Source organism: Prionailurus bengalensis, chromosome C1 (assembly GCF_016509475.1).
Source record: "Prionailurus bengalensis isolate Pbe53 chromosome C1, Fcat_Pben_1.1_paternal_pri, whole genome shotgun sequence".
Taxonomy (NCBI): Eukaryota; Metazoa; Chordata; class Mammalia; order Carnivora; family Felidae; genus Prionailurus; species Prionailurus bengalensis.
Window position 1 is genome coordinate 140,686,325 of NC_057345.1, and position 129,370 is coordinate 140,815,694.

Below are 129,370 nucleotides of genomic sequence, written 5' to 3' on the forward strand. Positions count from 1 at the left end.
GGCCAGGATTACAATAGCTTTGTTCTCTCCTTTGTGTAGTGAGAAGCTCCTCTCAAAGTACTGTGTTCTTGGGCTCCAGGTGCAGTTTGTGTCTTTCGGGGATACAGGGGTTATCAGAGGATGTCGGTCTGGATGCTCGAGAAAGCAGGATGGAGAAGGATCAAGGTGTCAGTAATTTATTTGGAAGACGCAAGCTCCAGGTGTGGGCACCAGGGAAGAGCAGTGGGACAGGGATGGAGGTGCTGCTGGGGTGTGCTGGCTGGTACCTTTCCACAAGCCATGAAGAACTGTATCTGTCTCCCAGTAGCTTGTTCACCTGGCCCAGCACTTCTCTAGGAGGGTTCCACAGAGGGGCTATCCCTCCAAATGTTCCTAGGAGGGAGAAAGGAGAATGGGTTTATCTGCTGGCCTCACTTTGTGTCCTTTTCATGTTGGTGACTTTTCATGTGAAGCGGCAACTCTGCTTTGTCTGAAGCTGGCATTCTCCACCCTTCACGACCTGGTCAGGAAGCTGGGTACTGCACTCCACAGTGTGGCAGTCTAGTCCAAAAGTGTGTGTGTGGGGGTGACCAGTGAAAGTGGAGATGACAGTCACACAAAGGGAAATTGGGGGTAGACTTGATGGAATCAGAGAAGGTACACGAGGCTTAGTTTCTAGTAACAGAAAAGGCGGACCTCTGAAGAAGCAGCAGGTGGAATGGGGGCAGAACCTTCTGGGCAGAGGAAACCTATTACCACAAGTAAAAGTAAGAGAGTGGAGAGAGGCAAGGAGCTAGTCCTGCTGAGGTTGTGTGTTCCTCCTCCTGTGCGTCCATGTGATATTTACTAAGCTTCTAGTCTGTGCCAAGGGGGTATAGGGGTGAACAAGAACAGACATGGTCTCTCCTCTCACAGAGCTTAAAATCCAGTGCCAGAGATGGATATTAATCACTTCATCATACTAGCAAATGTAAAATTGCAACTGTGTTAAGCACTCCCAGGAGAATGAAAAGTAGACTTCTTTGAGAGCCTTTACTAGATAGAGTTGAGCATAGTGAGAGAGGTTGGAGAAGGCTTTCCAGGCAAAATGGCTCACAAACTGAAATAGGAAGGACTGGTAAGAGCTAAGGGCAAGAGAAAGAGATGGGAGAGCTTTCTAGATTGGGGGACACCATGTCCAAAGGCTTTGTGGTAGGGTGGAACATGGAAAAGGTGAAGGTCAGGGAGGAGGCCAATGTGACCAGAGCAGATAGAGCACCAAGGAGAGCGGTTGGGGTGGAGATTGGGTGTATGTGGCCGGGCCATGCCAGGCTGTGTGAAAGGAGTTTCTCTTTTCTCTGAGGAGCAATGGGAAATTGCTGGAGGGATTTAAGTAAAATGTTACAATCACATTAGGGGTAAGAAAACCCCCAGATTTTGTAGACCCTCTGAGCTTGAGACTGTCCTATGAGAACTGTGGCTTTTGGAGCCATTCCTGAAACACTCAAATATTAATGACCCCAAGGATGTGAAGGAAAAACAACTCCAGGAAAACCCCTGAAGTAACAAACGAGCCATTAGAGACTTTTGGACTGGTAGCTGTGGGAGACCCTCACACTAACTTGCTGGCCCTAGGAACATTTTTCAAAGTGATACAGAGCTTCTTTTTTTTTTTTTTTTTTAAAGACTATTATCTCTTAGACTTCCTAGCAACATTGTCTAGTAGGGAGAGAAACTGGGGGTGCCCACATGGAAAGTTCTAGAACCGAATGTGGAATACAGACCTCTTTCTGAGGCCCCATCTCACCAGTGGTAATGCTGGGTGATGGGCAGGTGAAAGGCTTCTCCCACTCAGTCTTGGACCAGGACTCTGCACGGGAAGGTGCACAATCCCAGGTTCTTAATGGTTCCTTCCTCCCAACCATTGACTCAAATTCTGTTTGAGAATTACTGTGCCTGAGCCCCCAATGCCTATTCTGCTTCTAGGAGCTTTGGGGATCGTTTTGTGGCCCATAACTCTGTACATTCAAAACAAAGCAAAGCAGAAACCCATGGTGAAGGAATTTGAGAAAGAATTTTTTTCAGTATAACTACCAAGTTACCTTTGGCTTGTGATAAACAGAGTAATTCAACTCATTAGCCCAGGAGAAGGTATCTCTGAAGGGCAGCCTTTCTATCTCTTGAAAAGCTTTGAACAGAATTTAAATTAATTCTTATTTGGCAGAATTTATGTATGTATTGTGATTACCTCCAGTCAGAACAAATTGTCTGACGACAGGAAGCCTTAGGATTGGGTAAAGCAGGTTTGGCTGATTGCAAATGTATGCACATGAGCCTGTGTGTGTGTGTGTGTGTGTGTGTGTGTGTGTGTGTGTGTGTGTGTGTTCTTCTCTAATCAAGTCAGTGATGTTAGTAGTCACGTGTTTGAGCTGTGAGTACTTGCAATTCTTCCTTTTTCCTTTAGGATATTTCTAGATGGCTGCAAGAGCAGACCTCTCCTGACCCATTAATCTATGTAGTTTCAGTGTGCAAGCAGTGATAGGGTAATATCTGTATGCAAGGTTCCAATTCCTCACATTCCCTGGAGTGCTCTGCATTTTCTCTTTTGAACTGGGTAGCTGCATGTGAGAAGTTGATTTAACACATCAAATCTTGGATATTCCTTCTAAAAAGCTTTTAGGTACACTCTAAACTGTTAGATTTTCCCTAGAAGATGTTGAGAAAGGAAGAGGGCCTATTTCAAGGCTCTTACCTTTTTTTTGAATCATAGACCCCTTTGTGAATCTGGTAATACCTCTGAGTGCTCTCCTCGAAAGAATGTCTAGGCTCATACTTCCTTGGCCTGTCTCTTTCTTGCTCTTAGCTCCAGGCTCCACGTGAGTCTAGAACTGCCAGGCCTTTTAATTTTGTAAGACAAGTTAGAAATACAGATTTGTGTGTGTGTGTTTTTAAAAAATTCATTTCTTTAACGGAAAAAAAAAGTGGCCAAATTAATCTCTCTCCAGGCCACTGTAGTTTCTAGATAGTTCTAGAGTCTTCATCTTCCATAAGGTCTCAGTTCCATGTGATGTGTTTGTTTAGTTTCACTTCACTTTTTCACGTGGGAGGCTTTCCTCAAATGTGTGGTGATCCTTGACTGAAAATTCAGTGTGAATGGGTGAGGAGTATATACAGATGCTTCTCTTTTTCAAAGAAGAATGATCCAGTCAACAAGGGAGGAGGGGTGGGGTGGGACATGAAGGGAGACCGGGAGGGAGAATGCATGTCTTCCTATAGTTGGATGCTACTGTTATAGGAGCAGCTTTTTTAGTATGTAGATTATTGCTAAACTCCCAGTTTTCAGTTTTATACTTCATCCCACTGTTCAGTGTGCCCAACACTTCTGAATCCAGAGAATCTTCTTGTTAAATTTTTCCAAAATACAAAGCCCTAGTCTTCTGTAGGAGATGAGGAGATGCTCCAAAGGTCTAAATTGCTCTGCTTTTAAATAATTGCTGTTTTCAACCTGGGATTGGCCCCTGCCTTCTTGCTACTGGGTGTCCTCAGGCATTGAATCTCTGAAGAATTCTACAGAAATAAGATCTTTTCAGTTTCTTTGCTGCTGGTTCCTTTCTCATATTCTATATACTCAGATCTCCTGTTTTAAACCCTAAAATAATTATCCCTCCACTATTTTTTTTTTTTTTTTGACTGCAAGTTTCAACACTGAAGAGTAGCTTAATGTTGCTGCTTCTGGTATTTTTCAGGCCATGTCACACTGTGACCTCTCCCGCCATGATCGCTACTACTCCGTGGAAGGTCCTGATTGTCCAATTTTGCAATCTCTCTTGGTCCTCCTCTTTATCACACTCAGGTCATGGTGGATTCTTGACCCTTGAGCCTTCCTGTGGCTTCCTGATTCCGGTGGCCCTTCTACTCCTGGCCACTTCTCTGTCTCATCAGCTTGCTCTTCATGTGCTCTGCCCTAAATACATGCATCCCTGAAGGACATGCCCAAGGGTCTCTTCTCTCTCTTCTGAAACAAACGTATCCAGCTCCAAGTGCACAGCTGTTACTTGTAAGTAGGGAATCCTGGATCTGTGTTAAGATCCCCAACCTTCTCCCTTGATTTAATCTAGCTCCTATCAATGCTTGTTAGAGATACTTATGTGAAGAATCTGCAGAAATCTCAGATGCACATGTCTAAAACCAAATCCATCTTTTCTCCCACGGGCAGCTCTTTGGTTTCTGTGTTTTCCATTTTTGTTAAGCGTGTCACTGTCCTCCAACTCATTCAAGTTAAAATCCTTAGGGCCATTTTTTACTTACAACTTCTCACCCCAGATTCTAATTCATTGCAAGTTTCTATTGCTTTTACCTCCACAGGGTATCACAATCTGTCCCCTCTCTTTTTTTTTTTAATTCAATTTAGTCAACAACAGTGTTGTCTTGGCTTCAGGAGTAGAATGCTATAATTCATTTCTTATATATGACACCCAGTGCTCATCCCACAAAGTGCTCTCCTTAATACCCATCACCCATTTAACCTATCCCCCTACTCACCTCCCCTCCAGCAACCCTCAGTTCTCTGTATCTAAGAGTCTCCTATGGTTTGCCTCCCTCTGTTTTTATCTTATTTTCCTTCCCTTACACTACGTTTATCTGTTGTGTTTTTCAAATTCCATTTATGAGTGAAATCATATGACATTTGTCCTTCTCTGCCTGATTTGTTTTGCTAAGCATAATACCCTCTAGTTCCATCCACGTTGTTGCAAATGGCAAGATTTCTTTTTTTCATTGCTGAATAATATTCATTTGTGTATATATACCACATTTTTCTCCATCAGTCAATGGACGTTTGGGCTCTTTTCATAATTTGGCTATTGTTGATAGTGCTGCTATAAATATAGCACATGTGCCTTTTCAAATCAGCACTCCTGTATCCTTTGGATAAATACCTAGTAGTACAATTGCTGGATTGTAGGGTAGTTCTATGTCTCCTGTCTTTTGTTAACATTTGCATTGACCTTGCTTAGGACTGCGTCACCCCTGCTTGAATTATCATTCTTGCGGTTCTTCCTACCTCTGCTTGATCTTCTCTTTGGTTCATCTTCTACTCCCGTGACTCCCCAGTCCAGGTCTGGTGACATCAAAATGAACAGGAAGTTTTTAAAAACTTCATATTTCTAGACACCTCTGCTCAGGGACTGTGATTCATTAGATCTAGGTGGGATGCAGGGATCTGAATTTTTAAAGATTCTTCCAGTGAGTAAGGCAAATTTAGAGCAATATTTGCTAAATGTATTGTGATTTTAACACAAAAAGCAGTATTATATAGTTTTTATGGACATACACATGTATCTACGTGTTTCTTTCTTTGTATCAACATGGACCAGAAGGATATGCACTAAAGGGAAGTGTTTATTTCTGGGGAAGGGAGCGAAAAGGAGCTCAAGAATATTTGTCTTATTTATCTTAAAAATTCTAAAGCCAAAATGGCGAAGCATCAACGTGATTTTATTGCGAATGGAGAATTGTCATATTACGTGTACTTTCCTTCTATATTAAGCAATTTTGGAATTCTACAGATGATTCTGATACCTATCCAGTTCAGGTCCTGTAGTACTGTATAAGTGCTCATCTAAAGATGTGGATGTGACCACATCACACCTGTTTGAAAGCCTTCCATGATGCCCATCTCCTACAGAGTCCATTTCAAATTCCTTGGCATAGTATTCGAGATGCTGGCCTACCTTTCTAGCCTTGTCTTCCGTTACCCACCATTCAGTCAGTCAGTGGGCCAGAAAGCTCTGTTCTTCATGGAAGCTGGAAAATGCTGTTTGCTTTCCCTGGGCTCTTGTACAGATGCTGCTGCTTCTGTACTTTATTCTCTTTCCTGACGAACCACTTTTTACTCATTGTTTATTCTTCAAGATCTCTCTTAGGTTCTACTTCTTCTAGGAAACTCTTTTCCTTTTTAAAATTCCCTTTCTGTATTTCCCACAGAATTTCATCTATATCGCTTCTATGATGTGTATAATATTGTATTAGCCTTTGTTACCCATCTTTGTGTGTCCCTGTCCTCAAATGTAACCTGCTTGAAGGCAGAGACTATATTATTTCCTTGATGTATCTTTTCTTAAGTGTATTTATTTTGAGAGAGAGCCATGAGTAATGGAGGGGAAGAGAGAGGGGGAGAGAGACAGAGAGAGAGGATCCCAAGATGATGGCTCTGCACTGTCAGTGTGGAGCCAGACGCAGGGCTTGATCCCACAAACCATGAGATCATGACCCGAGCCAAAATCAAGTTAGATGCTTAACCGGCTGAGCCACCCAGGTGCCCCTCAATATAACTTTTATTGATCAGCTATTTCTGAGCACATGTGACATGCAAGGAACTGTTCTAGATTATGGGGGAGATGGACATGAGTAAAGCAGAGTTCTACCCAGACTCTGTTGCAAGTTTTGTGACAAGTGTTCAAGTCTCTACAGGGAGGGGAGAGAACATGCCTCTCTGTCTGGCAGACTTTTAAATTTTAAAAGTCCAATGTGGTTGATGAAACTCACTAAAGACTCATAGATGAGTTGTCTTTTGAGTTGAGCTATTCTGTGTAAGACATGGACAGGGGGACATAAGTCAAGATAGAAGCTTGTTGAATTAATGAATAAATTCTAGGCGGAGGGACTTGAAAGTCTCGGAGGAACTTTGAGTTCTACTTAAGATCACTCAATGATTTACTTCCACTGCCTCTGGACCAAGTGGAGGGGAGCAGTGGAAAATAAGGCTGAGGGTAGGTTTGGGCTCCTTCTACTGTACCTGGATGCTAAACTGTACAGAGATTGGGCTTCATTTGGTTAGATGCCACTGAAAGTTTGGGGACAGGGTTGCAGCATGCTTGGGCTCTGTTGAAAGCAGCAGCGTAGGGCATGGTAGTTAAGGAAGCTGGCAGAGCAGGTAGGAGACAGGAGAGTCAAGCTGGGGGCAGGCTGGTTAGGCATCAGGCCTGGAAAACGGGGGACAGGCATAAGTACTTTTGTAGAATAGAGCTGATTGAACTGTACTTAATCACTGCGAATTATGGAGCTGATTGGAACTGGGGAGCAAGTAGGTGAACGCCCTTGACCATGACTCAAAGAGTTCAGCCTGGGTCCTGAGTAGGAAATGAGTCCATTAATATGAAGAAGAGCATTGGGAAGAAGATGGGGTCTTCTGGTACAGAGGTATGTTCTGACTTCGAATTTTAGTGGGTTTAATAGTATTCTCCAAACTAGATATATCTAGTTAGGAAACCCCCAGTACCTGTGAATGTGACCTTATTTGGAAATAGGGTCTCTGTGGGGCACATGGGTGGTCCAGTAGTTTAAAGGTCTAACTCTTGATTTCAGTTTGGGTCATGATCTCTCAGTCATGAGATAGAGCCCTGAGTAGAGCTCCGTGTCAGGCTCTTTGCTGGGGATGGAGACTGCTTAAGATTCTCTCCCTCTCTCCATTCCTCCTCTGCTCATGCACTAGCATGTGTTCTTTCTCAAAAAAAAAAAAAAGTCTTTGCAGATGTAAACAAGTTAAGGATTTTAGGATGAGCTCATGCTGGATTTAGGGTAAGCCCTAGGTCCAGTGGCAGGTGTCCTGAGAAGAGAGAGGGAGATGTGACCAGAACCCCAGGAAAGGGGCATGGGCAGATAGAGGTACAGAGTGTAGGTACAGTTATACAGACACACACAACGGAGTGTCAGCAGCCACCAGAGAGTAGGAGGGACATGGGCTCTCTCTGAGCTTCCAGAGGGCTTTGGCCCTGCTGACACCTTGATTTTGGACTTCTGGCCTTCAGAACTGTGAGAAAATAAACATTTGTTGTTTCAAGTCACTGAATTTGTGGTATTTTGTTACAGTAGTCCTAGGGAATATACAGATATGCTCAGATTTTAAAACAGGACAAGAATTTACCAACCTTGAAGCTCATCTGCAATTTTGCTGTCTTCTATGATCGATCCACTGGATCCTCTGTGGACATTCTTGTGATGATCCTGTTGGTGTTCTCAGTTCGGTGAGGGGGTGGGGGTCAGAGAGAGGATGGAGTTGTGTTTTTTATTAAATGAAGCAGGTAGAGTGGATTTTCTCCTTTCCAGGGAAAACTTTTTCAAAAGCAAGCAGCAAAAAAAAAAGTTAATGAACCCTTACCAAGTTTGCATTTTGTGTCCAACACTATTCTCGGCCCCAAAAAGGAGATAAGAATAAGATTCTCTATAGACTCTTGAGGTGCTCATGACTCAGTACTTGAAACAGAGCCATTAGCAAAGTGAATGTGTAATAAGTTGTTAGAGGTATAAGAAAGATTGACCTGGATAAGGAACCTTATTTTATTTTATTTTATTTTATTTTATTTTATTTTATTTTATTTTATTTTATTTTATTGTTATTAATTGGATACTTAAATATTCATCATTGAGTTTCAGATTCTGTGACAGAGTCACTCAACAGTATGTGTCCCTTGATTCCATTAAGGTCAAATTACCCCTTGGTTGAAGGCACCATGCATGCTGATTTAACAGCAGAGCCCTGGAATTTGTAGGCTGAGAAATCATCCTTCCTTTTCTTACTTCCTTGCTAGGAAAATGCTGTGCAGCCCGCAGAATCAGCAGGGGGTGGGAGCACAATCACCCTCCGGTAATGGGAACTGAATAAATTCAAGTGCTGTCTTATCTAAATGGTTTGACAAGTTCCCATTCGCCTGGCTAATTGCATCAGTCTGTTCTCCTTTTTCTTCCATGGGGCTGGGACTTGGCAGGCTTGAGTGTTAGCCTGAGTGTTAGTGGTCCCCTGCCACTGGAATGCACCCTGGACAGGAGCCCCCACCCCATGACCACAGTCCAGAGGGGACCCAGGAGCCTTGTTTGCTGACCCCAGGAGTGCTTGGGGGTATTACTTCTAATAGATTTCACATTTGTTTCAGGACACTCCAGGCAAAGCCGTGTCGAGCTTGTGTTGGCTTGGGGAGGTGGCCAGAGCGAGACTGAGAGCTGGAGGAAACTAACGGAGCTGGAACATGAGCACAGGCTAGGTGCCCCCTTGTGCCTCCTCTGTCACTGGTGACTTCCTGCCAACAGTCCAGTCTCTGGTTCAGTCTGTGGTTCCTCCCCTGAGTGCAATGCAGTCTCCTTCAAACCATAGCACCTGGAGCCAGACCCAATGCCTACCTATGCTATAGGCTAAACATTATCTATGGAGAACAAAAATTAGGCTATGGTGTTCATGGCTCCCAGCACTAACAAAGGACTTCGGCTCTCCTGTATGAACTTCTCCAGTGAAGTAGAAAGTAATTACTTGTAATCATCTTGAGGCAACTAGGAGTCCTCTTGCCCCTGATAATCTCTTGCTCTGGACTTGTTTCTGTAATGTGCAAGGCTCTCTGGTGCCCAACCTCTCCTTTCCTTTTAAAAAGAGAGGGAACTAATGTGGCTTAAAGCATCTGAGCCAGCCTTAGGTATTAAGGCAAGAGAAATTTAGACATGGTTTCTGGGAAAAGTATCTTTAAAATTGTTTGCAGGCTGACTTCTGGTTAGTAGAGAGCATTTGGGAAAGGCAGAGAGAGTTCCTATAGTTTTGGAAGTCAGAGGTCTTGGGACAGGCATTGGTCCCCTGTTTTATAGTTGGGGTCCTCAGGGTATTTGTGAGGTGTTCTTACTTGTCACTTTGGATTTAGAGATTGCCCTGGTTGGGGATAAGGAAATGAATGACAGCGAGGCCCTTAAGAGGAGTAGGAGACAAGAGTGTCCTTGCCACCTGTACAGTCTCCTCTCTGGAAATCAGAGGAGAAAGAAAAGGGGAAGGAGTATTAGTTGTCTTGGGCTGCAATAATAAGTACCACAGACTAGGTGGCATAATCAACAGAAATCTCTTATCTCACAGTTCTGGAGCCTGGAAGTCTGAGATGAACGTGTAGGCAGGTTTGGTTTCTTCTGAGGTCTCTCTCCTTCACTTTCCATGGTCCTCTTCTCCCTGTGTCGTCACATGATCTCCCCTCTGTACAGGTCTGTGTCTAAATTACTTCTTATAAGGACAGCGGTCGTATTGGTTTAGGGCCCACCCTAAGCACCTCATTTTAATTTAATCACCTATTTAAAGACCTTGTCTCTAAGTATAGTCACATTCTGAGGTACCAGGGGGTTAGGACTTCAACATATGAATTTTGGAGGAAAGAGGATACAATTCAGCCCATAACAGAAAGTAATTGGCATTCTACCAAGTTCAAGTTTAATTTTGTATCCTCTGATGAACCCTGATTGCCTTATTGGGTTCTCATCTTTGAAAATGGATCCAGGCCACGGGACAATATTTTTGAGAGTATGTGTGTGTTTACACACAAGAAAGGTTTGAATGAACTTAACAAAAGTTGGAGTATCCGAATGATTACCACAGATGACATTTTCATACTCAAGTTGTGCCCCCATCCACATCCCAAATGCATATTATTGATGCCCTTGGAAGAGGGGTAGAGTAATTACTTGTGACAGAGAACTGAGTGCCTTCTCATGCTGGGGTTTCCTGATTAGACTAGTTGGAGATCCTTCACTTCAGCATCCTACTTTCAGCCTGTTTGGGGCCGGCTTCTACAACCCATGGAAATATCTCTTGTTTCAGAGGCAATGGACTCTTTACCTATATACTAAAAGGCACAGTCTTAACAGTGTTCATTTTGTGTTTATCTACAAAAAACTCTTGCTTTTGAAGTCTGTCTTAAAAAACATACAGGAAGGGGGCATCTAGGTGGCTCATTCGGCTGAGTGTCTGACTTCGGCTCCGGTCACGATCTCTCATTTCTTGAGTTTGAGCCCCATATCGGGCTTGCTGCTGTCAGCTCAGACCCCACTTCAGATCCTCTCCCTCTCTCCCTCCCTGACTTGTGTACTCTCAAAGTAAGTATTTAATTTTTTTTAATGTTTATTCATTTTTGAGAGAGACAGTGTGCTTAGTCGGACGCTTAACCCACTGAGCCACCCAGGTGCCCCTCACGATAAATAAAACATTAAAAACACACAGGAGGAACTCCAGGCTAAATTGTCTATATTTTTGTAAAACCACTTTTGTTGGTCGGATGACATAGTCCCCGTCAACCGAACACAAAAGTAGTAATGAACTTCAGCTCAGCCAATTGTTAACAATCTGGGATGACAGCAGATCCTCCCAGCTGAGAAGTTTATGCCGAACAAAGTGGCCTCGATCCTCTGTGGTTCTTGATTTTTGCCTGCGATTCCCTCATCAGTGTACAGAATTGGTTGTTTCTCGTCAACTTCCCGTGGACATCTTTTGATGACTCATCCTGGGCCACTTTTGTGAATTCAGGTGTGTGGTGGCGTCCCCCCTTGGCACCACCTGCTCTTTTATACCCTCAAAAGGTGAAAACCGGAGTGAGGTGCAGGTTCTCGCTTTCTCTTTCAACTGTTACACTGTCTTGCTGGGGAGGTGCTGTGGAAACACCCATGTTTCCACACAGAAGGCTTGTTCCCTGATGGATGTGCCTAGAAATGCAAAGCTGATGCATGGCAAGCCAGCTACGGGAAGATGTGCTTTTCTAGTTGATTCTGTCAGGGTATTTTATCTGCAGGGATGGAAGTTTCTGGCTGTTGACATCAGCTGTTCGGCTAGAAGCTCATTATCACTGGGTCGGGGGTCAAGAATGACACTGTGTAAGCTGTGGGCACCATGATAAGAAGCACTGTGGAGCACACTGGCCGCATAGTGGAGGTACTCTGGTCTCACTTCAGCTTTGAACATGAAGAACATTCATTAAGATTGTGCGGGAGATTCCCCTAACCCTCAGGGAGGAAAAACTACTTAGACTTTTGTTTCCTTGCTGCTGCTACCGGTTCTGAAATGAGGATTCATGTGATTAATTGGCTCCTTGTGGAGTAGCACTTCTGGCTCTTACATACTGTTCTTAGAATAAAGTTAATGTTTAAAAAAATCAAACTTCTCACATTGTAAATATTCAATACTTGTTGAATTAATTATATTTAAAAAATCATTCCAGGGTAAACAAAACATGGTAAATACTAGCAATGGAATATTATTCAGCCATAAAAAATGGAATTCTGATACATGGTCTAACATGGATGGACCTTGAAAACATGCTACATGAAATACTCGAATGGGCAAATATTACATTGCTTCACTCATGTGAGGTACCAAATAGACAAACTTAACAGAGACAGGAAGTAGGATAGGTGTTACCTGGGGCTGTAGGAGGGGGCGGGGGGGTCTCATTGTTAATGGATACAGAGATTCTGTTTGGGATAATGAAAAAGTTCTGGAAATGGATGGTGGTGATGGTTGGATGACATTGTAGATATAGTTAGTGCAACACACAGTTTTACACTTAAAAATAGTTAAAATAGGGGAGCCTGGGTGGCTCAGTTAAGCGTCTGACTCCTGATTTTGGTTCAGGTCATGATTTCATGGTTGGTGGGTTCTAGCCCCACGTGGGCTCTGTGTGGACAGTGCAGAGCCTGCTTGGGTTTTTCTCTCTCCCTCTCTCTTTGACCCTCATGTGCATGTGTGCGTTCTCTCTCTCTCTCTCTCTCTCTCTCTCTCTCTCTCTCTCTCTCTCTCTCTCAAAAACTTAAAAAATAGTTAAAATAGTAATTTTTTTGTTATGTATATTTTACCACAATAAAAAAGTCTTGAAAATTGATTCCAGTGCAGGAAGGATCTATAAGACTTCTACAGACTCAAACATAGTTAAACCTTCCCTTTTTTAGACATGCATTGCCTGAGCTTTATTAACCTGTCTGAAGGCAGTTTTTTGGTGGCTCTGCCCCTGATCATCAGTAGAGAAAACCTTTACTCCAGGCAGTTGCCAGGGAACACAGCCTAAGGTAGTGTAGGCCACTTCCCACCCAGCTTTGCAGTGGAGAAATATTTCTGGGAAATATCTCAAAGGATATGGGGTTCATTAACTCTTCCAGAAATTCTCATTTTTATCCCTGGATCAAGCCAGATGATCAGATTGCTGTGTGCTTGGGCTTCTTTTTGGCCTTGCTAAATCACGTTAGTGAATTGTGCTTTGGCATCGTGTCTCACTGAGGGATGCAGTAAGAGGCATTATAGGAGACTCTCTATATATGTAGAGGCCCTTCTAATTACTTTGCCTCCTGACCCTTCAGTGTGGATGCTAAAGGATACTTGAAGAATTTACCCAAGGAGGGGAAGGTTAACACCTCGGGAGAGATTTTCTTTCTTCTTTCTTCCTCCTCCTCCTCCTGCTTTTCCTCCTGCTCCTCCTGTTCCTCCTCCTCCTCCTCCTCCTCCCTGTCCTTCCTCCTCCTCCTCCTCCCTCCTCCTCCTCCTTTTTCGTTTGTTTATTTTGAGAGGGTGGGAGGGTGCAACATCCCAAGAGAGGGAGCTAGAGAATCCCAAGTAGGTTCGTGCTGTTAGTGCAGAGCCCAACATGGGGCTTGAACTCACAAACCGTGAGATCATGACTTGAACTGAAACCGAGAGTCAGATGCTTAACCAACTGAGCCACCCAGGCACCCACCTTGGGAGAAATTTCTTAACAACAAAAAAAACACTAACGGTCTTGAAATGCTTACATTGTGTTTTATCTTCAAGTCCACGTGATTATCTTGTGTCTTTTTTCTTCATTGTGTTGGCCGATAGGATGCTCAGAACCTAATTTATCAATCACATCAAGAAATAGTTTAATACCTTACAAAATACATTTCTGTGGACTAATTTTCCTCATGCTCTAGTCTCTTTTCTGTGTTGTCCTCATGTTGTATACATATTTTATAAATTAATGCATTTTTTTTCTTGACATTAGGTAGTATATTAGAGTTCTGCAGAGAAACCTGACCAATAAGGTGTGTGTGGGTGTGTGTCTAGCGATTGATCAATAGACTGATTTTTAAGGAATTGACTCCCATGATTATGGAGGCTGGCAAGTCCAAAATTTGCAGGGCAGGCTGGAGACACAAGGAAGAGTTCATGTCCTAATCTCAAGTCCAAAGGTGCATAGAGGCAGCATTCTCTCTTCTTAAAGGAACTTCAGTCTTTTCTCTTAAGGCTTCAGCTGGTTGGATGAGGCTCACCCATGCCACCAGGGATAATCTGCTTTACCCAGTCTACTGATGTGAATGTTAATCACATCTAAAAAATACCTTTACAACAATGTCTACACTTGTGTTTGACCAAACAACTGGGCACCATAGCCCAGTCAAGTTGATTAAACACATGAAATTGGCATCACAGATGAGGGCTATAAATATATAATAGGATTTCCTTAGAATTGGGCACAATTGTTGTCTTTTACATTTGCAGATTTGAGTGCTTGTAGAAGAAGATTGCACTTCCCTCCCACCCCCTTATTTGGGTTCAAGTCTCGTGTTGTCATTATTTCATCAGCTGGTAGGGCCGTCTTCCAAAGCAGGGTTAGTTAAATGGCATAGAGTCTTCTTTGTGTGTGGACGTGTTGAGTGTGTGAATGCTCTGACCTGCCAACATACCCTGATATATGTAAGTGTTATACAAAGTTCTGCCAGCTCCTTGGTAAACAGCCATTTTTGTGGAGGGACGTGATGAAGTGTATGATTTCACCAGTTATTACCATTCCCAATTAGGCCCCAGGTGTGTGTTAATAAAAAAGTTAGCTCACTCTCTGTAACTTTAACAGTCTCACCTGACTTGATTCCAGGGATTTCATTCATTTGTATTGTTCAATTGATTATGTTGCTGCTGTTGTAGTCTGAAAGGTCTTCAAACATCCAGAGACCTGCTTTTTGTTAGAAAACATTCCAGATGTGGAGGAATGTAACTCTTCGCCAGCAGTGGTTCTTACCTTATCTTTTTATCTTTGGTAGGCTGGTTACTTTGTTTGGGCACAGACCTCATCACCATTGGAGAGAGGAGCCTGACAGCCGTGTTCTCTCTGAGGTAAGAATGGAAGCGATTACAGACAGTCGTTGGCTTTTCATTTGGGAGCTCAGGGTTAGATGATCAGGGATCCACACAGACTCTACCTTTTCCCTGTCTCCGGGTGATTTGCCATGTTTTCTAGTCCATCCTAACCATGCGTTGCTCACTTGGTCCTGGGATTTGGAAGGCAGATTTTGGTTTAAGTCCTGTTTCTGGTGAACCCAAGGAGGGAGTCCCCATGCCCAGGGAATGATTAGTGGATGAAAGACTTTTCTGTTTCCCATATACTAATTTGGTCAATTACAAGAGCATCTTCTAGAGGAACTATCCCACTGATGGGGGCAGGAATATGTGGGGGATAGGGAGTGATGCTCAGAAATGTCTGTATCAAGTGAAATACGTTGCTAACTCTCCTTAGCTAACTGTGTGCATTAATTATTGAGCATTTGTAATTATAGAACATTTAAATGTTAAAGATTAGAAAATATTTCCTGATCCAAAAGAGGATGAAGGTGTTACCCCAACAAAGAAGAGGCAAGAGCATGTTTGTCTACTTGGGCATGTTTAAAGTTGTACGTTTTACTGAGGACTGCTTTTTATTTCATTCGTTTTTGACCTTGTGGGTTTAGGTATGGTGCTTAATACACATGTTGACCAGGTTCATTTGTCAGGCCTCTCTTTTCTCAGTGAAAAAAACCAAAAAACAAAACTGAATCTGAGGTCTGGTTTTCTGATGTCAGGCAGCCAAGGCCACAGGAATGTCTCTTTGAGGATTCAGGGACCTGAACCTGATCTACTGAGGAATCTTCTTCCTGGTATGGGCTATTAGCTCCTAGCCCAGAAACCTTTTGCCTTGCAAACAGACCTCCCACCTTGCATCTGATGCGTGGGGGAGGCAGCCTCCAAGAGAAGTTGTCTCCCATCAGAGCTGATGGGGCCAGAAATCTTCCTGTTTCTTGTCTAAAGAGCAGATAGAATTATTAGCACCCATGTTTGTTAATGATAATTACATGTTTCAAGTACAAAGCAGAATTCTGTAGAATATCTACTAAGATGGTTTGCTCCTTGCCTTTGTAAAAGGGATGACATTGTACTATCCTAATTAGGCCCCAAAAAACATGTAGGAATCTGTATGTTATCACTGTTTCCCCCAGGGCGTGCTGGGTGGTGTGCAAACTGTTACTTCAACTTAAGAGTCTACTACTAATAAACCGAAAGAGTATGGAGATGAGAGAAGGGACAGGCCAACAGTGAGATATATGGAGAGCTTTGGGCTGTCTTCCAAAGCAAGGAAACTTAATGCCTTTTTAGTTACAGCGTTAAACAGTATTAGGAACATCATAATACTGATAAGCATAATAATAATGATAACAATGGCAATAAAAAATAATAACTCTATTAGCACCTCTATCACCATCATCATGACAGCTAACACTGGCTGGCTCCTACTTTCTGCCAGGCGCTAGACTAAGCATTTTGTTTTCTCTCTCCATATGCACAGCTTTCCTAAGAAGAAGGTCCTACTAGTGCCCACCTTTTGCGGTTGAGGAAGTGGAGGATTAAATGAAGTAGGTGAGCTGCCCAAAAGTTAGCCAAGCCGGAAGTGGCAGACCAGGAATATAACTGACCGAACAGCACAGAGCAGAGTCCAAGCACGCTGAGGCTTTGACCCACCTGCAGACATTCGGGGCTGGCACTCCACCTGACTTTCACGCTTGCCCCTGCTCACATGCCCTTTGCCTCCTGACCACCACCTGTCACTGACAGTGTGTCTCTTCCCAGTGAGTTGGCCAAGACATTAAAAAATATATAAGTAGCCCAAAAATGTGGGGGGGGGGGCACATGGGTGGCTCAGTCGATGGAGCATCCAACTTTGGCTCAGGTCATGATCTCACCGTTCGTGAGTTCAGATGCCACATCGGGCTCTCTGCTATCAGTGCAAAGCCTGCTTCGGATCCTCCCTCCCTCCCTCTCTCTCTCTCTATCTCCCACTCCCCTGCTCACTTTCTTTCTTTCCCAATCTCTCAGAAAAATGAATAAGCATCTTAAAAAATTAAAAAAAAAAAGAATGTTAAAGAATGTTTGGTCTATAGGGAACAGCAGAAAGATAAGGAATTCTCCCAGTTTTAAAAGATGCCAGCGTTACAGTCATGAACATGTTAGTGTGTTTTACTGCTGTTTTTACCTTTGTGTATCGTTTGTTCACATAGTTCCTATGGATTTAAGTTTTGAAATTGAACAAGTATTCTGCCTTTGTCTCATTAGCCTATTTTAAGGGCTGCTGAGCATTTGAGTGTACGTGGTTAGAGGGCTCTTTAGTTAATTCCACAAGAAGTTGTATCTTTGGGTTCTTCCCATGTGACAAGTGCAGAGTTTCTGCTCATTTTGTTGGATAGCTAGTGTGTCTACTGCAAGATGGGTTAGAATTGTGGGGTATCTCTGTGGTCTCACACTGTAAATACCTTGTGTCTTGAGATGGGTCTCTATGGGGTTGGTGGAAGTCCTATTGGACTGAGACCAGGAGACCCAGATTTGGCTCTGCATTGAAACCAGTTGTGAATTCTTGGGTAAATTACTTCATTTTAGTATCTTCATCTGCAGACCAGTTACATCCACTCAGCTCTGTGATTCCATGAAATCAGTTTTCTTAACTCCCTTGATTTATAACATGATCAGTTCCAATCGGTGCAGCAATTTGGGCATGGCTCAGCTGGATTACTCTGAATTGCTTCAAGCAGGAAATTTTGTTTTTCGAGATAACCAGACCTGTAAGCTCTTGGAATGTGGAATGTCTTAGCTACTTTTATATAATCCTTGCTATCTTCACTCGTGTGCTTTCCTCCTTCCTCAACTTTCTCATTTCTAGACACCCACAGAACTGTATGGTACAAAGTATGTGCTCAACAAATATGGCATGAATAAACAAATACGTGGACAGATAAATGCTACTGGTCTTCACCTGAGAAACTTTAGCACTACGGGTAATCCAACTTACCAGATTAATAAGATTGCTTTCATTTAGATGTGGTGGTTTTGCTTATAACAGACAGGAACTTAAGCTTCCAAAGTCTCTCCTAATGTATTTCAGAGTGATTCTCCTACAAAGTTGATTATCAGTTCTTACCACATGTTACAGATGACAGAATACTGACTTATGGAACTTGGTATTTTTTCCCCCTTTTGTATTGTGGGGTGAGATAGGTTTTTTGGTTTAATCACAGCAAAATCGAAGCTTGGAACGTGATCATTCTCTTGCTGTGACCAGCAGAAAAAAATGAAGATGTTCTGGGCTCCCTGTATTCTTGGAGCCACATATCAGGACCATGGGGCTTATATGGTTGATTCTGACTGGCTCCCCCTTATTCTCACTTGGTGATGCTGACCTTGAATTGGTTTGCTTTTGCCTTGAAGGCATCTACCCACTTCATCATATAATATCTAAGACACATGGTATAAAGCTACCTCCAGGGAAGCCATATCTTGCCATTTCGGGCCCTGGATTGTATCGTGGACTAAAGGGAACAAAATCCTTTTTTCCATGCCATCCACCTTACCCTCTGCAAGGACCTAATTTGGCCCCTTCCTTGGCACAGAAGGCTTGCCTCTGTGTCTCCAGATTTGATCATGCACTGGTCTTAGCTTTTCCCAAGTTAATGTGCTGACTGTGGTGGCCTTACTGGCCCTAGGTGAGTGGGATGAGATCTTGGAAGCACCACGTGGAGGTTGGTTAACCTGCTGACAGACAAGTGGCCTGGTTTCATGTGAACGTTTGTGTTTGAAATGCTATTGATAATAAAGCCTCATTTGTTTAGGGCTCTGTGTCCGTTATCTGTTGCATGTAAGAAATCACCAGAAACTTAATGGCCTAAAACAACAACCATTTTATTTGCTCATGATACCGTGGGTCACCAGTTTGGGCTAGGTTCTGACTCATGTTGTCCAGCATCCCTCACGCCACCATACCTAGCTGGTACCTCTGAGGGAGTTGAAAATAGACTTCACTTCTTTTTTTAAAAAAAATTTTTTTTTCAACGTTTATTTATTTTTGGGACAGAGAGAGACAGAGCATGAACGGGGGAGAGGCAGAGAGAGGGAGACACAGAATCGGAAACAGGCTCCAGGCTCTGAGCCATCAGCCCAGAGCCTGACGCGGGGCTCGAACTCCCGGACCGCGAGATCGTGACCTGGCTGAAGTCGGACGCTTAAACGACTGCGCCACCCAGGCGCCCCTAGACTTCACTTCTTAATGGAATAGCTGCAAAGAATTCATGGCCAGGTAAAAGTTCTCATAGGTTCTTAACTTTGATCTGAAAGCAATCTGAATTTTTTTTATTTTGCCTTAAACTATCCTGGAGTAGGGATGGTATTGTCAGCCCACCTGAGAGAAGTCTGGGAAACAGTATGCTGTGTAACATACTCAAGAATATAATAATGATGATAATAATAGAGATAGTAATAGTAACATCAAATATTAATTTGTTCTTACTATATGTCAAAAGGACTGTTTTAAGTCCTTTACATATCATAACGCATTTGGTCATTATACAGTCTAATGGGTAGGTACTATTTTTATGCCCATTTTATAGGTGAGAAAACCAAGGTACAGAGAGCTTAAGTAACTTCCCCCAATGTCAGAAAGCTACTCAGTGGCAGAAGTGGGGTTCCACCCAGGCACACTGGCTCCAGAGTCTGCATTAACCCGAAGTGCTTCTCAGGTTAATGGAAATGAAATCTTCTTGACTCTTGGCAGAGTTCTCCCTTGGACATGTAGTGTTTCTAGAGGCAGGGACATTGGCTATTTGGAGAGAGACATAACCTTTCTGTATATACATGTGGCCAAAAATGGATCCCTAGTTGGAGATAGTAATGACACTTGTCCTATGGAATGGAGACTAACTCTCCTGAAAGAGGGTGTGTGTGTGGGTGTGGGTGGAGATGTCTAGTGATGGTGGTCATGGTCATGCTGTCACTCTGCTCATCTTCTGGGGGAGATGTTTGAAGGACGAGAATATTTAATAATGTCCTCGCTAGCCTTCCAGATAGTCTCTTGTTCTTGGCTTCAGGTAATCGGCCTAAGCTCAAAAGAAAAGAATGTATTCAGCTTCTTGTTTAAGGATGACCCCAGGGAAAGGGTGGGTTGACAGCCGCTTCTATACAGCATTTGTGGTACTACATTGAGTCCAGTCTCTAGGTGGCGTCAGGTGGTTTATGTAAGGAAAATGACAAATTTTACTGACATTTTTAAGATTACCCTTGTCACCATGGGTGAAGTGGCCCATAGCCCCTTCCTTAGTTTGACAGGTTCAGAACACATTTAGGGGCCAGGACTTTGCAGTTGGCAGTAGAATGGGGGAGACACTCCCAGGCTAAGACTTGAGGGCACTTATTCCTGCCACCTAGCATCTTCTCCCCATCAGATCTCATTGTTGCCTCTTGGTTCCACAACTAGCCACCTCCTTCTGATGTCCTTGCCTTCCTACTTTGACTCAGGTTAGCATCACTGACTGCTCCCCTTGCTAGGAGGTGTTTGCCACAACTTCTGCATATGTGAGAACCTGCATGGTCACCCTAATACAGATTCCATCTAGAATCGGAGCGGAACAGTAGGCAGTCTAGACATGCACAGCCCCACCAGGGAGGGTGGAACGTGGGGTAGGGACGATGGAGAGGACCTTGCTGGTTGCCCTCCCCTCCCACCACCCCTCACCTTCCCACACCAGGAACTTCCCTGAAAGCCACATCCCTTGACTGTCAAGATATCCTAGTGATGCTGTCTCCCTACTGGTGAAAACCATTATATTTATAGTCTTTTCCTTCAGCTAATCTTTTTTTTTCTAATTTTTAAAATGTTTATTTATATTAGAGAGAGTGAATGAAGCAGGGGAGGGGCAGAGAGAGGTGGAGACAGAATCTGAAGCAAGCTCCAGACTCTGAGCTGTCTGTATAGAGCCTAACGTGGGGCTCGAACTCACGAGCCATGAGATCATGACCTGAGCCGAGGTCAGACGCTTAACTGACTGAGCCACCCAGGTGCCTCTCCTTCAGCCAATCTTGAACAGAGTTCATAATCGTGTCCTGCGTCAAATACGTTTTCCTTTTGGGGTACTTCCTTTTTTTCTGATTTGAACCAGCTGGGACAGTTTAATCTGTCCCATAGGAATGAAAACCTGACAGGCAGGTCTCTACAGCAGACATGCTGCAGACAGTGCCTTACTGTCCGTGGTTACAACTGAATGGTTCAGCCTGTCTTTATGATAGAATTAGGGAACAGAACACAGGCAGGAAGCTTCTTTTGTTTCCAAGGCCTTTGGGGCTGTTCTTTCCTGGCTATAAACTTAATTGCTTCCTGGGATGGATCTGTCCAGCAGGCCAGTACCTCGTTAGCTCCCACCTGTGTGGCCAACCGGGACTACCAAAGCCTGCACCTTCGTTTTCCTGTAGGCTTGGTTGGTTGATGAACATTAGCTTTCCTTTGGCTGTGGCTAACATTGCCTGTTTTGGGGCACTGTTGATGCACAGGAGTGGGATGTGAGTATGGAGGATGGAGGGGGTGGGTGAAAGGCAGGTGGGCCTTCTGCGTCAGCGGTGGACAGGATGATGTAGTGCGCTTAGAAAACTGGTTTGCCACAGGGTCCTTGAGTGCACACAAAAGTCCTCCTGTTTCCCGAAGGGGAGGTTGAGTCACCTTATCCCCACAGAGGACATTTCAGACATGGTATTAGCCTGAATCCACTACAGTTTTGACTCCACCCTAGGATTGCTGGGTTTCATTGTTCGCCTTTCTCATTGGTTTTATGACCAATGTTGTAGGAAGACAATACCTGAAAGTTTGTATAAGCCTTTCCCCCTTTTTCCCCTCAGCAGTGAAGAGGATTGCTTAACAATAAACACAGAAAGGGAGTTAAAAAAGAGAGAGAGACGAGACAGAGCTTTGCTCTAGGCTGGCTCTTGGCAAGGGAGTCTGAGTTGGAGAAGGCATTTTCAGTGGTTAGAATGCACGTTTACCTATCTGCACATGCCTCCCTCAGCTTCTAACCCATAGCACCAGGCACTTCAGTAACTTTCTTGTCATCCTCAGTGGCTCCTCCTTGGAAGGTTGTTAGTAGTCCAGCTAAAGCAGAGCATTTCAAATTTAACCTTAAGCAGCTCTTGCAACTGCATCTTCAGGAAATCTTTCCAGAAGAGAGATGAAAACTTCCTCTGTGTCTAAACGTGGCAAGCCCATGCATGATTCTCCTGTTTTCACCATGATCGCTTTCCATATTTTTACTGTGAACATCAAGTCCTGTCTACTTCTTAGCCATGTTTCCCACCCTTTCTCCTATGTGGCAGATCTGCATTAACCACTCACTGTGGCACCACCAGCTGGGTGATGAATAAATGTCTTTGCACAGGAATATTACCCACAACGTGTACTCAATCCCAGGAGCCTAGCTTCTCTTGTGCTATTAAGTTTCAGGTTTACTTTGGATGTGTGGTCAAACCTTTTTACTTAAGTTTACTTTAGTCTCAGCAATATATCCAATCAGATTTTTACCAAAATCGCACATCGTATGTAAACCTATTCAGTGCTCAGGGCACCTGGGTGACTCAGTCAGTTGAGTATCCAACTTTGGCTCAGATCATGATCTTGTGCTTTGTGAGTTCAAGCCCCACGTCAGGCTCCATGTTGACAGCTCAGAGCCTAGAGCCTGAGATTTAGGCTTTTCAGATTTTGTGTCTCCCTCTCTCTCTGGCCCTCCCTGACTCATGCTCACTCACATGCGTGCTCTCTCTCTCTTTCTCTCAAAAATAAATAAAACTCACAAAAAAAAGCCCTATACTGCTCTTATCCAAAGGAACTCTAATATGAGTTGCCTGCCATCTATTAAATCAGTTTATTTTTTGCCTGCCTTCAGTAGCATTTCATTTGTAACTAAACAGTATTTAAAATTTTTTAATTGAAACATATTTGACATATAACATTGTGTAATTTAAAGGTATAAAATGTTGACTTGATACATTTATATATTGTAATATGGTCACCATTGTAGTGATAGTTAGCATCTCTATCGTGTCACATAATTACCATTTCTTTTTAGTGGTTGGAATAATTAAGATTTAGTATTTCAGTAAGTTTGAATATAACACACCATTGTTTATATTCACTATGTTGTGCATTAGCTCCCCAGGACTCATTTGTCTGCTAGTTGCAAGTAAACAGTATTTTAACGTCTCTCTCAAAAGGGTAAATTAGAGTAATGCAACATGGAAAATAGTGGGGAGATGCGGATTAATTAGGAAATGAGAATCCCTAATGCACTCATGGATTTACTCCTGAGATGGGTTATACTCAGAAAGATTTTCAAGTCTTTAAAATGAACTGCCATGTTAGAGGCTTTCGTACATCGGTTTGTGTTTACTCTGTTAGAAGAAGGCCTTGTATTAGTTTTATATAAAGGATTCCTAAAATAACCAAGCAGTGACCAAGAGCAGAGAGCCAGATGCTGTTCCTATAGGATTTTGCTCCACTAAGATTCCAGATGTCCTCTCTGCCACCTCTCCCCTATCTCCTTCATAGTTCTGTGGATAGCTTTCCTTGAACCATGAGCTGAAATGCAGACTTTAAATACAGAGTTCTGATATGTTAGGGAGGAAAGTGACATTGATTTATTTGTTCTGTTTTTGGCCAGCCTGAGGAACCTGTCTTGTCAGGTAATGAACAACTGCTTTTATCCTAACTGGTGACTTCAAGAGAACGATTACTCATCCCATCATTACCATTCCCCTGAGTCATCTAGGCTGGCTCATATTGGTTCCAAATGAGTAAGAGTCTTCAGGCAGTGGACTTGAGGGCCAAGATACCTGTTTGGTAATATTAGTTATATAAACGTACCTCGGACATGGAGTCATGTCTCATTCTGGAACGATACTTCATAGGTGCAGGTTTCAGCCGTGTGTCTGTTTGGTACCTTGTATCATCTGGTATACTCAAAATTGGCCATTATAATGGTCAGTATAAAATGATTATATGACTTACCAGACCTCTAGCCTGCCTGCTGTGGATCTAAAGGGCAAAGATATAGCTATTAAAATGAATGGTGATTTGGAGCATCTCTGCCTGCTTAGTGGTCCTGTAGGTTGATCATGGAGTGTTCAGTGGTCATCTCCATAAAGCTACTTTAAGGCCTTGTCCTTGTGATGGTGGGGAGAGCACCTTAACACTTAAGAAGACCTGTGCCATCATAGATGGGTACATCTGCAAGGCAGCTGGAGTCATTTCCATTTTATACAGATACTACCCGTCCCCTTTCATGGTGCCATTTGTGGTACTGTTCTTGGGTCTAGTTGTATATGATTTGGAGGACAAACATGAGACTTTCCCAGATCAAATTTGGTTATATGGATAACTGTGGAGATCAGTATTGACTGGCATATGTGTTCCAGGTCTTTCCAAAGTTCAGTTTATTTCAGAGTTCTTTCTTTCTTTTTTAATGCTTTATTTACTTTTGAGAGAGTGTGAGGGAGGGGGAGACAGAGGATCTGCACTAACAGCAGCAAGCCTGATGAAGGGCTCGAACTCATGAACTGTGAGATCATGACCTGAGCTGAAGTTGGACACTCAACTGACAGAGCCACCCAGGTGCCCCAATTTCTGAGTTCATAATATTTATATTCATTACAGATAGAAACTTAGCTTTGAGTCTTAACATTTAAGGCTCAGTTGAGCCATCCCATGTTTATAGGACAGCTTGACATCTAGAAAAGAAGAACATAAAGCAAAATGCTGAATGCAAGTTTGTGGGTTAGTTTAAAATCCTACCTCTTTTACATATTCATAACTAATCCTTTCCAGGTTTAAATAAAATCAGCAGTTGCTTTAATAACAGCTATTCTGTCACCTTTCTCTGTCTTTCAGGCACTTGTAATACATCACTAAACGATATCAGAATTAACCCAAAGTACTTTAGACTGAGCTGCTTGGGGCAAGAACCTTGCCTTCTTCATCTTGAATTCCTAGGACCAAGAAGGACCAAGAAAAATAACACCCCCTGCCCCCCATCACCCACCCAGCCCTGTCCCAACTCTGTTTTATAAGCAGGTATAAAGTAATCATGAAAATAAAGGAAATTGTGATCCTGACATCCTGGCATTTGACAACATGTCCTGTAGTGTAAGTGTTCGGTGGGAGCCAGGGTAAAGGCGGGAGCAGCTGCTCTGGGATCTTTGGACGGGGCCAGCATGGAAAGGCAATAATGCATACCCCACGGTAGATGGATTTTTATCATTGCCCCTGATTCCTGTGTTGAAACAGGAAGGCTCAACCCAGACAAATGCTAAGGAAACAAACCCAACTCTTTTATTACACTCTCCAACATTTATAGCCAAGTCCTATTCGATGCCCTTCTCCTTGAGGCATTCTGACAGTCATCTTAATGATTTATTTTCTTTTTCACAACCAAAAAACAAATAAAATATTTTATCACCTTTTGGGTAGACTTGATGTCTTTCTCTTCATTTCATCACTTTCTGGGTCTATAAAATTCCTCGTACCTTTCAGTTTTTATAACTCAAGGAAAAGAATCCTGTTTTTCTCATTTCTTATGTGAAGGCTCACCCCACTCCCGGACCTATGTGATTTTTTGGGGGGGGTGGGGAAGTAGGATCTATATCCTCAAGCCTGTTGTTGTGTGTGGAGGGGGTGGAAGAGACGGGGGATGGGAAAAGGGGGACTCGAGAAAGGTCATGTGAATTGCAGGGAAAGGTTTTCAATTAAGAAAAAAATATTTTTTTCAAAGCTGTTCTCCACTATTTAAGGTATAAAAACTGTGGAGCCATTGGTGGTGAAGTGTAGTGGGTTGTACTGGTTTAAGAAGAAAATTCTCTACAGCTGATATTAGCTCTGTGGTTTCTTTCCTGTATCTACAGTAAAAACCAATGATCTGTGTGAGAGCCCACAGCACTGTGATTACCCCTCTCCATTCTGAATTGCAGGTCTGCACCCCAGCTCCCTGCTTTATAGCTGGCAGGCTCAGTTTTTCTACTCTTTCCCCTTTTTCTCATTTCTGCCTCATTTTCCATATGGCTCCTTGCATTAAGGTGTCAGCAGCAGGATATTCAGACCAGTCATTGTGAGTCACAAAAGCTACTCCACCACATGTGGGTTCATAAGGGGCAAAGCTGTTCTCCGGGAAGCGGGGTTTCAAGTCTGAGTTGATGCAGCACGTGAGGGTGTGCAACTGAGTTTAGCGAGTTTAGTGTGCAACTGAGTGGTCTGAGATCTCTGTCTCCTGCCCCTCAGGTCCCTCCCCCATCAGCTCCAGTGAAGACCAGAGAATTGAAAGGGAACGCAGGGTCCTTACCTTCAAGGATCCTTCAAGGAGTTGATGATTAGTTTTAGGAAGAATGGGAAAGCATTCAAAGAAAGGAATAAAGACTCTATTGTTAAGTGGCTGGTGCCTAGATTCCGGACCCTCGTGTGCCTAGGCCCCTCTGTCTGCCACTGTAACTTCCTGCCTGCCAGACGTGTGACTTGTACTTGGTCATGTTAACTATTGATTTTTTGCCCTTACCTTAATTAGTTGACTCACAGACTTCCAAACTATGTCTGATTTTTGACTTTGGAGGGGCATTTAGTCTAATCAGGTAAGTAGAGATGATTGACGGGACTTTTCTGATAGTCACCTACATCCTAGCATGACAGCCAACCCGTGGATTCTACAGAAGGCAGTAATATTATAACCCTAAAGGGTATCACCAGTCATAGGATGCATATCTGACAAACTTTAAAATTAGGGTAGCACCTGTCTTTGAAACCAACAGTAACTCTACTAAAAAGAGACCTTCCCCTATACACACACCGCCTATCCCCATGCCTTGAGACACCCAACGCTCTTTGCTTTGAAATGTTTCCTTGATTTTCGTCCTCAGTTGAATTGTTTGGGGAGATTTGAAGTGGATCAGTGGAGCTGTGTTTGCATTTTTCTGGAGCGTGAAAAATAGTGTTTCAGTTATTACATGTGGAGAGATGAGGCAGCAGATGTACAGCCTGGTTTTTAGATTGCAGGTGGAATCAGCAGCATCGGTAGTTAGAGAAACGGCCCCCAAACATGTGAGCTATGTAGATGCATTCCGTGCTGTGTAGACAGAATAAATCTGGGACACCACAATGTGGTTTTCCTCCCATGCCTTTCTGACCACTCCCCATTTGGTGGGAAAGAGCTTTTGTTTTTCTACTCTTGGGCCTCTCTTTCCATCAGATATGTAGCCAGCTGGCTGAGATCACAACTTACAAGGCTGGCTGGGATCCTGTTGTTGGTGTCCTGGCAGGAAAGTGATGTTTGTTGTAATCGGGCACCTTTGTTGTTCTTTCATCTGGCCATTTCCTCCTGTCTCTTACTCTTCTTCACTTCATTTTTTGGGGAGTCAGTAGCATTGCTTTTTATATAGGAAATGGATGTAAATGACCAATGGCAGTGAAATCGCTCATGCCTTGCTTTTTGGCTTAGAGGGTGGACATTTTGGGAGTCAGTAGCAAGAAGCTTTGCCGTGGGGTCCACAAGGGGTTGGGATAGATGGCTAATGCTCTGAACCAATCTCTCGCCTGTTGGGCACTTTATTGAGCTTTCCCTGTCATGAGAGACTTCAGTAGGTGGTACACAGAGCCTGTTTACAGGACCGATTGTGGTTCAGCTAAATCTGCTGCCCCAGCAGCAAGAAAGCTCAAAGAGTGTCAACTTCTTACACTACCTGGCTCTGTCTCCTTCCTCCAAGAATTTCTCTGCTGCCGCAATCAAAAGTGGAAAAACAAAAATTGGAAGGGAACTAACATTTATTGAGTACTTAACTATAGTTAATTCACTTAATTTTCACTGTCCCTTATTTCCTTCTCACTACTGTCCTGAAATTTAAAGTGCACTGTCATGATTTACAGATGAGGAAGTGGAGACTCTGTGGACTTAAGCAGCTTCTTGAGGTTAATCGTTTCCTACCAGTGGTGATGAGAACCTAAGCTCAGGATCGGAACGAGGGTTCCCCGACTCCAGTTAAATGCAGAACATACCACACCTTGAGAATGACTTGTGTTCCACTGGGGGCTAGAGACTTAAATACTCCAGCTGAGAAGCAATTAGGCTTCCAGCATAGCCTTTTATGCAGAATGCAGCATATAGGCAGCCGTTCCTTGTTCTTCCCTTTGTTGCCATGTAGTAATGTCAGAGCTTTATTGAAATTGTAAAATAGTAGAAGGCATCTTGTCACCGCTGGGATCTAGGGATCAGCGCAAAATTAATTCACAGTTTCTGATCATCTCGCCTTCTCCTGCCCTTCCCAGATGAGACTACACCGTGCTCCCTATGTGTCATTTCCTTTAGCCCATGACAAATAACATAATTGATGAAGTTATGCAGAAGCTATACCCTGTTCACAGAGCAGTCTGTCAGACTTAGACTCTGCATCCCCAGCAATTTGACAAACACTGGCAGCTAACTCACCTTGCTTTTGAAATTTTGTTTTCCTTTAAACTTGAGAAATGCCTTTAATACTTTCCTCCCGATACTGATACATGGGAGACCTGATCTTCTAAGCCGAACGACTGTTTTATGAGGTCCTGGAAGCCTGTTGGTGGTGTACGTTCTTCTTTCTCAACAAAAGGTGTGTCCTTACACTTCCTCCAGCCAGTAGGTCTGGTCAATAAATCCATCAAAGGCCAGGCCAGTCTGGACAAAGCAGGCTTCACACCTTCCCCAGTGGGATGAAAGGCAGCGCTTTAGAGCTCAGTGGGATGGAAATTACTTTTCTTCTCCAGCTCTAGAATAAAAGTGTACATATATCCGTTTTCATTCTTGTCTGGCTCTCCAGTGGGCAGGAGGTTACTTACTGTTTCTTCATTAGCCAGTTGGTAAATACCCAAGGTTGGAGGTCAGGAAAGAGCGTTCTGGCTGTGCCCACTGAAGTCAGACTCCTCCACTAGTGGCAGGCAAAAGAGAGAAGTACGTGCTGGGGGGTCTGCTTCCCTTTCCCACAGTTACGCTTAAGTGCCATCGTTCAGGAATAATTGAATGGGAGGTTTGTGCCTCCAGTTACCAGGCCGGGGATCAGAGAGCCTTACTTTATCCTGACACAATTACAGCTCTGCGACAGGGATTAGAAAGCTCTGCAATTATGCAGATGAGTTACAAAGGCCCCAGGAGAGATTTCACCAAGTCCACCATCTGAATGACTGTCGGTGAGCTGATGGTGCCGATGACCACATTGTGTTGTGAGGTCTACAGCTTTTGTGTAGAATTGCTCATGAAGCATAGAGAGCTATGTCCCATATTTTAAGGAGATTTTCTATTTCTGACAAGGATGATTAAAAAAAAACAGGCTTTATTGCTCAGATCAGCACATAGGCTACAGACATGATTCTCTTTCCTGGATTTCCAACCGGGTGTGTTTCTGTTTGCCACGTCGGTGAGTCCTGGAAAGGTGAGTTGGATTTGTTTTTTTTGTTGTTGTTTTTTTTTTTAAGTGGGCGTTCTGAATATGGAAGAGTTAGTCAGTTCACAGAGAGCTGTTAATTCATAACTCTCACAGTCTCTTTCACCACTAATGTCATTGGAAGCGAAGTCATAGTCCCCTTGGGATCCACCCTGAAATGGCCCTGCGAGGGAAAAGGCTCATCTGGCAATGGCCGGTTTGTATGCCATCTGTGTGCGCTTGGGTTTTCCTCAGTTTACAGTCCGTAGCATGGTTCCTTTAGGGGTTCTTTTAGTTAGCTGAGGTAATTCACAAAGCTGGCAAGAAATAGTTGAACCTAAATTAAAACGGAGACAGCTGTATCTTCAGGAGACCTTTTCTACCAAATTCTATCACCTTTATTTATTTTTCCTGACAAGGAGAACAGGAGAGGACACACCAGAATTGTAGTCCGTCCCTTTGTACCTGGCAAGAAGGTGGATTCTGGTCTGCCTAACTTTTCTCTGGGAAGATTTAATCAGCATTTGCTGTCAAAGAAGACAAATGTTCTAGCTTTGGTGAAGACACTTTGTCTGTCTTGATAAACACTGTTAAGGTGACGTTATGCCCTGTGTGAGAAAGTGAGGGGAATACTTTTTTATGATTAGAATACAAAAAGACAGATTTACTAGGGGCTCTGCCGGGCCTTCTCCCTCTAAACTTCCTGATTCAGCGGGCAGCGCGGTCTCCGGTACGGCGTTATGTGCTGTTGTACAAGTGAAACCAGCGGGTTTAATGATTCTCTGCTTCTGGGTCATAATTCTTTGGAAACAGTGAAAATTCCAAACCTGCAGCACTTCTTTATCTTCTCTTTCTCAAGGTGGCTTTTTTTTTTGGGTGGTGCTGGTGGGTTGGTTGGTTTTTGTTGTAGTATGGGGGTGGGGGGGGTCGACCTTAGATGGTCTTCAAAAGGGGACTAAAGTGAGGGAAAAGGAGAAGTAAGCAAATACTGAAAAATGAATGAGTTGAAGAAGAGTGTTAAGCAGACCCTTTTCTGACTAGAAGCACCTTATGTTTCATTTGTTGGTGGGAGGCTTCCCACTGAAACCAGCTTCTGCTGCTTGGGCCCAGCCTGGCCATGTGTTTCCCCATGGCGGCCCTTGGCTGCCTGGGCTGGCCCGCTTGGGGCATTGGGGACCGGCTCTGCTGCAGGCATATGAACGGGCCTGGAGGGAAGCCTGGGTGCCAAAGGCTGTGAAATGATTTTGTTTTCTGAGTTCTCAGTGGCCCCAATTCTTCTCCCTCACCCCCAACTTTACTGAGGTAAAATCGGCAAATGTAGTTGTCTATAAAATTGACAAAATTGTGTGAAGCTATACAACGTGAGGATCTGATACATACATGTATGCATTGTGAAACGATTACCACAATTCAGTCTGTTAACACCTCCATCTTGACCTCACAGGGTTGCACCTCCCCCCCCCCTTTTTTTTTTTGGCAAAAACGCTTAAAATTTACTCTTAGCAAATTTTAAATATGCAATACAGCATTATCAACTATGGTCATCATGCTCCACGTCACAGTGCCACGACTTATTTCTCTTAGAACTGGAAGTTAGTGCCCCATTTCCTCTATGCCCCAGCCCCTGGCAACCACCATTCTACTCTATTATTTTGACTTTTTTCAATTCTACCTATAAGTGATGGCATACAGGATTTGTCTCTCTGTTTCTGGCTTATTTTGCTTAGTATAATACACCTCCACTTTCATTCATGTTGTCACAAATATCAGGGGTTCCTTTTTTATGGGTGAATAATATTCCATATGTATATGCCAAGGAAATGAATACCATACTTTCTTTAATTCATTCATCCATTGATGGGCACTTTGGGTGTTTCCAGATCTTGGCTGTGGTGAAGAATGCTGCAGTAAACATGGGAGTACAGATATCTCTTTGAGATAATGATTTCATTTCTTTTGAATATATTCCTAGAAGTAGGATTGCTGGATCATATGGGAGTTCCATTTAATTTTTTGAGGAACCTTCATACTGTTTTCCATAGTGGCTGGGCCAATTTATATTCCCACCAACAGTGGACAAGGTTCTCCTTTCTCCACATCCTCACCAATACTTGTGTCTTGTCTTTTTTGATGACAGCCATTCTGACAGGTGTGAGGTGATATGTCATTACAGTTTGACTTGTATTTCCCTAATGATCCAATTTTTTAATTGTATTATTTGGTGTTTCGCTATTGAGTTGTACGAGTTCTGTATTTTGGGTATTAATCCCTTAGCAGACATTGCTTTCTAAGTGTTTTTTCCCATGCTGCAGGTTGGGAGGTTGCCTTTTCATTTTGTTGACTGAAGTTTCTTTGCTATACAAAAATGCTCCTCAGGTGGTCTTCCTTGCCCTGTGACCTTGAACAAAGCCCTTCAAGGGCCTATCTCTGCTTCTTCCTCTGTTTGGGATGAGATTAGACTAGATCCGTGGCTTTTCAGACGTTTTAATCTATGGAACCTTTCACGCATATGAAATGTTGCAATCTAGCCTAATAAAAGCAGTTTTACAAAATCTGACCTATTCTCATTTAAGTGTAGGTGAGGGACCCAGAGTTCCCCCTACCCCACTCAAATCCCCTTAATCTGTCAGAACTCCAGCAGTCCTGTGGGGCCACCTCCATTCCAATTTGATAACAGGCTGACAAAATGCAGAAAGTCGAATTAATGCAAAGCCTAAAAAAGCGGGTGATTTTACCTTTGTCAAACCTGAAGACAGTGTATTTTACAACTTTTAAGTCAACCAACCTAAAATGGCTTAATCCATCATAAACTTGAAAGCACCAATCATTCTTCTCTTTTATATACCCTGTTGCTTGTAACCAGAGTATTTTTAGCTTTGCTGTTGTTCAGTGATGTGCAAATGAACGTGGGTGATGAATTCTGTGAAGTATACCCATGTCAACGTTTCACGATGCTAGCCCTTCCCCCACCCCCTCCTGGATTCCAGAAACCCAGACTCTTTGCCGCACCCCCCCCCACTCTAACCCTGTACTATACAAAAAGTATATCAACTTTCTCAACCTCTGCATTGATCATGTCAGTCTCCCCCCCAAAATAACCGCATTGTTTGAAAGACCAAAACTCACCTCCTGATACCAACTTTCTGAAAGATCCATGATTATTTAATTTCCTCTCAAACCCTATTCCCCACTTCGTTTTAATATACATTCTATTTTGGTAAGTCATTATTTCCCCCAGTCTCTGCCTCCAAACCTGTGGTCATGCTCTTTGCCCATCTCTGTCTGTCTTGTTTTCCCCATAAAGACCCTTCATCCTTTCTGTTGCCTATAGCTCATCCTTCTGGTCCTTCCATGCTCCGTCTTCTCCCTCCCATGGTACTCAGCAAGGTGGCAGCATGGTGTGGCAGCAAAACCACACAACAGGGAGACCACACTAGAACTACAATCCTGGAATTCTCCCACTTATTCGCAAGATGTCCTTGGCCAACCCCCTTGACCTCTTTGGGTCTCAGTTACCTCATCTGTAAAATGGGGTTAATATCTCCTTTGCCTACCTCACCATGCAGTTGTAACAATCAAAAAAAAAATTATAGGTGAATGCACTTTATCTAATTAGGGACTCTTCATTTTTCATTTTTGTTCTTAAATAATAGGGTATTATTATTCCTTACTGTCTCCTCCTATAGCACTTGACCCTGTACTCACTGCAGTCATTTCATGTGTGATATCTAGTCTGGCCAGTTCTTTAGGTCAAAGATTTTTCTTAAATTTAAAATTTAATTCCAGTGCAACTTTACAGTGGTTATCACAGTGCTGATCACATATTAGGTAGTTTGTGTGGATTTGTTAAATGGAAAATATTGGAGGTCAAAATTCCAAGAGCCAATCATTTTTGGGTGCTGGCAGAAGAGGTCACTTAATTATCAGAGCATACTTGAAATTCTGGCATCCTCCCAAAACAAGACTGAAATTCTAAGGATTTAAAATGGGTGTGGAAGATCTTAGAAGCAGGGTAAATAAGTTATCTGGGTGAGATACTCTTTTGAAGATTAACTGAAGGTAGAACTCTGTTCTGGGACCAGTCATAATGAGGCTGGCAGTCAGTCCTTGGTCAGCATAGCCTTTTAAAAACTTGGCATGCTTGGGACGCCTGGGTGGCTCAGTCAGTTGAGCGTCCGACTTCGGCTCAGGTCATGATCTCACGGTTTGTGGGTTTGAGCCCCGCGTCGGACTCTGTTCTGACAGTTCGGAGCCTGGAGCCTGCTTCGGATTCTGTGTCTCCCCCTCTCTCTGCCCCTCCCCTGCTCATGCTCTGTCTGTCTCTGTCTCAAAAATAAAACGTTAAAAAAAAAAAAAAAAAAAAACTCTGCATGCTCACAACGAATAAGGAGAAAGTTCCAGTGAGTGAGGATGCCACCTGGGCTGTCAGAACTGCACCAGGATTCACTGAGGAGGCTGTGTCTCTGAAATAGAAGAGTGAGTGCTGTTAGTGTCTTAGTAAGTGGAGGGCGAATACTTCTTCATGGAAGTGAAAATTACTTCACTTTGAATCATCAGGGAAGATACCATTTTTTTTTAAATAATTGGAATAACTTCAGGAAGATAAGGTGAACATGCTGGTATAAACTCTCAGGGGGCAGGAGAATGCGGGATACCTTTCACTACACTGGAGATTTAATTTGAAGTGGGTAAGCTGGTGATCAGTAAAACTTGATTTCCCTGCCTCCAAACTTGACTTAGTGTGTACCTGATGCTTCTGGAAGAAATGAACTTGTTGGCTGGTGAAATTTCTTTTTGTTTCTTTTTTGAATGTTTATTCATTTTTGAGAGAGAGCAAGAGACAGAGCGTGAGTGCAGGAGGGGCAGAGAGAGAGGGGGAGACACAGAATCAGAAGCAGGCTCCAGGCTCTGAGCTGTCAGCACACAGCCCGGCGTGGGGCTCGAACCCATGAACCATGAGATCATGACCTGAGCTGAAGTTGGGTTCTTAACTGACTGAAAAACCCAGGTGCCCCTGGCAGGTGAAATTTCTGAGCCAAGAATTGGGGGCATGGGAGCTATTAAGTGTTGGAAATCCTCAAAGTACCAGGCTATCCAATCCCTAGTTTAGGATATGGAAACAGAGCATCAACATAATAGTCTGCAAACCTAAGTGCACCCTTTCATTTATTCTGGGGATATCTGTGGAAAGTCTCACCCAGGCTGCTTTTTTTTTTTTTAAGAGGAAACATTTTTCCTGAGGCATTTCCTCTACTTGGCCAAACTAAATGTGTTAGATCTGTTCTTTTCAGATTTGCTTATTTCTGGCATCCTCCCTGCGTGGTTTCAGCATAAATAATATGCCTCCCTACCTACTACAAGCTATAGGAATCACTAGCATTTTAGAAAAGTGATGGTGGTAGAGTTAGTAACACTCTATAATCCATTGTTTCCATAGCAACTGGTGCATGTTTGCTGTTTGTACACGGACTGCCTTCACAACTCTCTTCAAACCACTTTAGAGCATGGACCATGTCTTAAATTTTTATTTCTGGTTCCTCATATGGTGCACAGTAGGTGTTCAAGAATGCTTATTAAATGCATAAAAAAATGAAATAAAAATGACTAAAATGAATTTTAAATGTGTATATATTTTTGTCTGCAGATATGTGTATATATATGTATGAATTTTCCATTTTAAAAGTTTATTTGATGACTACTTTCTCAGCTAAGAAAAACCTCCAAAATAAATGTGGATTGATTAAGTCAAAACATAACACTTCTAATCCAATACTCAACATAATTACCCACATGAAAGGAAGCCAGATAAGTGAGGAATACATTATGTGACCATGCTGCAGCTGCAGAACATTGCCACATTTTCTTAGATTTGTCCTGCAGGGCCCAGTGAACCCAGGCCTAAAGGAATTCTTATGACAGCTCTCCCAACTGTCCTTCATGAGCTACCATTGCCAAAAGCTATAGAAAGTTAAGCAAAAAAGCCTAAGCAGGGGTAGCAATATTTAAATATACAACCACCTAGTAGCCCTCATTTAGCTATTAGATTCCTGCGGTTCTGGAATTTTCCTTGAAGGATTTCATAGCCAAATCAAGCTCATTGGAATATTGATTATTCTTGCCACTGCTTTCTCCTCACGGAAGCTCCTGTCAGTTTGATACTTCTGTATATCAACCTCTATCTCTTATATAGACTTGAACCTTTAACTGTTTGGGGTTAATGGTCAGAAATCAGATGTTGCTGTAAAGTATGTCCTGAGTACTGGCCATGTCTTTTCTACATTCTAAGTGTAGTATGTAACGTGCATATCCCCTGTGCAAGTTTTTTTTCCCCCTTGTTAAATCCATTGTCTCATAAAATGCTCCTTAAAATGTGCCTTTCACATCTCCTTTCTTCATTTCACAATAGTCAGCAAACATTTGGAGCCCTGCTCTGTGCCAAGCCCATTGCTGGAGATGAAAGACTAGACTAGGCCTGCCTTCAGGGAGCTTGAATTTGGTAAGAGAGGGAGATAGGACTCCCTCCCTTTGTGCCCACGTTCTTCTCCCCATTGAAGAATCTGACCACCTGGTCCAAATGGCTGCATGGGCTTGTGTGGCATTCAGGGATTAGCCAAGTGTTTTTCGGTAGACCAATTAAACGAAATCACTGAGAAGAATAATTAGGGTCCAAAGCCCCAAACTTAATCTCATATTAACCTGGAAAAATAGCAGCAGTGATTGCCATCTGCTGACATGCCACCCACAGACAGACAGTGAATGTTCTAGGCCGGCCAGGCCTCCCATGAGCAGGACCAGGAAAGTACCCCTGATTAGAGCAATTAGAGCAGCTCCCTGGGCCGGTTCTTAATTTGCTTAATCACACTCACTTCACTGGACTATGCCTTGGGCTTAGGGAGTTTTAGGGGAAGAAAAAAATGCAAGGTTTGGGGAAAGAGAAAGGAAACAATTTGAGAGAGAGAATTCAAATTCTCCTCTCTAGTCAGTTTAGGGTTGGCAGAAAAGGAGAATGACATCAATGACAAGGTGTAAATACGAGGAAGCTGATTTGGAAAATGGGTCCTTTGAGTCTTGTTTGGGTGAGAATCATTGAGATCACAAAAGGAAGCAGCTGGTAAGTTCTGGAAGCCTTTTTGTGTTAGCCCAGAATCTGAATAATGCACTAAGTGGAGTGTAGTGCATATATTTAAATATTTATGTATAATTGGCTGTTATTTCTTAGCCTGCTCTGCCATGGTCCCATGACTTGATACCCTTGCTTTTAAATGATCGTTTTCTAGATGCTAGAAAGGCATTGTACAGAAAAAGAGAAGAATCCTAGCATACCAAACAGGGAAAATGCAGAAGGAGACCAATTTCAAACCAGAAATCCATCATAGCAAGCTGTCTTTGAGAAGTTTTGAAAGTACTCTAGGGTGGGGACCGAAATGGAGGCGTTTGGAATTGGAGCCCAATTTAAATTCTATCCATGACTTACTTTGTAGTCTTGAGCAAGTTACTTATCCTCTCTTTAAACTTTAAATTCATTGTCAAGTGGGGAGGACAACAGTGCCCACCTTACAGGGATGTTGTAAGAACTAAATGAACTAATGGTGTTAGGTACCTGACACCCATAGCCTTCAACAGATGTCAGCTTGGAAAAGGAAGTCATCCTGCGGGGGGACACATGGAGAAAACCAGCCAGTCGCTGGAAAATCGGCTCTCTGAGAAGAAGGAACTTTATTTTAAGCACTGATGCAATGGCTGTGAACCAAGGTGCTCCATAAATATTGATTGAATAACTAAATAAATGTAGTAAGTCCATTTAGAGTGTTTAAGTTAGGTTATTGATGAAATTAATGTGCATTTTAAATGACTATAAGGAAATAATGGGTGAAAATTTCAAGTGTGGCAAAGGTGTATTTTTGAAACTTTTAGCCAGGAAAATGTTCCTTCTCCCTTTGCCCATCAGGGACACAGAGTTTGATTCCACTTTTTTCCCTAAGACCAAATGATTTGGGGAGCGTTTTTGTAACATTCTAGATGGTCTCTTCCTAGGTGCGGATTCCCTGTTCTTTTGCTGTCCTGTTTGGATTGTGTAGGAGTGAGAGAAGCACACGTTTAAACTACTGATGATAAATACTCTTCTTCCATTTGCTTCCAGAGTGTGACAATTTAGTATCCCCTTGTGATGGAGGGCAGAGGCTCAGAGGTGCAATACCTCTCTCTCATATGTAAGTAGGCCCCACTTGGGGGGTCTCTTCTGAACCAACCATCCATGGGCTACTTGGTTCTGCCCTTATCTGTGGGCAGTGTCTTCCTCTGGTCCCTGGGGTTTCAAGCTTTTGCACAAAGGGAGGGGAAAGGGATTGGCGTTCTCCACCTAACCCTAGCCTGAAGTCATTTCTTACACCAGACATGATGAACGAATACTGCCTTTGGAGGAAGGTATACAAATTTGCCAAAGAAAGGAATGCAGTTCTGGGACCTCCTAGCTACAGGATTATGTAAATCATTCAACACTAGTAAAGCTTAAGTTATGAAAGTAATTTCCATTTGTAGTGCAGCTAATTAGTCTAAGGAAATGGTGGCAGGGGATGTGTTCTATAACTTCTCAGGAGGTAGCCCTGGCTCTAAAGAGAGAGTTTCAAACTCACCTCTAAGATGTTACATGTGGATAGCTAATATTTGAGTTCGTAAGTTCATACTATCTTCCAGACATTATTCTAAGTGTTTGAGACATATTAAGTCACTCACTTGAGGTCATTATTGTTTATCTCCTTTTTACAGTGAGGAAACTGAGGCACAAGGAGGTTAAGTGATTTGTCCAATGCTTGCACTAACTTTTAATGCTTAATTACGTGTAAGGGAACGGAAATCCTGAGAAATAGACCAGGTATAGAAAAATATTTAGCTTGTCACTCAGCCAAAGAGCAGGAATCTGCCCCTTGCTTTAGGTGCACAAGGAACCATTGCTTCCTTTCCTATGGAAGCGAGTCATAGCCCCCTCTTACCATGAAGACTTGATGCTAGGGACTAAGAGAAAGGGTTCCCAGGCTGCTGCCTCTTTTCTACTTGAAAGCCTGAAATCTGGAATCTCAGAGTCTCTAACGGAGTCATGGGGATGAGCTATTTCTAATATTTCAAGGAACCTAACAGAAATTGTTCACTTACGGGCAGCCAAACAACCTGGGCTAATAAGTATATAAAAACATTTTGTTTTGCGTTTGTCAAAATTATATATCATGTTAATAATTTAGTTATCTTGTGTGGGTCAGATATTTTCATGGCAATTGTATGTTTTTAATCTTAAAGATGGGTAACTATCCTCTACATATGGTTTAGCTAAATCATTCTAAACATGGAATCTAGGGTCTGGAGTAGGGGCAAAATAGAAATGGACTTTGGAGATGGAAACATTAGCCCCTATTGGCCTATTGTTCAGAAGATGTGTTGCTTATACTCAACAACCACAACATACTCAAATGGATAGCATGTTTCTCTTCTGCAGGAAGGCAGTGCTTTCTACATGTTTATCTATCTTACCTACTTTTTTCTGTTCTTACAGATCACTGTGACCGTGTTCTTACTAAGGTCTCGGGGAGACTTTACTGATGAAATCTGTAAAATGTAATCAGGTTGGTGAATTCTCTGATGTCCACATCCCTACCATCACATGATACACTTCAAAGCCAAATTAAAAATGCTATTTTGTGTCATCTCATCTTTGGCTTTTCCAAGCCCCTGGTCCAGTAGAACTATTGAGCTTTAACTAGATGGTAGGTACTCAATCATAAACTATAGAGCCAAAAGAATTCTTTGTTTGAATTTAAATTTTGAGTCTTTTATGATTTATGTGGGTAAAAAATCAAACCAAAAAATGGGGTATACTCTGAGAAGTCTTCTTCCTACTTTTGTCCCCTCTTACTATTTTTTTAATGTTTATTTATTTTAGACAGCTCGCGTGGGGGAGGGACAGAGAGGGAGACAGAGGATCTGAAGCAGGCTCTGCACTTGCAGAGCCCGATGTGGGGCTCAAACCCATGAACTGTGAGCTCATGACCCAAGCCGAAGGTGGGCACTTAACTGACTCAACCACCCAGGCACCCCTTATACTATTTTTTACCCTGTTCCTTCACCTACAGTTCATCGCTCCTATTAGTTTCCTGTATATTGTTACTGAGTATATTTATGCATATATAAGTAAATGCATATGGTAATTCTTTAAGTTTATTTATCTATTTTTGAGAGAGAGAGAGTGCACGCGCAAGGGCGAGCACATGAGCAGGGGAGGGGCAGAGAGAAAGGGAGACAGAGAATCCCAAGCAGGATCCATGCTGTCAGCACAGAGGCCGACGTGGGGCTCAACCTCATAAACCCATGAGATCATGACCTGGATCAAGAGTCTGATGCTTAACGAACTGAGCCACCCAGGTGCCCCCATATAGTAATTTTTATTGTTTTCTCTCCAACACACAAAAATAACGTGATATTCATATCTCTAAATCTTTCTCCATTCAGATATATATGTATATATAATCTGTATCCTAGAGCTTTTTCACAGCATCATACAGGGAACATCTTCGCTGTGTTCTATTCCATTGTGTATGTAGAGTTTTAAACATGCACACACACACACACACACACACACACATTTTGATGGACACAGATTGTTTCCAATCCTTTGCTATTATAGTGCTGCTATGACTCTGATGACAGTGTATCATTGTGCATGTGTACAAGCCATCTTTTGAAGAAATTCCAAGAAGTGAGATTTTGGGTAAAGGGTAAATACATTTAAAAGTTTAATAATGTTACCAAATTGCTCCTAAGGGGTTATCTTTCCACAATCAATGTATGCAAATAACTGGTTTCCCATGGTCTCCTTAAAACACAGAATTAGAATACATTTTTATATGAGACTAGTCAAAATCTGAAAGTTTAAAGTATACTTTTGGTTCTCATTTCTCCTATTTGAAAAGATGCTTAACTTTTCTCCTGGTGTTTAAAGACCATTTTGTTTATTTTTCTATGAAAAGGCTGTTAATGTTCTTTGCTTATTTTTCTGTTAGGTTACTGATAATTTTCTTATTGATTTCTAGTAGCTCTTTCCATATTAGCGAGATTATCCATTGTTTTGTCTGTGACATAAGTTGAAAAAAGTTTTTTTTTCCAGGTTGTTACTTGTTTCTCGATTCATACTATCTTTTGGTCATACATAACTTATTTAATATAATTGAATGTATCATAATTTAATTTTATACTTTCTGAGTTTTGAATTACAAATGGAAAGGCCTTTCACCCCTCCAAGGAAGTCACTCATATTTTGTTCTGGTACCTTAAGAAAATTTTATTATGGAAAATTTTAAGCACATTAGAGAAATTAGGATAATAACAGATAATAACAGATTCCCATGTGTATTTGAGTGTATTTCTGGATTTGCTGTTCCATTTGTCTAACTACTCATGTGCAAATACTATGCTGTTTTAGTTACTATAGCAATAGAGAATGTTTTAATGTCTATCCAGAGTAGTTATTCCCTAAATGAGATAGTCATCTACTCCAAGTCATGCTCTATAAAAATGGGAGAAAATTATAGTTGGTAATCCAACCTCCTCAGGTCAGGGATAGACTTGATTTAGAAGTTGACAAGGAATGGGAATTGTGCGAGTGAAGACGGTCCCCAGGGAGAGTAGTACTATTAACATACTATAGGAAGGTAAATAGTAATTACATAAGAGCATGAAACTCAGGGCAGGTCCTCATCTAGAAGGTGGGATGAGGAAGAGGAACCCACGAAGGAAAAAGGACATGGTTCTGGTGGTTGAAGCTTGCTTTGCCCTTTTAAAATAGCCAATCCTGGTTCTCTTTGGCAAAGTCGGAAGGCTGATAATAGAGAAGGTTGAAATATTTGCTGTATGTATGCTCCGGGGAACTGATCAGAGACTTGAAATCTGTCGCAGAGCAACAGCCCGGGTGAAGTGTGTCAAGGAGCCCATGCTGTCATTCTGCTCTCGGCAGTTCACAGGTCTGGACTCTGTGAGCAGTCTGTGCATAGACTTGTGTCTCTGTGGGTGCAAGGGTGAACCCCCCCCTTCCCCGCCCCCCATGCATATCTCAGGAAGGGCAGTGAAGATGATACTTCTCAGCCTTCTTTCCAGGAGACAGTACTAAATCTACCTAACAAGATATCTTTGCTGAAAAAGATCTGAGAGCGAGGACTTCTAATACGAGTGCTCCTTGGGGGGCGTCTTGGTAGCTCAGTCGGTTAGGTATCTGACTTTGGCTCAGGCCGTGATCTCACTGTTTGTAGGTTCAGGCCCTGCATTGGGCTCTGTGATGGCAGCTCAGAGTTTGGAGCCTGCTTCGGGCTCTGTGTGTGTCTCTTTCTCTGCCCCTCCCCAACTTGCACTCTCTCTCAAAAATAAAAACATTACTATGAATTCTCCTTGGAAATACATCCAAAGTATTTAGTAGGGTCAAATCATAATTTCTCCCCCCTTTGAAATGCACATATCTGCTATACTCTGTCTATACCCTCATTAAAGCCCAGAGAATGTTAAGATGGTCAAAACATGGGGAAAAGGCCTAGGTTTGGAGTGGGTATAGATACTGAACCTGGATCACTGCTTTATGACTTCATTCCCCAGCAGACACCCTTAATAGCCTTTGGCACAGCCCATGACCTTCTCATCTCCAGTTTCCTCTTTATAACCTGCAGATGAGCACAGAAAACTTACCTTTCACAGGGATGTATGGGGAAGATTAATTAGTTTTCAATGGGAAAGTTCTTTGACAATCAGTCATGTGGTATAGTGTGCTAATTTGAGTCTGCACAGCCATGACTTGGGGTAGCAGCCTGCTGCCCAAACCCTGACACTAGAGGGTAAGTGGAAATCGGTCTGCCTCAGCGTCAAGGATATGGACTTTGCAAATTGAATGAATGTGTGAAGTCAACCTTAGTCAAGCATTTATTCAACACCTATTAGCTGTCTGCCCTGTGCGAACAGTATGAGGCACTCATAGTGGGTGCTGTATGCATTGGGGGTGGGGGTTACCAAGGAGTGGTAAACCTGAAAGGCAGGTACTGTACTTACTGCTAGAGTGGTTATTACCCACAGTGGCGAACAAAAGCCCAGAACTGCAACTCTGGACTAGAAATCATCTGCCATCAATAGTGTGAGCTCAGCATCAATTACAGTGGGCTCCATGTTCCGGCGTACTGAGTAGTAAGTAGGGTCATGGGTGCTTACTCAGTTCTTCACTTTTCAGGTGCTATCCTTATCACATCCCTAAGCTAGTCTTCCCCTTAAGATGCTTTCAGTGAAGGGAGTCTTTGGATCCACTAACAAAAGGGAACTAGAAAAGACTCCCTTTTTTGGCCTTTTTGACTTTGTTGTTGCATGCCACTGTTTTAAAATCTACATTCAAGGTGTGCTTTAAGTACAAGGTAAAAGGGACTATTTTAGGCATTATCATAGAACACTTTCTCTGCCAGTAAGGAGTTTTATGGTCTGGAAATTGGTACAGAATATGGATGAGATCTCCGTGTACATTTTGAGCTGAACTTTTCCTCCACCCTCTTTCAGTTGTCCTTGAGTGAGGGTAGGAGGGAATGGAAGAGAAGGAGGGGGAAACAAAATTAAGAAAGGTGGGTATGAGTAACCTTGGGAGGTGAAGTAAAGGGCTTTTCTGGGAAAATGAGGCTACCAGGAACATTATTCCAGTAGGAAGGTTTGGTACCACAGAAGATGAGAGGTGTTACCAGATGCCTAACCAAAGGGGGCATTTCAAGAAAACATAGTCATGTAAAAATTAGTGTTGTTTCTCAAAATGTAAGATCTTAGGAAGGAGACTATAGGGAAAAGCACCATTACATTAATATGGGATTCCAGTTTACAGTGGATTTATTATACTCAAGTACACTTACATTTCTGTGTAGTTATTTATAGGTGCTACAATGCAATAGGAGGTACTATACTGAAACCTGAATGTACTAAGGCTTCAGTGGGCTTCAGTACTGTGTCCATAACAACGTGTGTTCTTTTTTCGCAGCTTCTTGATTGAAGTTCAAGAATTTTGCCTATCCTCTGCTTACTTATTTTTTAAATTTAAAAAAAAATTCATTTCTGAGAGCCTGCGTACACACACTTGAGCAGGGAAGGGGCAGAGAGAAAGAATCCCGAGGAGGCTCTGGGCTAACAGCTCCAGGCTTGAGCCCGCAAACCATGAGAACATGACCTGGGCTGAACTCAAGAGGAGGACGCTTAACGGACTGAGCCACACAAGTGCCCCTATCCCTCTGTTTGTTTAATGATATTCTTCAGTGATGGTAGGAGCAGAAAAAGCTGAATTTTGATGGGTTTGTGATATTTGCATGAGATTATAACATATTCTTCAGCTAGATTTATCTATTTAATATTCCCATTTTCTTTCGAAAGCCTTTGTTCTTACCTCGATTGGTTTATAGCATAAATTCAATTGTTGCTTTACTATAAGCCAACAGTAATATTCGCTCTTATGTTCTCCTAGTAAAGCAGTACTGTTTATTCACTACAGCTGTTCCTACTATAAGTCTGCTATAACAATAAGCCATGATACTTTGGTCCAAAGTGACTCTTGGTATTTTAAGACTAGATTCAAGGCTCAGTCAGACACCAGGCAGGCAGATGGCACATTCAAAGGTATATTCAGTCTGGTGAATTGATAGGAGGTTATTTATAATGGTATGGCTAGCTTTGAGAAAACCAGCAGGAGATAGTACCGGACGCCAGAGTTCGCAACAGAGAAGAGTTATTTCTGTTATGTAGGCTTATAGGACAAGGAGAGAGAATGGCTGTCAGAACCCAGGAGAAGGTAGCTCTGGAGTTGGCCACCTGACAGGAACTGAGGGATGTGCTAATAACCAGGCAGGGAGTGAGTCAGGGAACAGGTACCCCAGTCTCAGTCTCTTCCCATTCTCCAACCTCCCAGTTTCTGCCATTACCCAAACCAAATTAGAAGCCCATGGGAAAAAAAAAAAACAACTATGAGTGGTCTTCATAACTTGGCTTCCCAAGGCACAGAGCAGCATGGAGAGCGATGGAAGTTGGGTCTCAAGGGGCAAAAGGTGAAACCCGGCAGGGTTCACTTCCCTTCCATCCTGTGAGGATAGCTTGGGAAGATGGTCATAGCATTTTTAAAGCCTGACATAGTGTATGTTGAACAACATGAAAATAGACTAGGTTGTAGTTGAGTAGACCTTCAGTTGCTGAAAATAGAGTTCTTACAATCTCCACATGGTTAACCTAAAATCTACACAAACAATTTAAATGGAAGTTCTTTTTTTTTTTTTTTCAACATTTATTTATTTTTGGGACAGAGAGAGACAGAGCATGAACGGGGGAGGGGCAGAGAAAGAGGGAGACACAGAATCGGAAACAGGCTCCAGGCTCTGAGCCATCAGCCCAGAGCCTGACGCGGGGCTCGAACTCCCGGACCGCGAGATCATGACCTGGCTGAAGTCGGACGCTTAACCGACTGCGCCACCCAGGCGCCCCTGGAAGTTCTATTGGTAGAGAAAATGAAAACTTTTTAAAAATTTTTTAATGTTTATTTCTGAGAGACAGAGCACTAGTGGGGGGGGGGTGCGGTGCAGAGAGAGAGGGAGACACAGAATCTGAAATCTGCTCCTGGCTGAGCTGTCAGCACAGAACCCAACGTGCAGCTCAGACTCACGAACCGTGAGATCATGACCTGAACTGAAGTCGGACACTTAACCCACTGAGCCACCCAGACACCCCTTTTTTTATTTTTTCAATTTATTTTTATTGGTAATGCCTACAGTTGTGTGAGACCTTTAGAAACTTTTAGCTTATTTACAAGTAAGGACTAAAACTTGTTGTGCCCAACCCAGTGCTAAGCAAGAAAGGATATGGTCTTATGTCCCTAGACAAACCCAAGCTTTTTTCAGAGTAGAGTCTAACCCATGGGCTGGAACAGACACGGTAAGGTTAAATGAATGAGAAATATTGGAACTAGGCCTTTAAAGAGGAGTTGTCAGTATGGGTAAGGATGCATGTGAGAGCACAGAACTTGTTGCTTTTTAAAGCAGACTTTGTAAGAACCATTGCATCTTATGTAAGCACAAAGAATACAGATTTATCAGAAAACAGATAAATGAAATGCTCAACTTAGGCCCGTTGTGCCACGTGTGTTCTAGGGTAGTTTTCCTAAAATTGTTCTTCAGGGGAATTTTACAAACTTCTCTCATATATGCTCAGACAATCATAGAATTTGATAGCTGTAAAACGTGTATTGAATTTCAGTGTTGAGTAGGTGTTGCATGATCTTAATATTTTCCAGTGTGTAATCCATAGAACCAACCTTAAATTTCTACTTTTAGCTTTCCAACTGATTTAATAATTTGACAAAAACAGCAATGGGTAAGGACTTTTCCTTCAATTTTCATGACTTTCTGCAAAACAGATATTTAATATCTCTATTTTATTGATAGGGAAACAGAGTCTCAGAGAAATAGAGGGGTTTGTTAGAGTAGATCAAACAAGTGACAGAATCAGAACTTGCACCCAGGCCTGCGTGCCTACAAAGGCCATTCTTCCCCCATTATACTAGACAGCATTTACACTTGACTTCATCCTTGTGGGATTATGAACCACTGCTTAAATGCAGTTTTTCTTGTTGCAATTAAAACACTATTTAATGCACATAATTTTTCAGTTTCCTCTGGGAATATGAAATTATGCACATATATATCTTTATATATGTACACTTCTTCTGCTCCAAGCGGTAATAGTGACAATTTATAGAGCAAGTGACATGCTGTAACTTTGTTATATATGCAGAATGCAGAAATTTTTTATTAGGATTGCTTTTATAAGCTTGTCAGCTTCCAGAGAGTTCTTTGAATAATCTGTCCTGAATTTTGTGACTATGCAAAAGTCAGCATGATAGTCTTTTGCCAAAGCACATAGTTTATTGTTGTTTTTTAAAATGCCCTCCTGTTTTCAGAATGAAACCCACGAACATGTCCTTTACTTGTGTGATATATTTTTAGCTGTAGAATCGAGAATAAAGTTGAGCTAGTGGGAGCTCTATAAACAATGGTCAGTGACATTAAGCCCTAGCACAGGAGAAAGATGACAAGCCAAATGTATAGTAACAATTCTATATCCTGAAGATCTCCCAACTGAAAGATAACAATATGGGTCCTGGAAACAGCTGACATGATTGGTAATACAGTCTTTTATACAGAGTTCTAGGGACACTTTTACAACCTGGCACATAATTAGCACTTAAACAGTCAAGTCATTCAATAAAATAGATCTATGTTTGTGTAGAAGCACATACGTACATGTATGTATGTGGGTGTGCATATATGCATGCACACATATCCAAATGAATTTATTGCCGAAGATTTCTGTTTTGGTATAGACATTCTCTTATGTTAGAATTTATACAGAAAGGTTCAAATGAGAAGGACATCTGTATGAACGCTTTATTTTTATGGTCCCTTTTTTATGTCAGCTGAGACTAAATGAAGTCAAAAGTCCTAGCCATCGCCTGTATGCTGACCCTGAAAGCTAAATTTTCTCAGTTGAGTTGTGTATGGCACATATTAGAGAATGCATGCTTGGCATGAAACATTCTTCCACTCAACAAATGTAGAATAATAGATTCTTAGCCAGCTGTTGGACATTCCAGCCTAGATTTCTATTATGAGAGCTTTGATTGGTTATTAAAAGAAATGGGTTCGGCAAAGCAAGCAAGGATATGGAACATAAAAACAATGCCTTCCATGCCCAGCCTTTGTTGCTGCTTGGTTTATGTCTATGTAGTTCTGCCAGTGGAATTGCTCGTTAACAGTACCAAACACCTGTGCGCCCACAGCTTTCCTGCAGAACTTCAGTCCACTTGTATCTTTCTCTCAAATTTAAAGACCCCCTGCTTCCATGGAAAAGAAAATAATCTCTCTCATTTACCTCCCTGATAGCAGAAATACCTCTATAGAATTAATATATGCCCTTGGCTTTTTTTTTTTTTTTTTAAGAAATGGCCAATTGAAGGATGCTTCTGCAGCTCTTTGAAACAAATTTCAGGCATTATCCATATGTTGTTTGGTGCTCTCTGTATAACACATAGCGCCCATTAGTTTGAGAATTAAATACCAGGAAGAGTTTCCTTTTATCAAATAATGAGAATATGTGTCCCATATGCATTTCCCTTAACGCCTGAAAGGTACAAAGTGAAATGTAATGCACAGCAGAGGAACACCATGCATGGATGTTTAGTGGTTCAGATCTTTCCTCTCTCAGGGTTTTTACTCTGTATTTTGAGAGCCTTAATGTCGAAATGACTTGGCATAAGCCTCCTAAAAATCGTTTGTGGATACAAACTGGGCAACAATTATTTCACCTATGTGAAGGATACTCTCAAATTTAATCAGTTAGCATATATTTATTAGGTTCCTACCATTTGTCTAAATAGTTCAATAAAACATGGCAAACCCATCTGGATTCTTTTTAAAAGGAGTACATTTTCCAATTCCCAATCATCTAAGCTTTTTAATCTTGTTCATGTGGAGTTCTTAACCTTCTCCTCTAGTGTCATCAAAGCCTTCTCAAAAAAGATGTAAACTTGTGTCTTTGACAAAAATGCAGCTGAAAAGCTATTACTTGGGAAGGTTTTTTTTAGTTTTTTTCTTAACATTTGAATCACATTTAGAAAGTTGCCTTTAAAATTGATTAGATTATTTTTTACCCATTGAACACTTATTGCCCCGTATTAACTCATGATTAGCTTTAAGGTTGATTTCCATAATAACAATATTTTAATATTAACACTGTTTTTAGATATTATTTTATCAGGTTGTATGTAGTAGAAAAAATCATCTTTAGCACTACAAAATGTACAGCCTTATGCTTAGAAATGAAATATTCATTTCTGTGAAGTTTTGATCCTATGATGAGATTTTTAAAGTTATCCTTGTAAACATTATAGCAGGGATCTGAAATATGGGAATACTGTATATGGTATAACTGGAATTTTTATGGTATAACTGGAATTCTTCATTAATATCCTTCCATAGAAATCATAAAATCCTAGAAGGGGAAGGAACCTTGTCAGTCATTCATTCCAACTTTTCATTTGGTTGCAAGAAAGATAATTCCTGAATCCCCTTTAGAAATTAGTGCATAGAACTCAACACTATTTACCAGATTTGGTCCAGCTAATATGGAATGAAGTTGGACAGTTATATCTCTTGATCTTATCTCTGTTCTCCTGCTAATGATATCTGAAGAACTGGGAAGGAAGATACATGAGGGGAAGCAGACACTTAACATTTCTTTTTTTTTTTTTTTTTTTTAATGTTTATTTATTTTTGAGACAGAGAGAGACAGAGCATGAACGGGGGAGGGTCAGAGAGAGGGAGACACAGAATTCGAAACAGGCTCCAGGCTCTGAGCTGTCAGCACAGAGCCCGATGCGGGGCTCAAACTCACGGACCGCGAGATCATGACCTGAGCCGAAGTCGGCCGCTTAACCGACTGAGCCACCCAGGCGCCCCCACTTAACCTTTCTTTAATGCCATCTAAGTGAAAGGTACTTTATCTATGTAATTATACCCAATCCCCACAACAGCTTAAGAAATTTATCTACATGGCTCTAAGCCTCACTTATCTTATTGACAAATGGGGTTATGTGGCTAGTAAATGTAGAAACAATTTGTAGTTTTCATAAGAAATTGAAGATGATACTAAGAAATGAAAAGACATTCCATGCTCATGGATTGGAAGAACAAATATTGTTAAAATGTCTGTACTACCCAAAACAATGTACACATTGAATACAATCCTATCAAAATATCTATCAAAATCCTATCAAAATACCATCAGCATTTTTCACAGAGCTAGAAAAGACAATCCTAAAATTTGTGTGGAAGCACAGAAGACCCCAAATAACCAAAGCAACCTTGAAAAAGAAAAGCAAACTGGAGGCATCACAGTTGAGACTTTAAGTTATAATATAAAGCTGTAATAAAGTGGTATGGTACTGGTGTAAAAATAGAAACATAGATCAATGGAACTGAATAGAAAACCCAGAAATGAACCCACAACTATATGGTCAATTAATCTTTGGCAAATCAGGAAAGAATATCCAATGGGAAAGAGAGTCTCTTCAGCAAATGGTGTTGGGAAAACTGGACCATGTTCTTACACTATACATAAAAATAAGTTCAAAATGGATTAATGACCTAAATGTGAGACCTGAAAGCATAAAAATACTAGATGAGAACACAGGCAACTTCTTTGACATCAGCTGTAGCACCTTCTTTCTAGATGTGTCTCCTGAGGCAAGGAAACAAAAGCAAACTTCAAAAAAAAAAAAGCATCAAAATAAAAAGCTTCTGCACAGTGAAGGGAACAGTCAACAAAACTAGAAGGCAGCCTGTGGAATGGGAGAAGATATTTGCAAATGACATATCTGATAAAGGGTTAGTATTCAAAATCTATAAAGAATTTATAAAACTCAACACCCAAAAACAAATAATCCAGCTTAAAAATGGACCAAAGACATGCGTAGACATTTTTTTCAAAGAAGACTATACAGATGGCCAACAGACACATGGAAAGATGCTCAATGTCACTCAGCATTAGGAAAATGCAAGTCAAAACTACAGTGAGGTATCACCTCACGCCTATCATATTGGCTAAAATCCACAATACAAGAAACAACAAGTATTGGCAAGGATGTGGAGAAAGGAGAACCTTCTTGCACTGTTGGTGTGAGTGCAAACTGGTACAGCCACTCCGGAAAACAGTATGGAGCTTCCTCAAAAAGTTAAAAATGGAACTCCCCTACAATCCAGCAATTGCACTATTAGGTGTTTACCCAAAGGATACAAAAATACTGATTTGAAGGGATACATGCACACTGGTGTTTATAGCAGCATTATCAACAATAGCCAAATTACAGCAACAGCCTCCATGTCCATCAACTGATGAATGGATAAAGATTGGAGGGGTGTGTATGTGTGTGTGTATATATATATGTGTATACATATATATCTCTATATCTCCTTCTTTATATACATACACACAGGAATATTACTCAGCCATAAAAAAGAATGAAATCTTGCCATTTGCAATGACATAGATGGAGCAAGAGAGTATTATGCTAACTGAAATAAGAGAAAGACAAATAGCATATAATTTCACTCATGTGGCATTTAAGAAACAAATGAGCAAAGTCGGGGGAAGGTGGGGGTGGAAAGAGATAACCCAAGAAACAGACCCTTAACTATAGAGAACAAATTGATGGTTACCAGTATGGAGGTAGGTGAAGAATGGGTGAAATCTGATGGCGTGATGAACACTGGGTGTTGTATGGAAGTGTTGAATCACTATGTTGTACAGCTGAAACTAATATTATGTTGTATGTTACCTAACTGGAATTTAAACAACAACTTTTAAAAAATGCTGATCCTGTAAAACAAAACAAAAAGGAGAACCAGAATTTTATTCTGGGTGCCCTTTCTGAATCTAAAGCCCATTGTTTTTCCTCCTCTCTAAGATGATTGTATTAACCCTTGGCAGACACATCTCAAATTGAGTTTTTGGCCCCAGTAACGTATGTGAGTACAGACATTGTGTCTCTTATTTATTGTTTTCTGAGTGCTTAGCAGAATACATGGTATAAATGCAAGATTTATCATCCTAATATTTTCAAGATTTGGATAAGCTGGTATGAGTGGTTGAATCATGATCCTACTTTTTCCTAGTGAATGTTGTTAAGAATAAAGTCCATGGTACTCCGTGGGTATTTTGTATTTTCAGAGGAAGACAATGGATTGGGTGGGTATAAGGTAAAATTCTCTCTTGTATTTTGCTTCCGGCACTTAAAAGAGCTAGATTAAATATCTCTAAGGAAATTCATATTTAAACTTAGGAGGACAAAAGAATTTTTTGTGTACCAGAAATAGAACACCTGTTAGAGAAGGTAGAAGCTGCAGCATAGGAGCTGGGCTCTCGATGCCCAGGCAGGTTAGCAATTGAAACTCCAGTCCCCCTGCAAGGAAGGGAACTACAACAGGGTCTCAGCATAGATGCCATGAACACTGTTCTTAAATGTAACAGGAACCAGAGTGTCTCCATTGGCCAACCTGGCCTAATAGCCAGAAGCAAGTAACACAATCCTTGTTGCAGATGATAAAGTTTTTTTTTGTTTGGGCAGATTTCTTCTTTTGAGAGGAGTGTTTTCATCTATTCTTGTCCTTCTTAGTAAAATTTCAGCACTCATTTTGAATTTCCACTTGGCCTTCTATTCTTTTTACAAGGGAAGCCGGGCCTATTAAAGTTTGTCATTAAAGTGTCTTACTGTGGGATAAGTGATGCTTTCAGGAAAGTGTGAATATGAGTGTTGATGGGCATGTTGGACTTAGTAGAGCTGCTTCCTCTAAATTATCCATTTCATTTGTTTTATTGGCAGTTGGAGTTAGCCTTGGCTTGCTGACTCATTTTTAGCAACTGTGCAGGAAGTACCAGTATTTACCACATTGTTTGGTCTCTTCTTTTTCAAATCTCCCTTTGAGTCCATTCCTTTTGAGACCATTTCTTCATCTTTGGACATTCCATCAACTCCTTACTGCCCACAATCTTTGTCTTGTTAAGAAAAGAGTTCCTTAAGATCATAGCTAAGATGTTGGTTCTATTTTTTAAAAAAGTATTTATTGGATATTTACCATGCACTGAGCCTAGACCTAGGGACTTAAAAAATAGTTTAAAAAATAATGTAGGTAATTTCCCTACCCCAAAAGAGAGTTTATGATGTCAAGGACATGCTGCTTGTTGAAACCCCCATCATCTTTGCATATTTTCCGTGGAGGCAGAAAATGCCACATGTAGGATAAGATGCTGATTATTACTCAGACCTGGGAAATAGTCACGCTTCTGGACCAAGTGCCGTGTAGGTCCTTTACTCTGGGCAGTAATAGGCCAGGTGGGCTTTGCAAATGTACACATCTGGCTACCTGCCATTCCCTGGAGTACCTGAGAGTTGCCCATCTCTGTTGAATCTGCCTTTGCAGAAAGCACCCCTTTCTTTTGGCATTCTGGAGCATATCCTACTTGCCAAAGAGAGGATCATAAACCAAATGGAAGGCCAGCACCACAGGTGAGGGGTTTTTGACCAGGCCTACCATCTGTGGGGAAAAATGGATAAAAATATTGTGCTCTGCTGGGGAGGAATGATTTGAGCCATCCTTGAACTTGAGTGTATACCAGATACCTAATGTATATGTGGAACTTTCTTAGTGTCAACTATAAAACCATCTAAGTCACAGGAAGCCAAATCCTGACAGTTGTATTCTGAAACAGCAAGCAGCAGTTCTTAACTGTTATGTTAAGATTAACAGATTCCTTAACAGATTCCTTTTGAGATGCTCAGCCCAGGGGGAAAAATCTATATAGACACAATATTTTGCAAATAACCCTAACAAGCTTACAAGTCACCCCTCCCTGCTCTGAAGAACTCTGCTCTGTGTGATGGTCCTGGAGAAAATACCAGAATGGTTTAGTCTGACTCATCTTAAAGACTTCTTTTTTTTCCTTCTGGAGCAAAATACAAGCTCTACTGTAACCTTGTTCTGCAACAAAGACTGCAGTGAGAGCCTACTCAGCAAAGTCTCAGCAGATAATTTTTAGTTCAGAGTCTTCGTGAAATGATTCTAAATGTAAAACAACTTTCAGATACCATAGTTAGTCATTTGCTTTTTCATTATCCTAATGTCTTTTGGTTGTGAAAGATAAAACAGTCATGTTAACACAAACCTATCCACTGCAGAATAGATAGAGATAGATATAGGTACTTAGGGGAAAGCAGTATTGGTAATAGATTATAAAGCCGGCTCTGGAAAATAGCAGACATTTTTATTTAGTGTTTTGTTTGTTTGTTTCATTTGATAGGTAAAACCTTTGCAGTTCTGGCGAATTTTGGTACAATAAGGCTATGCTGTTTTAGCTAAAAATGGAAATAAAAATATACTAGTCGATATGGCAACTTTTCACTGTTGTTTTGATGGGGTTACTGTGTTCCAGGAAGTGTGCTAGGATCTTTACACACATTGTCTCCTAAGCTCACTTGTACAATGGTAATGATGCCACTTTCCCTACAGTCCTGTTTTGAAGAATGGAAAAAACAAAATACAAATCTAATCCTTGGGCTTGCTGTTCATTTGGTTGTTTTAAAGTCGTCTGCCATCCAATCACTCTTTTATTCAGAGAAACCTTTGTGAATCCTAAATTCCTCTATGTTGTCTGTTATTGGCATCCCTTTATTCTGGGAGTGAGAAATAAGGCTAGGGATTTGGGACCTGTTGCTCTGCAGAGACCAAGCATTTTTTAAAAATCAGATAATCTAAAACCAAACAGTTCCTTGGTTTTGTTAGATCCCAAATCCTTGCCATGGCCTGTAAGTAAGTGCCTGTATGATCTGGTCCCACCACCTCTGACTTTGTCCCTGCCCCCTCCCCCCTGCACGTGCACTTCTTCCTATCTTGGAACCCTAGTGTCTTTTCCCTTGATTCTTTGCTTGGGTGGTTTCTTCTCATACTGGGTCCACTGTATATGTAAAGTAGGTCCTCCTATTCACCCACACATCTCTCTATTGTACTTATCTCAGAATCATGACTATCTGAAATTACATTTTCCACATAGTTAGTGTCTGTCTTCTCCTTCTAAAATGCACACTTCATGAGAGCAAAGGCCGTGTTGGAGGTCCAGTAATAACAATTTCTTTCTATGTACTACATGTCAGTAATGACATTTGAATGAATAAATGAGCTTCTGTCTCACATAGAGATTACATGAGGAAAACCAGGGGTTCTGACTTGTGATTCCTGTTTGGAGATATGTTCTTAACAGCGAATGCTACCTAGTGAGGATTGAAAACTGGCGAACACAGCTAATTAGATAAGTGCTTTATGTGTATTAACTAATTCCTACAACCCTCTGAGGTAGGTATTAATATCATTACTTCCATTCTATAGATGCAAAAGTTGTGGTACAGAGAGGTCAAGGAACTTGCACCAGTCTATAAAGAGAGTAGATTTAGAAGCAGGTATTTGAGCCTGTACTCTACCTGAAAGTGCCCATGTGCCCAGCACTCGGCTGAGTGCTTCATACACATGATGTCATTTAGTCTGTGCTTCTATACTCTGAGGTAGAGACTGTTATTGTGCCTCTTCTACAGATGGGCAAGCCGAGGCTTGGAAAGTTGAAGCAATTTGTCTGAGGCCACATATTTGTTAGTGATGGAAAAGGGACTGAATGTAGATGATAGGACTCTGAAATGTATAATCTTAGGCATTATTTCCATATTACTTGAATATGGGTTGCTATTGGAACACAATGAATTTGAGATTTGTGAAAAAGGGACGAGTCTCTCCTACTCAAAGTTTCTCCACTGGTGTAAAGCAGGGGTCTTCATTCCTTGGCTCCAGATTCACAATTAATATGGAGCAGTCCAACTTAGAGAAAGGAATAGGAGAAGGAGAATTTGTACCAGCATAATGACTCGTCTGTAAGGAATAATATAGTTAGCTATTAGAAATGTCCATTTCTTCAGAAAGAGCATAAAAATAAGATTTAGAAATCTAATAACTGTGAACGATCAATTTTGGTTTCTAAAATGAACCAGGACAGAATTTTATATATGTATTTACATATCAGTAGGTCGCATTCTGTCGTGAGCTGAAATGCAGTATAGGAAGTTTAGCCCTATTGGCTTTTGAAACCTTCCAGGTTTTCCTTTACACTGAGTACTTCTTAGAGACTATGTTCAATTGGTGGCAGAAGCCATCTATAGGGATGGGGATGCTGTTGGCTATATTTTGTCTGCTGTCTAGTTCCATCTTTGTAGGTAGGCATTATTAGCTATACATGCAAAACCAATATACTCACAACACAACAGGGGGAGGTAAAATCCCTAGATTCTGTGCGTTATTATCCTGGCTTCAAACAAAATATCCATGTGAAGGATTATGCTCATATGTGCAGAGATCAAACTTTTCTTCTTTGAAAAATTTCCTAAACCCACAGAGACCAGCTGATTCAGCAAGAAGAAAATGAGTTCAGGCAATATTATTGAACTCTAAGGTTCTAGCATTTTCACAGACTTGTATTACAAGTGCTGTTACTTTCACAATCCTATGTGATTCTACCTGAGCCTATATTTGATGCTTACAATTATCCAAACGTGTGGGCAGAATGGGTGTTATTAAACCACTTTGCAGATGAGGAAATTGAGGTTAATAGAGCTTAAAGAGCTTGCCCAAGGTCAGACAGCTAATAAATAGCAGAGCCAATACCTGAACCAAAGTCTTTGGACTCCAAGTTACATCCTTTTCTGCTTTCCACACCTCTCCATTGCCAAAGAGAACCTGTTTGTGGTGATCCTGTATGTTCTCAGCATCTCTCCTGAAGATTTTCTTACTACCAGGTCTGCTTCTAGAGGGTAGAACCAGTGGGACTTAAGATGTACTGTCTTCCTCGGTGCGCTGTGGACGTCTGTTGTTTCACTGGGTATCAAACCTGCCTACTTCACCTCTTTGAAAGCAGAAGCAGTATTTGTGGGCTAGGACTAACATCACATCAGCATTTCAAACAACTCTTATTCTGTTTTCTCTAGAACCTCCTGGCAGCTTGTTGCACCCAGTGTGACAGACACAGATGGGGATGGCATTGTCTTTGTGCTCTGGGGTCCAGCAGAGACTCTATTTCCCAAACTCGTTGTACATTTATGCACTGCCCTTCCTAGTTCTCTGACTCTTAAAGTTTCTTCCAGGTTTTGAAAGCGTTGCAAAATTTCTCAAACACAAGTGTTTACTCAGAGTATGGACTTGACAGATAGGTGTTTCAGTAACTTCAGGTGAACGTGCCTCTGAACCCTGTTTGTTAAGTGATTGCCTGATTCAGCACAAAGTACGCCGGCTAGCCTCAGGCAGTGAGGGAATGGGGTGCGGCCACGCCCATGCTGTTCCTTGTTCTTCCGGAACCTGAAAGGCCTTTGGGTGTCCTGCTAGAGCTTAACTGGCTAGTGCAGAGGCCTGACCAGTAGAAGGCAGTAATTACTTAGCTTTCATCTGTGAAAAAGAGTGCAGTTTGCTTACAGGTACGGGCCCTATAGAACAAGTAGATGGTTGGATAGATTTGAATAATCAGGCTTCCCAAATGGAAGCAAAGCCTGCTCCTCCTGACAAACAACATGCAGATAAATGCGACCAGTCTCTCTTTTCATTGTAGATGTGAGTTTTGGACTTTCCCATAACCAAGGTCAGAATGCTGCCCCTCCGTCATGCTCTGGCTGTAGCTGTTGTCCAGATCTTTATCTTGTCAGAAAACTGGGCATTGGCCAAGAACATCAACTTCTACAACGTGAGGCCTCCTCTGGACCGTAAGTAGTGGTTGTGTCCTGGTTCACGACCGTAGGGTCAGGGCGACAATTCGAAGTCCCTCTTTCCACCTATAATAACTTTGCCTGCTCTGGAATATTTGGTTTATACCTAGAATAAGCCAGAGAGTCTTCACTACTTTGGTGAGGAGGAGTAGTACATAATGACAGAAATTTTCTCCATTTCTTTAAAATGCTTTAGCTTTCTGCTGAAGTCTCAAAATGGTTCTTGGTTAAAATACTCTGTTTGGGGTGCCTGGGTGGCTCAGTTTAAACATCTGTCTTGGCTCAGGTCATGATCTCACGGTTCATGAGTTCAAGCCCCGCGTTGGGCTCTGTGCTGACAGCTCGGAACCTGGAGTCTGCTTCTGATTCTGTGTCTCCCTCTCTCTCTCTGCCCTCCCCCTACTCACGTGCACTCGCTCGCTCTCTCACTCTCAAAAATAAATAAACATTTTTAAAAATGAAAAAGTAAAATAATCTCTTGAACACTGTCACCACGAATGGCTTGGCAGACAGTGTTCTTTGTTGATCTTTTCAATGGAGAAGGATATTGGCTGTAGGAAGGAAGTTTCTCCGTATATAATTTATATATGGTTGTGGAGCCCAACATGAGGTTTGAACTCATGACCCCGATATCAAGACCTGAGCTGAGATCAAGAGTCAGATGCTCAACAACCGAGTCACCCAGACACCCCTAAATGATATATTCTTTCAAATGACCATTAACAATTTTGAAACACATTTGTATATTTGAAATTAGGTGGGAAATAATACTTGGATTTTCATTAATATGCATAGTCACCATTAGAAAAGGCTGTATAAAATTCAACTTTTCCACTAATAATTTACACAGAAGCAAATATCAGTGAACATTATCTATAGGATAATATATTTTATATGCATACATGTGAATATTTGTACTTTTATACATATATCATCTCCTTTCTCTCTTCAGACAAGTGAGACTTCTCTGATATACTTTATTAGAGAAAGATTATAGACACCAATTGGTATAAAGATGAATGGCTATAGTTCCCACACCTGGAAGAGTATCAAAATCATGATAAAAGCCTTTAAAACTACATATTCCTTGGTCTCCTCTGCAGAGGTTCAGTAGTCAGAAGGGTGGGATGTAAATTATATTCTTTTCTTTCCCTCCCCCAAACCCTCTTCTTTTTAAAAAAGCTCTTCTGATACTATTCATGCACAGCCAGGTTTGGGACCCACTGTCTTTATACCACTTCTAAATGAAGCCTATATATTACTTTTCTTCCCTTTGTGCTTTCTTTATTATTTGTTGACACTACGTGTGTGCATACACACATATATTGCATATATACCACGCACACCTTGAACTATCATTTATTATATATTTCTAAACTGGTAATGATTGTATACTAATAGCTTAATGACATGGCACAAACACATTGAGATTTTCGTAAAATCTAAATTATAGACAAATTTTGAAACTTTAAGCCTAATAAAATTTTATGATTAAAAAAAATCATTAAAAAAATAGAAATATTTGACTAACATGATCAGTTTACTAGGATGGTCGGACATTTTCCTTAATCTTTATCCATCTTATTCTCCAAAAATGGAAGAATTGGAAGTTTTACATAAGGCTTTATGCCATGGCTTATAAAGAAATGTCAAATTTATTACACTTTTGACTTCTTACCCATTAAAATAACAAGATACAAGTTTGGGAAAAAAAAAAACACAAAAACCTAAAGACCAAAAGGACATTCTAGTTACTTTCAATCCAGACTGCCAGCAGTCATAATTCCTGCTTTCTGTAACACCAGCATGAGCATAAGAGCCTGAGAATTGCTATCATCCTTACATTAAAAGTTACATTCCTGATTGAGGTCTAATGTTGTGATAATTGACGTATATCAAGTGAGATTGCTTGATTGAGGTTGAAGATGGCTGTAATGGAAGTGCGTGTAGACAGAAACCAGCAGGATTTGATGTGCCAGGGACTATGCTAGATTTTTTTTATTGCAGCCTCCTGTTTAATCTTCATGATTCCTCTGCAAGTCATGGGGATATTCACTGTTAGCATTTCTCTAAATATTATTATTTCCTGGAAGTTAAAAATGATAAAGCTACTCAGTAGGAAGAACAGAATTCAAGCTCAGGTTAATCTGACTCCAGTTCTTTTCAGGGGCCACACTAAACCAAATCATTGGTTCCAATCCCGCCACCACCCTTTCCTGTGCTCTCAACCCCCACTTATTCCCAAGTTATAAATTGTAATGAAACAATACCATGGGTGTTTCAGAGTGGCTTGTGGAACCATTTTCATTACTCTATAGTAGATAAGCACAGACAAAATATTTAAAGAAAAGACAATAAATAGGCCCCGAAGTCTGGCAGTTAACTCCAGCTCCTTGGCAACGAAAACTCTAAGGATGATGGTTTGTAAATTTCGTTTGATCTAATAAAAGTTGCTAATTTGTGCGATCTTTGATGTTTAAAATTTTTGTCTTTTTTAACCTTTCTGTTTCACTGTGCATTTTTCTTTAAAGCTACGCCATTTCCAAATAGCTTCAAGTGTTTTACCTGTGAAAATGCAAGGGATAATTATAACTGCAATCGATGGGCAGAAGACAAATGGTGCCCACAAAGTAAGTGCACTGAGTTTGGAACACTCTCTGGTGATTATACCTCATTTAGGTCTCTCTTAACTGGCCGTGAGCAGACCTGCCTTATATAATGGGATTAGCATATATCAACAGGCTGATGATGTTATATCAAAATCAGATTTCTTTTAGTAGACTGTGCAGGTATCAGACTACTCTGAGAGTACTTGGAAACTGATGGTATAACCTCAGTTTGTGTGTGCTGTGTGTGCCTCCAGGGAGGATTTCTTAAATAGTATTTATCAAGCAGAACAAATAGTCCACAGTGTTGTCTAAGGCATTCTAAGAATTTCAGAAATGCTTGATACCTCTAGAAAAGTCACACTTACTGGCTAAAGCAAAGAAGGGTTTTTTATACTCTTGAGATACATTGGTGCCTTGGTAACTCATTCATTCATTTGACAAACATTTGAGAACTTTTTAGTTTGCTTAGCTCCCGGATACATCCCTAGTGGTTGGGGACAAAAGTAGAAGGGAAACCAAGTGGGGTCTTTTATTGTCTTTAGGCGGGAGAAGATGACTACCGGGACTATGGTGGTAGGGATAGAGGGACAAGAAGTCGAATGATTTAACATATATAAACTTGGAGGTAAAGCAGATGGGATGTGCTGAGGGATGATTTGGAATTGGAAAGCTCTACTTAGAGCTATAAGATGAGGCTATTCAGATTTTTAGGAAGTACTATTTTTTAGGTTTTCAGACCTAAAAGGCCAAGAAAAGCAAACCAACCAACAAACTCTTCTAGAGCTAAAGATTACCAGTTTTGGTGTACTATTACCTTGACTCTTTTGGAAATCTTTGTACCATATTCTTTTTTTTTCAACGTTTATTTATTTGTGGGACAGAGAGAGACAGAGCATGAACGGGGGAGGGGCAGAGAGAGAGGGAGACACAGAATCGGAAACAGGCTCCAGGCTCCGAGCCATCAGCCCAGAGCCGGACGCGGGGCTCGAACTCACGGACCGCGAGATCGTGACCTGGCTGAAGTCGGACGCTTAACCGACTGCGCCACCCAGGCGCCCCAGCCAATGCCTCTCTTTACTAATTTACTTCAGAGGGTGGGTACCATTCTTAGCTATTTGCTTTAAATGCCCCTGAAAAACGGGTGGTAAGGATTGTAACAGTAGCAAATTACGGCACTGATGTCCAACTCCTTGTACTTCGTCTTCATGGACTATATCATTTTGAATTGTATCCAAACACTGTTCCTACTAGGAACAGTACAGTACTCTGATTTGTCATTCATGAATCAAAGCCGTCTTGAATGGGAACGTGCGTGGATATTTCCGGGTTGCAGAGTTTCATCTCTGTGGAAACATGTGAGCAGAAGAAGGGAGCTGCAGCTTTCCATCAGCAAGGAAACGCCAGAGATGGGAAGGGTGAAGGAAGTTGGCTCTTCCAAGTCCAACTTGAAAACTTGACTCTTAACAAGACTGCCACGGAACGACCCTATATTCCAGTGTGCATGACAGTACATTTTTGACTGTGCTCCAGTCAAGCCCCAAAGATACTAACCATCTGGAATTCTACCTGAGGGTATAATTTCTTGCTTTGCAGTTAGTCATCATTTAGGGGCGTGATAGTCAACCATTTCTCGGGGGCAGACTGGCCCACAGCTATTGTTCTTTGTCAGCTCAGGTTTCCTTTTCACCTTAGAGCTTTACTTCTGTGGTCTGTCAGTGTTGTTGAGAGAGGTTCTCTGTGTAACAGGATATGACAAGAATGACATTTCTTATTTTATTTACCCTGGCTTCTATTCTGACTTTCTAGGGTGCTTTAGCATGTGTGGCATTTTATACGAACACATGCAGCTACCAGTTTCCGATTCTTCTTTATGTGAAGTATAGGTCGAAATGCCTTTCCCAAACATTCAGTGGTTCCCTGTCCTTCTAAAGGCAGAAGTCAGCTACTCTCCTAGAGCACAGCAAAGCATCATCTAGTTTAACACTAGGTATGCTGAGAGGCGGAATAGTGTTCTGGCTAAGAGTACAAACCCTAGAAAACTGCCTAGGTTAGAATCCTATCTTCCACCACCTTCTGTCTAATGTTAACTGTGGGCAAGAAACCGTGCCTTGGCTTTTCTATCTGTAAAATGATATTAATATGACTTGCCTTAAGGCTTATTGTAAGGATTGACTGAGTGAATACCTGTTAGAGTGCCTCGCTGATGGCGTGTTAATATTATTTGAAGCTTACCACAACCCTATCAAAATGTCGGACACTTGTTATCATCTTTTATTCAAAAGAAAATGAGCTTTAAGGACCTAATAGTGCTCACATGTGACAGAATTCTCTAAAACCAAGTGCTCTCCACATTAGTCAGGTTTCCCCCCATTTTATGACATTGCTGCTGTAGTCCCTTCTCAATAAACTAAGGGGCATTGCATTGGTCTGAGATAACTGGAGAGAGATGCAAAACTGAAGTGGCGGGTCCTAGCATATTGGATGAAATCACTTTCTTTAAAAGTAGTAAAATGTGAGTACTTAAAGTTATAGGGAAAACTGTAGACATGAGCTAGCTCTGTGCAGAGAGGGGAAGAGAGAGTAGGAAAATGGGAATACTCTGGAAAAGTCAAACATGCAGGGAGGATTAGAGCATGAGTAAGAAGTGGATGGGTCAGGAAGGTGGTCTTGATGTATACTTTGAAGCACCTGTTTTCATTCTATTCCACCACATGTCTGTTAGTATACAAGAAACAAATGCTGAATAATACACCAAGATGTGTTCTAACCCACTGCATTTTATGTTTACAACTCTCATTTTATTTTGGAGTTCTAGAACACGTGCTTCATAGCGAGAGAGACAGAGACAGAGATGCTGGCACTCTCATATGAAATGAGCAGACCTAAGGTGCTGATGAAAAGCTTGTTCAACTTTTTTCTCAACTTTAGCTGGCACCAAAGGAGAGGCATCCACTCCTGCCATTAAACTTCTTGCCTAGAAACCTAAGGATCATCCTGAGTTTTAGTCTTTCCTGAAGTGATTGTTGAGTTTCTCTTTTGCAGCATGAAACATGACGTTGCCTTTTCTCCCCCTGCCTAGATACACAGTACTGTCTGACAGTTCACCACTTCACCAGCCACGGAAGAAGTACATCCATTACCAAAAAATGTGCCTCCAGAAGTGAATGTCATTTTGTTGGCTGCCACCACAGCCGAGATTCTGAACATACAGTAAGGAGTGTGTGTGTATGTATAAGGTTACTGTCCTAAGGTTTTTCCTACTGGTCATTAGTTATACATAATGGAAAGGCAGGAAAGATAAAGTAACCTGTTATATACATGTAGTCTTTAAGGAAAGACTCCCTTACAGTGATGTAGTGGAGACCAAAGAGAAATTGAAGACTTCCTGTCCTTCAACAAAAAATGTCACTAAAAACAAATGATAATTCCCGGACCACAGAGCTCCATCCTAGACCTCGAACTTGATTTGTTTGAAGTCTGTTCTGGAAGCCCAAGAGCTAACCATCCATGAGAGAGTGATGAACGCTACAGAACCCAGCTCATGTATTTTGTTTATGGCCAGATATCACCGAGAACAATGCACAGGGTAGCTGGGTTGTGGAAAGAGGGAAATGGGGATGCCTTTTACTAAGGAAACCTGGTCTTAACCCCTACCTCTGCTTAGATGGGGACGTGAGAGTCTGAAAGAATTGATCTTAGTTTAATAGAATGAAGTATAGATATATTTCAGATCAGTTGATCTCCTTAATTTTTTATCATTCTAAAATGAGCCATTTCACTCTTTTATATGCCCGGAATTGTGAAATGTTTGACAAAAAAATTACTTGAAAAGTATGTTAATTTTATGAGATTTTAGAATTTGATTTAGTTACTGTGTACAGAAAGTGCTTCTGATACCAGTAGCTTTTAGCTCTGGCAACGTTGGAGAGTCACCTGGGGAGTTTTCACAGCTATATTGGTGGTGGTCAGGGAACATCCCAGATCAGCTGAAACTGAACTTCAGGTGGGGTCTTGGGCATTAGGCTCTTTTTTCTTTCCTTTTTATTTTTTAAAAGTTTTATTTTTGAGAGAGAGAGAGAGACAGACAGACATATAGAGTGTGAGTAGGGGAGGGGCAGAGAGAGAGAGGGATACACAATCCAAAGCAGGCTCCAGGCTCTGAGACATCAGCACAGAGCCTGATGTGGGGCTTGAACTCACGAACAGGGAGATCATGACCTGAGCCACCAACAGAGCCACCCAGGCATCTCTCTTTTCTTTTTTAAAGTTCTCCAAGGAGATTCTGATGTTCTTACTGCCAGGGTTGAAAGCAGCTGATAAAGACATGTAGAATTGCTGCCCTTTTCTTAGCCATCCTGGAAGCCTCTATGGATGGCTAAGTTTATCAGGTTGAAGCCTTATACCAGGTATTATGACAGAAGATTGCTTCCTCTGAAAACACCTTGTGCTGTGAGGGAGCAAGCCTTTTCCACTCCTCAGCAGCCATAATTAGCAAGCCCTTGCTGTTGTAATGATAGAAATCAGTTGTTAGTATAGACAATACAAAGTCATTATTATCCCTTAACAAGTTGTACTGAGAAAGAAAATCAATGGCCAATCCAAAAGGTTCCTAGCTTTCATTTTCATGTCAGTGTTTTTCCTTACAAACCTTAGAAGATTTGTTGACTCAATCGAGCAATCTTATTCAGTTTCTCCTCCTCTTTTTTCCTTTGCTTATGCTTGGCTTGCTACAGATAAATCACTGTTAAAATGAAAAGACTCTCAAGATAGTCCTTACTTTCGGGTTAGTGGGGGAAAGGTACTCAAGGGCCTGAGTATCTCATAGACCGGATGAGTTGGGTAACTAATTCTGTCCGTCCTCAGCGCTATGGAAGCATTCTTTTGTTCTTTGTTTTGCCCTTCCCACTCCTTCCCATTACTTACTCTCTTTCCCCTCTCCCCTTGCTTCTGTAACAGGAGTGTAGGTCTTGCTGTGAAGGAATGATCTGTAATGTAGAGTTACCCACCAACCACACTAATGCAGTCTTCGCCGTGATGCATGCTCAGAGAACATCCGGCAGCAGTGCCCCCACGCTCTACCTACCAGTGCTGGCCTGGGTCTCCGTGCCTCTGCTGACATGAAGCCACTGTTCCTAAGAGAGACAGAAACCGCCCTCCGAAGCACAAGCCAAAAACTGTGTGAACGCTGAACGTTTGAGTGAAGACCAGTCTTGCACTTGGTGAAGAGTGCACCTTGGACGACCCCAAAGCAGAAGCCAGTTGTTCGCTGAGCTAAAGCACTCCTATGTCGGGCCACAGGATGGAGGAAGGGCATGTAGCAGGAAGTGAGGGGATTGTCTGGCTTCCAGGCTTCCTGGTCAGAGGGGCTGCATCTTGTCTCTTCTGCAGGGAGGATCCTGCCAGTATCTGCAACAGAGAGGTTGCAGCAGCCTGTTTTGGTCCTGCTGACCAGGCCTTTAGCTGAATGGACTGCTTGACCTCAAGACTCCTTCAGAATCTGCTGGGTCAGACTCTCTCATTTCTGTGATTAGCTCAGAGTGTCCCTATGAAATCAACTCTTCCATCATGAGAAAGCAATTTTCCCACCAATGACACAGTCAGTGAGAAAGGCAGCTAACTATAGGAAGAAAACTTCAGTTGAACTAATATGAAACCCATTTACTATTGTGGGAGGAAATAAAGCTTTTAAATTATACAGTATAGAATGCATGCTTGTGTGTTTCTTGACTGACCTGGCGACCTCGGATAAAACATTTACCAGTGTCGTAAAGGAGGTCACTGAAGTTAAGTTTCCATGCACCATGGGTGATCTATTCCAGCTTGAATTATGAAATTCTCTGCCAAAGTGACTTAGCTTTTTATTTTTCAGGAAGGATACTTCTTAGGATGCTAAATGGTAATTAGTCAATTGAAAAGGTCAGGAAACCTTCCTGATGGAGGAGGATGAAGCCCTATCACATGTTGTACCCTCAGGGATAGCAGCTTCACTTCAAAGAAACTGGCCAGAGGGCCCCTCCCCCATGCAGTCAGCTTTTCTCTGAATGTCAGGGCCACCAAGAGAACCTTTCTAAAAACATGCTAAAATGTTTGGTCCCTTTGTCTCCTCTTTCCCTTTTATAATAGTCTCAGCAACTTCTGTTTTCAGAATCCTGATTTCCTGCCTTTGCAGTTGGGGTGAGCTCTAAACACTCTGCCCTTGTATGTATGGTGATAATGGAGTATTTTTGTTTGTTTGTTAATTGAGCATCTACCATCGGGAGACTGAGTACTCCATCAAGTCAGTCCATTAATGACACTATCCTTACCATGTGGGCTCACCTATGGTGGGAGTCCACAAACTATGGTTCATCAGCCACATACGTCCTACCACTTTTAGTCTGTTGGATTTCTGTAACAAATACACTATTAGTTTTGTGGCTTAAAAAAATTTTAATCCTTACAGTTCTGGGGGCTGAGAAGTCCAAGATCAAGGTGCCAGCAGATCGGGTGTCTGAGGAGGGCATTCTTTCTGGTTTGCAGACCACCATTTGTATTCATACAGGGCAGAATGCAGACAGAGACTGGCTGTTCATTCCCTTATATGGCACTATTCCCATTCATGAGAGCTCCACTTTCATGACCTAATTAACTCCCAGAGTCCTCATATCCAAATACTATCAAATTGGGAATTGAAGCTTGAACATATAAATTTTGAAGGGACACAAACATTCAGTTCCACAGCAGCCTCCTATTTTTGTGAATAAAGTTTTATTTGGAACACAGACATGTCTTCATTTATGTGTTGTCTATGGCTGCTTTCATGCTACAACAGCAAGGAGGAGTAGACACAACAGACAGTATATGGCCTACAAAGTCTAAAAGATTCGTTCTCTTGGCTTTTACAGTAAAACTTTGCTGATGCCTAACCTATGGATTGGTAAAACAGAATAGGGAGAAACCTGCTTGCTTTGCAGGGACCATGGTTCTTATATGGTGGTTACTCAGCCTGTGCAGTGGTTTGCCAAATTGCATCCTTTATATTCTTTGTCTTCTGCATCAGTGAATTTTTCTTCTCTGTTTTGATTTTGTTCCACTGATTTGATTCAGTTTTTAGTTGTTATGTGCTGATGTCAGGTGCTGGCCTATATGTGTCTGTATTCTCGTCCTTGATGCACTGGGAGCATCTCGTCTTAAGGCTCTCTTGAGCTTCCAATAAAACAGGGAGGGAGCAGACATTATTTCCCTGTCTCTGGCTTAATCTTAGACTCACCTGGACGCATTGGTTTTGAAGCCTGGTGCAGATTTATCCTTCCTTTCACTCAGCACCTTGAAGTATTTGAGTTTTCATAGCTTATGCTTGTTTAAAATTAATTATATATGGCTTCACTTGGAACATTTTAATAGCATCTTTGGTGTCTTTTTATTCCCCAGGGTTTCTTTTGACTGTATAATTGACGAATCGTCTGCTAAAAAGCCCTTAGCAGACAGTATTTTTTTCCTTCCTGATTTTGTTTCTGCTGTCTCGATTAATTAAGTTTCTCTCTCTCTCTCTCTCTCTCTCTCTCTCTCTCTGTGTGTGTGTGTGTGTGTGTGTGTGTTTCCTGAGGAAATCATTTTCTCTTCTTCATCCTGCATATCCTGTTTGCATGGATTTTACTCCTCACCACCACCCTCTTGAGCATTTAAAATAGGGCTGTGTTAAGCAAAAGGGGGAACACACAGAGGAAACAAACTCTTCACAGATATACAGCTCAGTCACTAGGGGTGCCAGATGTACAAAAATATATATATGGGATACCCCATTAAAATTGAATTTCAGATAAATGATTTTTTTAGTATAAGTTATTCATAAAGTCACAAATCTGGCTCATCTAAGGCAGTGTTTTCAAATCCTTGTAATCAGAAACTTCTGGTTTACTTCAAAACAATACAAATTCCCAGAGCATCCTGGAGATGTCGATTCAGTAGATCTGGGGTGAAGAAGAAGCCTAATTCCAATAACTGAGCGTTAAAGAAAATAAAAGCTCCTAGGTGATTTTGATGCTCAGCCAAGTGTTACCCTTGATCTGAGAGGATAATTCCTTCCTCTGAAGCCCAGGCCTTGCTTGGCCATGTAATATAAGAGCTAATGAATAATAAACATGTGTACAAATAACCTAGGTTAGAGCTGTGGTTCTCAAAGCATGGCCCCAGATCTACATCGACATCATCTGGAAACGTGTTGGAAATGCACATTCTCAGACTCCATCCCAGACCTACTGAAAACTCTGAGGGTTCAATCTGTATTTTAATGAGTCCTTTAGGTCTCTCTGAAGCACATACAAGTTCAAGAACCACTAGACCAGGGAAGTGCTTCCCAAATGTCTTCAGTAAATGGGTCCTTGGTGACTGCATAAGATTCACTTAGGCAGCTTGCAAAAAAAAAGAAAAAAAAATTCAGATTCTTTATGTTGGAGTTGAGTCAGAAAATCTATTTTTAACAAAATCCTTGAGTGATTCTGATACACAGCCACTTTGGGAGCTACTAGAGAGTGGAGTTGAAGTGGCAATGGTGACCAGAAGGCCCAGACGTTAATACCTGGCCTTTGAGTTCTAACATGAAAGCCCTATGCATTATAAGTTGATTCTTGGTGGTGTCTCCAGTGTAATTTTAAAACTAGAATCCAAGACATAAATCCAATCATTAGAGTCCATTGCATGAATTTTTTAGTCCATTGCATTAAGAATCTGGAATGGTGGCCAAGTGTCCCAGACCTTGTACTAATTTGCCCCTCGTGAGCAAGAAACTGAAAAATACTTTGGTGTCAAAATATCCAATGAGAACTGGAGTAGTGGGGGCAGGAAAGAAGAGGTAGGTTTGTTGTTAGAAAAGAGGATTAATTATAAATAGGAGGGTCTGAGAGAATGAACTCTCAAAAGTCTGTTTTGTCTAGGCTCCCGAATAAATAGATTCTAGAATAAACTTTCAATTCCCTTCCATGACTCATTTTCTGAAAAAGAAAAGAATGGTACTGAACACTTTTTTTCCCCATCTGTGTCTAAACTCTTTCTACATCCATTTCTGAGTGAAGTTAACAGTCAGAAGTTATAGGTGTTATTTTCCATACAATCTACATTCTGTTGTGTCAGTCACTGTGAAATATGTATTTCATAAGAAGAGGGAAGGAGGTGGGTGGTTTTCACTGGGAAAGAATTTCTAAAGCCACACGAAGCATGAATTGAGCGATATGAACTGGCACGGACTTGGGAAATGAGGTGTGGTGTGGGACTGGGAAAATGTATTTCACATTTGTGAGAGTACTCTTAGGCAAAAGTTTTGTGACATGTAGATTGCCATTTTATAAAACTTTGACCTTTTGATCTTGGACATTTTATTCTTCACCTACTTGTCATCGACTCTATGATTTGTGGACAGATACATCATGCTGCTGGGCATGTCTGGGTGCAAATCTTGCCAGAAGCAAAAGCTTGTAGAGCATGCACAAAGGTAAAAGTAGTGAAGTTGGAAGGCACACGGCTGTCATAATTTGCACCTGCCTCTGGGCACAACTCCACTATGTGCATCCGAAACCATCCAGCATCTTCCCATCATGCTTCCTGATTCTCTCTTCACCTCGTAATTCTGTCTCCTTCCCAGACCCCCTCTCTCACTGCTTTGGCCTCTATTTCATCAGAGGCTGAGGCTGGAAGCCAAACTGTCTTTGGAGTAATCCAGAATGTGAACTAGTCATGGTCTAGGCTGTGAAAACGAGGGCTTTCATGGCTTAAACCCGGGAATACTACTCAGCAAGTCTGGGGATCTGCATTTCCAGCCAGCATCTGATCATGACACTGGTGATTTGGATACTGGTCATTTGAGGGCATCATCTTAGAAATAGTAAGCTGAGAGCACTGCACAACCCCCATGCCTCCATATTTGTGCTTTTTTGGTCTATGAAATTTGGCCTCAGCTAAGGGGAGGACACAGGTCTGCCCCTGGAGGACACTTGGTTTGGCAGAGCTGTCATGCTGGGAAGGGTCCTGGGAGGCTAGGACAAATGGGAACTCTGGGAAACCTGGGGCCTCTTCCACGCAAGCTGGATGTCCATGGTTCTGACCATTGACTGAGGCAGGAAGAAGCAATGTAAAGCAAAGGGCAAGGTGAGCTCGTCCAGAGTGGCCAAAGACTAAAACTCAAATCCAATGCAAATATTCTTCAAAAGAGGATAGGCAACACAGGGGAAGTAGGTCCTAGTAAGGTTGGTAAGGGTCCCCAAGGTGTGTACCTTTAATAGAAAGCTGTACCCATCAGGATGTGGTCACCCTTGGCTTAGTTCAGCGAAAGGGAGCTCACTGTTCCCTGAGGCATGTGGGGTGCCTGGCAGAGGGTAGATATCTGAACAAAAGAGGAATTTAAAAGGAGGAAGGAAGAAATGGTTCTGGGTGGGCAGCCAGAAATGTCTGCTCCAGAGCCCCACAGTCAGGCCATGTCCCAAGGCAGTTGTTAAGGTGGCTGAGAAAATACTCTCATGTTAGAGAGGAGAGAGCTGAGCCCTCCAGAGCTGTGCAGATTTGCCCTAACCACACGGCCAGCTAGATGGAGACCTTATCTAATCTCCTACCTGCTGCGATTTCCACCACATTGTTGATTAATGTACATTGTAAATCCCCAAGGAGTGGAGAGGGTTTGCAACACTTTGTCAACTATTCTATGAGAGAAGCTTTTCTTCCTTGAGCATCTGGATTCCATAGAACATACTTTGTTTAGCCAATAGTACTTCGCAAATGTAGAGAAATAAGGGAAAGAAAATAAGAACATGGGGATGGGTAAGACACTGACTCCTAAAACATGCATATATCCTAGGGACTTTAATGAGAGTGTTTTCAGTGCATGAACCTTGAACCCTTCAGAAACACCCATTTCTCCAAGACTGTGGGCTCTGTCCTGTACAGACCTATTTCCAATATCCTTAGTTGAGCAGAGGTAGAAAACTGAGAAACCCACCTTAAAAGGGGGTAACTTCAAATACTTTGTCTTCGGCTTTGTTCTCATGTTTGTTGACCTATTCATTGTCCTGAGTGGATTTTAATTCCATTCAGCAGTTTCCTCTAGCTCTGGAGAGCCCACGGCATCTTGGGCTCCACTCTAAACCAATCAAGAATACCATGTTTTCAGAGGATTATGTTTTAGTGTTGTCTCTCTTTCCATATGCCCCCTGAAGAATTATCTGAAGTCGTCATTTGTTATTTGTAAATATTTTTGATTTGTTATGAAATCAATCTTGAGTCAGAGATGGGTCTTGAATATTAATTATTTATCTTAATTTTTAACTAATTACTTTAAACTAGAATTTATTAGTGAACTGAAGACGAAGATTTGTCAGGGATGTGATCAGATTCTCAAGGCAAGTTCTTCCATATGTTATCCAACAAAGGAAAACAAAGATACAACTAAGTTGAAAGTGAGGGAAAAACATAGCATTTTGCCTAAGTTAGGTAAACCTGCATTTCTTTTGATGGATCTTTTCTTGCATTTAATCAGAAATCCAAGTGTCTGACATTGATTTTAGAAGATGTTTTTCAGCAGTGTTCATGATCTGGGTCTTTTATACTTAGTTGGCTTTAAAAATTCTGGAATTTGAAGAAAGACATGAGGGAGATTTTGATCAACAATGTCTCATCTTTAACTACCTGGGGCCAGGGAGTAATTATTTGATTGATATAATAGATTAGTCAAATAATTCTACATGACATCTGTATTTTTCTTTTTAATGCAAAGTTTCAAAATGAAAAGTGAGTTTAATTAAGTGGAAAGATAATCCATGATTAAATAAGATAATGAAGCACATATTGCAAACAAAGGAACATGGTAAAAACTTAAGAGTTCATGATTAGGGAGAAAATAGTCAAATAGTTTGAGGCAAAACCTTCTTGACTATTATTTTTGTTTAAAGCAAGAATGCTAGATTTTATCTACTTGTGGAGCAAGGGAAGGGGCAAGGCCTAGCATTCCCCATTTCAATATCAACTGCTCTGCAAATGTAGTTACCTGATGTGGTTTGGTGTCCCTTGTCAGACGTGGGGACATGTTTGTGCCAACAACGTAAGGGCAGTGTTAGGTACTCAGGGTGCAGCTCTCTGGGCTCACGTGCAGAATCCTAATAAGCATTTACCTCTTTTACTCAGAGCAGCCCGCAGTGCCTTGAGGGAAATGTAATCTGAGATTTGCACAGAAAACCTCAAGTGTGGAGGGGCTCCACAGTGCTAGCTCTCTTGGAATCTGTGCTGGGGCTCAATGGCACCTTACGGGCTGCAGTCATGGCTGGCCTAACAGGTCACGTACACTTGGGGAGCTTTAGCCATGGCAGCTCTGTTCAAACAGTTTAGCTCTAGGAGTAGTCAGGGTCTGAATGACTTATGCCCTAACATCCTAACCATACTCAGGACCAGGTGGTTGAATGGGCATGGCTCTTATTCCCTGTGGTTCTCTCTGACCGAGGATGAGTGGATGACATTGAGTGGGTCAGTACGTGTAAACGTGAGTTATTTACAAGATGGAAGTAGGAAATGGCATTGCAATATAATATATTATCCCATTTGAGAATTAGGTTCTTCCCACCCCTTGTTTTGTTCGGTGAGACTAAACTCCTTCCCAATTTTTATAAGTTTCTAAGACTTTGATATCGTACCCAGGTTCTGATGTGTTTGTCCTTTATTGGGAGCAGGTAGAAACCAACCTCTGGCAGAATTCTTAATAAAAATGGACAGGCAAGAAGGGAGGAGGAATCAAGAAAGCCTAGAGCCCAACAGTCTTCAAAACTTCTGGCATAGCTCTTAAAGAACCGGATGTGGCCTGGGCATATGACAAGAGATATGATTATGAACAAAAACTTGGGCACAGAGGGTCCTCAACTTCCTGTCCCTCCCACCATGCCCAGCATTGATTCCTGTAATAGGGCCAATGGCAGGGAAACCATGGCTTGGCCCAACAATAAGTACATTTCACAAAGTCCTTAATATCACCAGCATTTGATGTCCCATTTGTGCTTATTACTTATTCCTCATCCTCCTCCTAGGCATTGCAGAGGAATAGTTATGACCCTCAAGTACTGGTAGTCAGCAAGTGCTGCAAACAAGTATGAACTGATTTATCTCCATCTTATTTAAAGTCTATCTGTTACATTCTATACACTACCCTTTTTTTAAATTTAAGTTTATTTGTTCATTTTGAGAGAGACAGAGCAAGCAGAGGAGGGGCAGAGAAAGAGGGAGAGAATCGTGAGCAGACTCTGCGCTGTCAGCATGGAGGAGCCTGACGTGGGGCTCAGACTCATGAAACCAAAGATTGTGACCTGAGCTGAGACCAAGAGACGGATGCTTAACTGCTGAGCCACCCAGGCGCCCCTATACACTACTCTTTATATTTTCTGTGGTTTTGAAGTCACTAAGATGCTCTTCCTGTACCCTCATCAAATTGATTTCATTTTATTGGCAGAGAGATTCTCAGTTACTTTTCACTGAGGTTAGATTTCCTGAAACTTCAAATGCTTGTTTTCATTTTTGAAAATAATAGGAGGTGTAAGCTGTACATTATGCAATGTGCAGGGCTTCCATTCCATTAATTGTTTGCCTAGTTTTCTTTTAGGCAAATAAGCAAATTAATTTATACAAGCTATTAATCCAATTATTAATGCTTTTCATTTTGTTGGTTTCAGCAATCTCTGCATGACACACACTGCAACAAAATGGAAATTGATTTCACCAAGTCTGGCAATACTGCAGTGTTTTGTAACCTTTGCAATGATGCTGATTTGAAAGGCTGGTTTTAATTATCCTTTCTTTGTGTGTGTCTACATCTCAAGATGTTGATGGGTAACAGTTCTATTGCACCTGACAGTTAAAAGTAAATTCATCTCAAGTGTTCCTATACTGCCCTTGATGCTTGTCACATAAGGAGACTTTAATATGCCCACTAGAAGAGCATTAGCCTAACTTATCTGCATCTTAGCATATGTGGGGAAAAGAAACTTTCTCAGCTACAATGCAGTGTAGGAATCAGGCCTCCCGGCAGAACAGAACCTGATTTAGGTGGATCTCTTTGAGCCTGGAACTAAAGACCCCCTGGGATTCAAGACCCACGTAAAGCAGAAGAACTTGGATCTTCTGTCTACTGTGCTGCCTTTAATGTGACGTTCCCACCACACCGCTTTTTGGTGTCTTCTCATTCTGCCCCTCCTCCTGAGGACCGGTTCTCTGACCCTCTCTGTTGTGTGGCTGCTGCTTACTCAGACATTTGAATCCTTCATGACTCTGGCTCTCCGGACCCTTGTCACTTCTCAACCTCATGACCTTTCTGCATTTACTCCTGCTGCACAAGCTGAATTGCTCAGCACTTCCTTTCTTTGGAAGTCATTTCTATGCCAGGCTTCCATGGGCCCTTGTCCTTTTAGAGGTTGGCCACCTCAGTCCAGGGAACTGTGGTCCACAAGTGGGCAGGGGGAGCATGGCTCACAGGTGTGAGAGCAGGCTCCCTGGGTTCTCTCTCTGGAAGGCAGTGAGGCACAGCAGTTTCCCTTGTAGTGGTGATGGGTGAGCTAGCTACTATGATTGGTCAGAACCCCAAATAAAATGTCAGGCCATACCTTGGAGGATCTTTTTAAAGCTAAATATGACAATATAGGTACATCTTTCTCTCCTGGTCTCCCTTTTACCTTCACATCCCAACCTTCCCCAACATCAAGTTCATTCCACCGGCATTGGAATTTCAATTAAGGAGACCATGACTTGCCAGCTATCACATTTTCAATGGCTTAAAATTTTGAAGTGGTGTGGGAAACACTCTGTGTCCTAATGTTCTGCACAGTGGGGCTATGTTTATAAAAGGATAAAATCCCAGAGCCACAGGGAGATGATAGAGGTGACAGACCAGAATGCTTGCTTTTCCTTTGAGCCTGACCCTTTTATTAGTTGCTCTCAGTTTTCAAATCAACACCTACTCATGCAGCTGAGCAAGAGGCTGCAAACCCAGGGTCACTCTGACTGCAATAGGGAATTAGAATGTGTGAGATTATTTATATGCATAGCATTTAATTAAATCTCATAGAGGTGAAGTCCATCTTGAATGTACTCAAGCTGTAACTCACTGCCTGTTTGCTGGTGTTGCTGTTGTGATAATTGATATAATATCCATCGGTCTCTCCAAGTATCCATACTAAATTGGAAGATAAATGTGGCTCTACTTCTGGAGACTTACGATCTAAATATCTTAATGCAGCATTTCCAATTTCCTGTTCATCTTGCTGGTGGGTCTTTCTGAGAACAAAAGCCAGACTGATAATGTTTGCTTTAAGAAAGAGTATTAAAGAGTAACAAGATAGTTTGTTTGGTCAATATTCAATTAGGCCTTTTTGTCTTTATCCCAAAGTTTTAGATGGTGGGATTGCATTTCTTTATTCTCAACTAGGATTTAGTTTTCCTAGGAGAAAGTTTCTGAGAAATCTCTGACTGCAAGATAACCAGATTTTTGCAAAACAAACCACAGGGTTAAGGATGTTTAGTAAAATGATAGAACTAATGAAAATGAAAACCTGATTAAAATGTAAATTCTTGCTTCTGCCTGACCTTGTGGTGTATGCGTCGGTAAAGCTTCAGGGCAAGGTCCTGAGGAACAGCCTGAATTCTGGAAGTTAAGTCTGCACCAGAAACCATCTAAGTAGCATTTCTTATTTCAGGGATAGGGTCTCTTTCTACTCCCATCATGATATTATTACAAGGTCTTCGTGTCACTTATCACCAGACATGACTTGTTGGTCCTCCTCTCATTCTGCCTGGCCTTGCTCTCCCTTATAATGGATGAGGGCCCTCCCTGTCTTTTGGATTTACCAGTGGGTATGGCAGTTCAAGTGGAGGTCTCACATAATACCAGTTTTCTGGATCATTTGATTTATTTAAGTATCTATAATGCCAAGGCCCCTGGGCATTCATCCAACCAACTGCTTATGTTTCAATAAATAATGTCAGCTCTGGGACTCAACTGAATTAGGCCAAGGACTGGCTAAAGTGTTGTCTCTCCTGATCCCTGAAGGTTAAGAGATTTGGACTGTCAGTGGATAAGACCTTTTTCAGAAAAACATTCCAAGATCAAAATTTTAGAAATATTGTCTCATTCATTATTCAAATTTCAAAGCATTTCGAAAATCTGTGTGTAGGTTTTCTTTTGGTTGGTGTAGAGCAAGAAGCTCTAGAAATTCATGAAGAGAATTAGAATTTAACACCCAGTAAAACATTTAAATAAAAGACAAAGTCCAACAAGTTAATGTCCAAATGGCAGTAAAGAATTCACAAATTGAGGAATTACATTTTCAAATGCCAAGGTCAGGGAGAAATTCAAGTAGATGTTTGAAAGTTCAAATTCCTTAATATTTGCTTCTGGACCTTAATGATTAATACAAACACATCATACTAGTGTAAAGGAACAAATCATTAACCTTGGTCACTGCAATGAACCAGCACCATAATCAATAAATGGTATTTGCTCTTTCCCACCAAATAGGAGATGAGAAGTGTCTAGACAATATTTGCAATCACCACTCAAGAGAGGGAGCAATCACTTCTAGGTGGCCTGCTACTAAAGGTTTCTCTTGAGTTATACAGTGTTCACATCACCATGCAAAACTAATAGATGTAATTTCATGTAACCAAAGATACCCACGAGATGCTCAGCACACCCACTTTGAGGGGACTTGGGACCAACAAATAAAGAGTGATTCTAGTCATTTCTAAAAATTCTCCCAAAGTGTTGTTTTCTGTAGGAACTAGTCCCTTAAGTCCTTCTGCTCCATTTCCCCTGCCCCCAACACAATCTGCTCTACTGCCTGATCCTCTTAACACCATTTAGTAGTTAGAGAGCAGGGCATGCCCCACCCCCCATGTGAATCTTCTCCCTTAATCCTCCATAGCTAAGACCATGCTGCCAATTTGAGCAAAACGTCATTGAAAGTTAGATGATCTTGGAGAAGAGGTGCAACACCGAATGACTGACTGCTGATACTCAAAGGGGCTGCATAGGGTCACTCCATGGAGTCCTGACCCCCCCTGGCTTGCTTACCTAGTGCCAGCAGCCAGCTCATGGCCACTGCCCATTCTCTACCTGGCCCACAACATCTCAACATCCAGAACTCCAGTGGGCATCTTAATGCTTTAATTATTTGAGGATCCATTTGTACCTGGCACAGAGAAAGGAAGGTGTCTTCTCTTTTGTTTACAGTCTGTCTCCCAGGCCTCTGTGCCTGCCCCAGGATGACCACATAGGAAAGTCTACTTCATTTAAGAGACTCCACCCCCACTTCTTATGGCACATTGCGGTCTGTTGATCTCAAAAATAATTTTTTAATGTTTTTATTTATTTTGAGAGAGAGAGAGACTGGGTGCAAGCCGGGGAGGGGCAGAGAGAAAGGGAGACACAGAATCTGAAGCAGGCTCCAGGCTCTGAACTGTCAGCACAGAGCCTGATGTGGGGCTTGAACTTGTGAACCTCGAGATCATGACCTGAGCCTAAGTCGGATGCTTAACCAACAGAGCCACCCAGGTGCCCCACCTCAAAAAAAATTATATAAAACATAGTGCTAGTTAAGACTGAAAAACTAAGAATGCACTGATGTCAGACCATTCTTTGACCTATTCCAGATGTTAATTTGGGGGAGTGGAAAAAAGAGAAAGATGCAAATATTAGGAGAGTAGGAAAGGATAGAAATGATATTTGGAGCTATTTATTGTCTTTCAGCATCGGGTCTCAGATGTTTCTCCCCTGTGGCAGCAGCTAGTCAGTTGAGACAGCAGGTATTACTTGCTAGAGTGGGTGGTAAACTCTCTCTGAGTGTCTTTCACCAGCCTGGATAGGCTTTGCTGAATGTTTTTGTATAGGCATTTTGCCTTAGCTCTGTTGTATACCTTCACTGCATGCATGATATTGGTGTTGCCTTGTTATAGCACCGGGGGGGGGGGGTCATGTGTGTGTGTATACGTGTGTGTGTGGTGAAAAATCCCTCAGTGAACATTTGGGCCTAGGCTGTGAGATCATCTTTGCTTCTCATTATAAAAAACTAAGTGGATGTCTTTTTCTTGAAGTAGGTACCACTTTTCATTGGCTACAATAGTTGTCACCCGTTTGCTTTTACTCAATAAACTGAGCATTGTGCTTATAAGAAAGAAAGTATGATAGCTTCTCCCAAGTTTGGAGAGAAACTTTATGACCACTATTTAAAAAACTCTATCAGGTAAACTACTTATCTTCATTTCATTAAGTTTTCTTCCTGAGGTTTTATCTTGTTTTTTCATTTGGAACATATTTCTGTGGTTTTTTTTGTTTGTTTGTTTGTTTGTTTGTTTTGCTTGACTCTTGGTTGGTTTCCACATGGTAGATGAAACTACCACCTCTCTCAGTCTTGAAATCTTGAAGGGGTGTCCTCATGTAGGAGATGAATCTAGTCATACAACCCTGCCTCAACTCTCGGCTGTCTCTTGAATTTTTGTGATTGTCCAGGCAGCCCAGTTTATTTTTCATACACATTCCTAGTAGTTGAGGATGTGCTAAAACCTGTTAGTGTCTCTGAGGGGGAGATCTCAGCACCTAGATCCAGGCTAGTTAGAAGCAGTCCTGTGGGGCTGCAAACCGAAGTCCTTTGGCCACCAGAGCCAGGAGGTGGGGGTGGGGGAGAGGGGAAAGTGGGTGATGGGTATTGGGGAGGGCACTTGTTGGGATGAGCACTGGGTGTTGTATGTAAGTGATGAATCACGGGCATCTACCCCCGAAACCAAGAGCACACTGTATACACTGTATGTTAGCCAACTTGACAATAAATATAAATAAAAATAGGATTACAAAAATAAATTTGTTCATTAGAAAAAAAGAAAGACAGAGGTGTGTTTCAGCCTGTGGTCTGTGCGCAGTGCCCTAAGGGTGGTAGCCTGCTGAGAACTGTCTGTGATTGTTAGAGCCCCTTGGGACCCACAATGCAAGTCCATTTGGCCACCAAAGAGTGGCAGTTAAGGGATGTCCCTGGGAGGGGGGGGGGGGCACCACAACAAACAGGGCACCAGACACATGCAAAATCTCCCCTCCAGGAAACACTGACATTCTGGAGCTCTGAGGAGGGGGAGGCCATGAGGGAGAGCCCGAAGCTAGCGCCGCCCGTGTCTGAGGTCTCTGGAAAGGAGGAATGCGGTCAACTCTTAGACGCATAGTTAATTAGAAGCCTGCCCCCCAGGCCGCAGCCATGAGGATTAGCTAATAGGCCTCCCTCACAGGACAGCTGGGCCCCTGGGTCTGCTGCCTCTCACCATGCCCTGGGCAGTAATGGTGTAAGAGTTCTTTCTCCACTGGTTAAAGTCCTGTGGGGCCTGCTAGCAAGCCCTGCTGGCCTCCAGAGCTGGGGCTGGTGGAGGAGTTCCCTGGCGGGAGGTGAGAAAGTCCTGGTGCCAGACAAAGGTAACAGCTTCTTTCTGGGTGAGACCGATCGTTACAATCCCATGAGTCTCAGGAACACCAGCTTCCCTGGCACCTACAGCCAGGTGAGCTAGGGTTGTCCCCTGGCCGTGGCCGCAAATATTGGGGCACTGGATGTGTGTAAAAGCTTTCTTCTGGGAGGGACTGGTGCTCTGTAGCATGGCAGAGGGAGAGTGTGAAGATGGCGCCCACTGGAAAGAGAGAGAAACAAAAGGAGAGAAACGAAAAAGGAAAAGAAAGGAAAAAGGAAGAAAAATAAAGATGGCGCTTACCAGTCTCTGACCTCGGGGTGTTCCAGCAGGCTCCTACAAGTGTGAGTTAAATTAGCAGTCTGCCTCTCGGGGCCTCTCGTTACTATAAGCAAATGAGCCTCTTTCAGTGTGAGCCGGGCTGACTGCTTTGTCTGAGTTGGGCCCTAGGGCAGGTGAGTTGGGCCCTAGGGTGGGGTGAGTCCCAGAGGCCTGGGAGAGCTGGTTCCCCGATGGGTATAGTCTAGTAGGTCTTGTGGGCTTTGCGAGTCTTGTGGACGAGAGCCCTGTTGTTTTTCAAAGCTAGATGTTTTGGGGGTTCGTCTCTCTGGTGCAGGTGTTAAAAGTTCTGGTGATGAGATCAGGCTCACATCCTTGGCTCCTCAAGGAGAGGCTCTAGGTTGCTGTGCCGGGAGTGGGTTTATGCCGAGATTGCGTCCCAGCCTCTTCTACCTTCTCAGTGGCCTTTAGGTTTCTTTTCCATAGGAACTTCCGTCTGTAGCTATAGACTCACTGTGTATTTCTGAGGGGAGAGGCGAGTAGGCTTCCTACATTGCCTTCTTGAACCGGAACCTGAATTTGTGATAGCTTAAATGGATATTTTCTGGTACCTCATTCATTTATTCAGCAAATATTTAAGAACCTGACAAGTATGAGGATATGGAAGGTGCCAGAAATACAAAAAAAAAAAAAAAAAAGTTCCTTTCCCCAAAGAGCTGAGTCTAGTGGAGAGCCAGATATAGAGGAGAGATTAAACAGGTATGTCCCCCTTCACAGTTTACACTTGTTTTTAATTTTGCTTCCCCAAGGTTTAATTGTTTTCCGAAAACCAAACCCTAAAAAAGGAATTTGAGTGGGAGCCTCTCCCTCTCCCTTTCCAGAGGGGAGCTAGTCCCAGGAAGCACTTTTATTTTATTATTACTTAAAAACTTTTTTTAATGTTTATTTATTTTTTAGAGAGAGAGAGAGACAGAGCACGAGTGGGGGAGGGGCAGAGAGAGAGGGAAACAGAATCTGAAACAGGCTCCAGGCTCTGAGCTGTCAGCACAAACCGTGAGATCATGACCTGAGCCGAAGTTGGACGCTTAGCCGACTGAGTCACCCAGGGGCCCTTATTTTCTTTTAGAGTTAGCATGTAAGTTGGGGAGAGGGGAAGAGGGGGGGAGATAGAATATGAAGTAGGCTCCTTGCTCAGCACAGAGCCAAACTTGGGGCTCAACCCCATGATCCTGGAATCATGACCTGAGCTGAGTCAGAGGCTCAACTGACTGAACCACCCAGGTGCCCGACAGTCCCAGAAAGCTCTGAGGGAGTGGGGAAGCAGGACAGGGAAGAGGGCAAAGCCACACTGGAGAACATGAATAAGCAGGTTACCACTGGGCAATTGGGACTCAGTCTCCCTCAGACCTTATGATAAACCGTGTGGGTTATACCTCAGAATGGTCTCCTTGAGAAGTGAGGAACCTGAGGCATTTTTCCAACAATTCCCACCATTTGTTGGCCAAGGTCACTCTTGGGTGTGAACTCCAGCCCTTCTGGGGTGTCCTGCGTGCTGACTGAACATGCTCCTGCTCCCTCCAGAGAGAGCTTCTGGAAGCTCTGCTCTGTGGGGGAGTTGTCTGCACATGACCTCTGGGTCTGCCAGGGGCCATGGGTAGCCCAGCCCCAGCTTCAGCTCAAGGCCCGGAATAGCAGCTCATTACTTTAAATAGTCATATTAAATGCTACAGAGTCTCATTCTGTCGATCATAAGTATATCGTTCTTCTCTCCCACATGTTCTCCTTCCTGGGATTTCTCCAAAAACTCCAGCAGTATTCACTCTGCCCCAGGATATAGTCTTTTGTTGTTGGTGGTGATGATAATCTTCTATTGACAGAAATCCAGGAAACCTGTTCGATCCACTAAAAGTCCTCTTATTTTGGGGGTAGTTGTTGCTGCCTTTATGCTGTCAGAACACTGACGATCAGGCCACCTGGTGCCATGCCAGCCATTGCTGGAAACTGCAGTGACGTGGAGACGTGCACAGCACTGAAGTCCAATAGCCGGGCAGCCTGGGGTGATAGCTGCCCAGTAAAGAAGAGAATTTTGGTGATGTAGGGCCACTGATCATATGTTTATCTTCATCTTCTAACGTATCTTTATCTGAAGTCCTTATTTTCAATTGTTTTGCTCACTTAAAGTCATTCCAAGCCTCCCCAGAGCTGGGCTCCAAAAGTTACCGGCTCTTTTGAGTTATAAGTACACATGTCTTCCCTGGCACTCTTATGGTACCATGGCAGGTAGATGGGCCTAAGGGATTTCTAGTCTTGGCTACATACAACATCTAGAATGAGCCCTTCTTTTCCCACCTCCTTGAGATCAGATATGATCTTTTGCTCTTCAGTCCAAGGCCCAACATTCTTTTCCTGCCTTGGGGTGAATGACATTATTTTAAAAGTAAACCACCATCTTTTCACAGGGATACACTGAAGAAGAGGTAGGGTTAAGTAAACTCCTTCCCCTTCTCCAAGATCAATTCTTGCTGTTCCTTCTGAGTGGAACGCTTTCCCCTTTACCCAATAAAGTCTTCAGATTCTGAGAGAACCAGGAAGTTAAGGGTGAGGATGAGGAGGTGCTCATAAATAGAGACCTAGGAATTGAGACAACCCCTCTGGAAACTAGTTAAAGAGAAAGTTGGAAAGAAGCTGGAAGGGCAGAGACACAGAGGAAAGGGGGAAAAGGGGGAAGCACATCTCCTTCTGTAAATATGGTAATGAGAAAAACAGGACTCATATATATGAAAATACTTTGATGTCCACAGAGGAAATACACAAGTCAGTGCGAAGTGCTGTGGCCGCAAAGGGCCATGCAGAGAATTACTCTGGGATCACAGATGTGTGGTGGGGCACGGGGGGGAGTATTACCATTGCTACTATTTGGGCTGCCTAGCTGTATCATTTACGGAAGCAAAATCTGGATTTTTGTCCTTTAATATTTCTGATACAGTGATTTCTATATATTGAATATATTGCCAATTCACAGTATTTTTTTCCTTTAGAAGTGTATATTCGTATACCAGCTTCCTTCCCTTTGAACTGAGATACAATTTGCCCCTTTCCGTTTTCTGTTGAAGTGACTAGAAAAGCCATTGGTACATGCAGCCATATGAAATAGCATCCAGGAGGAGAGAAATGAACCTGAAACTCCCAATGGTGCTGCTACTGCCAACCGCGACATCTCTGTTTTATTTGTCACTCTGGAGTGAATCTCTGCAATATGCCAAGACACGCTATGCTCAATGTAGTGTCAGTAGAGACTGTTATGGACTGAGCATGTCCCCACCGCATCCCAGATTCGTATGTTGAAATCCTAACCAGCGGTGTGATGGTATTTGGAGGTGGGGCCTTTGGAAGGTGATTGGTCATGAGGGTGGAATCCTCATGAATGGTATTAGTTATAACTAGTTATAAATGAATAGGGTTAGTTATATATTACTTACTAGTTATAAAGGGACCCCAGAAAGCTCTCTCATACTCTTCCTGCCACATGAGAATACAGCAAGGATACAATGGTAGTCTACGATCTGGAGGGCCATTACCAGAACCTGGCCATGCTGGTTCCCTGGTTTCAAACTTCTAGACTCCAGAACAGTGAGATACAAATATCTGTAGTTTATAAGCCACCCAAGCTGTGTCATTTTGTTATAGCAGCCCAAGCCAAGACAGAGACCAGCTATCAAATGCCTCCCTGTTTCTACAAGTTCTGTAAGAACTCTTACAACATTTTGATCTAGTCAACTCCTTGGCACATTTTTGGAAGTCAGTAAATTCTTTTTATTTCCTTTGTCCTGGAAGCATTGAGACTCTCTTTTTTAGGGCAGTGCTATTCAAAACTTAGTTTTAAGAGTGGGTCTGATCATTTTTCTTACTCATGACATTATTTTAACTCTTACTTTTTATGAAAAACAGATGGAGAAGATGAACTGTTATCCTATCACAGATCTTGGATTTAAGAGGTTACAGCTTTAATTTTCTTACCAGACATTAGTTGTCTTCTTTGCTTGCCTACATCCATTCACTCAACAAATCCTTCTTAAATACATGCTACATGTCAGACATTGAGGGCATAAACAAGGTTTTATTGGTCTTTGTAACAACAGGTTCTACTCTAAGAGCAGCAGGGAAGACTGAAATAAAATAAAATAAAATAAAATAAAATAAAATAAAATAAAATAAAATAAAATAAAATAATCAAAATACAAATTGTCAAAAAACCAGAGTACATGGAATGGGCACCTATCTTATAAATGGGAATGGCTTTACCTTCAGACGGTCCTTTTGGGCAAATGTATATGAGATGATTGACTTTTTTGCTCTTCCTTTGTGTAATGAAGAGTCTTAAAAAACAAAAGAAAACACCATACTGTAGTTTGCTTGTTTAGCATGCAAGCATGAAGGAGGCTGGGCTGCTTTATTAAGGATTTGTGCTGGACATGTTGAGTTCAAGTTCTAACATGTATGCTGCTCTTCAATATTACTTCATTGGTCCAAAATATGAAGAGTACAGTAAGTTTCTCCAGACTGTATTTGTAAAACACATTTGAGTGTGATAAACTCATTGTGGGGGGGGGGGGGGGGGCGCCTGGTTGGCTCAGTCAGTCGAGTGTCTGACTTCGGCTCAGGTCATGATCTCGCGGTTCGTGAGTTCGAGGCCCGTGTCAGGCTCTGTGCTGACAGCTCGGAGCCTGGAGCCTACTTTGGATTCTGTGTCTCCCTCTCTCTCTGCCCCTCTCCTGCTCATGCTCTGTCTCTCTCTGTCTCAAAAATAAATTTAAAAGCATAAAAAATTTTTTTTTAACTCATTGTGATAGGGCTTCTGGGTATATGCTGCTGCTTTGTTCCTGAACAAACCCAGATGCATGCTGATTGATAAAAATAGCTCTAAGACTAATTTCTCCTTTAAATTGAAAAACAGATATCCCTCAGTACATTTGTCAAATTTATTATGTTGACCTGGTTTAGGGATAGTTGGGGAACCTCAAATCTAGACCTAGGACATGAGTTAAAAAGAACTCTTTCGGTGGATTAGATATTGCCATTGAAGTAGAGTTTATCATCAGCTTATCCAAGCCTGTGTCAGAGACCTTTGGAAGAATCACTCATAGTTTTCACAAATCATTTTGCTGCCGAAGGAACAAAATATTTAGGTCTGTAACTCTAGAAGTCAGTTCTTACCTTCTCAGGGACTTTCAAAACCTGTCTTATCATGTTTCCTCTCTATTTGTTTCAGATTTTTCCAGAAGTTCCATTCTCTTTTCCAAGGATCTATCATCACCTGGACTCTTCTGCATACAACTTGGCACATGTAGTTTCTCTCCTCCCTCAATGTCCTTTCCTGGTACCTGGTTCACCTTTTGCCTCATAGAATTTCTCACCCCCCAAGCCCTATTATCCACTTGGTACCCTAACATCTCAGTTCCTTGACCTACTGCACCACAGCCCCTCCCGTGTTCATAGCCTAAGTGTCTCTTCGTTAAAAACTGTACCGAATTTAAATTACCGGTTTTAAACATCCCATCCTTTAATTGTGCCCAACGCTTACTTCCTGGTGCCTCTACGCTCACTGCACCAGTCTTCAAACCCATCAGTGACTTTCACTTCGCTAATCCTAACACTTTTTCATAAGTGATCAGTTCCTTTGTGTCTTCACTTTGCTCTGTATCCATTTTTTTTTTTTTTACTTTAGCCCTATCCTGGGTATCAAGTGCACTCAAGCCCATTACCACTCTCTACCTCTGTCATACCCCTCTGAAAAACTTTAAATTATCTCTATTAATGTAGCTCAGTATTATGAGAACATCATGAAAACAGTCTTCATATAGCAAACTGTGCTCATATCCTTAATAAAGAAAACTTCTGGGGCACCCGGGTAGCTCAGTTGGTTAAGCATCTGACTCTGGATTTTGGCTCAGATCATGATCTCGTGGTTTGTGAGTTCAAGCCCCATGCTGGGCCCTGAGCTGGGCCCTGCACTAAGATTCTCTTTCTCCCTCTCTCTCTGACCCTCCCCTGCTCTCTCTCTCTCTCTCACAAAATAAACTTAAAAAAAATAAAGGTTTCTCTTAAAAAAAAAGAAAGAAAACTTCCTACTTTTGAAGATAGCAACTCATTACTATCTTCTATCTTAAGCTTCTCCCTTCCTTTCTAGTTGACAACATGCTTCATATTTCACCGAAAATCAGAAGCTATCAAACAGCGTTCTGAAATAGCCTCGCGAAAGAATCTGAAAGCCCATCATCATTTGCACCAGTCTTCTCTTCTTGCTCTCTTTCATTATGGAATTGCTAAAGGTAAATCTCTCCTCTTTTTCACCAGATCCCATTTTCCTTTTGTTCTGCACCTTCCATCTCTCCTTCTATATTATATAATTTTTGAAAATCTAGGACTAAAAAGTTATAATAACTTAAATAAAAAATGTATTGGGTGGAATTAATATCAGACTGAAGATGGCAGAATAGTCAGTGAGATTAAAGACAAATCAGTAGGGGTGCCTGGGTGGCTCAGTTGCCTGAGCGTCTGACTTCAGCTCAGGTCATGATCTCACAGTCTGTAAGTTTGAGCCCCGCATCGGGCTCTGGGCTGACAGCTCAGAGCCTGGGTCCTGCTTCAGATTCCGTGTCTCCCTCGTTTTCTGCCTCTCCCCCACTCATGCTCTGTCTCTCTCACTCTCAAAAATGAATAAATGTTAAAAAAAATTAAAGACAAATCAATAAAAAGTATTCAATCTGGAGAACATAGAGAAAAGAAGAAAAATGAACACAGCTTTGGGGGTCCATAAAATCGTAAGACAGATGCTTAACTGACTGAGCCACCCAGGTGCCCTTCTTTTAAATACATACTTTTAAAGTGAGTTAATGGATAGGTCGAGCCCACATCAAATAACATTCTACATTTCTCTTCCTGGCCATTGCTTTTTCTTCTGTATTCTGAGCTCCTTTTGTAGCCTATGAGAGAATGAGATCTTTCTGAAACAAATACTCTTGAGAGTTTTCTCTTAAAACAAAACAAAACAAAACAAAACAAAACAACACACAAAAGAGGTTATGGAAATCAAACCAAACCAAAGGGAAGGTAGATGATGATCCTCTTAGGTCTGCCTCAGATTTTTATTTGTTGGGGATTTATGAATTAGTAATTATTTCCATGATTGCACAAAGGCTTATAGTCATAACTGTTGAATCCAATTAACTGCTGAAACTATTTGGTACATTCGATGATTTTTTTTTTTAATCATAGAAAGAAACTCTTATTAAAATTTCAATATATGGAAACTGGCTTTTAGGTTTTCCCTTTATGTTTCTAAGATAATAAATCAAGCAATGGTTTAGTCATTGAATAAATATTTTTTGAATGCCTACTATATTCCAGGCATGCTCTCAGGTGCTGGGTGTGTGGCAATGAACAAGTCATAGTCTTTGCTTTATGGAATTTATCTTCTAGTGCAGGGAGACAGTAAGCGGCACACAATCCAGGAAGGGAGATTGCTAAGAAGAAAACTAAAGCAACCTCAGGGGAATGAAGAGGGGTAGAGTGGGTGTGAGTGATCAAGGGAACCTGTTTTAGGGAGGTTTTAGGGAGGGCCTCTTTGAAGATGTGACATTTCTGCAGAGGCGGTTAAAGTGTTTGGCCTTGAAGTCTGCTTTGTCTTATATTTGAGTTCCAGGCAATCATGGGTTGAATTCTCTGCAAGGAGATGCTGAAACAGGCTTCAGGATGCATGATGTTAATGAGGGATCAGCACCTGTGAGAGAAAGGGAGGGGAGCAGGATTGGGCAGAGGGAGATATTGAAATATCATGCCACGGCTGACCTGTGTCTATCACATAGTTTTGTGTTTTGTTTTGTTTTGTTTTTTACAGTTCTTTTTATTTTAGTTAAGTTTAGTTAAGTTTATTTATTTATTTATTGGTGGGGGGAGGAGGGTCAGGGAGAGACAAAGAGAGACAATCCCAAGCAGCCTGTATGCTCAGCACGGAGCCGGACGTGGGGTTGGATCTCACAACCTGAGCTGACACCAAGAGTTGGATGCCTAACCGACTGAGCCACTCAGGCGCCCCTACACAGTTCTCTTTAAAACAGAATTTTTCATTATAGCTTTGTTTATCCCAAAATGAAAATAATCAATATGCTGCTAAATGAATCACTGAACAAATATTTAAGAAATATCTACTCTGCACTAAGCACCCTCATAAGGACTGTATGGGAAGAAGAAGCAAATGTTCTGCCCTCATGGAGCCCTCGTATCCCAAGGGCTAGACATACGTGAATAATTACAATTCAATCCAGAAACTGTTTAAAGGAGGCTCTCAGAATGCATTGAAACGCACGGTTAAATGATTTACCTGGAAGTACATTTTGTAGCTGACTGACCTGGCAGACTCATTGGTATGCAGCCTTCCTCAGAAATCAAGTATTCTACGGAAACACTATTAAAGTTATATTTTGGAAGCGGCGGAAAGTTGATAAACCCTGTCCTCAGAATCTTGCAGATCTAGAACATCTCTTCCACACTTTATCGTTTAGGGCCCTGGGACTTCAGCTGATTAGTTTTGGGAACATTTGAGCAGATAATGAATACATGTAACTTTCAAGGAAGAGAACAGGTTCTGTATTATTTTTCCACCTAAGGCCTTAGTTACAGGTGTACACAATGCATAGACAAATAATTCCCCTGCTCTCAAGACATTTCTCTGTAAAGGAGCAACACGTAGATGCTTGGAAGATATTTATATGTTACAACACCTATTTGTATTCAACTAACGTCTAAGGGTTCTGTTGAAGAGGTCCAAGGAGACAGCTCTTCCCAAACTAAAGTAAAATTAATCTGGAAAATCTAAAGAAATAAACAATGTGAAATAAGTTGAGTAGAAAATTAACCTCCTGAAGGGGAACTACATACAATTTGCATTAAGAAAAATCCGGAAGCTTTTTAGAAAGCTTTTTCAAAAGAGAATATGTCAACAATATAATTATTATGACTATTTTCTGTGCATTTTTATGCAAATAACATACTGAAGATCTCGAAGAATATTTGAAAAATAAGGCAAAATATAAATAGTACTTATAGTTTTATAGACAAGAATTACTATCTTTTCTTATAGTGTTATTTCTATGTATCATAGTTTTCCATTTAATTAAAAAAAAACTAGTATTTTTTTAATGCCACTATGTAATGCAGAGGTGAAAGTGCTCGAATGGAAGAGTCATTCCTGTGGGTTTGAAGGGTAACTTGGCTATGAAGCTCTTAAATTCAGTTTTAGAATTGTGAAAACTCGACCCCCCCAATCTATGTTTAATCTTTAATCCTATAGAAGAGAGTGAGTAATATCGAGAAGAGGACAGAATGAATTTATGTACGGAGAACAACACATTTAGGGATTTTAGTTTTTAATATAAGGGTGTGGAGGCAGCTCAGGAACAAAAACCTCCTTATTGGAATTGTTTGGTCTTCTAATCCCTTCCTCCTCAGCTGCCTTCCTGAGTGAGGTGTGCCTTTACCGAGAACCCCATTGAGCTAACTGCTGCCTGGGAAGCTTGAGGCAAATCATCCATTGTCTGATGAAATTTGTCCTCAGGCTAAAGTAATATGCCTCTCTGCGAAGCAATGCACAATTTTAGGCTAGATAAATGGGGCATGTTAAAAGCACACACACAGAGCATCTTCCTGTTTTTGAGGTTTTTTGAGACCATTATTGAAGAAGAGGAAAATTTTTACCCGTGAATCTGTTTTACTGTTTGTCAACCATCTAATATGCTTGGACGGGATCTTAAGACTGCATTTTACGTCTGTGCCTTTCCTGGGATGACACAGTTGATATGCAATCTTTGCACAAGGAACTGCAAAGCACAGACATAGGCAAGGTTTTCCAAAGTGGCAGGTGGGTTGTAAGTGGTAACATTAGGGTTCTCTCTGAGACCTTAGCAGGAGACTGTAAGGAGTTCACTCTGCAATGTGTAGAATGAAACTCCTTTTGTCTGACAGGTACAAAGTTGCTTTCCACCCCCCATTGGCAATGATCTAAGTCAGAAAATCAGTTTTCCTGGAAAGCACTTTCCTAATTACTATCTTTCCCTATAATATCATATCTTTGTTGTCTCATGAAAAAAAAAATCAGCCATAAAGGGGATCACTGTAAAGTTACAGCTTCCCTTTTCTTTATTTCATGAGGAATAGAATGTTTTCTAACGTTTGAGTTGATTTTCTTGTTGTTTCTGAGCAATGCAATGTGACCAAAATAATAATGAAATAGTAAAGCTTTGGTTAAAAAGAGATTAATTAGAGTACCCACTCCATCATTTGGGGAGCACATTTATGAGAAATTCAATCCTCCTTGGTAAATGGTCACAGGAGGCAAAGTCTAAAATATAGTTAGGTCCCTCTTTTCTTGGGCATGTTATACATTCGTGGAAAGGGAGGTACTGCTCTAACATGTCACTTTAGAATAATGGGATTATAATTCTGTTAAAACACAAGAATCTTGTCTGATTTCCATTGCCTTCTACAAAATTAGAGGTTTTCAATACATCACAAGGGGAGAGGATCAGCAGTTGACACAGAGATCAATTTTCTCTCCTCGTGGATTTTGGAAATGCCACTCCTAGAGGTGTGGAGATTGGGTCTAATTCGCCCTGAATGACCATCATCACCCTACCAACACATGCATAAGGAGTGCATCCCATGCCATTCCTCGTAAAACCATTTGCTCCAGCAACTGGTCTTTGCTATCTTAACCTCCTGACTTATGTTAGACATAAGACATAATATAAAAACTATAAAAAAATTTCTCCTCATCCATACTTTCCAATGTCAATTATTCCTTATAGAAATGAAGGTTTAAAAACAGAAATATAATAAGGGTTTAAAGCATTTTTTTTTCATTTTGAATGTCAAAGGCTTGGTTTTTGGACCTTGGCCATCATTGTCAGAATCTGACAGTGAGTATTTCTCTTTTGGCTGTGAACATATTGAACTTGAACTAGGTCAGTGCCCCCAGCATTTGGAGTTTTTAGGGCAGGTTTCATATGTGTTCCCACCATCAAAAACCAGAGTCTTGGAGCAGGATGTTGACTTTATGTTTTCAGATGTTTTAGGTGCTGCCAAAAAAAGGATGACAAGGATTTTAATTGTGCATCTGTCTGACTGCTTGCTATTCTTCTGAATAAACTTTCAGGCATTTTGGTAAAAGGTGCACCAACTTATTTAAAGAATGAAATGGTTAGAGATTACATAAGAGGCAGCACTTCATTGTTATGACTTGGAGAGTGAAACTAGAATAAAGTCTCAAGGTATTTATTGTGGAATTCTCAACTCTGAGAATATAAATGCCGTTCAACCCGATGCTCAGGCTGAAATATGTCTGTTGGCGTGAGGATCCTCGCCTGCATGTGGGCACTTATGCTTTGGACTAAGGGATGCCCACTCACTGGAAACCAGTTCGATACTTGTGCCAAGCATGGGGCACTGCTCTGTGCAATTTGAGAACACTAACTCAAGCGGGACAGTACGGCGTTTTGTGTCTAATAATGGGATTCGCGAGAATTTAAGTCTGGAGGAAGAATGGTAACCACCAACACAGGTCTACTTTCTGCTCTGGCTCCATCCTCAGAAAATCAGGTCTCCTCCATTTCTAAGACCTGAAGAAGAAATTCAGTTTTATTGTCACATACCTGGATTGATGGCAGGGATACTTTGCTGCCTACTCAACAGCTAACCAACCTTCTTCCTTGCTCACATCACAAAAGCCTATGTGGGTGGCAATATGCTCAGGAAAGGTGAGCCCCTTCCAAACTGCTGGGACTTCTGGGAAATTCTTTAGTCTCTAATTAAGTAGGACCAGCATACCTCCCAGTTTTCCTGAGATAGTGCTGGAGTGATGGAGAGTGTGATGCTTGGAGGTGAGGTGCCATTTTACGATTATGAGGATGAGAGCCAAGATAAACTCAGAGCATCAGATCCAGAACTGATTCTGGAACTCCAGAGCCTCTGGATTTAAGAGTAAAAGTTTTTTTTTTTTCTCACTTCAGACTCTTAGAAAAACATTCTGTTACTTGTAGGGAAGAGTATGGAGGAAAGGAGAAAGAGGGATGAAGCCTTTTCATGGAAAGGATTTTGAATCGGTTTGGGTAAGATTTCTTAGTTCTGTTTTGTATTATTTTCTCCATTCCTCCTTAGAGATTCTGGAAATTATGTTTGGCTTAAGAGAATGGTAGAAAATAGACCCATGGTCTACTGCTGAGGGAAGAGGAGTAGAAATTGAAAAAGAAGAACTGTTTTTCTCATCCCTTATGGTGGGTCCCTCTTGGGACCACCGGCAGTTGGTAGCAGTATGTCTAGGATAAAGGTTCTTACATGACTGAGCCACCATCAGCCCTGCCCCAAATGTTACCGACTAGATCTAAGGACTCAGTAATTTTACGTTTGCAGTGTTTGTATTTACTTTAACCATATGACATTCCTTGTGCACTACTTCAGAAGAGGATATTTGTTGAGAAACTCTGAAGACTATTCTTGATTCTCTTTAAAATATATAGAAAAAAACATATTTCCATTTACTTAGTTGAGATCACTTTAGGAAAACAGTGACTGAATCATGAGAATTCCATATGGCTTTGACTGAAAAATGATTCATTGTCTAATCTGTGTTCACACAAAGCAAACCAAAAGCCCGTTTAAAAATTGTTTTAATGTTGATACCAGACACCAAGTTGTTCAGATCTTCTCCGATATGTATATCGGTAAATACCTGTTATAACTTACAAAGCAAAGCTACTGACTTTCTTTTTTTTTTCTTTTTTAAAGTGTTTATTCATTTTTGAGAGACAGAGAGAGAGAGAATGAGTGGGGGAGGGGGAGGGAGGGAGGGAGACACAGAATCTGAAGCAGGCTCCAGGCTCTGCGCTGTCAGCAGGGTAGCTGAAGCCAGAAACTGTGAGATCATGACCTGAGCCAAAGTCGAATGCTTAACCAACTGAGCCACCTAGATCTCCCCAAAGCGACTGACTTTCAAAGGAGAAGCAAGCAGGGAGAGGACCACTATATATCCAGTCTCTGGCACTGTGCCTGGCATGTAGTTTAATGGGGCATTCCAATCTTAACACTCTTCCTTGGAGCAGTATTAGATATTATTATTAGTTATTAGAGTGTATTAGATAGTGACGGGATTCCATGAGGTTGTGGCTGGTGAAACCTGGATACTTACAGGCTAGTTTTCTTTGCATCCTTCTTAGCCTGCCTCTTAAAGAGGACAGTGTTTGTTTTATTTCTCCTCCTCCACAAGCCCATAGCAGATGCCGCACTTATGGTCAGTTGAAGAGTGCTATAGTGGGTCAGTCCTAGGGTACTGATTTGTCTAAGTGACTTCAACATCTTTAAATCACTATAGTGATCTGCAGCAATCAGAATAAGTCTTCCCAGCACAATTTCCCACCTTTTGCTGGGTGCTGTGGTCATCCTGGGCTTACCTGTGTGGCAGGGCAGAGGTCACGACTGACAGTCCACTCAGAGATGAGATGTAGTAAAGAGAATGTGCTTCACACACTAGCAGCATGGAAAAGTGCTCATTTCACTGTACGCTCACAAAAATGAATATTGCCTCTTTATACCCAAGTGGAAAAAAAATTTTAACGTTATTTATTTTTGAGAGAGAGAGAGAGAGAGAGAGAGAGACCAAGTACAAACGGGGGAAGGGCAGAGAGAGAGACAGGGAGACACAGAATCGGAAGCAGGCTCCAGGCTCTGAGCTGTCAGCACAGAGCCTGACAGGGGGCCAAACTCACAAGCCATGAGATCATGACCTGAGCAGAAGTCAGAGGCTCAACCTACTAAGCCACCCAGGCGCCCGCAAGTGGCAAAGATTTTTAAAAAGTGGCATGTCATGACTATTTTAGAATTATTTCTTTAATCATTACAGAGAGTATATGTTTACTTTTTGTTTTAATTGTCTGTTTCTGTCTTCTCACTTGCTATCAGAGTGTATTTTCTCTTTTTAGCTTGAATTTCTTTGCATTAACAAAATGTGTGTGTGTGTGTGTGTGTGTGTGTGCGCGCGCGTGCTTAAGACGCGGTCCTAAATTGGGCTTAGGCATGGTGAAATAATGTTAGCATCACCCCACCTCCATGGCCACATGTTTGATGGGGGAAAGGAAGCCCAGATATTAACATTTGGAAAAAATCAAGATATTTTGATACCCCAGGTAATTAATTAATTATTGAAGGGGCACCTGCGTGGCTCAGTCGCGAAGCATCTGACTTCAGCTCAGGTCATAATCTCACGGTCTGTGAGTTCAAGCCCCGCGTCGGGCTCTGTGATGACAGCTCGGAGCCTGGAGCCTGTTTCAGCTTCTGTGTCTCCCTCTCTTTCTGCCCCTCCCCTGCTCATGCTCTGTTTCTCTCTCTCAAAAATAAATAAAAACGTTAAAAAAATTAAAAAGAATCATTGAACCAATCAGTTTATCCATTTGTCATTCCACAAATAACACACCGAGTGCCTACTGTTGTAGGCACCATTTTAGGAGCCGGGGGTACAGCTGCGATAAGATGACCCCCCTGCCTGCATGGGGCTTATGTTGCAGTGGAGAAGATACATGGCGACCAGCAGGTAGATAAATGATACGTGCGAATTCCTAGTATTGGTAAGCACTGTGAAGAAAGATATAGCAGGGAGATGATGTGACAACGGTGGGCGTATGTAGATACCATGCTCAGCCTCACTGGAAATGTCATAGTGTCTTCTGGACAAAGAAGGAAGAGTTGTCATTCCTTCCCTCCCTCCCTCCCTCCCTCCTTCCTTCCTTTTCTCCCTCCTTCCCTCCTGCCCTCTTCCTTTGGCAACTGCTGTTAGGACAGAGAAGGCAGTCCGAGTGAGGAGAGCTAGGATTATTTTTTCTTTTCCTTCACAGAAAAGCTTATTTCTAGTGAGTATTTTATTATCACCTCCAATGAGATAGTTCAACCTTGGTGAAATTGGCTTATGCTTGAAATGAATAAAAATCTTCCAGGTCCCATCAGCCCTCTTTCTTCGTTGCCTAGTTCCCAAAGGTGAGTGAAGTTTTCACTGAGCATTACATGACCTCAGTACTCTTGCATTAACACCCTCGGCTAATAAGCCTTTTCTTGGCCTGTGTGCATTGGCTCATCTCCATTTTTGAATCTATGTGTAATTAATTTTCAAGCGTTCTTCTTGATTCAGCCACAGTGCTAATGATGTTGAGGATAAAAATATTTCTTCTGGAATGAAATTCATGCCAGTTCACTTCTGTAGAGAAGTTCTTCATTATCAGACTTCTTGCCGCTCCTTTTAAATGAAGCTGTTTAAAATCTCCTTGTCCTCCTCTGAGCCTTTCAAAGGAGCAATCTTAGCCACTTTCACAGTGACCCTAACTTACCTTACCTGTTAAGTTCAAAGCTTCCAATTTAGTAGACTCTGTTTGTGTATTTTTATATACATTAGAATAATGTTCTCAGTGACTCCTTGGCCCTTTTTTCTCTGAAAGTTTAAGTACTGCTTTCTTGGGATTGTTGCAGAGTGTATCTGGGTGTTTATCTTAGTCCTTTAAAATTAAAGCACAAGTGATACTATTGACATTAAAAAATGTGGCTGGCACACTAATCCTGTTGTCTTATCATTTGAGAATGGAGGATAATGGAAAAAATAAAGTAAAAGCATAATTAAAGATAGCTAACGTGTCTGCCTGCATATTTGTTTACTAGCAGGAACTTCAGAGCAACAGGATCACATTAACTTGCACCAGTAAAGCCAGACAAAAGTGGATTCTTTTCTCTTCTTTTCTCTGCGGCAAAACTTTGGGCCAAATATATTTTCCAACTATTTAAATTGTTGCTGTTTACACTCAAACCTTGATTACCAATAGCAGTGGTGGAAGATTAATTTAAGAGTGTCTCCCAACCCCAAAATAAGTTAAATTTAGCTTTGAAATACTACGGTGCTTTAATTTTATTTTTTATATATTTTTTAAATGTTTATTTATTTTGAGAGAGAGAGAAAGCGTGTGTGTGGATGTATGCACAAGCAGGGGAGGGGCAGAAGGAAGGAGAGAGATTCCCACGCAGTCTTCATGTTCATTGAGGAGCCTGATGTGGGGCTCGATCTCACAAACTGTGAGATCATGACCTGAGCCAAAATCAAGAGTCTGAAGCTTAACTGACTGAGCTACTCAGGCACCCTGGTGCTTTCATTTTGATATAAGATAATGAAGATTCATAATATTTCTTTTTTTAATGTTTATTTATTTTTGTGGGGGAGAGAGAAGCAGAGTACAATAGAGGAGAGGCAGAGAGAGGGCCACACCAAATCTGAAGGAGGCTCCACACTCTGAGCTGTCAACCCAGAGCCTGATGCAGGGCTCGAACTCACAAGCTGTGAGATCATGACCTGAATGGAAGTTGGACATGTAGCCGGCTGAGCCACCCAGGCGCCCCAAGATTCATAATATTTCACACAACTTGTTGTATCTAGTTTAATTATCTAAGGAAATTAAATAAGCTAAAGCAGGGTAGTAATCTGTTAAGAATGTGGACAGCATCAAACATACCTGAACTGATATCAAGTCTCTGCCATTGGAGAGGGTAGTGACCTCACCCAAAATGTGAAACTTGGAATGGTATTAGTACGCACCTCGTGGGATATTAGAAAGGATTAAGAGAGACGTAGCATGTGATCACTTAGCATGGTCCTCAGTACACGGTAAGCTCCCAATGTTAGCTATTTTTGTTGTCATTATTTGGATAAGTGTCCACTATTGGGTATGTGTATTGGATTTTCAAAAAGTCATAGACTAGGTTTCATGTCAAAATCTTTAAGAAATATGTTATTATGGACTTCGGAAGATACATTATCAAGGAGAAGACACCAGACTAATGCCAGGAAATGTAAACTAAGAATTAAGTACTTCTCTGCATCAACAGGGCTAAAATGTGGGGTCATATAGGAGTCAATGCCGGGTCCATGTATTTTAAAGTGTTTTATAATTATTTTGAAGGCAGGGATGCACACTGATTTCGTCAACTTTGCAAAGAGAGTCAAGCAACTCCAGGACTCTCTAGCAGCATTTAATTTAGAAAGCTAATGGAAGGCTCCGTGAGAGTTTCAAAATGAGGTAGACAGACAAGCTTCAATGTGGCAATACAAATAATATACTTCACAATAACACATATGGAAGGTGAGCTAACAGGCTGGTCAGGCTGGCAGTTGTTATCTTCCCTAGAGCTGCCAACAAGGCCCATCAAGCTGGACGTAAAAAGAAGGCACTATGGGGCTCATTCACCTCTTCTAGAAGAATCACTGCACATTGTAGGCACCTGTGTGGCTCAGTGGGTTAAGTCTCCGACTTCTGTTCAGGCTGTGATCTCATGGTTCATGAGTTCAAGCCCCACACCGGGCTCTTTGCTGTCAGTGCAGAGACCCCTTTGGATCCTCTGTCTCTCTCTCTCTCTCTCTGCCTTTCTCTCTCTCTCTTTCTCTCCCAAAAATAAATAAACATTTAAAAAATGTAAAGAATCGCTGCACATTGCAACATTAAGAAAGATGTAATGAATGTGGAATAGGTCCATAGAGGGCAACTAAAATGCTCAGGAAGCCAGAAGGACATGTATAAAAAGAAACTCCAGATTTGAGGTGCTACCAACAGAGACTAAAACCTTATAACTGTTGACACTGAAAATATGAATATGGAGAGAATATACTAAACACACTGATAATATTATGAAAAATGAAAGTGAACTTAACTGATTAAATTTTGGGCTACCAGGATAGGTGGGATACCACTTGAGGCTTAAAAAAGCTCATTTAATACATAGAAATATTTTTCAGAGCAATAATAAATATATGAAGCGTGTTAAATCAGATAAATAAAAATAATATAACATTAAGAAGTACTATTAGATTATTAGAGCTTCCGAACAGGTTATTTGGACAAAAGAAGGAAGTTTAACTTACTGATGACATCATAGTTAACAACCACAACCCCTATCTCATAATTTCATTATAGGAAAGTTAGGTTGAATTGTCCATCGGTCTGATCCAGGAAGGCAATTTCTCCATTTTTCATATTAGTCAATTTGGTAAAAATCTATTTTAATATGTTTTTAGTTGAAGTATAATATACATCTAGGAATGCACAAATCAAAGTTACAGTTAACACACAAAGTTAACACTCCTATAACTACCTCCTAGGTCAAGAAATAGAACATTACCAACTGGGCGCTTTTCCAATTACTGTCCCTTTCATCTCCCACAAGGTGATCACTCTCACAATATCCAACATCATAGAATAGTCTTGCCAGTTTTTGAGCTTTTAATAAAACTAATCATATGGTATAAATTCTTTGATATCTGACTTCTTGACTTAAAATTATATTTGTGAGGGCACTTGTTGGGATGAGCGCTGGGTGTTGCATGTAAGCAATGACTCAAGGGAATCTACCCCCAAAACCAAGAGCACTCTGTATACACTGTATGTTAGCTAACTTGACAATAAATTTAAAAAATAAATAAATAAAATAAAAATAAAAATGATAAAAAAAAGTAATTGCACCATAAAATAAATTATATTTGTGAGATTCATTCATGTTGTTACATGCAGTGGTAGTTGAGTTATTTTCACTGCTTCATTCATTATTCCTTCATTCATTATTCCTTCATACTCAAATACCACCATTTCTTTTTCTTTTTTCCATTTTATTTTTTTTAATAATTTATTATCAAATTGGCTTCCATACAACACCCAGTGCTCATCCCAACAAGTGTCCTCCTCAATGGCCATCACCCACTTTCTCCTCTCCCCCACCCCCATCAACCCTCACCATTTATTTTTCCGTTTCAATTATGGACATTTGGGTTGTTTCCATTTTGGTCCTCTTATGAATGAAGCTACTCTTATTAGCTTGTACATGATTTTGGTGCACCTATGGATAACTGTATTGAGTTTACACCTTGGGTTTAAGTTGCTGGGGCATAAATTATGCCTATAAAACTGAAAGTCTGGAAAAACAGGAAAATGGCATAAGCTTCCTTCCTCACATTGACTCCTTGATGTTCTCTATCTGTTGGAAACTAACTTTTCTGCCAAAGGAAACAAGGAGCCACTGTTTGCTCCTAGGTCAACACTGAGAAGAGGAATGTGTGTTTTGAAGCTGCCAGGTATGTGGCATGTTCAGGAGTTTCAGACTCCTAGAATTTGGTACCTGGGGGGGGGGGGGCGGCTCCTGCTGTTTTCGTGCCACTTGCCTTCCTCAGACCACAAGATTTGCTTTCACACTTGGATAAACCTACTTCTCATCAGCAGCTTTAGAAATATTTTCAATTAGTTTAGAGGTTGTAATGTCCGGAAGTGGACTTTAGTATTTTTCATCACCAGTAGATACTGCTATCTAATTAAAGATGAATTTCAAGTACTTGAGACTTGAAATAGGGTTGGCTGCTATGCTGCTTTATTTAACGCTAGAAGGTCAGGCTTTTGGAGATAGTAGATACTTGTCCTTGCACCCAGGAGTCAGTCAAGGGTTTAGAGTAGGAGGTATGGGTGTCATCGTGTCAGAATGAATGCAAATGAAGTGCTACTTTTTGAAAACAGTTAAGGGGGCTCCTGGGTGGCTCAGTTGGTTTAGTGTCTGATTTTGGCTCAGATCATGATCTCGCAGTTTGTGAGTTCAAGCCCCACATTGGGCACTGTGCTGGCAGCTGAGAGCCTGAAGCCTGCTTCAGATTCTGTGTCTCCCTCTCTCTCTGCTCCTCTCCTACTCACACTCTGTCTCTCCATCTCTCTTAAAAATAGACATTAAAAATAAAAAAAAACAGTTAAGGAATTGAGTTGCCACTTCCTAGTTGCAGATGTCTGACTCTCACAAGGTTGCTACACCTTGAGTGCCCTACAGAGACTTCATTTAGCTTTACCATTGTGAATACTTAAGATACAGAAACCTATTATCAATTTTATAGGAGTGACTTTTGAGCACTTACTAAGTGCATTCTGTGTATTATCTCATTTAATTTCTTAAGCAACCTTATAAGTTAGATACTACTATCATTTCCTCTTATAAATGGGACAATGGAGATTTGTGGAGGTTAAGCATCCTTCTCAGTGATAAATAAGTGGCACTAGTTGGTGGCAGAATCAGAACTCAAGCCCAAGTTTCAGAGATGGCTGCTGAAATTGTGAGCCACTTTGTGTACTGTCTCCTACTCTTGGTTCCCTACTCACTCGACTGTTTTGGTTTTTCACTCGTGATAAATTTAGCCGTGCTTCTTTGTTAATAACTTGGCAACATTTAGGTCTCTTCCCTGCAGAACTGTCACTTACCACATTCATCATTTCTGTTTTCCTTAGAGTATTACCTCAGAATTCTCTCAGCCAAGAAGGTGGACTCTGCCTCTGTTCCCAGATTATAGTGTGTCACTTTTGTGCAAGGGTGTATCTAGCACACAGGTTCATCTCTAAAGCCTTCTGTTTCTTGGTCAATTATTTTAAGACTAAGGCCTATTCAGGAATGATGCTGCAATTCACAGCAACTTAACAGTTTGCGCTAACAGAGTTATGTACATGGCGTGTTAATGCCTGAGAATGGGGTATGATGTTAAGTGAAAAAAGCAGAACATAAAGTGGTGTATGTACAACAGCTAATTCCAATGTAGGGTTGTATGTGCATTAATAAAGATTGGAAGATAACTTGCATAAGATTGGTATTGCTTTATTTTATTCTTTGCTGTGTGCTAAGTTGCTTAAGTTAAAAGGAGTAATAGGGGCACCTGGGTGGCTCAGTCAGTTAAGCGTCCGACTTCAGCTCAGGTCACGATCTCGCCGTCCGTGAGTTCGAGCCCTGCTTCGGGCTCTGGGCTGATGGCTCAGAGCCTGGAGCCTGCTTTGGATTCTGTGTCTCCCTCTCTCTCTGCCCCTCCCCTGTTCATGCTCTGTCTCTCTCTATCTCAAAAATAAATAAACGTTAAAAAAAATGTAAAAAAAAAAAGAAGTAATAAATAACAGATTGACTTGGGAAAATGATGTAAAAATAACTGCAGGAAAAACATAAACCAAGGATCATAATTGGGAATTGCACTAAATACTTTTTTTTAACATTTATTTACTTTTGAGACAGAGAGAGACAGAGTATGAACGGGGGAGGGGCAGAGAGAGAGGGAGACACAGAATTCGAAACAGGCTCCAGGCTCTGAGCTGTCAGCACAGAGCCCGACGCGGGGCTTGAACTCACGGACTGCGAGATCATGACCTGAGCCGAAGTCGGCCGCTTAAGCGACTGAGCCACCCAGGCGCCCCTTGCACTAAATACTTTTTGATCACATCTTACAGTTTGACATGTATTTGCCCATATATGTGTATACGTGTGTGTGTGTGTGTGTGTGTGTGTGTGTGTGTGTGTTTATTTATTTATTTATTTAATTTATTTATTTTTAAATTTGAGCTTCGTGAGAACACTAGGAAACAGAGAAGAGATGTTATCTTCAAGTATGCTTTGCCCTCCTGGGCCTGGTTGTCTTTGATTCCCCACCCTTTCCTCTGCTGTTTTCCAGGCTCCCAGATCAGTTGGCTTCTGGCTAGGTTCAGCTGATGGGAGACACTGGCTGGAGGAAGGGAAAAGCCAGTGTGTTTCTTCTCATTCTTTTCTGCTTTGAACTATGTCCCCCCCACTTTTCTGCTTCAGACAGGGCTCTGGGTTGACAGCTTTCCCTCAAAGAATGAGCTGACAGAGAAGTCACCTTGTTCTGTTCTCCTGCAAGGAGATTTTTGAAGAGTCAAATTGAGGGGTGCTCAACTGCAAACGTAGGCTCTTTACAACCTAACTTTGACTCCTCCATCTCACATTGTTCTTTGGGGGAGGAGAGGGAGTTCGGTGGCTCTGGCAGCCTGAAAATGACAGCACTGAGAGCCACCAGGAGCTCCCCACTGTGGAAATGGCTCTGTGTGTTTAGCTCTGTGTGTTTCAGATTAGCAGGTTTGATGGTTTTTGTGAGGCCTGGGCTTTCTGCAGAGGAGGCCCCGCTGTGAGAACAGCTGAAGTCTGCCCCCAAGATCAGAGAGCAGGCTTGTTTAGGGTAAGGTTTCAAAGTACTAGCTTTTATTACATTTTAATGATCAGAGTCATAATTTATTCATAGAGCTCAAGCTGAGCACCCTGGAGTTAGTAAAACGCAAGGCTTCCATTTTACTCTCAGGCCAGCCTGGGAAAAAGTTTGAAATAGAAGGAAAATTTGGGGTTGGGCATCCTCATGAAAAATAAACAAAAAGGATTTGCTGAATATTGATAATAAAATATGTAGAGTAACATTACTCATTATGAAGGCCTCGGTGGTTTATGTTGAATACGTCAGTAAGTTACATCTCATTTGCTAGACACCTAGCCTCTTATGAGCTTGTATTTCCAGACCTTCACAATATACCACTGGTGGGATGTAGCTGTCCCTGAATTCGTCTCCAACTTTGAGTTTTAGAACAGTCCGTGTTTCACCTTTTCCTTTTTGAGAGGGAGAAAGACAGAGAGGGTGAATCACTGTAATGTGCTCTATTTTTCTACGTAAGGGATGGCGAAGATGGAGTGAGGTTCTAATTCATTTTGTAAGAAAGAAGAAGAATTTAATTTCCTCTTTACCCTGCTGCTAGATGCAAGCCATGATAGGGGGTGATTAACTTTTATGTTTCTGAAGCATCTTCACATGAAAGGCATTTTCACAGAAAGAGCAAGTAATCCTGGCCATTTAGAGTCTGAGGTGCTTTCAAAGTGACCCCTGTGTTTTGGGGGGAGATTAGGACAACATCCATGGTGGGTGAGACTCTGATGGAAAACTGGCATCTGGTTGTGAAGACTGATCTGGAAATCCACCTTGGACTCTCTGGCCAGAAGACAAAGCCCTGAATGTGGCCAATGTTGACTTTTGTCCTTTTTCTGCATCTTTATTGCATCTGTACTGAAAAATCAAAGGACACCCCTGGAAAGAGACCCCGACAATAATGGTGAAAATAATTGCTCAACATCAATTCAGCATCCAAGTTTTCCACAATCTGCCTCAGGTCAGGGTCCAAGTCCCAGGGAGTTAGCAGGTTCCATATGATCACAGAGTGAATAAATGGGTGAGCAGAAGAGAAAGTTATATGACCAAAATACTTCCTAATAAGAGATAATCTGAAAAATGTTTTCTTGGACATTGCAAACCATTATATGATTTTTTTTTCTGTTGTAGATTTACTTCCTCAATTCCCTTTTGCTTGAGTGAATACTAAAATGCATGGGTTTTTTTTTTGTTTTTTTTTGTTTTTTTTTTTTTAGTGCTTTCACACTAATTCTGTGAATTTACAAGCATAGAGGGTGCTAAATAGCAAGGAGGCATCAAGAGTAAACTAAAAATGTTCCAGTGATAATTCTTGAGTGCGCAATCCAGCTAATTTTTCTAAATGCCAGCATATGCCACCTATGTGATTTGCCGAGCGCTGCCCCTCCAAAATGTTTGGGCCTCAAAGGAAGCAGCTACTTCGTGTGTATGACTTGCACATTGTCAGTGCTTTACCTGGAAAAAGAGGGGTTTAGTTTCAAATGTTTTCACGTGACTTTGTAGACTCCTTCATTCTTGAAGTGCTATAGTTCTGGAGATTCATCTCTTTCTTTCTTTCTTCTGTTTTTTAAAATTTTTTTTGTAATGTTTATTTTATTTTTGAGACAGAGAGAGACAGAGCATGAGCGGGGGAGGGGCAGAGAGAGGGAGATACAGAATCCGAAGCAGCTCCAGGCTCTGAGCTGTCAGCACAGAGCCTGACACAAGACTCAAACTCATCAACGGCGAGATCATGATCTGAGCCGAAGTCAGACGCTTAACTGACTGAGCCACCCAGGCACCCCCAAGACATGCATCTCTTTCGATGACAGTGGGTCCCATTCTTAAATTTTAGTTCTCTTACTTGTAAAATGGAGAGAAACAGGTCGTTGTGAGGACTAAAGAAGATAGTCCACATAAGATTTGGACAGTTCATGGCTCACTACAAACGGCCAATTCTATTGGGTATCTTCATTATTACCATTGCTATCTGCTCTGGAGAGTAAAGTAGCATCAACTTTGGCTTTCCTGTGTAACTCTGAACAGTTGGGATATCTTCATCGATATGAAGCACCAAGGCTGGTAGTTTGTGAACTTTTCATCACTAGCGAGCTCTCCATGCTTTGTGTATGCTAAATGAACTCCTTTTATTAAGTAATTAAAAAAACTACACATGCTTAACTGCCAATTGGAGCTTCTGATTGATGTGACATAATCAGTGCTATAATGGATTGATATAATTCCAGCTGCTTAGCAAATTAATCCATACTTTCTTTCTAGGCTCTAAAAACGATGACTTATTCATTCAAAGACCTTCATTTTTACCTCCTGTAAGTTATAGCCATATTTAATGACCCTGATTTATCTGTTGCTTTGTATTTCTCTAGGGCAGAGTGTTGGACAGAAAGGGGTATAGCAAAAATGTAGTTGAACTATGTTATTTAACAGATGGACAAACTGGTCCAGAGTGGGCTTGTGACTTCTAACATTAGTTAGGGGCGGAGTTGAGACTAGGCCCAGATCTTCTGGTGCCAAGTGCTATACTTGTCCCGGTGTACCACACGAATGTCCACATGAGGGGAAACTAAATTATCCTTTGATATCTTTGCACGTTTTTATTCAAAAGGAAGGGAATTAAGGTCCTTTGTCCATAATGGAGATAATAGCCAACAATTACTGAGAAGTTCCTAAGTACTTCAGTCACAATACTAAGTGCTTTACAGGTATACTCTCATTAAATATTCAGAGCAACTTTATAAAGTAGGTACTATTGTTACCCCTGTTTTACAGTTGGGAAAGTAAGGCTCAGAGAAGTTAAGAACTCAGATTGGAAATTGTGAGCCAGGATTTCCAATGAGGTAGCCATGACTCTAGAGTAGTCTAGGTCCTTCTCTTTGGCCTCTTCACTGAACCGCCTCCAGACACCTGCTCCCTGCATCAGAGAGATGGAAGGCAATGTTTGGTGTCTGTGGCTGCTTACCTCAGGAACTTAGGACAAATATGTAAATGAAGGCAGAGCATGGTTTCCAAGCTAAGCCAAGAAACTTTTATCTATCCTATGTGCATACTCTGCATTCTTAGCCCAAGCTATTTGTTTTGTAAGTGCAGTCTTGGCTTCATGGCTTAGTGGAAGCCAGGTGAAAATGTGGCTTCATCAGTGAAAATCCTTTTCTACTTGTGAGCATATAACTGGCAAATTGAACCATTCAAGAAGCAAGAAGGGAGACTGGGGAGACCATAAAATGACCCAAGTGGCAGTCATAAAGCCCATGTCCTGTATCTGTCTAGGAGCATTCCTCGAATACTTACTCTTGGCAGACACATTTCCTTTATCAGTTATTTTTGCAGGTTCTTTGTCCATTCTTCATTTTTGTGATTTTAAACTGGTTTGCAGGATCTCTTTACATACTGAGCCTATCAGTCCTTTGGCTGTCATAAATATACAGCTATTTTTCTATCTGTTGATTGCTTTGTAATTTTATTCATTCTTTACATGTAAAATTGTTATAGTTTTATATAGTAAAATCAATCTTTTTCTTTATTATTTCTGCCTTGAGTATGACAGGAAGTACACGCCATGCCAAGAATATATGAATGTTCACGTCTATTTCTTCTACTGTTTTTATAGTGTCTTTTTTATGCTTTTGAAACTTTAAGCAAATTGGAATTACTTCTGGTGTTTGGTGTAAAATAGGGAGACTTCTTTATTTTCTCCCAATATTTAGGCTTTTAACCCACCCATCTGGTGGAAAATCCACCCCTTTTCCATTTATTTGAAATATTCTAATTTCTGAGATTTACACATTTCTTTTGTGATTTCTATGATGTTTCATAAGTACATTTTTGCATCAGTATTATACTAGTTTTGATTATTGTTGGGTATGAACTTAATTTACACTTATTCATGCAATACTGGACTCGGTTTCTAGTTTCCTGGCCCTTGGCAAGTTATAAGATGCAACCTCAAGGCTCTTAAAGGGAGCATGAGCACATTAGGAAATGACTGTGATCAGCCTGACTAAAAAGGTGGGAGGGAGAAAACACCTCAACGTAGTCTTGAAAACCTAATCAAAGTAATTTGGGAATACTTAATGTAAGTCAAAATTCTTTAAATATCTCAATAACATCTGAGACTTTCACTAAGTGATGGATACTCATAAAGAACTCAAGTTCGAAAAAAATCAATATTCACATATTCATAGACTCAGAGCCAATCTGTTGGACTGAACTGGGTCGTGGTGAAGTATGGAGAAAACTCAGATCCTGCTCTGCCAGCTGCATGTTATGTGATAGATTTCAGTCCCTATTTAGGATCTGTGCAAAATGGAAGAAATAAACTGGAATTAAAATTTAAATCAGCTCACAAAATAATTGAATCAATGATTTGGCAAGCGTGTGTTTTTCTCTTTGGAAACTGCTAGTATGAACATTCAAATTTGGGCTGGTTATACAAGAAATAGCTACCTAAGCCAAGCTATTTTATTTATTTATTTTTTAATTTTTTTTTCAACGCTTATTTATTTTTTGGGGGGACAGAGAGAGAGAGAGAGAGAGAGAGAGCATGAACGGGGGAGGGGCAGAGAGAGAGGGAGACACAGAATCGGAAACAGGCTCCAGGCTCTGAGCCATCAGCCCAGAGCCGGACGCGGGGCTCCAACTCACGGACCCTGAGATCGCGACCTGGCTGAAGTCGGACCCTTAACCGACTGCGCCACCCAGGGGCCCCTAAGCCAAGCTATTTTAACCTTGGGTACAACTGGTTCCTGGAGGAACTAACTCAGCCACACCGAGTCCATAACAACTAATTCTACCTTTTCTAAAAATTCTTTTCTCTTCTCCCCCCATCAATACAAAGTCCAAGAACAAGTAGCAACACCCATTTAAGGGCTTGGGAGGTTCATACTCAGCTTGTGTACTTTTTGATTGCTCTGAGGATAATAGTGCTGAGAGAATAGAGAACTTTCTCTTCCTGTGGAAGTTTTATAGTTCCAGTTTTATAGTTCTATTTTAAAATTTTAAAATAAATGGGGCGCCTGGGTGGTTCAATCAGTTAAGCATCAGACTTCAGCTCAAGTCATGATCCCGTGGTTTGTGGGTTCAAGCCCCACGTCGGAGTCTGTGCTGACAGCTCAGAGCCTGGAGTCTGCTTCAGATTCTGTGTCTCCCTCTCTCTCTCTCTCTCCCCTCCCCCACCTGCACTCTGTCTCTCTCTCAAAAATAAATAAACATTAAAAAATTAAAAATTAAATTAAATTTAAAAGTATATCTTGGGGCGCCTGGATGGCTCAGTCGGTTGGGCGGCCGACTTCAGCTCAGGTCATGATCTCACAATCTGTGGGTTCTAGCCCTGTGTCGGGCTCTGTGCTGACAGCTCAGAGCCTAGAGCCTGTTTCAGATTCTGTGTCTCCCTCTCTGTGACCCTCCCCCGTTCATGCTCTGTCTCTCTCTGTCTCAAAAATAAATAAACGTTTAAAAAAATTTAAAAAAAATAAAAGTATATCTCAATGCATAAAACATAGAGATCTTAAGTGAAGAATTTGATGTATTCTGGTGCATCTGGGGGGCTCAGTCCATTAAGTGTCCAACTTCAGCTCAGGTCATGATCTCACAATTCGTGAGTTTGAGCCCCACATTGGGCTCTAATGTCAGAGTAGAGCCTGCTTTGGATCCTCTGCCTCCATCTCCCTCTGCTTCTCCCCTGCACGTGCTCTCTCAAAAACAAATAAACATTAAAAAAAAAGAATTTGATGAGTTTTGACAAATACGTATACCACGTAACCAATACCCAAATAAGGATATAGACATTTCTGTCACCTCAGTGAACCCTACCTTACTAGAGAGGCAGCTTTTTCTAACGTCATAGATTAATTTTGCCAATTTTTATAATTCATGTAAGTCAAATCATAGATTGCAGGGGGCAGTCTGGCTTCTCTCAGTGAGTAAAATGTTTTTGAGATGCATCTATGTGGTTGTGTGTGTCAATTTGTTCCTGTATATTGCCAAGTAGTACTTCACTCTATGGATATACCCCCATGGTTTTATCCATTCACATGTTGGTACAATTTGGGGTTGCTTCTGAATGTTGGCTCTCGTTAATCAGGCTGCTGTGAATATCTTTATACGTATCTTGTGGACATATATTTTCATTTATCTTGAGTAAATTTCTGAGAATGGAATTTCTGGGTCAAGGGGCAGATGTATTATTAACTTAATAAACTGCCATCATGATTTTCCATAGTGGTTGTACCATCTGAATGTCTCAACAAGAATGTGAGAAAGAGAGTTCTGTTATTGCACATCCTTCCCAGTATTTGGTATTATCAAATTTAATTGTAACCATTCTAATGGGTTTGCAGTAGTATCTCATGGGTCTTATCGCACTTTCCTGATGACTAAGGATGTTAAGGACTTTTTCAGGCGCTTATTGATTATTTTTATATCTTCTTTTGTAAAGTGAGTGTTCAAGACTTTTTTCCATTTAAAAAATTGGGCTATCATTCTATTATCGATCTCAAATATCTTCTTCCATTCTGAGACGTGTTTTAAAATTATTTAATGTTTATTTTAGGAGCAGAACTTAAACATTTTTATGAAGGCTAAATTATCAATCTCTTCTCTCTCCTATAGGTTTTTTGTTTTTGTTCTTTGGAAGGTGTGTCCAGTCTAAGAAATCTTCCTACTTCAAGATGGTGTAGATATTTTGCTATGTTTCTTCTACAAGGTTTTAGTGTTAATTTTTTACAATGAATTGCATGATGCATCTCAGATCAATGTACAGGCATGGCTTATTGTTAGGGATCCAGGGTTACTTTTTTCCACATAGGTAGCTGTTTCTAGCAGCATTTCTCAAAAGTATTTTAATTTCTCTGTTGAATTATCTTGGTGCCTTTGTAAGAATTGACTGCTAATGTGAGAGGCTGTTTCTGAGATCTTTCTCTAGAAGTCCAGACTCAGATATTCAAATGCCTTACTTGACATTGCCATTTGGGTATCTAATAGACATCTCAAGCTCAACATCTCCCCAAATTGAACTCCTTCTCCCCTTTCAAACCTGTTCTACATAAGCTTTCCCCATCTCAGTTTATCGTAACTCAATTCTTTTAATCACACAGGCCAAAACTCTTGGAGTCATTATGGATATTCTCTCTTGCAACTTATACTTCCAAAGTGTGCAAGACTACTTTCAAAATACATCCAGAACATGACCACTTCTTTATCCACCATCATGACAATACTGATCTCTTCTTCCACCCTTGCCCCCTAGAGTCTACTTTCAAAGATCTGGAGTTTTAAGAAATTTTGAAAACTTAGGTCAAATCAATCCTCTGCTCAAAATACTCCAAGGGCTTTCCCTTTGTGCAGAAGGGAAGACACAGACCTAAAAATGACCTTCTTATCCTCCAAACCCTGTCTGGCCTCATTTCCTACCATTCCCTTCTCCTCTTACTCATCATCAGCCTTCCTACCCTCCTGCTGCTCCATGTCTGCAGGTGAGGCCCTACCTGAGTACCTTATGGCTGCTGTTCCCTCTCCCCGAAATGCTCTTTCCCAATGACTCTACGTGGTTCCCTCCCACAGTGCCTGCATGTCTTTGATCAAATGCCACCTTCCCAGTGACAGCGTGCCTGACTATTTGTTTGAAAGCATAATCCTCCCCACCAAGCACTTATCACCTTTTAATATCTTATGTAAAAGTTATTTGCTTGGTTATTGCCTGAATATAGCTCCAACCAGAATGTAAACTCTGTAAGAACAGAGATTATTGCCTAGTTTGTGTCCTGCTGTTTATTCAGCATCTAGAGAAATTTCTGAACCATAGTAGACACTCTATAGATATTGGTTAAATGGACAAATTAATTCCTTCCCTCCAGGACTTGCAAGGTGTTCTGGGGCTATGGAAACAAAGACAGACTGAAACAAACACGGTATTAATTTTGAGATGCTTAGGTCTTGTCAGAGTCCTTTCGGGATCTAATTTCTAAAAGCATACAGCAACTGAAAACCCAGAGATTAAAGTGCCAAGTACAACATCCTTCCCACAGAGCCCCTTGTGCTCTGTTCCTAGAATAGAACTTAGCTCACGTTAGGGAATTCAGAAGATAGACATGCGTGGGGCACATTTTAGAAATATTTTCAATAAAAACAAACATGTAAAAGTTTTAATACAGAATTAGGCTTTAGTTACTTGCAAATTACATTGTTATTTCCAAGCAATGCTGCAAGAAAAGGAATTACTATATACAATATCAATATGTAGCTGCTAATATTAAAGCGCTCACCGTATGTCAAATAATATGCTCAGGACTTTGCATGCATGGTCTTATTTCATCCTCACAAGAACATTATAAGGCGGACTATGACTGTAAGTACACTCAGTTTAAAGATGAGGAACTTGAAGCTTAAGGAGGCTAAGTAATTTGACAGCTATGCCCAGACTTTGCCTCAGGAGCATCACATTGAAAATAAATTTGTGTTGAATTCCCAGTGCTGATGACATGGTCAAGAGTCTCTTCAAACCTCCTGTTCCAGGTTAGAATGTGGTCAGACCTAGAGTGGTTAAGGTCATTGCCTGAGATGTAGTATTTGCTGTCAAATTCTGACTCCAACTTCCCCTACCATAAAAAAGGTTACATAATCATATGGTAACAACTTTAGGATTGCCTTGCTACTATCCAGCTACTCCTAAAGGAAAATCCTCTTGGTGCTTTGGAGCCCATAGGAAGATTAATTTCCTCCCCTAGATCTCCCGACTCACATAGATTTGAGTGAAAAGATGCATGAGTTTCAAGAAAGAGAGGAAAAAATTCCCAAGGTATGGTTCTAGCTTAGCTATGTTCCCTTTAGGATTTATAATAAAGATCGCACAATTATCACCCCACCACTGCACATACACATAAGCAGAGGTAAATTGCACGTAAGCCAAGAAAGAAACCGTTCTTGAAGTTACAAAGAGATTCAGGGCATCGTGAGATTGAGCATATATGCCCTCTGTTGAAGGAGGAATTAGTCTCATGGTCTGGTCTTCCTGAAAGCTGCCACATCACCCCTGGGGATCTCAGTGCTGTGATGCTCTACTGGGTGTCCTGATGGCATCATCTTTTGAACTTTGCAGCCTGATTTTTGCCCACAGCTACCGGTAGGCCACTCTTCGGCATCTGTAAGTCTGCTTTCACATGAGCTGAATAGAAATCTCTCTAGTTAGTTCAGTGACTGCTGATGATCTGCAGTTACTTCTCACAGTCCCAGAATTAGGCTTATGCTTTACTTCCCCAAGACTGGTTTCCCTCCCACCCTTGCTCTGGCAATGCTAACACTGGTTAAACCCTTCCATATCAGCTTCTTTCCTTCTTCCCTCCTTTCCACTCCTCATTTCTCCCTGGGCTTCTCAGTTCCTGTGATAGCACAGGTCCTGTGGTGTTTCTCAGGTCTTCCTTGTGTCTGGTCCTGAGGTTCTGGCTGTCCACCGACAGGCCATCCTGTCAACACACATTCAGTTATGAAACATGAGTGGGATGTGCAGAAGGCCCCAGACTGTGGCATCCACATGGCCATAAGACAGAAGTGGGGCCCAGGCTGTGCAGCCCAGGCTCCAGTGGAGACCAAAGACCAAAGAAAGAACTGACATTCCTGGAGTGGTGGGTTTTGCTGGGGAATAGTGAGTATGGTCTTTGATGGAGGCAAGGCTCAATTTCAAAGAAAATTGGCATTTAGACTGGGGAATTTTATATCTGATAGAACAGACAGAACTATCAAAAAATGCTGTGCAAGGGGGTAAAAGGATGAAAGCAAAGCTTTAAAAAGATTAGTCTGGCTATTAGGGTGTGTTGGATGAATTGGAGACCGAGAAGGTGCATTTAGGAAAGTTTTATAGCAACAAAAGAATGAAAAGCCATGGACTAGGTTCATGAGAATAGACAGAAAGAGGCAAAACCAAGGAATTCTTTGAAGGAAGAACAAACAAGAGATGATGACAGACAGTATTTACATTCACAATCTTAAACAGCTGGGAGAAAATGGAGACATGTAGTTGAAAATCCAGATGTTCTCAAATACATATTCAATTATTTAATGCTAGATGAGCCACACATCAAATTTTAAAAAGTTGTTTTTGCATTCTGATGGTTGATGACTATTTTGTAGATGCAAACATGTTATGTACACTCAAAGTCAATGGCGTTCAAGAACAAGCTAATAAATTTTGACTGGATTTGGGAGCTAGTTAGTGGTGATGCTAAATTGTAAGGGGAGAGTTTGGATAGAGGTATAAATAAACTTTAGGAATTAAAGATAGAAAATGATTTTAGGGGCACCTGGGTGGCTTGGTCAGTTGAGCGTCAGATTCCTGGTTTCGGCTCAGGTCATGATATCACAGTTTGTGAGTTCAAGCCCAGCATCTGGCTCTGCACTGACATGCAGAACCTGCTTGGGATTCTCTCTCTCTCCTCTCCTGTGCATTCTCTCTCTCTCTCAAAATAAATAAATAAACTTTAAAAAATTTTAATTTTTATTTATATTTGATAGACAGTGAGAGCCAGGGATGGGCAGAAAGAGAGACCCAGAATCTGAAATAGGCTCCAGGCTCTGAGCTGTCAGCACACAGCCTGATGTGGGGCTTGAACTCACAAACTGGGAGATCATGACCTGAGCCAAAGTTGGACGCTTAGCCAACTGAGCCACCCAGGTGCCCCTAAATAAATAAACTTAAAGAGAAAAAAGAAAATGATTATAGAATGTCTCTCTATCATGAACCCTCTTGGGGTTCATGGATTGACTTGCTTGGCCTCAGTCACCAGGGACTGATATATGGTGGGCTGTTGACAAAAAAAAAAAATGGATTTTATTTTATTATTCTGACTGGGAGAGAAAGTGGGTTGGTGGGTCTTATTCTGTTTCTTGGAAGGGTAGAATTTGTTTAGAGACAGAATGGTATGGTGTATTGTAGACAAAACAGCTGTTTTAAAGTCAGGCCGACTTGGGCATTAATTTCACTTCTGCTACTTAGCAGCTACATCGTTCGGGCAAAGTCACTTCACCTGTGATATGATTGATTTCTTAATTGCAAAATAGAGATAATAGTACATAATTCCTGAGACTGTTTGTAACACTCAAATGGGTTAATGTGGTAATGGTGACAGCTGCGTGACAGGCACTCGGGAAATGTTAGTTTCCTTCCTTGAAAAACTTCAAAATGGGCCCATTTGCTTAGCCAAGTACCAGATGGGTTATGTTGATGAGACCTTAGAGAACTAGTGCAGAATTGATTGGGGGTTGGAAAAATGTATGTGTAACCAACGCTACCTTGACTCTTACCAAATTGCTGTAGGGTGTTGACTCTAGTAGACAAGCAAGGACAAAGAGATGGTGTGTAAAGTCATCCTCTACTTTTCAAGAAAAGGGAGAAACTAATCACGGAAGTCAGCCAAAGGAATAAATTATAATTCCATCCCAAGGTTGGGCAGATTTATTTCCATTTCTGAAGGAAAGTAATTGTATCAGTGAGTACATGGAAGGGTCAACAACGCAAAGATGAACAAGGGTTCAAGTCACAGTAATGGAGCAATAAATCCAGAGCCTCTGAGAAAGCCAAAAAGTAACATACAAAAATCAACAAAAGTAATATGTCTGACTTTGTTTTCGGAGACAGATGTTATTGTGGGTAGATGGCGAATCCTCAGCACAGCGTGAGTCATTGTGTCTTTTGCAGCACAGGAAATGCTGATTTAGTATTGGGGAGATTTTTATTAAGAAATTTAATCTAAGTTTGGTGGAAAACAAGGACAAGTGATTAATAATCAAAGTGAAGGATGAAAAAGGGGTGAAGCAAGTTTGAATAAAGGAAGAAAAATGAGGCAGAAACTTATTTAAGGAAGCTAGACTAAATTATGTCCTTCAAGCCTGCATAAGTAGCTCCAAACAAGAATAGCAATTAGTGAGGTAATGGCCTCGTATTTCAAAAACCAATAGCTTTTTCTCTGTGTGTTTTCTGAGTGTAGACATACCAGCACTAGGATATAAAAAAATTAGCTGCTAAAACTGAATGAGTTTTACCTTAAAATGAGGACAAATGCAAGCCAAATAGCTTAAGAATGCATATAGTTTGTATCATTTCATTTGTTCATGAATCCAGTGTGAGAGAAAGGAAGGAAAGAATGATACTAAATGACTATGGAAGTTTGTGGAAACCTAAAGAAGCAGCACATAAAAGGAACAGTGAAGACAGTAAAGAGATTTAAGAGGGAGCAATTCTTTGAAGACATTTTAAGACTGAGATGAGAATCTCTGACTTCGTACAGATCGAGGGAGGAAGCCAATATCGCCCTTTGAGAATGGCAAATGAGGGCTAAGGAATGGAAGCGAATGATTTTGGAAGGCTGTTTTGTAGAAAATTGTCCAATTATGTGTTCCTCAAGAGTAGAAATCATGTCTCTTTAATATGCATCAGTGATGCATTTGGGATACTCATTTGGTGCTTTTTGAATGATCCTAATTACAGAAATTGAAATCTGAAAGGAGATGGTATAGATTGGAAGAAATTCTAGTTCTCTTTTTAAATAATGCTCTTTATGAGGCCAATGACAAAATCAGAGGAACTCAACTCTGATACTCCAGAGCCTTGCCCTCTGCTGTTGGTATGTTTTCCTTTATACTTTTTGTCCACTTGAGACTGCAAATTGATTAAGAGGGCCACTGTGCAGCAAAATACCCGTGGACAAGTTTTATTTTTAGAATTTAAACGTGTAATTAGTAGGGGATGAAATCTGGAAAATGCTAAGGAGTTAATCATAAATGGACTTAGTGAATATTGAAAGAATGGCTGTCAATATTTGCCTGAGCAATGCCATGGGCAGAGTACTGAGCCGCAGTGTGTGCTCACACACACCAACCTCTGATAACTTCCGGCTGCCATTCCACCCCCATCTGGTGTCCTTCCGGTGTTTTATGGGCTGACCCACAGGCAGGTAGGAAGTAGGGGACAGGCATAGGTAAGCCCCTCTCAGGCCATGAACAATTGACTTTCACCATCAGAGTCAGTTTCTAGCTCACAGAGTTTACAGATATTAACTTAGTTTGAGACCAGACCCTCAAAAGAACTTAGCTGAAATAATCTCATAAATCTTTTAAGGTAAGTTAGGAAGCCGGGCCTGAAGAGGTTTCATGATGAGCGATAAAACACAGGTGCCTGCACTGCACGCCCCTGAGGAAAAGCCAGGGAAAGATGTGGAATGAGAATCAAACGTCGTGAGCGCTTAAAGGGTAACAAGTGCCCCCACACACTCTGCAGTTGTTGTTTCTAATGGCTTGTTTATGGTGTTACACAGCCGGCCATGTTGACTCTGCCCTGTGGTTCCTTGTCATTATGCTCGCAAACTCCGCAAATGAATTCTTTCCAGTGAAGAAACATGCTTCCTTGCGACAACGCGGTAGTAGTTTTGCTTGTCATCGGGTTACCGAAACCAGTCATTATTTTGGGGGACTGCTGAAATTATTTAGGAATCTCCTGTCCCCAGGCAGATAGACCTGAAGTTTTCAGCTGACCTTCACTGCTTCTACCATTAGAGCAGTAAATCTCCCTTGAAGGCAGACAGCACTTGGGTAATTTTAGAGAGGGCAAAGGAGCAGAATTATAGGTTGTCTGGGAAGGGTTGAAAGATTAGACCTCTAGAGGGAAAAAATAAAATGAATCATCTTGAAGGGCAACTACTACTTAGGGTCAGAGTTTAAATGTCTGTAACCAGTGTTTTGGTTTGACTTGCTGCTGGGATAATTAATGCTCTCAGGTCTTAGAATAATTGAAAATGAAGCGTTACATTTAGAACAGATGAACTGATTTCAAAAAACAAAAAGGACATTCAAACAAACAAACCTGCCTATCAGTCATTGAAAACATTAAGACAAATACAAATGATCTAACTTTACTTTTCTGAAGTGAGTAATTTTTTTTTTTCAACTATAAAAGGAAACGATGGATTTCTGGAGAACAGGAATGGTGAAATATTAGGGTTGATCTTCAACTTCTTTAAATGCCTTTCTCTGCGTGTAGCTTAATTTGTATACTCTTTAAAGCTTTGATTTAGAAAGCCTCAGATTTTGAAAGGAATTAGAGGCATCTGATCCTATTATCTAGGGAGGTAGTTGCAGACCCTAAGCTTGAGGCAATTTATCTTGAATGCCTGTCTTGTGCTGTCCCATGTATACATAGCTTAGCCAACCCAGGTAGTGCCTTAACATTGCATTTCTCCTCTGCTGCAAGTAAGCTAGCATTACACGTTTAACAGTTCACTTTGACAGATTTTAAATATTTCTTTTATTTTTATTTGAGAGAGAGAGAGAGAGAGAGAGAGAGAGCGAGCAGGGGAGAGGGGCAGAGGGAGAGAGAGGGAATCTTGAGCAGGCTCCATGCACAGCCCAGGGCCTGACTCGGGGCTCGATCCCATGACCCTGGGATCATGACCTGAGCAGAAATCAAGAGTTGGATGCGCGACTGACTGAGTCACCCAGGTGCCCCAGATTTTAAATATTTATTAACACAGGAGCACCTGGGTGGCTCAGTCAGTTAAGCATCCTACTTCGACTCAGGTCACAATCTCATGGTTCATGGGTTCGAGCCCCACATTGGGTTCTGTGCTGACAGCTCAGAGCCTGGAGCCTGCTTCAGATTCTGTGTCTCCCTCTCTCTCTGTCCCTCCCCTGCTTGTGCTCTGTCTCTCTCAAAAATAAATAAGCATTTGGGGCGCCTGGGTGGCGCAGTCGGTTAAGCGTCCGACTTCAGCCAGGTCACGATCTCGCGGTCCGGGAGTTCGAGCCCCGCGTCGGGCTCTGGGCTGATGGCTCGGAGCCTGGAGCCTGTTTCCGATTCTGTGTCTCCCTCTCTCTCTGCCCCTCCCCCGTTCATGCTCTGTCTCTCTCTGTCCCAAAAATAAATAAACGTTGAAAAAAAAAATTTAAAAAAAAAAATAAAATAAATAAATAAGCATTAAAAAAAATATTTATTATCACAATGCCTGATAATTGGATAGCAAGAATACAAAATATTTGTTATATCAGAAGAAGCAAATTTTTCTGTATTCTGACAACAATATGGGTATTTGGATCCTAGTGGTATCTATTAGTCTGACTGAGTTACACTGGGAAGATAGATTTAACATTAATCATTGAAAATGGGAAACTTTAAAAACCCAAATCTTCCAGATATTCCACCCAGAATTCTCTAATCATTTTAAGTCAGCTTGGCAATGTACACATAAAAAGTCTGAAATAGAAATCCATGGCAAAGGAAGGTATTGGTAAGTCAGAAAGACTCCCAAACATTGGTTGTCATTTTCAGATGTTTGCTGAGAATCCGCTTGATTGCACAGTAAGCATCTTTGTGAGTGGTTAATCCCAAACACTTCGCTGACAAAGACATGGCACCTGAGATAATTGGCTTTACCAGTTCTCTGATTTGGGGCAAATAATTCTTCAACTCTGCCTCAGTTTCCCCATCGTCCAACTTCTCATAGCAGTTATTCCTTTCAAATATCATGTGGGAAAGTACAGTGAAAATGAAATCTCTTGTTATTTTGGCTTTCTAGGATGCTGTCACCCCCTCTATGCCAGAATAACTGAGGGATGTGTGGCTTTGCTCACGGCCAAACTAGCTGCTGCTATATCAACCTTGGTTTCTAATGAGATCCCTCTGGACCCTAAGAAGGGACCCAGATGTCTGATCTGTCACCACCAAGGCCTGCAGATGGAGTCAGAAGCAATTATGCAGATAGAGCTAAAAACTAAAACAACAACAACAACAACAAAACCCCACTCCTCATTTTTGCTGGTTAATTGCATCAGTTATCTTGAAAGGAAATGTTGAAAAGTTTTTTTTTTTCTCTCCACTATTGCTATTCACCCAAGTTCTCTTCTTTACTTATTTTTTACAATTCTCACAAAAATAAGCTCTGTGGAGGCTCCATCTTTTAAGGGCCAGTAGCCAAAGTAGAGTTTTATGGAGGCTGCCAAGCAGGGCTGTCTGTTTTCTGTGTTGAAGACCCATCTCTGGGGAGAGACTTGACCTTGACCAACAACACAGTAACCCAAACCCAGATAAATGAAATGCTCAGATGACGACTATGGTCTCAGCCTATCCACAGACGAAATCATTGCCTGAATGTATGTGTCCAATTTGCAGTAGTAAATTTCCGTCATCTGGGGCTCCGTGTGTGTTTCTTGTTCCATTCTAAATCCCTCTTCATCTTGTTATTGTAATAACCTTCCAAAGAGATTGTACCTTTCAACAATCTAACAGATCTCCAACTCTGAGTGACTTTTGATCGACTTGCAAATTATGTTTGTTTGAAGCTTGCAGAGTTAAGCTCTCTACGCTCATTAGAGTTAATTGTACAGTGATACCTTATATGTGTGGTGCCTGAAACCCCATGCCAGTCATGGGGTATTATTTAAATCCTTTGATAACATGATTATTGAGGATCAAAAAGTAATTAAAACAACAGCCCATGACAATCAGTTCATCAACATCACCGAAGGAACCCTGCCTTCTTATAGGCATAGAATTGTATGGTGAGAACATGCAACCACCTGATGTTTAGAGATTTGCTGGAATGGCTAAACCTTCTCCCTTCCCAGAGCAGGGGGTAATGTCATTTGGCTGCAAGTGGATCTTTAATTATGGTGAGACTGCTCAATGCACCCTGATGGCCTTACTGCTTTCTCTTTCCCATTAATTTAGAAATTGTAACCCAAGTCTGGAGCTGCTTCAGTGTGACCCTGAGGTTACTTGAGTTTCCCATTTGTGTTTAAGTAAATAATTGTGATCAGTAATTTCCCTCTGGAACCCTTAGAGCATGGCAATTACATGAAATTTGCTTGACTCTTTCATGCATGCCAAGAGTTAGAAATAAATGCACAAGGCATTTGGAATGATAATTTCCAAGATATGCCTGAGCCCCTCAATAGCTCTGTGTTCCCTCTCTGGCTCATCAATATTCCCATTGTCACTTTTAACTGCACAAACTCAAGGAGATAAGGCAAATGGAGGGTATATTCTTTTTAGCCACAGAGAAGAGATGGCTTCGATTCTCTCTCACTAAGCTGAAATCATATATTTGCTCCAAGTAAAAAAGCTAAGCCTTGGGGCAATGTTTTCTTGTTTGACTTTTTTTTTTTTTTTTTTTTGGCCGAGAAAAACATATTGATATTTCTAAAGTAAACTATGCTGTAGTTGGCTGGGAGACAGGCTGGGTTTGGGAAATGAGTTAAATAAAATGTTATGTCTGGGCACCCATTTAGAAGAGTATTCACATTCTCAACAGCTCCTAAGGGAAGACAATACATAATCAATAATGATGTACTGTTTGGTTTTTCTAAAAACCAAACCCTTTATGTAGCAAATGCACAGCTTTCTCAGAAATCAATGGACATTAATTTTGCAGAACCACAAGTCAAATTTATAATAAGTAGAGAGAAATAAAAATCTGGACACTTCAACTACATAGAAATTAGGTAAATGTTTAATTATGCAGCCTATTTTGGTAACTTGTAGGAATTCTAGAAGGTCTTGTGTTCTAAAATACAAATAGTACTACAGAGGTTTATGATGACTAAACCATAAACTGATGTTATAAACTCTAATAATTTAGGAAATGACAAAACATGATAAAGTGGATAAAACAGGCAATAAAGTAGAAAGGCTCCAAATGTGCTCATAAAAAAACCCCAACTCTGTCAAATCTTCACTATGCAACTTAATAACTATTAGACACTGAGCAGTTCTCTTAATATCCCTGAACTTCAGTTTCTTCGTTTATAAAACAGGAATCCCAATATTTTACTCAGGTCACGGGGTTTCTGTGAAGACAAAATATTTTGTGATAGCATATTATAAACCATAATGTGCAAGGCAAGTATTAGTGACAATAGTTAATATCATGTGGCCACATTTCCTTAAGATTGTACCTTAGAGTAGTAAAAAGGCTAATAACGTCTTTCTTTCTGTATTAACTTGCTGTGTGATTTCTTCTAAATCCCTTCTGATTCCCAGTTGCCTGTGGAGCTTGATGAAGAGTGAAGACAGGGGGTCATAGCTAGCTGAGGTGCTCTGTAGGAAAAATTTACCAGGGAGGCAGTGAAACACAGAAAGTCAGCCAGGATGTGGTCTCTGGTAGAGTTGAGCCTTGGCCTCATGTCTCTGGTGGAAACCATTACCCCATGGTTATGGGGTTTGGGGACAGGTGAGAAGGGGCCACTGGGAGCCCATGGTAGGCAATCAACACTGAAAGCACCTGAGGCGGCATGCACCAGCCCAGTAAAGGCATCGAGGGGGGGCACCAAGCAGTATCCAGGACAACTGGCCCCACATTTTCTTATGGAAAGCGTTTTTCTCTCTAACAGAAAGTCAAGTAAATGTCTGTTGTGAACAAATTCTCCCTGAAAAGTGACTTTCTGCTTTTTGTCTCATGTTTGTCCAACCACTGTAGACTTTGCCTGAAAACCTGGTGTGTGTATTTCTCTTCCTCAAACACATCCACCCATGGCCATTTCAGTATCATCTTGCCTTACAGGGTAGATTCCAAGAAAAAGTCTATGCTGCAAGAAAAATGCTAGGTTGATTTAAATGGTTTTGACAACTAAGATATTGCTTCTCCTTTTTCATGTTATCCTCCCATTACCCATTTTCCATAAGTATCAGATTTACTCTCCAATTGACTGTCCAGGACTGTCAAGGTGAAAGACGTCATCAAAAACTAGGTATTAGGCATTTAGTTATATAAATTTCAGATCACAATATGTAGCTGATAGTCAAGAAATCTTAGGGTGGACTCTCTAAAAGAGAGCCTTTCACTCCCTAAAAAAAAAAAAAAAAAATTCTAGAAACAAAGATTTCTGTAGCTAAATACGTTTTTTGTTTGAGACATGCTGCACATTTTATCCTTATCTGAGAACTTCATTATAAACACTTTGTAGTTAATTAGCTTTTTGTTTACTGTTTATTGTCTGCCTTCCACTTGATTGTAACTATTGCAAATGTAGGTGTCTGTCTTGTTCACCATTATATCCCTAACACCCAGCCTAGTGCCTGGCCCATCTTAGCTCTAAACAATTATTTATTGAAAAAAAAAAAAGAATTTTTTCATCATGAAAATTGCAGACTTGAAAATTCCTGGAGTAGTGAAGCCTGTGTAAATGTATCAATCCAGTGTTTCCGAAATGAATTTGTGCACAGACCTCCCTCCTTCCGCTACATTTTGGGATATATTTTCTGAGACTGAGAAAAGACAGTTCAATAGAGGTTGGTTTTTGGTCTTGCTCTAAATGGTGATTGGCTGGTCATTCACTATTTGTCTTTCCCCAAATCCATTTTCCACCCTTCTCTATCCTGACCCTATAGGCTACACCATCTGGGCCCCATTCACTTCTGGTTTCTGGTTGGACTTGGCCAATGTGAGGCAATGCAAGAGATCAAAGGGCAGGAGGAAGGGGAGGCCAGAGTATTTCTTCCCCCCTCCCTCTACTTTGGCACTGTGGTTGTGTCAGGGCTATGGCCCTCCATGACAGTTGTTCCTCCCCCTGTGGATCCCCTTTCATTCTTTTAGCTTACCCAGCCTCCAATACCATGTCCTCTCCCCTCCCCTCCACTCCTCCTATCAGGTCTTAGGGTGGTAATGACTTCCCCTGGTGCTGCCCTTGGGATCCTCATCTTTGCCTATAGTTTTCTTTAATCACACTCAAGGGTCTGTAAAGAGTCCTTTCCCTACAGACTCTCTAGAATCCACCCAGAGCATGCCTTCTCTTTTCTGCAAGTCCCTGACTGCTACAGTGACAATGTCTTGAGGCTGGAATGGACTGCCAAGAAGAAATTGAACACCTTCTTAGCAGAGCCAGTGCTTCACACTGTGGTTTTGTTATTTTGATTGAAGCTTTACAAATTCGCAGAATTTCTTCCACACCTGTGCAGATTGGTACAAAAATAAATCCCCAAACCAGAGTGAAGTACTCTTATGAGTATCCATCTTTCCAGTTCACAGCTGGTATGTGAACTATGTACTCAGTGGTTTTAATCTATTCCTCACACAGATTCTGAGCTTCAAAGAAAATAGGACCTTATTCCTCGGGGCCATCACTCCTCATTTTTAATATAGTTTGGGACACTGTAGGCACTCACTGCACATTAATTTAATTCATATATTCATTTGGATGATGGCCACAGCTGCTGAGAGTAGATGGAGTGGAGGCTTTATCCATTAGCTTCAGACTAAAGGATAACACTTAGCAGCACTGTTAGCAAAGGGAAAAAGGGACACATTTGTGAAAAGAAGGTACCAAATTCCCAGGTGTGATGTTTAGTATCTTTTTATGCAATGTGAAGAGTGGACCAATATACTTACTTTGTATTATAACAGACTTGGCAATAGTTAGGATCTGTCCAGTGGGAGTAGAATAATAAAAGCGTCTTTTGGGTCTAAGAGCACGTGCTCTGTAGGTAGGGGTGACTACATGTCACCACATGAAGTGTTGGTTTTCTAACTAGCTTCAGTACATGTATTTGCCTTGGAGATCGAGGGATCTGGGATACAGCAAATCAAAAAATGTTACAAAAGAAGGTTCCCTGAGCGGTGTGGAGAGAAAACTTCCCATTCTGGTGAAAGGACTATAGGGGTCCCCGCTGGGTCTCATAAGCAGTAGAAGAAGGTTATGACAAGGAGAGCACCAGTCATAGACATGTCCCTCCAAACACGTGCCCAGTCCGGTTAGAGAGTAACTTGTTTTTTAGTACTGTAGGAAACTTCAAGCAGCATCAATATAAGTATGTGACAGTTCATCAGTCTTATCAAAGATTTTGAGAGGAATAAACCCAACACGAACACTGCTTCTGTTTTGAGCTCTTTTACTCATTCCTTTTTCCTAGACCTTAGCCCATTTCTTCCTGGCATCGTTTCTATCACCCTGGAAATTATTTTTCAGGATAAGATGCTTTCTAGTTGTGTGGGTCCTTGATATGGGTTGTGTGTTTCCCTTTTGTGAAACTGATTCATAGGATTTCAGGCTAAACCTGTTTGGGCAGATAACTTGTAACGAAAATAATGATAACCCAGTTCTCCCATTCTTACTATTAATTGTTCATTTTAGTAATCATTTGTTTATATGCTTATCTCCTTTTCAAAGTATTAGTTCCTTGAAAGTCTGTCTCTTTTGTCTTTATCTTGTCCTAGAAGCTGACTCTTCCCAGGACCACTGAGAATAGAAAGAGCTAGTTCCTCCCAAGGAAAGCCCTGGTCCTGGGTTTTTATCTTCACCAAAGAAATATCAGAATCCACAGCTAAATTCCCCAAAGTATGAGGTATTCAGTCTTAACATCATGTATAAGACATTAACAGTCAAAGCTTCATCCAGCCTGGTCCAGAGGTGACCACCATTCCTCCTTCCTGGTGAAAATGGGATATAGGCTCACCCCACCCCCATTTCATATTTTGAGGTCTCAGCCCCATATCTCTTCAGTGTTATCTAACAGAGGTAACTTTTTAATAGTTTAGCAACGCATAGCCAGAGACTCTCAAAAACTCTTATTTCTGATAATCTTATCTATCATTTGCATGAATTAATAATCAATTCTGGTGGTTTTCCCAGAGCAAAACAATAGAATGCCAAAAAATGGATTTAGGTCTCCAACTCTTGCCAGTTGAAAGAAGCTTTGTTTTTCATTCCTATGACCTCCATTAAGATGCCAAAGATTCTGTAGATAAGCTTCAGACACAGTATAAACACAGGGTATTCTGTGTTTCCTATACTGCTTTCTATAATATACCAGTGTAGCCCTTGAAGAATCCAGGTGGATTGTGGCAAAGTATGGAGGACCACCATAAACTTAATCGAGTAGTATCCTCAGTCTCAGCAATTTTGCTGATGTGGTATCTTTACCATAATGTATCAACATGACCTATTGAACTTGATATATGACTATCTGGCACATGCACCCTTCAGAATGCGTCAGGAAGTAGGTTCAAAAGTAGTTTCGGGGCGCTTGGGTGGCGCAGTCGGTTAAGCGTCCGACTTCAGCCAGGTCACGATCTCGCGGTCCGTGGGTTCGAGCCCCGTGTCGGGCTCTGGGCTGATGGCTCAGAGCCTGGAGCCTGTTTCCGATTCTGTGTCTCCCTCTCTCTCTGCCCCTCCCCCGTTCATGCTCTGTCTCTCTCTGTCCCAAAAATAAATAAAAAACGTTGAAAAAAAAATTTAAAAAAAAGTAGTTTCCTTTCATCTGGGATGGCAGCTATACCCAGGCTATGTTACCTGTCCAGCTCTCTGACAGGCTATAATCCAAAAGGATCTTAGTTATCTTGATATTCCACAGAACATCATACTAATCCACTGCTGCCGCTAGTTATTTTGGACTTCTCATGCCAGTAGGCTGGCCATCAGGGATAGGAGCCACTAGAGTTATGGACACTGACATGTTGAGGGAATAGGGTTACTGCTACAACAGGAGGGCAAGGAGAGGTGTATATGAAAGAGGTGTATTCAGTGGGGAAGCCCTTAGTGCTGCCCTGCACTGTGACTCAATGAAAGGATGCCCCCTGCCATATCCCCCGGCACTCACCTCTGAAGTTTTCTACTGCAAGACCTGCTGGGTTTTGCTGAGGGTTTTCCTTAGTGAAAACACTCTTGGCCCATGCATGGCGCAGGCCAAAATGCCAGAGACTCAATGTTCCTGGAGGCAGATCTCAACCAGTGATAGATGGGGGTTGGTGGATAAATATTCCAGCTTTCTCTCGCAAGGAAAACAAATACTTCTTGCAACAGGCACCTGCTGCAGTTTAGAGAGGGAATGACCAAAACAGGTTGGATAGAAAGGGCTTCAAGAAAGAGGCTGAAACTTGACCTTCTAAAAGAAAAATCAGATTTTGGTAAGTGGCAAAGAGAAAGGAGAGCATTAAATAGGAGGAATGGTGTGGGCACAAGTCCACACCATAAAATAAAATAAAATAGCTTTATTTTATTCCCAGTAGGTTAAACTAAATATTTCCTAGCCTCCCTTATATGTGCTAAGCACTGTGCCGGGTTTTTTTTTTACCTACTGTGTTAGGAGAGAAGTAGATTGATTCTATTGAAATAGGATATTTGAGTCAAGGAGCATTCAAAACATATTAGGAACGTGGCCTGGAAATCTGAATTCCTGCAATAAGAGTTTGAGGTATATTGGTGGGAGTTGAGTAGAAGGAGCGAAACACATACCATTTTAGGAGCAGATGAGGTAGCATGAAGAGCAGGGACTGGAATAAATTATATTAGAGGGTATAAGGCCAATCAAGTGACCCTTGCAATATGTTAGATAAGGGAAGACACGACATAGACCTCACTAGGGTAAATGCTGTGTGGAATGAACAGGAATGGTCAGACGTGAGACTGTCAAAGCTATGCATCAGGGAAGCGGGAGAAATCAAGGATGACCTTAAAGTTTCCTACCTGGTGTTAGAGGGAGTGGGGAGACAACAAATGATGGAGAAGGAATAGTCTAGAAAGAAGAATAAATAACTAACTTGCTTCACCACGCTCCTCTTCCTTTTTCTGTAAACCCTCATGGCTAGGAGCTTCTGAAACCTAATATTAAATTCAGTCTCTGTGGACTGGATTCACTAAAGGAGGAAATGTTGAACCAGATTCTAAGCCTTCCTGAGCTCCTGCCTTTTGTGTTCTTGATGTATCACAGCATTTAATAGAAAGGGAGCTGTACTATCTAATTCCTGTTCCAATTTGCTGTCCTCATGGAGAATCTTATTTTCACAACTCCAGGGGTTGTAGACATTCTAAATTTGGAATTTCCCAACTCCCGTGAGGATAAGTGATACCCTTAATGTTTCTTAAATATAGTGTTTGGGCATTTAATTATATTATGCAAAATTGGTAAACAGCTATTTCAAGACAGAGCTGATTAAAATGAATCTGCATGGTGTGGTATTTATTAGTATTTTATTTTCAGAACCACATGATATAACATCCTAGCTCTTGAAGTCGAAAGATGAGGGGCGCCTCGAGAATGATGTAACAGGGATGATGGCTGGCGTTTAAGTTTCAATGAAATAATTATTTTGATGACTTGTAATGGAACTGATTAGTTCTTTGAGGGGCTGAGTGAGAGGAAGACACCTATGGTGTCCTTTTTTCCTTTCTGTCACTCACATAGCCCGATGGATCTTCCTCACCTATTCTAGACTTCTGTTCTTTTTCATATCACTAGATGTCATGGCAGTTGAAAGAGCTATCAGCCAGGGAAAATCCCAGCATTGTAGATGCTGAAGATGAAGATGACTGTAGATAAGGGTACAGAGGGATTGTGGAGGAAAGAAGATGAGTGGAAATGTTGAAGAAAAGATATATCTTTCTTTTGCTCCTTCAGCTAAAGCCATCGTGATCACCCTTCTGTCACGTGATTATGTTCCAACACAGTCTTATGGCTACCACGTGCCGTACGGAATTAAACACATGTTGCTACGTTATGTCGTGCAGGTTTCTTTGTAAAAATAAAATGTCAGTTGCAATATATTCTAAAATCTTTCTCTCCTCTGTATGGCGCCTCACTCTCTGTACGTTCATGCTTATTTTAAAGGGATTCAGAAGTAAAGACACTTATATGCTTGCTCCTAGATGGTTTATGGTTTATGAAATCTGCCCTGATTCCAGATACTTATCTGTGTAACAGGATTCCACATCCAGGCTGTCTTTAACAGTTGGACCTGATCAAAAACTTTTGGGAAGATTTCTTCAGACTGTCTCAAGATCATCACTAACACATAGATTGAATTTTTCTGTCTTTGGCCAAGCCAGGTATTGCATGCAAAACACTGTATCAGTTTGATTATATAGAGATCCCACTGGTAGCCTGCTTCAAAGAAAGTGGCCACTGTTGGCCTATTTCCCTTTCCCAGAACTCCTGTGATTATTTTAAAATATGGATCCCCTGCATAGAAATTTAATTTACAGGAAGTAACAGAGAACAAATCTAAAATCTGCGAATTTCTTATGGCCACCTTTCCTCTTTGTATCTTAAATTCCAGTCTGTGAATGGCCTTCATTTCTCCCTTAGGACTGAAGGGGATGATTTTGTCTTGGGTTGTACATTCCGGGGCTTCACCTCTGGGAATCATTTCTGTACCTTTAGGAAACCATGTATACCTATACTGTTTATAGCATATTTTCAACTGCCTTGAAATCAACAGATTTTCACCCTTATTTTTTAATTCTTGTCATCCCTTTCCTTTTATTATCCCTTGGATTTTTCCTTTCTTCCTAGTCATTCTGCTATATTCCCTGTGCCCACACATCCATGTAGCATCTCCATTTCCTACTGGTAAAAGCCTTTGGTTAAATTATTAGCTGATTATGTACTTTTCATCAAAAGGGACATAAGTGAATTTTGTCAGTTCAGCATCTCTTCCTTTCAAGAGCTAGCTGCCTTTCCCTAAGTGGTGCAGCTATTCAATCCCATGGCCTCACTTCCTCTGGGGTACACAACTCAGGCTGGCCAAAATAGCCCATCCTTTAGCTGAGCTCTGATTGGTTCGGGTGTGGGCATGTGACCCAAGCCAAGCCAAGCCAATCATAGTCTACTCCAGTATATTTGTGAAAACTTTTGGAGAAGTGGCCCTTTCTGATACTTCCTTTGGGATTGCTGGCTGTAAGGAGAGTGAAACTTAGGACTGGCGAGGATTGTCTTGGTACAACATGGGGGAGTCTACGTAAGAATGAAGACAGCACAGGGAAAAGCAAAGCTGGGAGAGAGAGAGAAAGAGGATTGCATTGAGTCCTTAGATATATTTGCGCTGCAGGCTCCTAGCCACTTCTTTTCAGATACATGGGCCAGCAAGTTCCCTTTTCTGCATAAGGTAGTTTGAGCTGGGTTTTCTGTCACGGCACCTGAATGATTTCTGACTGAAATACAAACACAAAATGCCAGTTGTAAGTCAAGGAATGCCACCTTAAATAGGAAAAGGTCTCACCAGCCTGTGACTAGAAATATAATTTCACATATATTAAGTAATAAATTATGAATGAGAGGGACTAGATTCTTGTCATCCGGGAGGTGAAGACAAAATGTCCCATTATATTGGGTCCTGCAGCGCTCTCTCGCCAGTGCTCAGAAACGGGTCCCTGAAGGAGGTCCCTAGCATTCTTTATTCTTTCTCATGTTGCCACACCACTGCTTCTGACACTTTTGAAAGCACCAGGGTTCTGTCTCCCTCAGATCACTGTATGAAGCATTGATCTGGCCTTGTGAGGGGGGCGGGGGTAGCCGCTCTTCCCTTGGTCATTTGTTAAAGAAACCAATTTCTGGTGAATACATTTGAAAATAAAATTGGCCTTATTCAACAATTCATGAATTGGGCAGCATCCCATGTAGCAGATAGAGAGGAGCCCCAAGGAGCTGCACAAATTGGAAAGCTTTTATAGGCAGAAATGGGGAAGGGGCAAGGAAAGAGCACATTGTTTCAGGGCAAGTCTCCTTCCTATGGGGGACAGAAGGGGTCTATTAGGTGGATTACCTCATTAGTGCTGACTAGATAATTCCAGATTGACTGGTTGAAGGTTACATTTCTGGGAGGGGCTGGAAACTGCAATTAAGTTAGCTGTTAAATTTTGGTTTGCTGAGGTAGGGCTTAGCACAACTTCACATTGGGCCTGTTGACTCCTTTTTGTTTTTTTTTAAAACACATTCCTCTTCAAATCTGAGAGAAGAGTCTTTTCTTGATCCGGATGCCACAACTGTGAGCAGAGAATAATTTAACAGCTGTGTTTAGATTGGCTATACACAACAATACTCACAGCCACTGGCCCACTGGAGAGGCCAGGCTGCTCCAACCTCTCCAAGCATGTCCAACTTTCAATGCCAAGGCCCAGGGAAGGGTTGCAATTTCTAGTTTCTTTAGACTAAGGGCCACCTCTCCAACCCTTATTTCCTGTTCCAGAAGCAACATATTTCCTAGATAGTTGACGGTGGAAATGCACTCTCTGTGTAGGGAAAGCCTGCTTCCCTCGCAAGAGTAGGCCTCGCCCACTGGCACCAGTAGGAGAATGACTCAGCCAACTCATATTGGCTCACACCCGTGCTTTCAGCCTACAGTGACATCTCTCGTGGGTGGACACCAGTCCAGTCCAGTCCTGTTGACTTGCTTCCTCTAGTGCTTGTCCCCCCGGGAGAGGTGAAGATCACTGCTTAGTGTGCGACACAGACTTCATGCTACTTAGTTAAGACACACCCCTTATCACTGCCTAGAATTAGGTTCCAATTCCGACTCTGCTGCTAGGTAGCTAGCTGCATTACATCTCAAAAATAACTGAATCACTCTGAGCCCCATTTTCTCCTAATGTCAAATGGAGACTAAGAAAGACGAACAGGGGCAGTATATATCAGGCTCTCAGCCCAGTGCCTGACTCACTTGGAGCAGGTTCTTGATAATGGCAGTTGCTGCTGTTTTAACTCCTACCGTCTTCATGTCGCAGTGAGCTTTTACACGCAATACGCCATGCCTTCCAAAGAACAAGAGATAATAGCAGGCAAAGCACAAGATAGGGGCTGCACGGTAACACAGTTTCCTGACCCATTAACGAGGGGGAACAATAATACAAGCACATGCTTGGCTGTGATCACAGTCCGTCATTCAGCTCACCTGGAGTGCTTGGTGTCCAGACTAAAACATCTGCCTTTAGGTAATGATCCAAGGAGGGGCACCTGGGTGGCTCAGTCAGTTAAGCGGCCGACTTTACCTCGGGTCATGATCTCCCGGTCCGTGAGTTCGAGCCCTGCGTCAGGCTCTGTGCTGGCAGCTCAGAGCCTGGAGCCTGTTTCAGATTCTGTGTCTCCCTCTCTGACCCTCCCCCGTTCATGCTCTGTCTCTCTCTGTCTCAAAAATAAATAAATGTTAAAAAAAAAATTAAAAAGCAAACAAAGTTTATCCAAGGAAAACTTGGTAGTTACTTGCTTTTTTTTTTTTTTAATGTCAAAGCAAAGGGCTCACTTCTAACAGTTCTCTCAAATCAAGAAAGCTGCCTCTCCAAAGATTAAAGCACTCTTCCACCCCTTGAGAAACAGAACAATTCCTGCAACTTTTAAGGCATTTTCCCCAACTTCTATCCATTCCAATTTCAAAAGTCTTTGCTAGGTCACTGTGTTTTGTTACATTTAAATTGTTATTCATGTGAAAACACATGTTTAGCAGGCCTATTTTGTTGGAAAGATGGAGATAGTTTGACAGGTGACC

The 129,370-nt window shown here is 41.5% G+C and overlaps 1 protein-coding gene across 3 annotated transcripts; it reads left to right on the forward strand.

The window, feature by feature from the left end:
- The first annotated feature begins 14,761 nt into the window (after positions 1 to 14,761).
- Positions 14,762 to 65,026, forward strand: LYPD6B (LY6/PLAUR domain containing 6B). Of its 3 annotated transcripts, none has more exons than XM_043576657.1 (6): positions 14,762 to 14,866; positions 38,832 to 38,901; positions 56,564 to 56,714; positions 59,249 to 59,347; positions 62,406 to 62,536; positions 64,283 to 65,026. In XM_043576657.1, the coding sequence occupies exons 3-6, from the start codon at positions 56,600 to 56,602 to the stop codon at positions 64,445 to 64,447; spliced, it is 510 nt and encodes a 169-aa protein (XP_043432592.1). In that variant the 5' UTR covers positions 14,762 to 14,866; positions 38,832 to 38,901; positions 56,564 to 56,599; the 3' UTR covers positions 64,448 to 65,026. The 3 variants fall into 3 exon arrangements, with proteins under 3 accessions (XP_043432592.1, XP_043432594.1, XP_043432593.1); XM_043576658.1 differs by lacking the exon at positions 14,762 to 14,866 and adding an exon at positions 29,040 to 29,296; XM_043576659.1 differs by lacking the exon at positions 38,832 to 38,901 and having other exon boundaries at positions 14,795 to 14,866.
- The last annotated feature ends 64,344 nt before the right edge of the window (positions 65,027 to 129,370 follow it).

Bases quoted from the DNA above. Each gene is read 5' to 3' on its own strand.
- LYPD6B (XM_043576657.1), top strand. From the start codon at position 56,600: ATGCTGCCCCTCCGTCATGCTCTGGCTGTAGCTGTTGTCCAGATCTTT. The intron at 59,348-62,405 runs GTAAGTGCACTG...CCCCCTGCCTAG, and splicing joins AGACAAATGGTGCCCACAAA to ATACACAGTACTGTCTGACA. The intron at 62,537-64,282 runs GTAAGGAGTGTG...CTTCTGTAACAG, and splicing joins GCCGAGATTCTGAACATACA to GAGTGTAGGTCTTGCTGTGA.